At 42.7% G+C, this 119,565-nt stretch overlaps 3 protein-coding genes and 4 long non-coding RNA genes across 12 annotated transcripts; 3 read left to right on the plus strand and 4 right to left on the minus strand.

Moving 5' to 3' along the window:
• Positions 1 to 11,906: 11,906 nt before the first annotated feature.
• Positions 11,907 to 13,451, minus strand: LOC121711110. Of its 2 annotated transcripts, none has more exons than XR_006032250.1 (2): positions 13,066 to 13,451; positions 11,907 to 12,982 (listed from the first exon to the last, which is right to left on the minus strand). It is a non-coding gene; the product is annotated as an uncharacterized LOC121711110 (long non-coding RNA). The 2 variants fall into 2 exon arrangements; XR_006032251.1 differs by having other exon boundaries at positions 11,907 to 13,001.
• A 5,771-nt stretch (positions 13,452 to 19,222) lies between these two features.
• On the minus strand, positions 19,223 to 20,889 carry LOC121711108. Of its 5 annotated transcripts, XR_006032248.1 has the most exons (4): positions 20,698 to 20,889; positions 20,538 to 20,614; positions 20,382 to 20,463; positions 19,223 to 20,317 (listed from the first exon to the last, which is right to left on the minus strand). It is a non-coding gene; the product is annotated as an uncharacterized LOC121711108 (long non-coding RNA). The 5 variants fall into 5 exon arrangements; XR_006032247.1 differs by having other exon boundaries at positions 20,382 to 20,614; XR_006032246.1 differs by having other exon boundaries at positions 20,538 to 20,889.
• Positions 20,890 to 32,042: 11,153 nt separating this feature from the next.
• On the minus strand, positions 32,043 to 46,812 carry LOC121711081 (apolipoprotein B-100-like). The gene is made up of 28 exons (XM_042094382.1): positions 46,719 to 46,812; positions 46,173 to 46,199; positions 45,857 to 45,960; positions 45,525 to 45,670; positions 45,250 to 45,397; positions 44,971 to 45,123; positions 44,710 to 44,834; positions 44,535 to 44,620; positions 43,952 to 44,402; positions 43,750 to 43,864; positions 43,490 to 43,636; positions 43,187 to 43,398; positions 42,884 to 43,079; positions 42,599 to 42,778; positions 42,307 to 42,510; positions 42,024 to 42,191; positions 41,722 to 41,927; positions 41,429 to 41,608; positions 41,206 to 41,315; positions 40,854 to 41,061; positions 40,572 to 40,744; positions 40,292 to 40,455; positions 40,064 to 40,173; positions 39,364 to 39,737; positions 33,964 to 39,213; positions 33,724 to 33,844; positions 33,431 to 33,617; positions 32,043 to 33,246 (listed from the first exon to the last, which is right to left on the minus strand). Exons 1-28 carry the CDS (start codon positions 46,771 to 46,773, stop codon positions 32,269 to 32,271), a joined length of 10,578 nt encoding a protein of 3,525 aa, XP_041950316.1. The 5' UTR covers positions 46,774 to 46,812; the 3' UTR covers positions 32,043 to 32,268.
• A 13,807-nt stretch (positions 46,813 to 60,619) lies between these two features.
• On the plus strand, positions 60,620 to 83,803 carry LOC121711114. Its single transcript, XR_006032255.1, has 4 exons — positions 60,620 to 60,631; positions 61,609 to 61,611; positions 73,571 to 73,579; positions 83,723 to 83,803. It is a non-coding gene; the product is annotated as an uncharacterized LOC121711114 (long non-coding RNA).
• A 16,782-nt stretch (positions 83,804 to 100,585) lies between these two features.
• Positions 100,586 to 101,882, plus strand: LOC121711097. Its single transcript, XM_042094425.1, has 4 exons — positions 100,586 to 100,684; positions 100,802 to 100,976; positions 101,081 to 101,231; positions 101,674 to 101,882. Exons 1-4 carry the CDS (start codon positions 100,590 to 100,592, stop codon positions 101,880 to 101,882), a joined length of 630 nt encoding a protein of 209 aa, XP_041950359.1. The 5' UTR covers positions 100,586 to 100,589.
• A 478-nt stretch (positions 101,883 to 102,360) lies between these two features.
• Positions 102,361 to 103,563, minus strand: LOC121711968. Its single transcript, XM_042095867.1, has 3 exons — positions 103,260 to 103,563; positions 102,426 to 103,145; positions 102,361 to 102,382 (listed from the first exon to the last, which is right to left on the minus strand). The coding sequence occupies exons 1-3, from the start codon at positions 103,511 to 103,513 to the stop codon at positions 102,361 to 102,363; spliced, it is 996 nt and encodes a 331-aa protein (XP_041951801.1). The 5' UTR covers positions 103,514 to 103,563.
• A 79-nt stretch (positions 103,564 to 103,642) lies between these two features.
• Positions 103,643 to 104,981, plus strand: LOC121711112. Its single transcript, XR_006032253.1, has 3 exons — positions 103,643 to 103,796; positions 103,892 to 103,950; positions 104,161 to 104,981. It is a non-coding gene; the product is annotated as an uncharacterized LOC121711112 (long non-coding RNA).
• Positions 104,982 to 119,565: the final 14,584 nt, after the last annotated feature.

Here is a 119,565-nt window from a genome sequence, read left to right on the forward strand (position 1 = left end):
CGCTGGATTTTTTTGACCCAGGGACATGGCCTGAGATTGAATGACACCATGTCCATTTCAATTGTGGGGGTGAGAAAATTATTCCTTTGGGATGTTTTTCAACCAACGGTGACACTAAAACAAAAGGCTACATTAAGATTAGGAGGAAAAGATCAGGCAGTGTGCCGAGAGACCTGCCCCAATAGTAAATAAGTTAGTAAATACTCTTTTGATCCCGTGAGGGAAATTTGGTCTTCCAATCCGCGAATTAGTGAAGCACACAGTGAGGTGAAGCACACAATGAGCACACAGTGAGGTGAAGCACACACCAACCCGGAGCAGTGAGCTGTCTGCTACAACGGCGCTTGGGGTTCAAAGAGGGGTTAGGTGCCTTACTCACTTCTACACTTTACTACACTTCAGCCGTGGATGTGGGCATGGGAGAGCAGTGCTCAACCACTTCCCCCGCCCACATTTTTTCTACTGGTCGGGGATCGAACCAGCAAGCCCGAAGCTTGTCGAATTAAAAGATAACTAGGCTATCATTAAAAAGTTACATTGCTTGCATGATAAAATGTAATCAGGTAATCCCCAACAATGTAACTGTAATCTGATTACACAATTTTTTTTTTGTAATCTGGTCTGATTATAGTTACTTGATTTTTGTAATCTGATTACGTAATCCAGATTACATGTAATCTGTTACTACCCAACCCTGTTTATTTCACAGTTTGAAATAGCATAATGCACAATTTCTCCAGCAGAGGGGGAAATCCTGCCAAGTTTCCCTTTAACTCATTGAATGCCAAGCTGTTTTCGGGAGCTTTGTCCTAGAGTGCCAGCAATCTAGACCATTGTTGATGATTTTTGTACAGCCACAGTATATTCTGTGTTATAGCTATGAACACATACAATGGCTCGATTAAAAGGTTAGACTTTAAGCTCTCGGTGGGTGCAAACCGTGTATTTCTACACGCCTCTGTTCCTGAGAAATCCCAAGCTAAACAGTGGCTAGTTTTCATCAAAATCGCTGTTTTTTTTCTAGAAATGGAGATTTAACGTCTTGCATGAAATATGAAGTGTTGCCTGTTACTTACTTGTGTAAACTTTCCGGGAAGTGATCAGCGAGACCTGGCGAGACTGCCACCTAGTGATAGACCCACGAAAATGGCCTGGTTTTGACCTGACGTGCATGCGTCACTGATTCGACCCAAAGCGGCAACCGAGTTATGATAAAATGTCCAGATAAAATGTCCAGATTGTGCTTTTTCATGAGTTTTCAATCGTCATATATTTCATTTCCATTCATCACAGAGTTCCCAAAATCACATATAAGGTGTGTTAGAGTGTCTAGTTTCGTAATTTAAAAAAAAAAGCTAAAAACTTAATATTACGTTTTTGGCACTCAATGAGTTAAAATGAACGAGTCGGACTGAAATGATTGAGCCCTGCACGAAGTCCGGCATATTACTGATCCCATATAGCTCCCCTTTGGTTGTTCTAATGGCATAAAAATCCTGCAGTATTGCGCTGACATCGGATTTGGTGGTGGTTTTTAAATAAATGTTGTTCGTTTCAGATAGCCAGGTGTTAAATTAGTTAACGACGTTTGCTTAACAGTGTTGCTTTTGTAACATTTTAAAGCATCAATAGTATAACACTAGAAATTAGGATTAGGTTTGGCTTTCGAAGTGAATTGGCTACGACCACTGTTTGAATAGCAAGCAGTATCAAAACATTTATTTTAATATGCCACATGGATCGTGAAACACATAGAAAACAACAACAAAAATAAGAAATTCCTCCAAATAGTCAGTCAGTTCAAAAGAAAAATCAGTCCAGTCAATTAGCTCAATGCTCAACTCAGTTGAGTTTCAGTTCAGTTCCTGTGTGTTTTTTTGAACTCTGTGTTTTTTTTTTTTTTAACTCAAAAATGTAATTGTTGAATAAAAGGCCTTGTTTAAATCACTGATGTATGATGTATCCAAAAGCGTGCAGTCCACCGGCTTGGCAGGTTGATGGCCACTGGTTACAGTCACACTCCAGAATCGCTGGCTCGCCGTAAAATCTCTCTCTCTCTCTCAACAATGGCAGAATATGCACAACAAAAAACAATCTGCATACAGCAATGCAAAATATCTCATTAGTAGCTGTATCACAGCCACATGGCTTTATATAACACATTCAAAATCACTGTTACTCAAAATTCAAATCTATATCACTATCACTCAAACATGAGCATAATGTACTGTGTAACATACCACTTCAAATATGACTTAGAACACAGTCAGTAATACACGTGAATAGTGCAGGTTTAAGTAGCCTTATCTATAAAGTTACTGAATTCATTGAAATCATATAGCCACAAATAGGACCGCAAAATACGTTGCAAACATTCTTTACAATGGCTCCCCAGTAAACAAAATAAAGTCCTGGTGACGTCCCCTAAAGGTCCCCTGGCGAACATCACCTCCTCGACATTGTGTAGGGTTCCCTTGACGTCCCGCGGACCTCTGTTCGGGAGGTCTAAAGATGTCCCCGAGACTTTGAGGAGACGTCCTGTAATGGTCACCACGACGTTATGCGCGCAACGTGTATATTTCCGCGATCGTAAAAAAAAAAAAAACATGAATCGTGATATAGCGGTATTTCAGTCTATAGGCTTCACCGCTGCTAGGAGAGAGGTTGTCGGAACATGAGCACGCAGTTATGATTTGTATGGCGATTACTCAATCAATTACACTTACTTCATGTTTTCATGTCGTCCAGTCATGTATGAAATCATGTCCTCCTTGTGCATTATACTAATGACGAGTAGACATGGACCTTTATACCGGGCTAGGATGTGCTTGCTTTCACATCAACAGTGTCTTTTTCTGAATAAACTAATACAACGTTTTAATGGGCATATCCCGTAGCATATTGTTCAAAACATCATCAGAGTAGGCCTAGGCTAGCCTAAGCTAAATTGTTCAAACCATATTGTTTCAAAATAAAAAAAAAACTAATATTAGCCAAAAATACGTAAATGAATCGCAATGCATGCTGGGAAGCAAAACTCAACATGAAATGAAGTACATGAAATATAACTAGAATGCATTGACGTTATATCCATTCTAATGCGTTTTCTTGGACCTGTGATCAAACAGGGACAGACTAAAAATAGCCTATGTAAGCCTATCTTCCTGGAACATTGCAGATAAAGAAAAATGTATCGTTTTCTCTAGGCTATGAATGCTCTTTGTAGCCAACTTTAAGCTGAAATAAATAGATTCCAGATGTTTCTATTCCATATCATTTTTTATTCATAAACAGTAAGGCAGAGATCTCGGGTAAGGCAGAGATCTTCTGCTCCTTGTCGGAAATCTCATCGGATATGTGCACTCTTCTTTGCTGTTTCCACAAGGAAGTGGATAAAGTTAGTTTATGCAAACCAAGCCAAGAAGGCTTATTCTGATTTTGATAATATGATCTGCACAAAAGATAGACTTAGGTAAACAACGATGTCAATATTGTTGTCAAAATCTTAACCCAGATTCAAACTCTTGGACAGGGGACTGGTAACTGCTGTGCAACGGCGGCTGTCATCTGCTGGCCTTAACGCAATGCGCCACTGAAGTATGTGCAGGTGCCCGTTCACGTGCTACTAAACGTCATTAACCACCTTAGTCCAGACTACTGAAGTTTGGAAACTATCATGGTCCAAATTTACAGTACTATGTAAGTACGACAGATTTTGTATAGGGTACTAATTAAGATAGTACCCTATACAAAAAGTACTTCATACTATCATAAAAATTAGTTAAAACGAATAGCATTTTGCAACTTGACAAAACACTGGATTAAATATCGTAGGCACAGGAGAAAACTTGTACATCCATTGGCCCGTGGGGAGATCACATGCCAGTTGCCTCTCCCTTCAGTGCTATGACTCGTTTGGCTGTGAGCTTGTTTCGCCAAAAAAACTCTATTGCAGATATCAATGTGTATTTGTTCATGGGTTTGGCCTCACAGCAGAGGCTTAGACAACTATAACCCACGTTTTGGTTTCGTAATTTGCCCTACTTATTGACTGCAATGTAGTCAATTGACTGCTTGACAGGTTATTTTTATTTTTCTGTACAATAAACAAATACATCTGCTTTATGCTGCAGAATTACGCACTTGGCCAGCCTATAGAACGGGCACATTTTGGAGAGAATAGAGACTGTACGCAAGCAAGAATCTGTAGGCTATTTGTGGCTGGTTACCAGCCAACAATGTTTAATGCATTAACTCAAGACGTCAAACATTTTCTAAACAATACAAACAGAAAGGATGCAGCAGGCAGCAAATGTAGAAAAGTCATTTCCAGTGGAAGAACAAAATGCTGAATGAAGCCCAAAGATATGAAGGCATATCTGGCAAGACGTAAATGGTTGGGCTATAGGCCTAGTTTGCAAGAAGGATACATAAAGCGTGAGCATGCCACACTATCCACAGCTGTGGTAGTGGGGGTAGGAGGATTACTGTTTTTTATACGGATTTATATAAATTCTTCAACAGAAGGCCTGCCTCGAATGCAGGCTTGCCCAAAAAAAAGGCCTGTGGTTTGCGCAGCCTACAGTAAGTAGGTCTTTGTGAGTTAAGAGTCCTCTAGACTTCTTTTAAGCTGTCTCAGAGGTGGAAAGTTGCGTTCGTTGGGGGCAGGGCCGGATTAACATAGACCCTTGGGAACAAATGTCTAATGGCCCCCCCTGACCCCCAGCCAAGGTGAATCAGGCGGTCAGTTAATAGGCCTATATTGTGAAGATTTTTCTTGCCATTTAAGGCACGAGCGCATCTGTGAGGCCAAGCCTCACCAAGTAGCCCGTTTGTTTACAACTAACATTACATTTATTTAAACTGCTTATAGGCTATGCCAAAATAGTTTCAACATTTTGAATATCAGTGTCGGGTGAATTAGGAAATGTTCTCAAAGTAGCCTTATGGCTGAAAGCTGCTTGGGATCCCCCCTGTCAAGCAATATAACCATACAAACGCGTGGCCTGCTCACTCATTGTTTCAAAAAGAGTAATTTCGGCTTTGTCGGAACTGGCCATTGTAGGCTACATAAAAATAAACTTCCAAAACTAACGAAAAATATTTATCTTCTTTCAGTTAATTCAAAAGTTTCCAAAAAGTTAAAAACAGATGACATGATGCGCGTCACTGATATAATGCGCAAATAATATAGCCTAGATATTACAATATATTCGAATACATGTGTTTATTTTAGAGGGGATATTCGAACGTCATTTTTGATCAATTTTGACAGCCCTAGTCCACTGTAGGCTACGCCAATCGTCTATTAACACCTTCCACCTAACCCTGTTGAGTGGAGGTCGCTATAATGCGTGTGAAATAGCACCATTGAGTAGCCTATGCGAAATAGCCTTAAAATCGTTCCGTCTGATTTCTCCACCTACTGGTTTCCTTGCGCGTGCATGCGCTGCAGCAGTTGTCAGACATTCACAAACAAGTTGTTTTAGGCGGTTTGAAGTTGCTCTTCATACGCCATGAGCGCTCGGCTACATTACAGCCACTCGGACAAAAGACATATGTTAAAATATGTTTTGAAAGCTAGCATTAAACTGGATTCGATCCCGCAAAAGCAACACACGCGTGACTCTCTCCATCCTGATTCCCTACTCTTTGAGCCAACTAATATGTTACGCGAATCAATTAACTATTGTAGGCTACCATTAATTAATAACGTAGGCAACACCCAGGTAACATGTTGTCCAGGCTATCTGAAACAAGGGTTTGCCTCTCATCTACAACAACTGGTTACCTTGGGCTGCTACAGTCGTCTGTGCATAGTAGGGCTATGCTTCTCTTTGTGGTTGATCAACTAAAAATAAAAGATGTATTTGGTGATGACATTATTGTAGGCCTAGTAGACCTAAATTCTGAGAAATTAAATGGTACGAGAAACAATCTACATAGCGCACCAGACCGCGATGTCTTCAAGGGTTGAATGAAGGGAGTTTGCAAAAATTAGTGTATTTTTCAAGTCAATAAACATTCTTAATTTTCAAATGTCTTTGTCAGGGAACATCTGACTTTTAAAAACCATAGGCCTGGTAGTCGCTCAGACAAGGAGTTATAAGATAAAGGCAATACCATTTGTGTCACCTAATGCAGTTCAGTGAATTAGCAAGATACCGTCAGAAGCCAACAAGCATAAAGCACCTGTGTGCGCGCGCTCTCTCCCCTGCGCATGAAGCTGTCTGCGTGTTGTAGGCTAGATTTGCGTGAGTTCTTTCTATCTGCTTTACTTTTGTGAGTTGCGACCACCTAGGCTATGTTATAGACGTTCTATGAGGTACCAGTGTTTAGCTGTGTCACAAAACAATAAGCTTTGTCAGACTACTTTTAAAATGATATTCAGGGCTATATACATTTTAAACATTCGGGGCTGAAGACCCGACAAAGCCTTAAGTTAATTCTTCAGGTGGGAAGTGTCAGGAATTTTTTATACGAGAGACGCTCTCATTGGTGGTTAGTATATGGAGTAGGGAATTGACAGCAACATATCCAATCACATTATGAGAGATGCTGAATTTAACATAAAATGCGATGTTTGAATGTAAATTTAGCCGGGACTGTAAGCTGGCCACGTGGATGCTCGATGTTTTCAGTGGGTGCCCAAGAGACGGAGCACCCACGGTATCGGCGCCTTTGACAAGCGTATCTCGCGGTTGCATCCATTACAAACAAACATGCAATGTGAACGTCTGGGATTGGGGAGAGCACTTCTGAATAAGCACGAAGTCAAGCCTTTAAATGAAAAACACTCTTTAATAATCAAAAAAATAAACGCTAATGAAGTAAACTTGTGACCATCAAAAATTGTTTATCGCCTGTAACTCCGTGATAACAGGACGTAACAGGAAGGCATTTGGCTGAGCAACGGAGGTTAATATGCTCAATATTTTGTCCAAATGATGTCTGTCTATCATCGTTGCACTCGGAGAAAACCAGAATGTTTAATTTGTCTTGCGTTTCTTCTACGGCTGCAAACGGGACGTTAACCAAATATTTCTTTATTAGGGCAGAGCAGGCATATTTCTGGCTATTAAATTATTTCTAAACCAGTCTGCTAAAGTCTGTAGTGAAGTCTGTGTAGGGTTTTCCAGCTCCATTTCTTTTTACGAGACACCCTGCTCACTTGAGACCTCTGCCGGTTGTTGCAGCGTCGTTGCTGCGTCACTGGAAAAATACAAATTAAAGTCCCGTGATGCCGCGTGATCCCGCGCACGGACCGCGAGGGAAGCTGGCCAAGTCGAAGCACTGCCCACTGTAGAAGCTAAGAACAGCGACTTTGCTAACGTTACACCAAGCATCACATCAGCTAACATGAATTTGATAAAATCCATTTCCTAGTTTGTAACGTTATACATTAACGTTAAACTCAAAATGTATGTGCTACATAATTCACATATCTGCAGTGAACCTAGCATACTTTGTTCATAGACCGCACAACTTCATAAACTGTATGATATGTTGCCTTAGACTACGGTAGGCCAATGCAGGTACTGCTAGAGACGTTAGATAGATAGTTTATTCATCCCCAGAGGAAAATTACAGAATGTTACTGTACGTTATACGTTAGCAGCTGACATTATGACAACTTTTCAGTTTCATTCAGTTATTGAAAACTTTATCAGCTACATACACAGTCAAAAATGTTACTTACTTTCATCGGTGGCCACCAATGGTGCATTTCTTCCGAATGCTGTGGAGTTGACCCTCGACCTCAATGTTGCTACGTAATGACGTGTAACGTGAAGTCACGCATGGATGTGATGTCTCCGTCCTGCAGGCTGTAGCCAGAGCCAGACATTCTCTGTCAGAGCGCTCTCAATTCCGCTGCCATGTGTGAATAAACAAACGTCCCCTTGATGTCCCCGGTATAACGTTATTGTCGGGTCCTTAGGATGTCTTTGAAATGACCAAATGGAAATGTCATCCGAGGGACCTGACGGTGACGTCCCCAGAAAGTCCTGCACCGGACGTCATGCAATAACCAAAGGATAACTTGCTCCAGACGTCAATAAGGTCACCGGAATGTCCGCTAGAGAACATGACGTTCGGGACTAATCGGGGACATCGTGAATATCCACATAAGGTCCGGGGGACGTCCCGTGTTTGTCGGGTCTAAAACATTAGCCAGTTAGAGTAACCTCGTAGCTGAATAACATACATGAATTCCCGTTACGCCATTTCATTATTAACAGCGCACATGTATGCAACAAAATGGTGTTCTAAATTGCAACGGTAGATTAGCAAAGATAACCATATCAATCATCTCTTACTGTTTTTTTTAATTGTCAAAGGACATAGCAGGAATAGCAAAATAACATAAAATGCATATAGTATAGAATTATTAGAATAGCATATACTATATAATTGGAATAGCTCATCTTTTTGTTTTGAATCAATCAACGCTAGCAAGCAGTTTCCCTTCTGTTGTACTTACCGGATAGCCTGGCAAATCCAGACCCTGGTAATCTATAAAGATTAAGGGTCTGGCCATGAATAATGCATATGGCCCAACTCAAGGGGCGGCACCAAGCATGCATTTGAAAATCTCACTGCACACAATTGGATCACACTACAACCAATGTTTACTGACTGATCCGTCGCAGCGCTGTCGTCATCTCGCCTATATCAGATACACCGATGTGATAGTTCCTCGCGATGCAAGGTGTAAAAGTAACATGCATTATTACTCATTGCCAGAGTGTCTTGCAGAGACAATTTAATAGAGCTTCACAGTCCCGCACCTCCGCTGAGAGAGCTTAGTTGCCGGAAGTAAGTTTCCCATTAATTTCTCCCATTGACGTACAAGATTGTGTACATAATGTTCATTTCCAAGCGAAGGAACTACTCATCCCATAAACTACCGCACCTCACTGGATAATATATATAGCAAGGCACAACTGTCGCGAATTGCAATTTGAACAACTTCCAACCGACGACAGCACGCAAACCTTTTCCTCCAAACAGTGACTTACTATTGCAAGCAGAGTACTGTATGTAATGTATGTGAGTGATGACAGTGAAGATGTGTGTGTGGGCGGGAGGGGAGTGAAGCAGTGACTGTGTGTGTAGTGTGTAGGTGGGGGCAGTGTGCTGTAAGTATGTAGAGGATGTGTGTTGGAGAAGATCCTGAAGACAATGTGCTGTGTATGTGTGGGGGGGGGGGGGGGGGGCAGTGTGCAGCAAGTATGTAGAGGAGGCTTACTGTAGCAAGCAGTGTGCTGTATGTATGTGAAGTGATGACAGTGATGATGTAAGTGTGTGTGTTGGGGATGGGGGTGGGGTGGGGGGGGGCAGAAAGGCTAGGCAATCAAGGACATGGGTAGATGGAGGAGAAATCAAAAATAATAAATAAAAAGTGTGCAAAAGTTGGAGAAAGTCAGATGTGTGTGTGTGTGTTTTGACGTGTGATGAAATAAGAAAATAAATAAAAGGTCTGTAGCATAGGGAGAGGGATGTAAAAGTGCTAAAAGTCTTGTAGGTGTGTGTGGGTGTGTGTGTGTGTGGGGGGGGGGGGGGGGGGGTCATGAGTGCTGAGGAGTGAATGAGTGCAAAGTCAGTATAGTGTGAGTTCAGAGTTGGGAAATGTTTGAGAGTGCTGAGGAGTGAATGTGTGCAAAGTCAGTATAGTGTGAGTTCAGAGTTCGGATGGCCTGGGGATAAAAACTTCTCCTGAGTCTCTCAGTTCTGGCTTTGTGACTACATAGGCGTCTTCTTGATTTCAGCGGTAGGAATAATCCATTGTTAGGATGAGAAGAGTCCTTCAGAATCTTTTGGGCTCTTAGGAGTACTCTTCTGGAATAGATATCTTGTAGAGCAGGGAGTTGAGTTCTTATAGTACGTTCAGCTGAGCGCACTACTCTCTGCAGAGTACTACAATCTCTAACTGTGGAGTTCCCATACCAGGTGATGATGCTACCAGTTAGAACACTCTCAACCGCTGAAGTGTAGAAGGCCTTCATGATGGATGTAGAAACTTTGAATTTCCTTAGCTGACGAAGGAAGTAGAGTCGTTGTCTGGACTTCTTCAGAACATATTGAGTGTTAACAGTCCATGTTAAGTCTTCAGTAATGTGGACACCAAGGTATTTAAAACTTGTGACTCTCTCTACAGGTTGCCCGCTGATCATTAGTGGGGTGTAACTGTAGTTCTGCTGCTGCCTTCTGTAATCCACTACCATTTCCTTGGTTTTATTGATATTCAGTGTCAAGCTGTTAGATTGACACCACTGTGCCACCTCATCAACCTGATCCAAGTAGAACTGTTCATTGTTGTTACTAATCAGGCCCAAGATCACTGTGTCATCTGCAAACTTGATGATGGAGGTATGACTACTGTTGGCTTTGCAGTCATGTGTGTAGATGTTGTACAGCAGTGGACTCAAAACACAGCCTTGGGGAGCACCAGTGCTGATGGTTAATGAGTCAGATGTCAGACCCCCCACTCTAACCACTTGTGAACGGTTGGTGAGGAAGTCAAATATCCAGTGACACAGGGTGGTGTTCAGTCCTAAGGCCTTCATCTTTGTGACCAAGGTGAGAGGTACTATCGTGTTGAATGCTGAACTAAAGTCAATGAACAGCATCCTCACATAATTCCCATTCCCCTCCTCCAGGTGAGTTAAGGTGGTGTGCATGAGGTTTGAGATGGCATCCTCTGTAGACCTGTTGGCTCTGTAAGCAAATTGGAGGGGGTCGAAGGAGGCAGGGAGGGATGAGCAGATAATGTTTTTCACAAGCTTCTCAAAACACTTCATCACTGTAGACGTCAGGGCTACTGGGCGGTAGTCATTCAGACATGATGGACTTTTGTTTTTCGGTACTGGAACAATAACAGACTGCTTGAGGCAAGTAGGAACTGTCTCTTGAGCCAATGATGTGTTAAAGATATAAGTGAACACAGGAGCTAACTGAGCAGCGCAGGATTTCAAAACCCTGTTAGAAATTCCATCCGGTCCAGTAGCTTTTCTACAATTTACCCTCCTAAAGGCATTGCTCAGGCATTTCAGGAGTAATCATGTAAATAATAGTGTTTTGGTATTGAATTTTATATTTATCATTGTGTATTTTATATTGTGTGTTTGAGTGCTTCGTACCTGACTGCCATCACCGCTCAGTCGGGCTGATGCATGCACCAGTGCATGGTCTGCTCTTGGACCACCATATATATTTATTAACTTGACGTACATTATTACACAAAATGTTCATTAAATGCACAAAGTATTCATAGGTTAATGATTGATATGACTCAGTATGAAGGCTACAGTAGCCTATGTTAACTAGCATTACCAACCTCCCTGCAAAACGCACCACAACTTTGTGGGTCTTGTCCCTCATGCTGGCCCTTACAAAACCCACAAGCTGACCCTCGGACACACAACAGTCAATAATGTGACCCGATTTAAAGTGGTTTTCACCCATTTGGACATTCACTAAAAACATAATACATTTCATACCTGTGTTGCAGCATGTAGGCTAATGTTAGCTGCATTATATAATGACACACAATGTCAGAAATGCTAACGGTTAGCCTGTCGGAGTGTTTAAACTCAAACAAACTCAAACTCAAAACATTTACAGTGGTCTATTAGGCTATCTAAGATATGTTCATGATATCTAAGTGGCAAGATGGAAAATATTACGGAATTAATTATTTCAAACACACTGAATGTCTATTCTATCTAATGACAATTACGGATAATCATGTGTGGCAGGCAAGAGGTGAATGAGAATTTGTTGCATCGACTACGCCACCTAGGGGACGGGAGGCCGGCCCCTAGGACCAGGAACTAAACTAGATTAACCCCTGAGGGTAATTGGAGCACACAGGTTCGTAAAACCCAAGGAGCCAGAGACATGCGTTGCATCAACAATATTTATTCCAACAAGACACATTAATTATTACAGTTGCACAGTAAAACGTGACCATACAATTGACACTCTGACTGAGAGGTCCCACCGACACAGTGACCAGGGGGCTACTATATAAGCACTGTAGCTACGGGGTTGACTAGCACCTTGCTATTGGCGAGTGACCTGGTCTCAGGGGAGGGGTAACTAGAGCCGGGCAGATGCTTACCACAGCGAGCCGGACTACTGCAGGACAGAGGGGGGGGGGTCCAGAAAATACACCATACGTGAGAGAAACACTGCAATCCAAGCAAAAGACACCTCAATGTGCACACAGCAAGGGAAAGTGAAGGCCTCCACCACGAACTCAGTCCTCCGCTCACGTGGGCCACACTGCTCCTGTCTAACAGAGGGGAAGAGGAGACACAAGCACTAATTACCAGAGTGGTTGATCTTACAAGCCAGGTATGCTAGCAGTACTACAAATGGCTACTTATCTTAAGCAGCAGGTTTGGTACTCCAGCTCCGCACGGATCAATGGTCAAATGGGACAGCCACCGTGGTCACAGCATTGGGATTGTAAACCAGCATGCATACACACCCACGCACACACCAACATGCACATGCACAGCAAGCAGGGTAGCAACACAGACAGACCGGGGGTTATCCCAAGCCGGGGAAGAACAGCAATCCTGGTCACAGCATTGGGATTATAAACCAGCATGCATACACACACACCCACACACACACACAAACATGCACATGCACAACAAGCAGAGTAGCAACACAGGCAGAACGGGGTTTATCCCACAACCAACAAATAAAAGTACAAAGTGCATGCAGGTTAGGCCAGAGAAACGGCGACACAGCACTGCATAGCCCAAGCATGCATTGGAACAAACAAAACAAAAGTCCTAGCACCAGCCAGAGCCAGTGGCTAGAAAGATCACAGACTAAACAAATATCCTAATAATTGGACATGACATTACTAAAGTAATAATGACAAGACAAACACTAAAAGGAGACAAAGCAGCAGTCTCTTAGGACGTGGGAACAGCCGATGAGTATAGCCAGCATATAGGCCAATCTGTGAAGCACAACAAAAGCTAAAATTACGATTAGCAGCTTGTTCTAAAAATAGACTGCACAGCGTTGTTTTAACATACATACCTCAAAGCTGGCGATCCTATGCTCCACTTACAGGTACGAGGAGGAGAGACAACGCACTCACCACTCTACTGCTGATAGCAAACTAAAGCAGACAACAACGTTAGATATGTGACGAAGCAGAGAGGCCGTAATAGTATGTTGAGCATGATCGCCTACCTGACACCAACAAGTTTCTCGCGTTGCGGTCCACTGGACGTAATGCATGAGAGTTTCCAAATCAAATACCAACTGCACTAAAACACATGACCGAACAAACAGCTAAGATTCCACCTCAAAGAGAGTCATTTAAACAAATGGAAAAACAAGCAGTGCTTACCTGTTGAGCCAGCGGTTTCACCTACATGCACACCAATCTACCGGTATCCCACGTCACTAACCAGGAAGTCCTTTCACTGACTGAACAACATACCTGTCAGTCGAAAGCCACTTCCTTAAATACCAATCCAGGGCACGCCCCCTAATCAATAACCTGTCAGTCAAGATGACTCATGGGGAAACCCATTTCACCACAATCTGCCCTCCAATTTGTTTTCGTCGTCCCGACGATAGAACCAACTGACATCCCCATCTTAGCAGCTGACATTACTGGTTGGGGCCCACCGGCCGGGGCAGGTGATATGGGTTAGAATGTTGACCAGCTGTATGTCGCCTCGTTCGGCACACAGCGAGGGAACCTGAACCAGGCTGATCAACTACAGGAGTTGCTACCGGTGACGAGGGGTGATACTGCTGTGGGCTGTTGGGGACAGTAGTATTCATGGGGGTACCGGCCTCCAACAGTGTCTCAAGTGGAGGTTCAGAAGCCACTGGTGAATGCGGCCCTCCAGCCACAGGGGGAAAGGGAGCTAGGGGAGTCCTTGAGACTATTAGACATAGCTCCTCCTCACCAATGGGGTCGGTGCAATTGGTCTGCCTCAGGGAGGTCGGGGGTGTAACTGGTTGGCGAGGGGGCTCTGCCCCCACTAGAGGTTTCAAGAGATCTCGGTGCACCTGTTTAACCTTGTGCACTGCGTCTACAGGGGCAATGGTATAAACTACGCCCCCACTGTTTGGGACTTTGAGGACCTGGTAGCTCACCGAGCTCCAAATGTCCTGAATCTTGTGGCGGCCTCTAATGCCACAGTCCCGTAGAAGAACCAATTGGCCCACTTTCAGTGGTGCATCCCGCACCCGCAAGTCATGCCTTTCCTTTCGTCGACTAGCTGCTACCAGCAACCGGTCGTGGGCCCCCTCGAAAGCCACTCTGAGTCTGGCCTGGTGCTCCACCACCCAGTCTTGCACGTTACCTGGCTGGGGATCTTGAACACGACCCAGGAGAAAGTCAACCGGGAGCCTTGGTTCTTGGCCAAACATTAAAAAGAAGGGGGATTCACCAGTGCCCTGATGGGGGGTAGAGTTGTAAAAAAATAGTACTTGTGGGAGACAAGATGCCCAATCCCTCTTTCGGGAGGGTGGCAATGTGCGGAGAAGGTTATGGAGTGTCCGGTTGAACCTCTCACACTGCCCATTACCTGCAGGGTGGTAAGGGGTGGTGCGGGACTTAGCAACTCCATACAGGTCACAAAGCTGATGGATGAGGGAACTCTCAAAGCTTTTTCCCTGGTCTGAATGGATTCGGCTCGGGACACCAAACTTGTAAAACCACTCATTCAGCAAGACACGTGCCACCGTAGGCGCACGCTGATCCCGGGTAGGAACTGCCTGAGTGAATTTGCTGAACACATCAGTCATGACAAGGACATTCTCTATACCACCGTTAGATGGTTCCATCACTGTGAAATCTATGGCCAAGATTTCATTTGGCCTAGAAGCCAACAAGTGGCCCATGAAACTGTGTGACCCAGTCCCGGTATGCTTTGCCACTTGGCACCGTCCACACTCTTGGCACCACTGTTTGATGTCTGTAGACATCCCTGGCCAATAGCATCGGGACCTCACCAATTCGGTAGTTCTCTCAATGCCCTGGTGGCCATGTTCCTGGTGCAATTGCGTCAGGATGTCTGGCTTCAAGACAGCTGGCAACAGGAGTTGAAGACACTCTTCCTTCCCGTCAGGGCGGAAGATCCGACGGTGTAAAAGCCCCTCCCTCTCTATCAAGCGATCCCACTGACGTAACAGCATTGCCACACTCTTAGGGGCCCGCCGTTTCTCTTCTGGAGTTGGTGGGACTTGCCTCTTCCAGAATATCAGAACCTCCTGCAGGAGGGGGTCAGCCTCCTGCAAGGAGCGAATGTCAGAGGGGGAGTGAGATGGAAGGACTGTGACCATAAATTGGGTAGCACAAACTTGGGGTTGTGTCACTGAAACTTGCTGCAAAGGTTCGGGGACAGCAGTACCAGGGAGGGTATGTTCCCCCAAGTCATGACCAGACATGTACTGACGTGACAATGCGTCAGCATTCTTATTACTGCGTCCCGACCGGTATTTAATCTCGAAGTCAAATGCAGCAAGCTGAGCTGCCCAACGTTGTTCTGTAGCCCCAAGTTTGGCCGACTGGAGGTAACTCAACGGATTGTTGTCCGTAAAGACGACGCATTTCTGACCAAGGAGGTATTCCCTAAATTTTTCAGTCATGGCCCACTTGAGCGCAAGGAATTCCAGTTTCATTGAACTGTAATTGTTCATATTGCGCTCAGTGGGCCGAAGACCTCTGCTGGCATAGGCTATGGGTTTAACTCCCGTTTCCTGCTCCTGTGACAGAACTGCTCCCAGGCCGTTAAAACTAGCATCCACCTCCAAGATAAAGGGACGCGAGAAATCAGCATAGCCAAGGACTGGGGCGGAGACCAACTTGGCCTTCAATGTCTCGAAGCTGTGCTCACAGTCCGGTGTCCATGCGGTGGCGATAGACTGTCCTAACCCTCGCTTAGACTTGGTGTTTCCAAGTTCAGCCACCAGTTTGTGTAAAGGGCTAGCCAGCTTTGCAAACCCTTCTACAAACCGCCTATAGTAACTGGCAAATCCCAAGAACGAGCGCAGTTCTGACACATGGCTCGGGCGTTGCCAGCTGGCTACTGCCTCAATCTTCGTTGGGTCTGTAGAGACTCCTTGACTGGAGATAATATGTCCTAAATAACCAACTTCCTTACGGAAGAACGCACACTTCTCTAATTTTGCCTTCAACCCTTCTTTGTGAAGTCGACTGAGGACGACTTCTAAGCGTTGGAGGTGTTGAGAGACAGAGGCAGAAAACACTATGATGTCATCGAGGTACAGGAGCAGTGAGTGGCTTTGCTGATCCCCAAACAGTCTCTGCATTAGCCGCTGAAACGTGCTTGGAGCGTTGCATAAGCCAAATGGCATCCGGTTCCACTCGAAGAGGCCGAAAGGTGTACAAAAGGCCGTTTTGACCTTGTCTGGCTCGGAGACAGGGACCTGATTATAACCGCTGGCCAGGTCTAACGTAGAAAACCAACAGGCCCCTGACAGGGCATCAAGACTCTCCTCAATCCGTGGAAGGGGAAACGCATCCTTTCGTGTTCTACTATTAAGTAAGCGGTAGTCCACACACATGCGCAAGGTGCCATCTTTTTTCTTGGCCAAAACAATAGGCGAGGCGTATGGACTGCAGCTCTCACGGATGACATGGGCGTCCAGAAGTTGGTTAATGTGGGCCTTCACTGTCTCATATTCGGATGGGGGAATACGCCTATAACGCTGCCGTACTGGGGTATCATCCAGCAGGGGAATGTCATGTGCAATGAGGTTCGTACAGCCTAGGTCACCCTCATGGGCAGAGAAGACAGAGCTGTACCGCAAAAGTAAGTCTCTAACCTCAGACTGTTCTGATTCGGACAAGGCACCCAAGTCTGCCGCCAGAATCCGGTCCTGCACAGCACTCGTGACTACTTGGGAGGAAACTGTTGCAGTGGTAGACCTCACCTCAGTTACACCTGTGGGCAGGCTAATGACATGGGCAGAAGTTACTGACCCTACACTAGCACGTGGGTAGAGAAGAACGTCAGTTACCCCGACATTAACCACTGGAACGAACACAGTGCCCCTAACGATTTGGACGAGGCAAGGCGACGCCAGCAGACCAGCAGGTAATCCAGATTCTGAAGGCTCGAAAAGTGCAGCCAAACCCGCAAGCTGTTCAGAACAAGTACAAGCCACAAACTTCATTACCCCACCAGGTATGCGTACAGCCTGTGTGCCACGAACCCGTACCGTACCTCTGGAAGCATTCTGACTTTTAATGGCTGATTGATGACACTGCTGGAGTGCCTTAAAGATGGGCCCCGGAGCTTGAGTCACAGGAGGGGAATCAAACAGAGAGGGGCCATGGGCCCCAAAGAGCTCTTGATAACAACGACTAATAACGTTCATGCCTAACACCCCAGGAATGGCAGGGGGAGCCCCAGGGGGGTCCCGTACCACTAAGATGCCACAACGCGGGATGGTCCTACCACATAGGACAACGTCAAGTTCTAAATACCCGATATAGGGGATTGCCAGGCCATTGGCAGCTTGAAGCCGAAGCCAATGACAGGAGTGAAGGCGATCATGGCCCCAGGGTTCAAACTGCTGACAGAAAAAGCTCTCCGTTACTGTAGATACCATGGATCCAGTATCTAATAGGCATTGGACTATAACACCCCCCACTAACACATCAATATTCGGACAAGAAGACATCAATCTAGACACCACACCCACTTGTGAGCCAGTGGAGACCCCATCTGAGCTGTGGCTCAACAACTCAGTGGGAATCAGTTTTCCGACTGGCGAGACCCGTGGAAAGACCTGGACCGATCTGAAGAAAGAGCGGAAGAGGAATTGGGACGAGGTTGGGAGGGAACTCGTTCCCCGTCACAGTCTTTTGCAAAATGACCTGGCTGTTGACAACGACGGCAAATGAAGGGGGCATTACGATAAGGACGATTGGGCATGGTGGAGGTTTGCAATGCAGCTACAGTCTGAGTGAGCTGATTCAGCTGCTCTTGTTGGTGCTTCAACATGGCCTTTAACTCACCCAACTCTGAGCCTGGAGGGGTAACTGGAGTAGTGGGCTGAGAGGTGCCTCGCACAGCATACTGCAGGCCATAAGCGGAGGGTAGGGAAAAGCTACGGGCTCTAGCACCTGCTGGAAGTCCCTCCCTTTCCCATCTCAGGGCTTCCCTACGGATTTCTAGCAGGGTGGTGGTGGGCTGACCACGGATATATTGTTTCAACTCTCTACGAAGGGAACTATCCAAAACATGTTCTACGAACTGATCGCGAAGTAAAACCTCTGCATTAAGCACACCACCTGGAGCACACTGCCTGACTTTGTCCATTAAAGCCATTAGGGCCAAGGAAAATTCCTGCAAAGTCTCTCCTTCTTCTTGCTGTCTAGAAAAAAATGCCTGCTGCAAGGTTACATAAGATTGGGAGGGACCATAAAGTTCCTTCAGAATGGCTAAGACCCTGACTGGATCAACCCGCTCTGCCCCGGGTCGATACTTAATTTCTTCCTTGGCCTCTCCCTCCAAATGATCAAAGATGAAAAATGCCTTATCAGCAGTAGACAAATGGCGGGCCCGCATACATGCCTGTACCTCCTCGGTCCACTCAAGTATACCTATCCCCGTCTTCCCATTAAACATGGGACACTTACGCTCTCGTGGTAAAACGACCAGGCGCTCAGTTACTGGCACGGCTGGTGTAGGACCAGATGGTCCAGGAGCTAGTGGATCACTATTAGGAATGGGTTGGGGAGTTGACCGTTCCTGTAGTAAGCGCTCTTTCTCAGCTCTGAGCTGCAGCACTAGGTCACGAAGCTGCTCTGGACTTAAATCCTCGTCCCCCATACTTGAAAGGGGAAAGCTACACCAACTACACACAACAACCCTACCTTTGGGTAGATATTCCAGGGCTCCTGGCCAAGAAGCTGCTGCTTTGTCCCACTATCAAACAAATACAATCCACTAACACCATTACACAGTCAAAAACAGTTCAGAAAAGAAACAAATGAACGCACATCTCTGGCTTACACAAGAGTCATCCTGCCGACTACGCCAAAATGTGGCAGGCAAGAGGTGAATGAGAATTTGTTGCATCGACTACGCCACCTAGGGGACGGGAGGCCGGCCCCTAGGACCAGGAACTAAACTAGATTAACCCCTGAGGGTAATTGGAGCACACAGGTTCGTAAAACCCAAGGAGCCAGAGACATGCGTTGCATCAACAATATTTATTCCAACAAGACACATTAATTATTACAGTTGCACAGTAAAACGTGACCATACAATTGACACTCTGACTGAGAGGTCCCACCGACACAGTGACCAGGGGGCTACTATATAAGCACTGTAGCTACGGGGTTGACTAGCACCTTGCTATTGGCGAGTGACCTGGTCTCAGGGGAGGGGTAACTAGAGCCGGGCAGATGCTTACCACAGCGAGCCGGACTACTGCAGGACAGAGGGGGGGGGGTCCAGAAAATACACCATACGTGAGAGAAACACTGCAATCCAAGCAAAAGACACCTCAATGTGCACACAGCAAGGGAAAGTGAAGGCCTCCACCACGAACTCAGTCCTCCGCTCACGTGGGCCACACTGCTCCTGTCTAACAGAGGGGAAGAGGAGACACAAGCACTAATTACCAGAGTGGTTGATCTTACAAGCCAGGTATGCTAGCAGTACTACAAATGGCTACTTATCTTAAGCAGCAGGTTTGGTACTCCAGCTCCGCACGGATCAATGGTCAAATGGGACAGCCACCGTGGTCACAGCATTGGGATTGTAAACCAGCATGCATACACACCCACGCACACACCAACATGCACATGCACAGCAAGCAGGGTAGCAACACAGACAGACCGGGGGTTATCCCAAGCCGGGGAAGAACAGCAATCCTGGTCACAGCATTGGGATTATAAACCAGCATGCATACACACACACCCACACACACACACAAACATGCACATGCACAACAAGCAGAGTAGCAACACAGGCAGAACGGGGTTTATCCCACAACCAACAAATAAAAGTACAAAGTGCATGCAGGTTAGGCCAGAGAAACGGCGACACAGCACTGCATAGCCCAAGCATGCATTGGAACAAACAAAACAAAAGTCCTAGCACCAGCCAGAGCCAGTGGCTAGAAAGATCACAGACTAAACAAATATCCTAATAATTGGACATGACATTACTAAAGTAATAATGACAAGACAAACACTAAAAGGAGACAAAGCAGCAGTCTCTTAGGACGTGGGAACAGCCGATGAGTATAGCCAGCATATAGGCCAATCTGTGAAGCACAACAAAAGCTAAAATTACGATTAGCAGCTTGTTCTAAAAATAGACTGCACAGCGTTGTTTTAACATACATACCTCAAAGCTGGCGATCCTATGCTCCACTTACAGGTACGAGGAGGAGAGACAACGCACTCACCACTCTACTGCTGATAGCAAACTAAAGCAGACAACAACGTTAGATATGTGACGAAGCAGAGAGGCCGTAATAGTATGTTGAGCATGATCGCCTACCTGACACCAACAAGTTTCTCGCGTTGCGGTCCACTGGACGTAATGCATGAGAGTTTCCAAATCAAATACCAACTGCACTAAAACACATGACCGAACAAACAGCTAAGATTCCACCTCAAAGAGAGTCATTTAAACAAATGGAAAAACAAGCAGTGCTTACCTGTTGAGCCAGCGGTTTCACCTACATGCACACCAATCTACCGGTATCCCACGTCACTAACCAGGAAGTCCTTTCACTGACTGAACAACATACCTGTCAGTCGAAAGCCACTTCCTTAAATACCAATCCAGGGCACGCCCCCTAATCAATAACCTGTCAGTCAAGATGACTCATGGGGAAACCCATTTCACCACACATGCATTTAGTGTTGATATGTTGTTCATTGAGTGAGATACAGTAAGATCCAAATAGCGGGGATAGCCAGAACAGATGAAACACGTTTTAATCAAACGTAATTTACAAAGAGATCGTATCACACTGAAAGCATATATTCGCTGCTTGGACCCCTAATTAGGTCATTTCTTGTTGAGGGTTTGTTAGTTGATGTTGGCCACCAGATGCTGCAATTGCACTACACTTTGTGCCTATTTTGCAGATTGGCATGAATCAATGTTGTCAATGCATTGTTACAGTTTTTCTCAGCCGCTTTGGTGCTTTTCTCACATCACTATTAACATTTGCACAGCAGTTAGTGCATTTCTCAAAACAATTAGTGCAAACGGCAAAACCTAGTGGATAACCTGCAAAAGCACGTCACTTGCTCAAAATGGATAGTCCATTCCTCAAAAGCAAACATTTATGTCAATGAAACTGTCAGTGTCATCAAAATGAGAAGTCTTGACACCATCGTTTATGAACAGGATAGTCAAATGGCTTTGTCATGTTTTCATTATGATAGTTCTCTCAGTGTTTTCCAATGTAAAAAAAGGTCAGAACTCAGTGACACTACCTGAACATGCTCAAGACAGCACTAAACAGTACTTGTACAACCATTTGAAAACTACAGTAAAGTTACACATTAGGGGAGTAAGTGAGTACAAGATACTGAATACATACATTTTTACAGTATGCTCTTTGCAATTCTACAGCATTGTCACAGAATTTGATAACTAGTTCAACAATTTTGTATGTAATGACTCAAGCAATGAAATGAAGACTATAAGTTTTATTGGGAACGACTATTCAGCATCGATATGTATAGTTCATTTTGACTGACATGACATAAGCAAATGATAATGTTAAAAAACAGCAGAGAATTGTATGAAAGCAACTGATACATGTCCAAAAGCATTTGCAATTTGTTCAAAGGAAGGAGAAATTGCTACTATATGATGTGCACAAATGACTAAATATTGTGGAGGTTGTACTAATAGTTATGAGAATTTTCATTCTGATCTGAAAAAAGCACCAAAGCGACTGAGAAAAACTGTAATGACAGTTACATCTTGGGAGGAATGAGTACAATTATTTTTTATTCAGTACATTTAGTCTTTTCACAGTTTTTTCTGATACCAGAAAAATGAGAAAGAAATGGAACAGACATAGCAAAAAAGTTTGAATATGTGATGTCAGAGCAAGCATCAAACTGATCAAGAAAAACTGTAATACTTTTTCTAAAATCATGAAATAGTTATTTCTGAAACCCAGGCATGTGTGAGACATTAGTGTCTATGCTACACAGAAGTTGAAGAATGACGAAGTGCCATCCTCCAGAAAACTTTGACTTTAGCCATCCGGAATGAAATCAATGATTCTCCCGCTACAGCGTTGCAGTGAAACTGAAAGAGGAAGATGACATACAGGTCTGTACTTGGGAAAGATGCAGAAGAAAACACAAAACGTTCACTTTTGAAATTGGAGAAGATGAGACGTATGACACAGTGCTAGAAAAGTTAAACTATTTTGTGCCAAAAGTAAATGTGATTCATGATTCCACCTATGCACACAGAAACATGGCCCACTAGCATAGGTAGAATGCTGTATAGTATGATGATTTTCATGTTCCTGTCTTGTCATTCAGATAAATAACCTGTGTTGTCATCAAAGTCTACAACTCAAGATGCATGTTTGTCCAGATCTCTGTCAAACTTTTTTTATATCTGCAAGATAAACTGAAGCTAAGTAGAATAGTTTGGTTAACTTAAGATATATGTTATCTAGGTCGATCTCTTTTGCTTTGACAACAGAAGTGGAAACAATTGTCATTTCAAAAGATATCTAGACAATCTGTTGAAATCGGTATTGTTCAGATACACTGGATTTATTTGCACACTTTTATTTCAGAGTACATCACAAGAACTGCCACGCACAACAGACACATGCTGCCAAACAGATGCTCCCAGTGTGGAATCTCATGGAACACAACTGTCCACAACAACATTAAGACCACCTACGAAGCAAAGGTGTCCTTTCTTATCATTACTGATTATGCTCAGGTTATGGTGTTTGTGTGTTCCAAACATGTGTAGCATTATGACTGGGTGTGTAGCATTTATCAAGGCAGTATTTTACAAGCATGTCTCATGATAACATTTAGCACATTTAGCAATTCAGTGTCATTCATAACAAATTAGCTTTTATAGTCCTTCAAGTTTAATCTCTGCCAATGTGTGCAGATTGGTTTAGGGATCGACATTAAAATGCTGCTAAACTATTAAAGTGGCTGGTAGACACAGAGTAATTATCAAATTTTGAGTGGCTAGTGAATTTGACCAAAGATTTGCCAGTGGCTTGTAGATGTACACATTTTCAAAATTTTATTTCCACCCCAGCTTCAATTGAATTACCCTTTGCAGGTGCAAATTATTTGGTCAGTAGGTAGGAATGGATTTATATACAAAAGCTATGTCTAAATAGTAGATTGTCTGTTGAAGATGCTTTTTCATTTTCATTGTGTACATTTATTTCAAACAACAAATCAAAATGTGTAATGGTATAAAGGATAGGCACAAATAAAAATGTTTCTAACTTCACACACAACAGGCTATATATGATGTGACTGGTCTTCGAGGAGGTTGTCCATGACCCCCTTATGTGGATGCTGTCCTGTGTGCTCAGCATGCTGAGTCATGGTTCAGTCGACACAAAACTGTACCAGAAGTACTGTCCTGAAGCATCAGGAAACTTTCCTGCAGAGAGAACAGTGTGGAAAAGCACACTTTTTTTGTATTAGGAATGAAATGGTGTATAATGTGTGGCTATGGAGCACAGAGCCACGTCAAAATAAATTGCTTTTTTTCAAACCACTGACAATAGCCTTACACTTCGGTGGTAGTGTGGATAGGGTCCCTTCAGACAAACCGAAGTATTGTAAACTTTGAAAGTGTACAGAGAGGTAGAGGTAGTGTACAAGGGCAGTTTCTAAATGAAGACTATTATTGCCTTACTTTGTGTTCCGGTAGCGTCAAATCAGTGGGCACATTCATGTAAACTCCAGCGACTGACCACCCTGGCATCAAGAACATCAGTGAAGTTTCACAAAGAACTTACTGGTGGCTTTTGTTAGCTAACAATGTCCAAGTTCAATCCTGCTCAGTCTGTCGATAGATACCGTTGCCCCCAGAATTATTGGCACCTCTGCTAAAATTGACTATAAAGAGGAATATAAAATCATCTTTTGGAAATTGATCTCAATGCCTTAACTCATTGAATGCCAAGCTGTTTTCGGAAGCTTTGTCCTAGAGTGCCAGCAATCCAGACCATTGTTGATGATTTTTGTACAGCCACAGCATATTCTGTGTTATAGCTATGAACACATACTGTACAATGGCTCGTTTGAAAGGTGAGACTTTAAGCTCTCAGTGGGTGCAAACCGTGTGTTTCTACATGCTTCTGTTCCTGAGAAATCGCAAGCTAAACAGTGGCTAGTTTTCATCAAAATCGCTGTTTTTTTTCCTAGAAATGGAGATATAACGTCTTTCATGAAATATGAAGTGTTGCCTGTAGTTTCCGGAAAGTGACCTAGCGAGACTGCTACCTAGTGATAGACCCACGAAAATGGCCTGGTTTTGAGCTGACGTGCATGAGTCACTGATTCGACCCAAAGCGGCAACCGAGTTATGATAAAATGTCAAGATTGTGCGTTTTCATGAGTTTTCGATCGTCATATATTTCATTTCCATTCATCACAGAGTTCCCCAAATCACATATAAGGTGTGTTAGAGTGTCTAGTTTCGTAATTTTTAAAAAAAAGCTAAAAACGTAATATTACGTTTTTGGTTCTCAACATATGGGAAGGAAGGCACTCAATGAATTAAGAAAAAAAATGAGGAAATAGCCAACCTTTAAGGACACCAATTTTCTTTGTTATTAATTCCAAAAATGAATTCCAAAAGCCAAGGGAACTATCAGGATGCATAGTATCCTGGATCCATGAAATAACCTTTAAAAAATAGGGGTGCCAATACTTATGACCCCTGTATAAGGAAGAACATTTATTTATTATAGTGGATGGAATCCACTATTTCGAAATCTCCTGGCTTCTTCTTCTTCTTATAACCTTTTCTTTTTACCTTTTCAAGAACGAATACAACTCTAACCGCTTAACGTACAGACATGTTGAAATAACCGTTGTGAAGGTCTGGGGTGGGGCAGGAGAGTTATTATTTCAGATTTTTTTAAAGTTTATATCGTAACACCCCCAATTATCACCACTTTTGTTCAGAAATTCTAAAACAACAATGTTTTTTAACACTTCAAAATAACATTTACTAAATGAACCTTACATTTTTCAGTAGCCATAGATGTGTAGATGTGAACAAAATCTGGTTTGGTTCTTAACGGGAGCATTTACTGCCGGAAATATCCGATTTTGTTTACCACACTCGGAGTTATAGTGCTGGCCTGATGGGTCGCCTATTTACACCGTTTCAACGGCATGAACGGTTAGACCAAGAATTCTCGTCATGAAATCAAAATTCCACTGGAGCTCCAAGTGGTTGTGTACACGCAGCCTTACAACACTGTTTACAGCTCTTCGAGTCACGGTAAAATGTCATTTTTGGTAGGCTACATAGCTAATTTAGATACACCTATGGTGTGGGACCAGGTGGTTGCATTTCTTTAGGAGTCCGCTGTCTTGGTTTGTATATTAAGTAACACATACACGCAAGACGGTGGAAATACGGGACCGACTGTAATAGGGGGAGTTCCGATACTTTTTGAGAAATAGGGGATTAAAAATGTTAAAAAGCTCATTCCCCCATAGACTTGAATGGCTGTGATGTCATAATGGCCTAAAGCCAGCTGTGCTCGTTAAGCTCCCAGAGTAGTTCGCGGGCTAATCAGAACACTGGCACAGGTGTCACCTGTGAATCCAACTGTCTCCACTTCTAATCTGGCGCTCCCTAAAACTACACATCCTGTTTAAGTGTTTCCTTAAAGGAACACGCCATATTACAATGTCAGTAGTAATATATGTTCTTACCTTAACTTTCACGAGTTTAGTCATACCTCTCCCGTGTCGGTACGTGCACTCAAACGCTCTGGTGCGCGGCGCGAATGTGTTAGCATGTTGCTATGCTAGCGGGCTCAGACGTAGCCATAGAGGGAGGAAGATAGCAGTAAGTGTTAAAATAAGTCACAGCCATATCTCATGCTTTGCGCAGAACGGCTTGACGCATATGCTTCAAATTAGGTACAAGTGTTTGTATGGACTCTGAGCGCAATATCTCAAGAATGCCTTGACATACATGCCTAAAATTTGGTATGCGTGTTTGTATGGACTCAAACATGAAGTGAATTGATGTTGGAGGTCAAATGTCCAGGTCAAAAACACCTTGAGTGTTATATCTCAAGAACGCCTTGACACACAAGGTTTTGTATGAACTCAAAGATTAAGTGATTCAATGTTTTTTTTTCCAGGAATCTCCCCACCAACATTAAGCCAGCAGTTTTCCATCCACTATTGTAATTCCTCTGGCATTACATTTCTAGTTTATGATACATTATTCATTCACAAAGAAAATTGGTGTCCTTAAGGTTGGATATTTCCTCATTTTTTTACTTAAGGTATTAAGATCAATTTCCAAAAGATGATTTTATATTCCTCTTTTTAGTCAACTTTAGCAGAGGTGCCAATAATTGAAGACAAAATAGAAAACCACACTTTTTTATTTCTTTTTTATTTAATTTTAGATACTTTATTTATCCCCAAGGGGAAATTCAAGTTCTCTGCATTTTACCCATCCGGGGTAAACACAACACACACACACAGTGTACACCCATTCATACACACACACTCGGGGGTGTATTTCCCAAAACCATAGTTGCTAACCTGTTGTTGGCAATCAAATTGGCTATACTATTAAATAGTTACAGGTGAGCCCTGTGACGTCACATGGCTGCTGAGCCCTAGGGTGCTCCAGTCATTGAAATTAGAAGAAATAGTGACCCTTCCTTACCACCACCGCCCTAGTGCTACTACCATACCAGTGCCCCACAGAACCTGGTGGCACACAGCTCTACATTACATTTTTACATTACATTACATTACATTTGGCTGACGCTTTTTAACCAAAGCGACTAACAACATGGTAAACAGTAAGTTTTTAGAACAATTCTCACAATTTTAGGACAGTTTAAAAAAAACATTAGAGTACAGTAAGAATAAGTGCGTCGGTGAGTGCTGTTTTTAACAGTTACTTGTCAGTTTAAAACGGCTGGTGAGTGCTAGGATCAGTAAGACTTGTTGTAAGTGTTGCTATGAGAGTAGATGTTCTCTAAAGAGCTGGGTCTTCAGGAGTTTTTTGAAAGTGGAAAAGGATGTCCCTGCCCTTGTAGGAACTGGCAGTGTGTTCCACCAACGAGGAACAACAGATGAGAAAAGTTTGGATTGGCTTGAGCGTACCGGTGGTAGAGCTAGACGTCGTTCGTCAGAGGAGCGCAGCGGTCTGGAGGTAGTGTAAGTCTGTATGAGGGCATTCAAGTAGGTGGGAGCAGAACCGGAGACTACTTTGTAGGCAAGCGTTAGAGACTTGAATTTGATGCGGGCCGCCATAGGTAGCCAGTGTAGCTGGATGAGCAGCGGGGTAACATGTGCCCTTTTGGGTTGGTTGTAGACCAGGCGCGCCGCCGCGTTCTGGATCATCTGAAGTGGTTTCACTGCACAGGCTGGGAGACCTGTCAGGAGGGCATTGCAGTAGTCGAGTCGTGAGATGACTATTGCCTGAACCAGAAGTTGGGTAGCATCTTGAGTCAAGTAAGTCCTGATTTTCCGTATGTTGTAGAGTGCAAAACGGCATGACCGGGCGACTGAGGCAACATGATCTGAGAAGTTTAGTTGGTTGTCAAGAACAACTCCTAGATTTCTTGCAGTCCTGGTCGGTGAAACAGACAGGGAGTCAAATTTGATGTTGATGTCGTGGTGTATGGTAGGTTTAGCTGGGATGACCAGCAGTTCAGTCTTTGAGAGGTTCAGCTGGAGGTGGTGTGCCTTCATCCATGTAGCTATGTCTGAAAGGCAATCCGAGATCCGTGCTGAAACCAGGGGGTCGTCAGGTGGAAAGGACAGATAGAGCTGTGTGTCGTCTGCATAGCAGTGGTATGAGAAGCCGTGCGAACGGATAATCTGTCCCAAGGAGGTGGTGTAGATAGCAAAGAGGAGGGGGCCCAGCACTGAGCCCTGGGGGACCCCTGTGGTGAGATGGTGAGGTGCGGATAGCTGACCAAGCCATGATACGTTAAACGAGCGTCCTGTGAGGTAGGATTCAAACCAGGAGAGAGCAGAACCGGAGATTCCCATGTCAGCGAGTATAGAGAGAAGGATACGGTGATTAACCGTGTCAAAGGCAGCCGATAAGTCAAGCAGAATGAGTACTGATGACCGAGCGGTCGCCCTGGCTTCTTTTAAGGCTTCTGTTACAGACAGCAGAGCCGTTTCGGTAGAGTGGCCGCTTTTGAACCCAGACTGATTTGGATCCAGAAGGTTGTTCTGTGAAAGGAAGTCAGAGACCTGTTTGGAGACTGCTCGTTCAATGCCTTTGGATAGGAAAGGCAGTAGTGAGACAGGGCGGTAGTTCTCGACTTGAGCAGGGTTGAGAGAAGCTTTCTTAAGTAACGGTGTTACCCGGGCCATTTTGAACGCTGTTGGAAATGTGCCGGAGGTTAGCGAGGCATTGATCACATGTGTGATAGCTGGAGCGATGGTCGGGCTGATGGACTGAAGTAGGCTCGTAGGTATAGGGTCCAGCGAGCATGTGGTAGGACGGCTGCATGTCAGGAGTCTGGACACTTCACTCTCGGAGAGAGGCATGAATGCTGAAAAAGATGTTCCAGCAGTCCCTAGAGGTTGTAGGAGTGCGGTATCTGAGTCAGATGCGTTGAGTGGGCATGTAGAGAATTGACTGCTGATTGCCGCCACTTTGTTTGTAAAAAATGAGGCGAGGGTATCTGCAGTAAGGCTGGATGGAGGAGGAGGCAGCTGAGGGTTGAGTAGCGATTTGAAGGTTGAGAAAAGTTTTCGAGTGTCTGTAGCGCTGTTGATTTTGTCATTGTAGAAAGCAGTCTTAGCAGCAGTGATGCTGGCTGAGAAGGAGGTCAGGAGTGTCTGGTAGTTTTTGAGGTCGTCAGCTAGTTTGGATTTGTGCCATTTCCTCTCCGCGGCTCTGAGTTTGGTGCGCTGAGAGAGCTCTAGAGTTTGTGACAGGCTTGCCTCATTCCAAGGGTTACAAAGTAGTGTTGTGGTATATCGAATTTCTAAGGGAGTCCCTTTCATCTGTATCCAGAACCTTCCCTTTGCACTGAAGGTCACAGAAGCCTTTGAACAGGTGTACTGGCACTACGGCATTCCTGAACACAGACCACCATAGACCACCATTCCCTTCAGGGATACATGTTCAGGGACATCAGTGAGCCTGACATCAGGATACAATCCACAGTCTAATGGGCAGGCAGAGCATGCTATCCAGGTTCCATGCTATCTTGGCTTGTTTCTTGCCAGCTTACTGCCATTCACAGCAACACAACTACTGGGCAGGGTATGCCCAAGACTCACCAAACCGCTCAGCAATAGGACTATCAATGTGTGTTAGGTCAGTAACCACCACGTCTCTGCCCTTGGAATCGAATGCCTACAGGTGTGCTTTAGGTGGATGAGTGTTTCAGTCAGAGAAAGTTGGGATAACTGCTCATGCATACGTCAACAGTGCGGTAAGGCGCCTCCAGTGTTTTTATTTATACTTTCTTCCTTCTCCTATTTCTATATTTTTTTTTTCTCTATATGTTCAGTTTTACAACTTGCAATCAAACTCATGTAGATCCTATAGTTTCCCCCTCACTTTCATAACATAATGTTCTCTTTTCAGAAATACAAGGTAACCTAAGCCTTGCTTGAATAAACTAAAGCCAGAGATCACTAACTAGTTTTAACGGAACATCTTGAGGCTCAAGTGCAAGTCTATGTTAATTCAAGCCAGGGGGTTTCTGTTAAAGGAGAATTCCGGTGTGATATTGACCTAAAGTGTATTGAAACATGATACCGAGTGTGAACGTATGTCTCATAGCCCATCTCGACTTGTCCCCTGCACTCCAAAATCTGGCGCTAGTTAGCCGATGCTACCAACAACTTTTTCAGTAGTGGTGCTTCGGCATCGGGCTAGCCATGCAAATAAATCACTGTTTTACACCCATTTACGAGGCTCAATGTATCTCCACACTTCATTGGTAGACTTCCTAGGGCCCTGACATTTAAAACGAGACATTGAGAACTTTGAAAAAGCACTGGTAGTTTACTTACAAGACGATTTATACAGACAGTATCTTCACGAAGTTTAACATTTGCAGCCATCTTGAATTTAGTCACGATAAGTCGAGCAACGAGTAAGAATGAACAGGTATGATAAGGGATCAGATTCCAAAAATAATTCAGTGGAAATGCATGGATTCCAGTTTCTTCCAGTAGCAGCAACTGGAATCCATGCATTTCCACTGAATTATTTTTGGAATTATCTTGGTAGCATCGGCTAACTAGCGCCAGATTTTGGAGTGCAGGGGACAAGCCGAGATGGGCTATGAGACATACGTTCACACTCGGTATCATGTTTCGATACACTTTAGGTCAATATCACACCGGAATTCTCCTTTAAGCACCATTTTAATAGTGACATTAATGGAATACCCCTCCGGTATTGCAACTGCTGGGTGGGGATCATGCCACTGCACTTCACCTTTTAATCATTTATTTTGGAGATGTTAAAATTTAAAGGTTTATTTTTCATCATGAATGTATTTTTGTTTGATGTGCGCTATTTTACTTTCTGGATGTATGTTAATTATCCCCTCTGAAGCATTTGTGTGTCCAGTACATATTTAGAGAATTTAGACAATGGAAATGAACTCTGATTAGCAATGCTTTTAGGTGATACTCTCTACATTTGTTGTTTTTGTTTGTTTTTATTTTTTCAACATAAATGTTTTTTTGGTTTGATGCTCTGTTTGGAGCTTAGATTATGGATTAACAAGGTGCTCTTCTGATGTTTGATTTTCTATTGCTTTGATATTCCCTTTACAGGCAATGAAATAGTGGTGGGCGATATATATCGTCTGCGATAATATCGTGATTGTTGTTTTAACGATGTGCAAATTGACATTATCGAGTATTTAAATTACTTATGGGGAAAAACACTCGAAATCACGCATTGAAGACTCATACATTCCCAGGATGTATGCGGGAGAAGCCCCTGGCTGCAGCAGAGCAAGTGTCACGTGATCACTAGTGGGTCACAACCTAAAACGTTGTCCCACGCACGCCTAATGTTTATTTTGTGCAGCGAGAGTAGCCTACTTGGGATTTTATGCGGCTACTTCTGTTCAAGTAGCATTGATGAGACAGTCACGTTTTTTCCCACACGGTATTATATGGAGAGAAAACATTAGCCTTTGAGTCAGTTGTAAACAAAGAACTATTCTCATGTAACTCTTTTGTAAATGGACTGAAGTTCGCTCTAAATATCTACGTTCACCGATTATGCTAACTGTTAGCATCTCTATGGGATTTCTCACATACATTAGCCATAAGCTAACGCATTAGTTTCTATTCTGTAACTTGGAATGCTAGCCTACATGATTGCTCTTAAACAAAACATAGAAGGAAATAACTGAGATGTACTCTGTTGGTCTGCTTAGTTTTACAGTGAATCCTAAGTAAAGGTTTGAAAGGAACTTTAGCTTCAGACTTTCTCTTGGGAAACTGTTAGGCCTATTCCTCTTCTCTAATGTAGCTGAGACCATGTCATTGCCACACACACAAGTGGGGGCAGAATTGGAAATGTGTAAAAGTGACAATGCATTGGTTGATTTGGTTAAAAAGTCACAGGTTAGGTTGTTGGTTATTATTGTAATGATGCTATTCATAAATAATGAGCTGTACAGTAACTCAGACTTTAACAAAAACTATTTTTAAAGGATATCAACTAATTATCGTTATCGTCAAAATCACAAAAAATATCAAGATATTATTTTTTGTCCATATCGCCCACACCTACAATGAAACACAACATGTGCAATGCTTCAGCAATGATGATCTTTATTGAAACATGTGTTCACCACATTGCATGAGTTGTCAAAAGAAAATAACAGTGGTCACCAAAGGAAATGATGGTAACTTAAAACAATATCAAAGATGTTGCTTAGCTTACATAAATACAAGGAGGTTATCACCCCTCTAGAATGTTAAAGAGTCCATATTTTCTGCTACGGAGAATGATTAGCTTTGGTTTCTACTTGCACTGCATCTTACTGGTGGAGAGCGAATGGAAGCTCAACCTCCAGCTTTCCATCGCTTACTCTCAGGTAAACATTTTCCACACCATGGGGCAGGATGGCAGCGACACGGGTGAGGATCTGATCCACCACAGACCTGACGAACTCCAGAGCGTGCTTGATGGTGTCGTTAACCTCCTGCACGTTCAGCAGGGAGTCTACATGCTCTGTCACGGTCTTCAGCACAGCGAGATAGTTGTGGTAGAGGGTGTTGATGTACACAGAAACGGTGTCCAGGATGTCAGAGTGCAAGCTGTCGACAAAGCCCTGGGCCCTCTCAACAACGTCTTGGAGGGTCTGTCCCACCTTCTCCAGGATATGGTCAAGGTTCTCCAGATTTTTCACAATCTCCACAACCTTTGTCAAGATGGCCTTCACCTGGTCCAGAACCTGGCTTCCAGTCAAAACCTCACCAGAGGGCATGGTCACCTGGATTGCGCTGATGGTGTCAACAACTGGTGTGAGGTAGGCGTACAGGTTATCAGTGATCACCTGCAGAAGCTGCTCAAGCACTGTGCCAACGTTGGTTGTGATCTTGTGCACAATTTCGGGGAGAGTAGCTTTCTCCATTCCTGGCAGCTCGATCTGGGTCTCCCTCAGGAACTTGATGGCAGCATCAAGCAGGATCTGAACGGTCTTCTGGTACTGAACAACGACATCCCTGAAGAGGACAGACAGCTGGCTCATCTCGGGGGCGTGGTTCTTGGCAGTGTTGTAGGCCTCAGTGACTACACTAACGAGTGTGTTCTTCACGCTCTCAAGAGCGCTGACGATGCCGTACTTGTCCAAGAAGCTGATCAGGGTTGAGGTGATGGCAGGAACTCTTTCCTCCAGACCAGCAATGATGTCCTTGGGGGCATCCAGGTTGTAGGCAGCCTGCAGGTGCAGCCTGTCTCCATCCTTGGCAGCAGCTCTGATGGTCAGAATCTCCACATCACTCTCGGGGGCAGACTGTGTGACAAAAAGAAACAAGGTAAATAGAGATCAGGAGGGTTTGTTTTAAATATATATATATATATATATATATATATATATATATATATATATATATATATATATATATATATATATATTGTGTGTGTGTGAACCAGCTATACCATACAAAAATGGAAATGTTATCAAAAATAATACTTACAGCATAGCGACTGTACAGTCTAGCATACAGCTGGGATGGGACCCTGCCCTGGAGCTGAAGTCCGAGGAAGCCAGTGGATGGAGTAGAGATGGAAGCACTGAGACCATCCTTGCGTGCTGCATAGCGGAAGTTCACATCAGTGAAGGTGGGGCTGCTGATGTCCACATTGACAGAGTGGCGGAAAGCACTGAAAAATTAAGAAATAAATTAAAAATCAAATGTTGCAGTTGAATGCTTCTAAGTATGAAGTATTTACTATAAACAACTGTTTTGGATTTTTTTTCCATACTTACCCATCATCAGACATGGCTGCAGTAAGAATATTCTGAATATCAACAGTCAGGTCAGCATGTGTGAGGACAGCCTTGCCAGTCAGACTCAGAGCAGCGCTCTCCACAGCAGATGCAATGGAGCCTTTATTGAAAAACAGAGACATGGTTTGTAAAATACATGGGTCTCGCAAAGTGACTCATAATATACAAGTCCTTTTAGTAATATGGCCATAGGAAAATTACAGTGGATTTAATACTCACTATCCAGGTCATAGACCAGGAACTCGACAGGGGATGTTGCAGAGATTTTGAAGGCTCCCTTGGCATTAGGGATTTCAGCCTCTACTTCAGCGGCAGCAGTGGTGGTGTACACTGGGGTGACAATCTTGGCATTGATGGCAGCCTTCTGTTTTCCAGCGGTCAATTCAAGAACAGTCTTGTCATAGATGCTGAGTTCACCCAGGGTGCTTGGCTGAGCAAGATCAACTTCCACGTCAGCAGCCAGAGAGCTCAGGGGAGAAAGGTCAATGGTGGCCTTGGCAGAGTGCTTTCCCTTGGTGTTCAGGGCAGCCACATTGATTTCGTTGTTGGAGTCAATTTTCACAGTGGAATACACACGGCTCAGGCCTGCTTCAAGAGCAATGTCTTCAGCAAGATCAAGCTCAACCTTCAGGTCTCCATGGCTGATGTGCGCATTGCCATTGCTCTTCAAAGTTGAGCGAAGACCATTCTCGTTCAGGTAGCCATTAGCGGTGTTGTCCAGGGCTCCCTTTACAAGACCAGTGTCCAGGATGGTTCCATCAATGTGCCCCTTTGTGGATGATTCCACGGACAGGAAGTAGAGACCAGCCTCAAGTTTCAGGCTGTTCTCAGCATCTCCAGAACCAACAGCCTTGATGACTGGGATGTCCAAGGTGTACTTGATCTTGAGAGTAGAGGCTGCTTGGGGATGTTCCTTTGTGTCAGCTGTCAGGTGATGGTTGGCCTCAGCAGTGAGGATGGCCAGATTCACCTTTGCATCAGTTGTAGCAGAAAGGGAAGCTTCCAGCTCTTCAGTCTTCAGGTTCAGAGTGCTGTCATGGGTAGCCTGAACATGAGCATTCTCCAGGGAAAGGGTTGTGGCCAGTTTCACACCTCTCTTGGTAGTAAGGCTGCTGGTACCGTCAATCTTGGCCTTCAGACCCTCAAAGACGGATGCAGAGATGGCACCGATGCGGATCACAACGTCATCCTCAGCAGACACCTCAGCATTGACATTCAGGTTGATGATGGAGGACTTGAAAGAGGCTTCAGAGACTAGGCTGCCAATGGCAGGAATGTGAATCAGGCCCAGATCCAGAAGGGGAGCAAACCTGCTCTTCTTGTACACAATCTTGGCATCCACATCAACTGTCTGCTCAGTGGAAGTCAGCAGGTGCTTCAGACCAGTGTGCTCATACAGATTGATGTCATTGATGGCTGGGGTCTTGAAATCAATGATTGGCACAGCAAGCTCAGGAATGCTAATGGGCACAGCCAAGAAGTCAAGGTTGGCTTCAGCATCAACAGCAGCGTAGACTCCAGTTTCTGCCTGGTTGTTTTCAACAGTTACATTGTAACCAATCTTGTACTGGTTAAGCTTGACAAGGGCCAGGGTGTTAATGTGCTGATGATCGTAATTCAGGGTGACAGAGTAGTCATTCTGGAGATCAAGTTTAGCTGATAGTGTGTCAGCCAGGTTGGTCTTGGCATTGCCCTTGTTCTGGAAGTCGAGCACAACCTCAACGGGCTTAATCATGGCATGGATGGAGTTTGACAGGGTTCCACTGAGAGCACCAGCCAGTTCTGTGTCATGATTGGCCTTGATTTCAACCTTCAAGTCACCCAGGTCAGCCTTTCCAGAGGCGGTGAGCAGGCTGTTCTTGATGATTGGAGACTCGGCTTCAACACGGGCATCAAAGTTCAGGTAGCTGAGGACAACAGCATCAGCCTTCAACACCTGCTTCATCTTGAGAATGGCACTATTGATGTCACCAGTGTATGTCAACTTGGCAGTGCTGAAGTCCATGGTATAGTGCAGGTCACTCTTGAGTGTTCCCTCATCAGAGTAGTCAGGCAGGGCAAACTTGGTAGTTCCCTCATGCCCAATGGTCAGAGTGATGGTATGACCTTCCAGACGAGCAGCTGCCTTTTGAGACAGATGGCTTTCGCTGGTGTATGAGATCAGGGCAATGTTGATCTGGTGGTGGTAGGTTGTGTCGAGAGCCAAAGACAATCCATCAATAACTGCATTGTTGACCAACTCAGCTGTGATGGGAGATGTGGTTATCTTCACAGTGGTCTTAGCAGTGCCCTGGGCAGGGAGGCTCACTGTTGCCTCATGGTCAACAGCAAGGACGGAAGAAGTGAACTTCAGGCTTTCTGCGACATGAATCTGGTTCATCTCTGGGAATTTCACGCTAGCACTGGAGTCCAGGTTGCAATCCAGTCCCTCAAACATGGAAGAAGATCCTTGGGCAGTCAGAGAGGCTGTGTACTGGGGAGTTATCTCGCTCTCTGGAGCATTTTGGAATTCAGCAGCAGACCGGAGGTTGTAAATAGGAGTGTTCACTTTGATTTCACCATAGAGCTTTCCAAAAGCTGGCACCATCAGCTCAGTGGGAATGTGAGGGAGCTTAATCTCAGGGATGGTCAAATGAATGTCAATCAGATCATCAGGATTGATCTTGGGCAAGGCAGGGAGAGAAATCTCTGGGAGGCTGATCTCTGGCAGTGAAATAACAGACAGGCCACTCAATGTTGACAGAACATAGTTGACAAATTCTCTGGCTGCCTCAACCTTCTGTGGAATCTCAAGAGAGGCAATGAGTGTGTTCAGCTCGGCAGTGTAAGCAGCAATTTTCTCATTGGCATGATCTACAAAGGCATTGTAGTCAAATGACTTAACACTTTGCACAAAAGCATCAAGGTATTCATTCAAGTGCTCAATAGCCTGCTTGATCTCTGTGGCCTTCAGGTAGTTGGTAGCATCTTCCAGTGTGACAGGGATGTGGATGGTCTTCAAAGTGTCAGCAACAACCTGTACAGTCTCATCAATTTTGAATTTCTCGATGAGCTCAACAACCTTCTCCAGGATCGCTTCAACTGTCTTGTCAAGTTCATATTTAACAAGTACAGTTTTCACGTTAGCATAGACGGCATTCAACTTACCAATGATGTCCAATTCTGTCACCAGGGATTTAACTGTGTCTACAATCTTGTTAATTTGTTCTGTTGGAATTTGAGCCACAAGCTGATTGGTCAGACCTTCAATGTCAATGGAGAGAATCAGGCTTTTCAGATCCTCAACAAACTGAGCCAGGCTGAAGCTGGAAATCATTTGTTTCAGTTCACCCACTCTTTCCTCAAGTTTGGCTTTGATGGCATACTGGGCATCCAGGTCATGCAAGAGAGCAATGCTGCTGTCCTTCAGTTTCATCAGATCAATCTGCTTAATCAGATCTTCAACCAGCTCAATGACTGCAACAAGCATGGCATTGAAGTCATATTCCTCATTCAGTGCATTGAGCTCCTCAGTCAGCCTCTTGACAACTGTTTCAGACAGTGTTCCACTGGCAATCAGCTCTTTGGTCAGTCTCACGGTATTGTTGACACGGGCAGCCAGATCAGTCAGAAGCTTCTCAAGTGCAGCCCTCAGGTTCATCAAAGTAGCCTCCAGGTCTTCAAGGGTGATGACATACTCTCTGGAAAGGGATAGCAGGTCTTCTTTGAGCTGGATTGCTCTTCCCTCCACATTCAGTTCCTTCACAAAGTCACTGATGTGCTGGGGGATACTCTCCAACTTGTTAACAAGGTCCTCCCTGGTGATGATAGTCTGCAGGGCCTCTGCAGTGCTCACAATGGCAATTTTCAGATCTTCAAGTAGAGCGGGTACACTCTCAACAAAAGGCAGGTGGATGACATGGCTAGAAGTGCTCTTGTCATACTTCAGGAATCCAGAAACAGCAAACTCTTGGTTCTCACTGTCAGCTGTGTTGAGCAGACTGGTCAGGATGGCTCCTGACACTTCCAGGCCAAGCCTCTCAGGGTTGTTGTAAACACTGACCTCCTCATTGATAGCATGGTTGTTGAATTTTGTCTTCAGTGTCACATGAGCCTTCTGGTCAGAGGGAGTCAGGAGGGTTTCAATCTTGTTGTCAAGCCCAGTCTCAATAGCAACACCATTGTCAAGGTTTTGGGAGGTAGAGATTCTGCATTCATGAGAGTGTGCGAATGCCAGTGGCTCTGCCTTCATGAGGAACTTGGTGTAAACTTGAGCAGTGTGCTTTCCATACATGGTCAGGTCAGCATCAGCATTGGCAATGGCATCAAGGTTGAAGCTGAAGGGGACAGCTGTGGCACGGCTGGTGGTATCAAAACGGAGAACCTGAGAGTTAAAGCGGGCATCATTGCTAATTTTAATAGCAAGTCCAGGAACCAATACCTCAGTGTTTTGGCTCAGGTGAGAGCCCAGAAGCATACCAGTTGTGCTGCACTTGGCATTGGCAGTCATGTCAGCATACTTGATTTCATAAGTGTGCTTGAGCTCCTGTTCACCATAGGCTGCCTTCAGGCTTCCGGTCAGATCAGCCTTATAGGCCTCTGCCTTAAGCTCAGCGTGATTCTCCAAGTGCAAGTCAGCAAATTCACCCTTGATGTCAATGTTGAGGTCAACCTTGGATGCATCAATGGTACCGCTGAAGGTGTTCTCCAGCTTCAGAGGGCTCTGCAGGGAGGTGGCTCCATTGGTTGTCAGGCCATCCTTGTTCAGTGTCAAAGATGCTTTGTGAGTGGCAGTGTTTTCAGCAAGCTTAACATCAGCATCACTGTTCACAGCCAGTCCATTGACGTCCAGGACTGCAGTCACAAGGGAATGGATGCGGTTTTCTGCATGGTCAGCACTTGTTTCCATCTTGATATTAACAGCTCCAGCACCAGCAGAGGCTTCAGCCACATTCTGAATCTTAAGGCCAAGGGCATCTGCCTTGGTGTCAGACTTCACAGCCAGTGTGGAATCCTTGAAGGTGACTTCAGCATGGTGCAGCAAGGTGTCATCAAATGCAACGGTGTTAGATGTGGCAGATAGCTCACCATTAGCAAAGGCAGCAACAAATGTGTTCTGGGCCTTGACAAGGGTGGAATCGATCTTCAGTGAAGAATCAATCTTAGCCTCTGGCTTGAGTGGGAAGAATTCAATCGTCTGGGAGATGGTGGCAGCACCATAAACAGGGCCAGCTCTGAGGGATGCCTCCAGGTTTCCATTTCCAGAGATCTCTTCTGTGTTCAGACCAGCATCACCGTGATACTCCAGAGACACCTGGACACCAAGAGGGCTGGTTGCCTCAATCTTGCTGTTGGACTTCAGGTTGAACTTGTCAGCAATAGTTGCTACCTCCACAATGCTAACGCTGGCATCAATGAGCTTGTGGTTAACATGTGTCTTCACTTCAGCCTTGAGGGAATCACCAGGTGTACCAGCAAGCAGTGCAGATGCTATATTAAGAGAATATATTTCAATATTATTTAAAACAAATGTATGGAAATGTGTTTAAAATGTCATTTCAGAATTGCATGTAGTTATTAATAAACATGAAAAAAGATACACAACTAAAAATGAAGTGTAAGAATTCATTCAGTATTCACCTTCAGCCTTGAAGCAGAAGATATCTACAGGGCAGCTGCCAGTGAGCTCCACATTAGCAGAATAGCTGGGGTGGTCAACTGGATCTCTACCAGCAGAAACATCGGCCTCTAGGTTGTACAAGTTGCTGTGCACCTTGGCGGACACTTCAGCCTTTCCGAGGACAGGTACAGACACAGACACATGCTCTGGAATGAAGACCTCGGGGAGAGGAATGGCAACAGAGCCAACCTCCAGACCAAGCTGGGGCACAGTCAGGTGAGGAGTGGTGAGAGCAGCAGGGAAGTTCAGGTCTCCAGAGGATTTTCCTCCAAGAGGCAGAGGAATGGCAATGGTGTAGTAGTGCTTGCCAAAGTGGTATTTGGCATCAGCCTCACTGTAAATGAAGAGAAATTATTGAATGAAATATAAATAAGCATGTTTAAATAGTTACATTATATATTTACCATAGTCTTATAACCCATGAAAAGGAAATAAACACAGAATAATAAAACAGTATGCTAACGGCTTGCAAAGTTCATATGAAAACAAGAACATTCTCTAGCTGTGATTTACCCAGTATTAAGTATTTTCATTGCTTCTCAAAATATAGATTAAATTAACTTAATATTCATACTTTTTGCTGTCTTCAGATTTAGAGAAACAGATGAGTATCTTGTCATTTACAAAGATATACAATAGTTGCAATCTGAAATTACTTACGCATTCAGGTACAGTCTCTCGGGCAGAGAAAGCTCAGGAAGAGAGGGAAGCCTCACATTCTGCACATAAGGAAGCTCAGCCTCCAGCTTCTCCAGGTAGGCATTGGTAGTCTGAAAACAAAATGAATAAATTAGCTATTGTGTATTACTCTGAACAACCTCTGAACTCTTAATCCCTCATAGTATTTTGAGTATTGTCATAGTGATTTAGTCATGATTCCTTTTATACCTCAACAGATTTAGCCAGGACATCACGGAAGGTCATGCCAGACTGACCAATCTGGGCATCAAGAAGACCATTCACAGAGGCCTTGACTTCATCAATGTGGGGGATGATGTTCTGGATCTCAGAGCTCACATCAGACTTAATCTCAGCTTCCAGTTTGTCAGCATCTATGGCACAAGGTGGAACATAACACATGGTATCATGTTAATCATGTTAACATTAAAAATACTTGGGGAAAAGCAAGACAGGCGCAGGATGTTAATGAATGTAGATTACCACTCACCGTATTTCAGAACAATCTTCTGGGCAGAGGAAGTCTCTGGCAGCTTAACATCAGTTTCCAGTTCCAGGGTCAGGCCCTCGGTACGGTGGAGGTGTGCAGAGACTTTGGCATCAGCCTTCAGTACAGGCACAAGGAGCTGAAGGTCCAGAGTGGCGTCCTTCATTCCCTCAATTCTGTAAGAGACGGCCATAATGGTTACGACTGGTCATAGCACAGTCCTGGAAAACAGTGTTATAAAACAAGATATTTGTCGTGATCAACAAAAGATATTATTTTTCGTACTTGGCCAGGGCAACCAGAGAGGCCTGAGGAATGTTCTTGTTGACGAGGTCAATCTGGACAGAGTGTGTGGCCTTGCCCTTGGTGTTAGGGTCGACAGAGCCAAGCCTGAGTCCAACCTCCAGGTCATAATCCGGGATCTGCAGATCAGCTTCAACGGTGTACTGCTGCCTGTTGAACTTCACAGTTGCTGTGGCCTCAGCTGCTGCTCCTGTGATAGAAGCAGACAGTTATGCCAGTGCTCTCATTTAACCTGTTATCAATGTCATTGTCATTTGATAACTGTTCGGTAATACACTATATTGATATTTTAGGTGAATGTATTAGTGTTCAGCATTTTAGACACTGTATTTACCTTCAGCCTTCAGAGTCAAAGTCACTTTGTCAGTCTTGTCCTCATAGGAATGGTCAATGTTGGCAATGTATTCTGAGACTTCACCAGTAGGATGCAGCTCAATGGCAAGCCTAAAGGAAAAGGTAAATGTTTCAGTCTTTCCAACACTTCTGACAACAACTGACAGGATAAGAACTATTTTAGGTACTTTTAATAAAGTGCCGTTTCTGCTTGATTTGCTTACTTGCTGTCTCCAGTGAAGGGGAAGTAGGGAGACTCATCGGTGTGCATAGCATCAGAGTACTGCAGAGCTGTGCAGTATTTCATGCCAGCGAAGACTGGTGTGCACTCTGTCACATCAACTCTCTCTCCTGTGGTTGGGATGCTCTTGATCTCAGCACCATGCACAGACACCAGGGAGTTGCTATTGTAAGGGAGAAGAAAGATTGTGTTAACTAGGTTTTCTTTCAGTTTTTTTTTAAATTGCCTTCCTTAATATTTATTCTTAAAAGGGATAATATAAAGATCCAAACGTACGTGAGGCTGACGAGCTTGGCAGGGCCCTGAGGAGCAGGGATGGTCAGCTTGATGTTGCTGTTGGACACAGAGACCTTGGCTTTCAGGCCACTTTCGTGGTAGATGTTGGTGTGCATCTCCAGACCAGACTGAACAAAGTCAGGGAAGTGGGCTCCAACCTCAGTCACAAACTCAATGCCAGCGGATGGCATGAAGGCCACCTCACTCTGTGGATGAAGGGGGAAGGGAATGGGGAATTTAACATTTGTTGTGGTAGCATACTTGTGTTGAATTATTTGATAGTATGCTGTTAGCTTTCTTACCATGTCAGAAGAAAGGTGCACTCCTCCCTTGATTCCAGGCGTGAAGGTACCAGACAGGGCAACCCTCAGAGGAACACCAGGGCCGGTTGGCAGGTAGAACTCATTGTCCATGAAGATGTAGTGGGCAAACAGCTCATTGTCAGCACTGGTCAGCAGTCCCTTGATGAACTATAAAGCATTGATATAAATAAATAAACAACTAAAGATTGTGGCTATCTTCCTGGTATGCTTTGAGATAACAAGACTATATGAAAAGTTGACTTGTTTCTGGCTCTGGACTCACGTCAGTGGGGAACATTTTCAGGAGGTTGTCAATCATCAGTGCAGCGGAGTAAGCCATCTCTTCCATGTCCTTGGTCTTGAGGTAGCCAAGTTCCATTCCCAGCAGTCTCATGTAGACCATGGCCTCAGGGGCATCCTGAGCCTTCAGGTCCCTGAACAGTTTGTTGACATTGCGGCTAAGCTCTCTCAGGAGATTCTGGGAAGACTACAGTGAGACAGAAAATCAAGGTGATTTTTCACTTTTAAGACCTATCCATTTCTGATTTAAACATTAAGACCTATGAGTTCAATACCTGTCTCTTCTTTCTATCGTTCCTTAGGGAGGGAAGGATGTTCTTCAGAGTCTGGCTGAAATGGCCTGGCATCCTATCAGCAGCATAGTAAATGGTCTTCATCACAGTGTCAGGGAAGAATCCATTGGCACCAAACAGGGCCTCAACAGTTGGCTCAAGTCCCTTGCCTTCCATGCCAATCTGAAAGTGCAATTCATAATTAGGTGGAGCAAACAAATATTAAATTATAATAAATTACATATATATATACTTTGTAGATACACTGGCGGGTACTTCCAGTCATACCTCAATCATGTCCACATCATAGCCAAAGGCATTCAGGGCCATATCCAGCACAACTTCCTTGGGCAAGTAGCTAGCTCCATCGAAGATCATGTTTCCCTCTAGGGATCCGACCTTGTAGTTGCGGGAGAATTTGGTTGGGTCCATGACAGTTCCAACCTCATTGCCCTGAAGAGCATCAAGGATTTTCTGCCTCAGCCTGTGCAGAAAAGAAAAACATATTAGCTCAGTCAGATGGTTAACTGTCTTTACTTCTTAGAAGTTAGAAAATATTATAGATACTTGAAGTTCTTAAATGTAACATACTCCTGGGTCTCGGGTGCAGTGGAGCTCAGGATGTTGGTGACATGAGAGATGACAAAGCTCTTGGCCTGTTGGTTCTCCTCAATGGGCAGGGCAGCAGCCAGCTGAGAGAGTTCAGAGGGCTGAGGGTCCTTCATCAGCACCAGGTAGGCGGCAACACGCTTCTGCAGTGGGGCAGCACCGTCCAAAAGGACCTGCATGAGCACCTGTCTGCCCTGTAAAGCAAATAACAGATGTAGCCGAGTTAGCAATGCTCAAAATACAGATTGCCACTAATTAGTAAAACACAAGATGACTCTGGATTACCTCCTCAGGCAGAGTGGTCTGTCTGTAGGCCTGGATGGCAGCAAGCTGAACCTCTGGGGTGGCAGCAGGCTGGTTCACACACTGGATGACAGCAGATTTCAGGGCAGGGCTGGCATCTCCCATAGCAGCGGCCATGTTACCAATAACCTGTGTGACAGAGATCCATAATCACAACACTAACCAAAACTATTAACATAATGTACAGTAAAGAAGTGTGGCTGTCCGTGTGGTAGCACAGTCTGCATGTTACTGCAACACACCTTCAGGGACATGAAAATGTGCTCCTGGTCACCAGTGCAGTCTCCAATCTGCTCCAAGGCAAAGTTGGCAACAGCCTCAATCTCAGGAGTGACCTTTCCCTCAGCCTGGTACAGTCTGTGGAAAGACAGTGAACATTTAACATTCATTTCTCAATCCTCCAATCATAATTGATTTTTTGAGGTAACTTTAGACGTGTCTTACTTCTTGACAGCATTGCTGGCACCGTAGAAGATGGGTTTGCTCTGCTTGAACTTGGCCATTTCCAGCATGTCATGGACGAGCTGGCGAGAGGGGTTGGGCATCAGACCCATGGCGTAGACGGTGGCGTCAATCTCCATAGAAGAGCTGTCGAAGGTCCTGAGGATCTGCATGATGGCACCGCTGCACTCGGGAGTGCCGCACTGGAACAGAGCCTGGTAGGTCAGGGAGCGAGAGATTTCCAGGGCCTCAGGCACGCCAGCGGCCAGGGTCTCTGCAGACATCTTGCGGACCATGCTCACGATCCTGTGGGCCAGGTGGGCTCTCTTTTGTCCGTCGTCGGTTTTGGACAGGCCAGCCAGTTCCCTCAGGAGAGCGAGAGCGGCGTCTTTGTCCTGAATAGGGCTCTTGTCCACACTGGCGTGTGGGGTCAGGGTCTGCTCATTGGCCAGAACTATATATCAAACAGGTAAACTGTGGTTAGAAATGTCGTCTAATATTTTGTATATTTGAAAGTAAAATGACAAGATTTTGTATTTGTGTATTTTGTTAATGGAGTCCCTATCAGCCTGAAAATAAATCTTACCGGGGTCAAAGACTCTCTCGTTGTACTCAGAGACTGCCAAGAGGGTGGCCTTCTGCTTGCTGACATTGGTAACTCCATGTTTCCCCCTATGGAAATGATATCAGTTAAATAACAGTCAAAGCAGGAGAGCTTTCTTCATCTCTCACATCCTGTTCATAGCTGATTTTGGACTTACTTGTGGGAGAAAGGCACCAGGATGTGGTTCTCAAGGCATTCACCGAACACTGGGTGGTGCTCTGCATTGTCAAACTTGTAGTTGCAGGTCTGAGTGCTCTTGATCAGCTGGGCAAGAGGGTAGTGCTAAAGGGAAGGGAGAGAAGGTCCTTGTAATGATCCTTGCATGATCAACATTAACACATCAAATTGACACATCAACATCAAAAGTGTTCTCTCCTGAATGCTTTGTTTTGTGTTTTTTGTTGCCATAGTGTCTTACCATGCCAGTGATGAGGGCCAGGGGGCTGGTGTAGTCGCTGACTGGCCTGAACTGGTCACACCTGGACAGGTCACGTGTGAGGGTGACATCTGTGGCGATGTCCTCTCTGGCGTTCACGGTGTAGTCAGTCTTGCACAATCCATAGATGGTGGGCTGGATGGGTTAAAATTCAGACATAATACTTAATGGCTTTTACTAGGTTGTACTACTGGTAATTACAGCCACATTGCAGTAGTAATCCAGTCTTTTGCTGGAGCTTATTTAGTCTACTGTACATACCATCCTCTTGTTCCTCTCTTCCTCCATAACAGGCACAGCAAAGCCAGAGATCATTCCCCTCTTGATGTTGAGAATGTTGATAGGCTCATCGTCTTCAGGGAACAGCTTGATGATGTTGTCCCCTTCAACAGTGACCTTCAGAGGGTTCCTGGATAGGGAATTTTAGCAGCCATGTCACTTTTTAATTCATACTGACGGTGTATTTCAGCAATTAAGGGTTGAAAAGTGCTAGTGTTTAAAAGTTTGTCTTTTGAAATTTGAAGAGAAATGCTTACTTCTCCATGGCAGCCTTGAAGGCATCAGTAGTGGCTGCAGGGACAAAGACAGGCTCGCCAGCTGCATCGAAGTCAGCAACCTCGCTGAGTGTGCACTCAGTGGTGCGGACGATGTATTGGCAGGGGCCGGGAACGTCAATCTCAACCTGTGGGCAAAAACAGGTTAGAGCTGCGAATTTGTCTCCCTTTTCTTTTCTGAAGGCATAGGTAAATAGGTAATCTTGGCAAGGTAATTAGCACAAGGTAAGTTCATTTTTGCATTATGTTGAAAATGCTTAAAATTCAAAGTAATTTTCATAAGGTATTAGAAAAACAAACTACATGTGCCATACCTTGCAGCTTCCCTTGGGGCCGTTGACGGCTCCATTGAGGAAGTTGAGGGACTCGGCTTCATACAGGAATTCATACTTGTGGAAAGGCTTGTACCTCTTGGCCACTAGGGGGAGATGAGAGAGCACTCAGATGAGGTGTCACGTATAGTACTCATGGTTGGCTAACACTAGAAATATGACCTTTATTGTTTCCATTCATTTTCAAATTAATCTTCAGAAGTAGTGGAATAGTAATGTTATTATGAACAATATTATTTTTCTACGATTTTTTTATGATGTTTTGTGATTATAATGAACAAAATTTTAACAAACTTACTCAGGCATGATGCATCGTCATCAGCGTCTTTAAGGAATAAAATAACAACATTTAATATACATTTATAATAATAGTAAATAATTTAATAGCAAGTAAAAACAGGACAATTGCAAATAAAACAGATGATTTATATAATAAAACAAAATAATGAATACTGAAAAAAAGAAGAAACAGACCCTATTTGGAAAACTTTCGGTGCACGTACAGTAAATAAAGAAAAGTAAGATTTATTAACCTAACAGCTATATTTGAAATAACTACTCTTAAATGTTTTTCAGTTTTAAAAGTTTAGGTGTATTGAATGCATGACATTTAAATTGAAATGCATGGTTAAAATACTTTTAATAACATATAAAAAGCATGCTATGGATAAAACAGAATCCCCTAGATTCCAACCGACACCAAGTTTTCCTCCTACGTTTGAACTGTAAATGATGTGTTTTAGTTTCTTTTAGAAAATAACTGAAAACTACCACACCAGTACAGGAGACTGTCCTGTGCGTAATGCTTGGGCCTAGAGTTGGAGAGTAGAGGTGAGCTACTTACGGGCCAATGCGACGGCGCTGAGGAGAAGTACGAGGCAGAGCTTTGTGTCCCCCATGGTGGGTTCGCTGAAGCTCTTTCCTTTCGGGTGGGCGAGTACTCAGACGAGACTGATTCACCTCCTCCAGAACTGCTCTTTTATACTCACAAGGGAGACCAGGGAGGGGTGGCTGGAACTGCAGAAATTACGGCTTTTACTCCAAAGTCCAGGTGAAATGCTTGGGTGGCAGGACAAAGGCAACTTGGTAAATTTGATCAGGGTTCAGAGTTTTCAGTCCCACTGATAACCAGATAGTAGAAACTGTACTCTTCGGGGTATTAAGTCATTTTCTGTGCTGTTAGTCTACTAAAGATTACACTGTGATTCTTCACTGAACTCCACACTCATGTATGTTTACAGTCAGTAATTATCTGATAGCAGGGTCTGTACTTTTCTCTACATTGATCACACTGTTTGATTTCTCATTGAGATGACATTTCACATTGATTGTCATTTAGTTGACACTCTTATCCAGAGTAGTGTAAAGTGAACTAACTACAGTATGGGGACAGTCCCCCCTGGAGCAAATTGGGATTAAGTGCTTTCTCAGGGGCACAGTGGCAGTGGCCCACAGCTCTCTGGTATTTCACCTGGAAGGCCCCATCCTGAACCCCTAAGACCATACCATACCAACCATAGAGATAATACCTCATGAAGGATGATTGATTTATACCCCATGAAGGTGAAACCCATCTCTCAAAACTAGAACAATATATAAAAACAAATGATAAAAAAGAACTGCAGGAACAGCAAACACAATAAAGGAGCAAAGTGCATCTTATTGTTATCCTGTGACATGATCATAGATTGCAGGAATGGGGCTGGAGGGGGGGGGGGGGGGGGGGGTCCTTTCCTCCACATACACACCTTTCTAGATCATTAAGAATCCCTAAACTAATGTGTTCTGAGTTCTTGGTGTAGAACTGCCTTAATAATCTCTTTTTTTTTCAAAAGCATCTCAGCATTTTTGACCTAAACACTATCACATTGCAAAAGCGGAGCTAAATATTATAGGATAAATCTGCTGGTCAAATGATGTTACAGCACATTTAAAATTTAACATGCTTTATGTTGGAGTGAATGGAGGTGTCAAGTTTCATTAAGATTTGTTGTGAACTAATATAACTTGATATGGTAATTGTTTGGTTATAGTTAACTGCAATTGTATGAACATGCTTGTATTTGCATTGTCCATGGATTACTTCATGTGTGGTTTATTTGTTGTAGAATTGAAAAAATAGCGTGTATGGGGTCTGATTTATTTAGTACAAACTCTGGAATGTTTGATTTGATTATAAAGCATTACAGCCAAACCCAATTAACATTTATTCATTTATTTCAAATATAGGGATTGGAGATTTTATCTGGAGACAGATGAAATTCAATGTGTTGGTTATACTTGAAGGGCCCTAGACTCCACAACGTTTAATAATAGCTTAAACTTTTAATCATTTTCATCCTTTCCTTTGCCTGTATTCATTTAGTTTCTTTCTGTCCAGTTCTACATAGATACAGCTGCTATCTGAAAGGTAAAGGCGAGAGCAGTACTGTATGTACTCAGATAGGGAAGGCGGGACTCAGCACAATCTGCTGATTACTGAACACAGAACTTTGCACAGAGACCCAGCGCTGGCTACACTAATTTGAACATCTTGTTACAAATCTCTATTATCAAACGCCTTAAGAGCTGCCATTTTCATCCATTTATGAGCGTGGATTGTTATGGTTATGGCAAAGTGTCTGAACCTCAGGACTGTATTTCTCATGGCACCAGCTTTACCATGTGCTCCCCACATCAAGGGGCACAGGATTTTGATGTGATTCAATTATCTGTGACAAAACAGCAGTTATCAACCAATCAATTAGCCCGTAGCTATATAGCATCTTTACTTGTAATCCATGCATTTCAATGCACTATCCACATTGTGATTGACAACATACATGTACAGTGTAGTAAAGGAAATCCATAAAAGACAGGGAAGAATAATAAATAATGACAACTTCTAAAAACAATAGGCCTATACAAGCTACAGACATCAGTATAAGAAACATGGTAAGGTGAGTCAGTGAGATCACAGAGATCAAAGCACTCTATCAAGACACAAATCATCTTGAAGGGAAACAGGGTAAAAGTTATTGTTTTTATTTTCAGAAATCAACCCAGAGCAGTTAATATACAGTACATGTACAAGGAGCAGACAAATATGACTCAAAGGTATAGTTTAAAGCCAACATTGCATCCTATGTCTGCAATGTCATTGTATGTATGCTGATTTGATGTCAAATAATAGATCTTCAATTGTAGTAGAGTTATCAGAAATTAGTTAGTAAATGTATTAAAAATGTACTGTATTCACACACACACACACACACATAGATAATCAGACAACAACTGCAGTGAGTTGGGAGAGAGAAAGCAAGAACACATAGGCTACTACTGGCCAATCCTCTCCAATTGTTAGAATTGGACTCTGGGCGTTTGGGAACAGCTGAGGGAGGAGGCTACTTGAAACTGTGAGTTTCGGTCAGTGTGAGCGAGCGGACTTTCAGTTGACAGTAATTAACATCCTTTTGAACAATCTAAGCTGTGTGAACGTCAGAGGGCGGTCTACGCTGATGCATCATTAGTGAGATAGGAGGACAGCTGCATGCAATTCCTAGCAGCATAAAATTAGTGGCGGCTGCTGAAGCGTCAGCATAAGCGGCAGGCCTCGTTTCAGCCAGCCTCAATTAAGACGGACGCGGTCAAGACAAGCAAGTTTACCTGTCCAAGTTCACCGAGCACAGGCACCGACAAAGGCAAAATGTGCCGTTCCACCATATCTGTTATCACCGGCCATTGCAGAAAACGGCATCATGCCAAAAGGGGCAGAAATCCCCTTAACCTCCAGCAACCTACAGAAACCTCCTTCTCCATGGGCTTGTGGAACTGTCAATCCGCAGTCAACAAAACGGACTTCATAGCTGGCTATGCCAACCACCTTTCATTGGAACTCCTTGCTCTCACTGAGACTTGGATCAAACCAGAGAACACTGCCACCCCGGCTGTACTCTCCACTAACCTTACACTATCCCACACCCCTTGCCCATCTGGACGAGGAGGCGGGACGGGCCTGCTGATCTCCAACAAATGGAAATTCACCCCGCTACTGCCTTCAAACAAATATGTCTCATTCGAATTCCATGCCATCACAGTGATCGCCCCAGCAAAACTCTACGTGCTGGTCATCTACCGCCCTCCAGGCCAACTAGGCGACTTTATTGACGAACTTGACACTCTGCTATCCTCCACCCCTGAGCATGACTGTCCGCTTCTTGTTCTCGGTGATATGAACATCCACTTAGACGCCCCAGGCTCAGCGGACTTTTTGGCCCTGGTCCACTCCTTTGACCTCGAACTGGTTCAAAGCCCACCGACTCACAAAGCTCTCAAAGAGCTTGACTTGATTTTCACTCGGAACTGCAGCACAGACACCGCAGGTGACGCCTCTCCATCTTTCTGACCACTTCTTCATCCAGTTCAACGTCAGCCTGACAGAACAGCCTCCGGCTCCTCAGCCGATGGTCACGTTCCGCCGCAACATCCGGAACCTGTCTCCAACGCACTTCTCCTCTGTGGTTGCCTCCGGTCTACCTCCACTCAACACCTTCTCCTCTCTGGAGGTTAATGAAGCCACTGACTCGCTCTGCTCCACACTGACCTCGTGTCTAGACGAGCTGTGCCCTCTTACCACAAGGCCAGCTCGATCCAAACATTCTCATCCATGGCTAAATGATACCCTCCGATCGCAGCGCACCAAACTCAGAGCCGCGAAGAGGAAATGGCACAAATCCAAACTAGCTGACGACCTCAAAAACTACCAGACACTCCTGACCTCCTTCTCAGCCAGCATCACTGCTGCTAAGACTGCTTTCTACAATGACAAAATCAACAGCGCTACAGACACTCGAAAACTTTTCTCAACCTTCAAATCGCTACTCAACCTTCAACTGCCTCCTCCTCCATCCAGCCTTACTGCAGATACCCTCGCCTCATTTTTTACAAACAAAGTGGCGGCAATCAGCAGTCAATTCTCTACATGCCCACTCAACGCATCTGACTCAGATACCGCACTCCTACAACCTCTAGGGACTGCTGGAACATCTTTTTCAGCATTCACGCCTCTCTCCGAGAGTGAAGTGTCCAGACTCCTGACATGCAGCCGTCCTACCACATGCTCGCTGGACCCTATACCTATGAGCCTACTTCAGTCCATCAGCCCGACCATCACTCCAGCTATCACACATGTGATCAATGCCTCGCTAACCTCCGGCACATTTCCAACAGCGTTCAAAATGGCCCGGGTAACACCGTTACTTAAGAAAGCTTCTCTCAACCCTGCTCAAGTCGAGAACTACCGCCCTGTCTCACTACTGCCTTTCCTATCCAAAGGCATTGAACGAGCAGTCTCCAAACAGGTCTCTGACTTCCTTTCACAGAACAACCTTCTGGATCCAAATCAGTCTGGGTTCAAAAGCGGCCACTCTACCGAAACGGCTCTGCTGTCTGTAACAGAAGCCTTAAAAGAAGCCAGGGCGACCGCTCGATCATCAGTACTCATTCTGCTTGACTTATCGGCTGCCTTTGACACGGTTAATCACCGTATCCTTCTCTCTATACTCGCTGACATGGGAATCTCCGGAGCTGCTCTCTCCTGGTTTGAATCCTACCTCACAGGACGCTCGTTTAACGTATCATGGCTTGGTCAGCTATCTGCACCTCACCATCTCACCACAGGGGTCCCCCAGGGCTCAGTGCTGGGCCCCCTCCTCTTTGCTATCTACACCACCTCCTTGGGACAGATTATCCGTTCGCACGGCTTCTCATACCACTGCTATGCAGACGACACACAGCTCTATCTGTCCTTTCCACCTGACGACCCCCTGGTTTCAGCACGGATCTCAGATTGCCTTTCAGACATAGCTACATGGATGAAGGCACACCACCTCCAGCTGAACCTCTCAAAGACTGAACTGCTGGTCATCCCAGCTAAACCTACCATACACCACGACATCAACATCAAATTTGACTCCCTGTCTGTTTCACCGACCAGGACTGCAAGAAATCTAGGAGTTGTTCTCGACAACCAACTAAACTTCTCAGATCATGTTGCCTCAGTCGCCCGGTCATGCCGTTTCGCACTCTACAACATACGGAAAATCAGGACTTACTTGACTCAAGATGCTACCCAACTTCTGGTTCAGGCAATAGTCATCTCACGACTCGACTACTGCAATGCCCTCCTGACAGGTCTCCCAGCCTGCGCAGTGAAACCACTTCAGATGATCCAGAACGCGGCGGCGCGCCTGGTCTACAACCAACCCAAAAGGGCACATGTTACCCCGCTGCTCATCCAGCTACACTGGCTACCTATGGCGGCCCGCATCAAATTCAAGTCTCTAACGCTTGCCTACAAAGTAGTCTCCGGTTCTGCTCCCACCTACTTGAATGCCCTCATACAGACTTACACTACCTCCAGACTGCTGCGCTCCTCTGACGAACGACGTCTAGCTCTACCACCGGTACGCTCAAGCCAATCCAAACTTTTCTCATCTGTTGTTCCTCGTTGGTGGAACACACTGCCAGTTCCTACAAGGGCAGGGACATCCTTTTCCACTTTCAAAAAACTCCTGAAGACCCAGCTCTTTAGAGAACATCTACTCTCATAGCAACACTTACAACAAGTCTTACTGATCCTAGCACTCACCAGCCGTTAAACTGACAAGTAACTGTTAAAATACAGCACTCACCGACGCACTTATTCTTACTGTACTCTAATGTGTTTTTTTTAAACTGTCCTAAAATTGTGAGAATTGTTCTAAAACTTACTGTTTACCATGTTGTTAGTCGCTTTGGTTAAAAAAGCGTCAGCCAAATATAATATAATGTAATGTAATGTAACATAGATATTAATTATTGATACCTATCGATTTATCAGATTACTATTATGTTACCTCAGTAATATGGTTATGACATACATTTGACAGAACACACGGATAATGAGGAAAATGCAAATGTATGAATTTAATGGTGGCTTCTGGCCACAGTAAAACCATGTACAGGTACAGTATGTTATCTGTACACGTTATGAAGGTGCTTCATAGAAAACAAAACCTAAGATTGCCAGGGCTTCACTGTCAAGAGCAGCCGAAGGGCTTGCACACACACACACATAGACACACACACACACTACTGCACCTGCAGCATGCACTCTGGGTATGTGGGTGAATGTGTACTTTTCCTCATGTATGTTTGTTTATGTGTGACGGTGTGTCTGTCGCGTGTATCTGTGACCACATTACTCTTTGGAAGTGAAAAGGTTCTGAACTGACCTGACCTGGGTAAACATAAGCATTAGTTTGCTCATCATTCAGAAATCAAACAAAAATCACACTTTCTTAGGTCTCTCTCGCTGATGTGGTGGTGATGTATTTGTTCATTATCAAAACCTACTGCTTTTAATGCCTTAAGGTATATTTTAGTCTATCTAGTACCTGCCAAGCAAACCTACCTACAGTATATTGGGCTCGAGGATGTTGGGCCTTGTTAATCTTGATAACTGGTCAGACAGACAGACAGAATTGATTCATCCCCAAAGAGAAATCGTACAATCACACAAAGAGAAATCACACAAGACGTAGGAACAGAGGCATAGTGCAACCTGTCTGTTACTCACAGATAGTCACAGACTCATAAATAATATTCTATATAAATGGAATCAAATCACAATTATACTGCCAGGTGATTTAAAAAAAGCTGCCATACAATGTGCAAGTACAGATGTAAAAAGTGCACTGCAGCTCAAAAGTTAAGAGATTAAATAAATAAATATAAATATTCCATAAAACATATCCAAGCAGGGATATCCCACTGATAGACTTCCTCCTGTCCTAACATCTCCAACAACTTTAACATAACCGTCACTTGCTATGCATATTTTTCTTTCTGTTGTTGATTAGTTATCTATTTTAAGTATAATCTGGTTATTTTCTACTTAACTCTTCCACACTATCCTTTGGTTATCTTGTTTGTTTGTTTGTTTATTTTATAAAAGGCAGTATTTATTGCTTACTCTCATATCGCACAGTAACTTGAATGTTGTTCACTTGTAAGTAGCTTTGGATTTAAGAAAGCATCAGCTAAATGTAAATATGTATATCAGCTAAATGTAAATATGTATATCAGCTAAATGTAAATATGTAAATGAGTCCCAGAAACTTAAAGCTGTGAAGATGGCTCTGTATGGTCCCTTGGGCCCTCTCTCTAGTGCCACATCAGGGTCATGAAGGTTCCAGAGGCACCAGTTACCAGTCAGCTATGTGCACACTTTTACACATGTAGCATAGCTACCACATGCACACTTTTACACATGTAGCATAGATACCACATGCACACTTTTAAACATGTAGCATAGCTACCACTGCACACTTTTACACATGTAGCATAGCTACCACATGCACACTTTTACACATGTAGCATAGCTACCACATGCACACTTTTACACATGTAGCATAGCTACCACTGCGCACTTTTACACATGTAGCATAGCTACCACTGCACACTTTTACACATGTAGCATAGCTACCACTGCACACTTTTAAACATGTAGCATAGCTACCACATGCACACTTTTACACATGTAGCATAGCTTCCACGTGCACACTTTTTTTCCCCATTATGTCTGTACAACAGCTGGAACACTGTACCCAGAGCAAGCCTGGTTAATTTTGCACTAACTGGGAAGCTACATATATCTAGATTGATTAAGGAATACCGGTAACAGGACACATTAATTCTATTTGTGTGTGTGTTTAATCTGATATAGAGTGTAAGAAAAGGTGCACTTTTTTCTAGGTTATTCCATTGACAATGTATCAAAAGTTACATTCCATTTTGGTCGCATGTCATCAAGTTCTTCATGCATGTGGTGCCATAGGTTGCTCTTGTGTCCTGATGTAAATGATGGTTGTGTAAGCCAAACTCAAACACTGGCCTGTTGTTTGTCATGTCTATAAAGGAGATATTTGCCTGTGACTGCTGTGTCAGACACATGCAGGGGGCTGGTGATGTGTCAGGTACAGCAGACACAGGGTCAATAGTTTGCCCTAATCTATGGCCCCCAGATAGCTACACGCGCTAGGCACAGTCTGCTCCGAGTTCTGCAAAACACGTGTCGAAAGCCTCACATATACATACAGCTAATGAACCCAGATTTATCTGTATCCCTGTTTGTGCAAAAAATCCTCCAACATGTGATCCTGATGGATAGTATATATGCAAGACATTCAGTGCTTAGGCATCACGTTGAAATATCATTTCAACATTATCTTTGCTCTGTGTTGTACTGCTGTTTTATCCAGTGCATTGCAACAGGGCAGTCTGACCAGATCTGTGGGTTCCGATATGGCTCAAATCTAGCCCCCGGGGGTCAGTTGTTATCTGAGAGAAAACACCTCACGTTACCTCCTGTGGAGGATCTGGTTGTTGCATGTATGACGGGGTGAGGCGAGCCGGTAGTTTAAACATTGAATAATGCTTGTCACTCTGACACTTGGTAGAGTATGTGATGGCTATCTGGGAGTGAGTTTGTCTACGGCCTGTTTGCATGTCTACGGCCTTTAGTTCAAGCGTTTTGGGTGTCCTGCTCACAGCAACAGGAGAATAATTTCAAACATTGAAAACATAGAATCATACAATTCTAGTCTGTCATCATCTCCCTGATCCTTTTTTTTTTTTTTTTTCATTTAATTCTTTAAAATTACACATTGAAGGAATTCATCACAACACAAGCAAATTGCATGATGGTTTTGCTTCAACATTTTGATAAGAGGTCCCAAGCTTTCAGGAAAAAGTACATTCTCACACTTTATTCCCTTCCCTTCTTGAAATAAAGGGAAGGAAGGTGAATGGCCCACTCTCATCTCACTAAATCATGTTTTAAAACCTAGACAACCCATAAACAACAACTTTATTTTTGTGTTTTTGCATTGGCAGCCATCCCAGATACCCATATTGTGTAAAAGCACTGAAAAGTTATCATAATATGTGACCTTTAAGACTATTGATGATTATTTATCTGAAAACCTCTTTGGATTGATTTGAGTGATTTTGTGACAAACAAATGCATTTTCTTTGACGTTCCCCATTCCATTTAGAATATTCACAACAATTCTGCTAAAACAATTATTTGAATGGTAGAAATAAAATAACCAAAATCATATTTAATATTCTTTATGGTCATCATATCATTATCAGCTGTATAAACTCAATGTATAATTATTTTGGGAACTGAAACAGTGTTGCAAATGGTTTGGAGGAAAAAGAAAAACTGTGGCAGCAGATGAGATGGAATCACAGAATCTGAGAAAGATTAAGACGTTAACAGTAATTCAGTTGCATACACCTCCCAGTGGTCAACCATGATAGAGCAGCAAATCTCCTTTTTTGCTGTTTTTTTTATTGGTGGTGTTGAAATGAACATTACAAAAACCAATTCCGGATTACAAAATAGCCATGACATCTTCAATTGAATTAAACCTTCTTTTGATAATCCTTCAATGATATATATTTTTTTCAAAAAAATATTTTGCTCTCAACTGCATGTTTGCAATTGGCTAGAAACCTAATACATAAGCACCGACTTGTCAGATTTGTCTGAATATCTATGTACTGTAATTGCAGACTCCATAGCCAGTGACATAAACACTACCATGCTACGCTAGCGGCGGTCATAATAAGTGTTGGTCCTAGCTTGCATGACGCCCTGGGCGAACCTCACCTTCAAATCCTTCATCACACAAATAGAATAACACTTAAGTGAGTGTAATTATTATACTACTTTGAACAAGAAACACACAAAAGTAATTGCACAACTGCCATGTAAAGCCTGACTCCTTTTGCCTTTCTTGATGCAAAGTCGTCAATTTCATTATCATAATTATGAAATCTGCACAGCAGTTGTATGATTGATACTGATGATGGCCAGACCTGAGGTAGGATTTGATGAGCTTCAGCTTTGAAAAGCTCCTCTCTGCTTCAGCAACAGTGACTAGAAAAGTAAGACCTATTTTGAGAGCAGTCCACAAATTTTGATATATTTCAGAGAGCTCCCTTTTATGAACAAATGTCAGACATCCCAACCCAGACATGTGGACTCGAGTCACATGACTTGGACTCGAGTCAGACTCGAGTCATGATTTTAATGACTTCAGACTTGACTTGATAAAATTCGGCATGACTTGCGACTCGACTTGGACTTGAATACTATTCACTCGAGACTTGACTCGGACTTTGCCTCTTTGACTTGTGACGACTTGACATGTCTCGAGTCAAAAACTAAATTTCCTGATCGTGGACCAGTCACCCCAGAGATGTTTTCCCTTTTTTCCCTAAAAAAAAAAAAAAATAGCGGAGACAAGCGGCCAGTCCAAAGCACAGTTCAGTGCTGCCGCTACCCCCACATGCGTTACGCACTGTGTGTAGGGCACCAAGAGACAGAGAAACGACCAACATTTAGCTAATAACTAGTAGCTTTACTGCAAACTGATTTGCACTCTTGTTAGAGAACGTTTACAATGTCAAAATGCACCAACAGCATGTTACATAAAGATGATACTTTTCGAGTCCTCTCCATTAAGATCCAACTTGAACTTATGCTAGCCTACTCCATTTAATTGAGAACCCCATCTAAGCACGCACGAGAGGGAGAGAAAACGAGTGGCAGGTTCCAGCTGGCTTGTCATTGTTGATGATGATTGATATTTTCTTTTAAATATAAGAAACGTATAAAAGGAAATGAAGGCAACAAATACGAGATTAGGGGAAATTGCGGATTTATCCGGTTCTCACTACTGTTATAAACTATGAGATCCAGGTCACTATGACATAGGCTGCACTCACTGTGATTTGGAAAGTGGACAAGAATATGAAGAGTTGTCTTTGCCTTTGTTTAATGGAAATGGTGAGTCTTGAAGTAGGCCTATTCAATAATTTGTTTACATGAAGCACATTGATATGCCGATTGAAACGCATTCCACTCAGCTAGCTAGGTGGCTACTGGCTACCAGGCTCATAATTCACATTTAATTGCAAACAGAAAATGTCAAGCAAGCATCATGTCATACATGCATCTATTTCCAAAGGAATGAAAGCTGTTTGTGCCAACTTAATATAATGCTTATCATTGTTAATATTGTGCTATTCATGTGGCACAAACAATGTTTGAGTTTGTGGACTAGCCATAGGAATGGAGCTGGTAAAAAAGATCATTATGAGAATGTGTGGACAGTGGCACACAATGGGCTTAAAGTGACAGTGCACCATTTACAAATGAGATAAACAGCATCACATGTGTAGTATTTTACTGTGTCATTATTATCTTTTAAATAATATAAAAGTGTTGACCTTGGCTTCCCTTATGAGTCGCCACTGGCAGACAGCCTAATAAATTGTTTGCAGGCAAATCTGTGGCCTAGCGCAGTGAAATGCCATCAGTCAAATTATTACTCATCCTTACAGTGGGCTCCGAAATTTGGAAAAACAATATTTTTATTTGTCATGTAGCTATCCGTTTTGTACAGATTACTCAGGTATGCACATGTGTATATTGTATGCGCATGCATATATCGTAAAAGATTTCAAGACAGAAACATTGAACATATTTTAATCTGTATTTATAAAAAAAAAATCTGTGGATTAGATGGAAGTGTTAAAATTATGATCGATAGTCTAATAATGCCATTATTAAGTGAAGAGTACCTGATGACTTGTTCAGGACTTGAAAAAGATTGGGACTTGGACTTGGACTCGACTTGGCTTTGATGAGACTTGGACTTGGACTCGACTTGCCCTTCTCTGTATTTACTTGGGACTTGACTTGGACTTGAGTGCTAAAACTTGGGACTTACTTGTGACTTGCCAAACAGTGACTTGGTCCCACCTCTGTCCCAACCTGCAAAAAGTAAGATTTAGAGAAACAGGCCAATCAGGATGTTCTCTGTCTTGCATACGCTTCAGGAACACACGCACCACCCCTCTCTCTCTCCCTCTCCATTGTGTGCACACTACACTTAGATCCACACACAATTTGAAGTCTCGGTCTTGTGTGCGCGCTCCTGCTCGCTCGCTCTAGATTCCGGGAGATTTTATCTAATTTGCGGGCATCAGGGAGCCGCTATCAATATGCTCCTGAAACTTACCGGAGACTTGGGATGTCTGAAATGTTAGCAGCTGAAGCAAAGAAATGGTCTTTGATGGCAAGTCAGGCGAGTTCTTCAGCTCCAGTGCAAGCTCTCTGCCATCCACGTCAGATTGTCCCTTAAAGTGCAGTGTAGTAAGGGTCACACATTGTTCTGTCAGCACGTCAACTGTGAGATTTTGGAAATGTGTCAACACTCCAAACCTCTCTCCCACATTTTCCAATGTGGAAAATCTTTCCTGAATGGCTGATGTCTGCATTGAAAAATGTCACCTCCAGCTTCTTCAGAGCAGTCAAGGGCTCATCAAATGCTTCATAAGAGAAGTGCAGCTTTGTGGACCTCAGCCGTTTTTGTTTTAAAACGGCCTCCACAACATTCATTTGTTCATATCTGTGTCATTTGTGCAGCACAAAGCCTGTTTCCCTGTCATTGCTGAAACCTCTCGGTTTTGAGGAGATTGACCGCAACATCAACATGCAAGCTAGGAGACTGTATACCACACCACTTAAAGGTGCTCTAAGCAATGCTGGGTAACGTCACTTCTGTTGACTTTCAAACAAAACAGAGAGCTAGCTCTCTACTTCCTCCCCCTCCCTCCCGTGCTGTTACCATGCAATTGAAACTCTCCTAAACGCGCATCTCTTCTGTGATTTGCTGGAACAGTTTGTTATGTTTTTATGGGCTAGGTTTGCCCAGGTTGTTTTTGTTGCCATTTTTGGAGCCTGGGCTGTCCACAGAGATTGCGTTTTTTAACAGTGTATTCAGGACACAGACAGCTAGCGGTTGGTTAGGTGATGTTTGCAGTAAGTGACATAAAATGTTTTAGCGTTAAAAACGCATGGCATCGCTTAGAGCACCTTTAATAAATGGAGACAGATATTGACCCTCAACCTTTATTACAGTGTCTTTGGTGTGGTCCCTCACCTCGATCAGTACCTCTTACTGCAGCTGCCTGATATTTCAGGGGCTCCACACTCTTGACCTTGCTTTCTTACCTTGTATCAAACCACGTTTTTAATGTGATGTCCACATGTTTTTTTCAGGATGGCCCATCCCTGTATGGAGGCTCAAAACAAGTTGTAAAGCTTGTGCAAGATGCCAAAGTAACTTGTAGCATCAATAAATCCTTTAGCAGCATTGGCCACAACAAAATGTACAGTATGAGCCCCACATGGCACAAGCTCTGGGATTCATTTCTAGGAGCCTGGCTTGAATGCCCTTGTTATACTCCTCATGTTGGCCCTTTGTCGTATGACTGTCCTCTGCAGTCCTCGAAAGGAACTTTTAGCTTCTCCACTCACTTCAGTATCAGTAATACCAAATGTTGACGAAAGGAAATTTTAGCTCCTCCACTCAATTCAGTATCAGCAATGCCAAATGTTGAACAGTGGACTCCTCTGCCTCCAAAAAAAACATGAAGTGCGCCTTCATATGGGGCTTTTCCTCAACCCGAATCACAACTGACAACTGTTCAGTGTGGCTGATATCTGGAGTGCAATCAAGAATGTCGCTCAGAATTGCTGAAAGGATCTTGCTGCTCAACAAATCAACAGTGTTGGGAGGGTTCCTTTCAAAACGTATTCAGTTACAGAATACAGAATACATGCCCAAAAATGTAATTTGTAAAGTATTCCGTTACGTTACTCAATCTGAATTCTGAATACTTAGATTACTTCCGCATTGAATTGCATTTTATAAGTGTAGGAATGCGGCCATCAAATCCTGCTTAGGCCTACTAAACAGGCCTATTCTGGTGTTCTTCTGTTCCAAATGGCTGAAGTGTTAGGCCCACATAGGAGAATATAAAGTCAACTAAGCTACCTGATACAACTTTAAAATAGCAAGGTGACCACTAAAACTACAGCAGGCGACTAGGCTAATTAAAACAAACAAAACTAGATGTACCACATAGCGGTACAAAATATGACCGCCGCTCAGTCCTGTACATCCGTTCCGCGAAAATAAATCACACTTCAATTTGTCTCCATATTTTACTCCATCCCCCACTCTTGAAATTTTTGTGTATGCTTGTTTGGCATGCCTGAGTGTGTGTGTGCGGCTGCACAGAAAGTAGCCTACTGGTGCTGAAAAGGTGAATAGATTGTAGAATAGCCAAAGAAGATGTAGCATTGTTCTAAAACCTTTAAAATCACAAGTAGGGCAGTTCATCACAGTTCATCCATTGCAACTGGATTGATGAAAGGTCACTTACACCTGTAGGCTACATTGTATTTGGGAAAAGCAAAAGGTATCAGCATAATGTTATTTATTTATTTTTTTATGTATTTATAAACAAAAACATCACTGTCAGTTCCATGCCGTTTTCAACAGCTATCAAAAACAAAGGTCATTTTTGGATGGATGGATTTTTTGTGAATGTTTCTTCTTCTACATAAGATTTTAGTCATCTTTAGTTCATGTAATACTTTATTGTCAATGCACAAATTAAGTAACAGTAGTCTGAAACGTTATTGTTAATGCACAAATTAAGTGCATTAACAAGTGAAACGAAATGCTGTTTTACATCTAACCAGTGGTGCAAATAACTGACATGTCCAAATGGGCCTTGATGAAATGCGTCGCTAGACTGTTAATACACATTTTAACGGGCCAAAGTCCGTTATTGTTCGTGCAAATATAGGCTGATTCATGTTCCCTTGCATTGTGTAACTGATGTCCATGGCTAGTCTGGCTTTCATCAGACCAAGCTCAATCTTTTAAGAAATCAAAAAATAAATAGCGGGCAGATCAGGCTGGGTTCACCCAACCTAGTCCATAGGCACCCGATATTGTTTAATTTTCCGATTGAGATATCCACGCTCTGGCTATTCTAAATGCAAAAATGCATCAGGGAGTTATGACAAAACTGTAACTAACAAACTAGATCCTAATAGAAAGCTGTTAGCTTCCCTAAGCTACAGGTAGGCTTATAAGGTAGACCTATTTACAACATAAATTGTCAATAGGCTATGCTGGCGACACAAATAAAATCTCCTTTGGAGACCAATGGCTTACGCCTTACAGTATCAAGCGGACTTAAACTGCCATATCGTGGCGAAAAGTTGTAATAAAATTCACGCAGCTCCATGAGTCAAGGAAAGCGCAAACATCCTCAGATTTATTTCGGCTTCAAGAAGAAATGGGAATTACATTTCATGTGAACATCGTCCTATCCTTATTAGATGTTCTCTGCGGTAAATTACAGTCCTTGTAGGAAGCATCCATTGTTTTTCCAACCCACTTTTAACTTCCAACAAAATTACGTCTCACTGCAACGATGCGCCATCTAGTGGACAAATGACTACTTATCGCCAATACTGAAATGCAGCCATGATGATGATGATGATGAATATTTATTTTGGCTTTCTTTTAATCCTACTGAATTTGTAATTATGTATCGGCCGTTCTAATACCGATAGTATGTGGGTGCCTGTGTGTGTGTGTGCATGTGTATATGTGTCCACCGCCATCTACAGGCCAATGAGTGACTAAATGTACACATAACCTAATTTTTGTTTAGACCCCCCCATGGATGAAATTCTACGAAACTTGGCATACCCCCAGAGAATGCCAGGTCAATCATACACATAAATTGGTGCAGTTCTGAACATCTTAACTGAAGATGGGGGCGATTAAAGCAGAATAATATTGCATTTTCATTTTTTACCGGGGGGGGGGGGGTGCAAATCATAAATGAGTAATTATGGGCCAGGTTTATGTGGGCCCTTGAGACCAACATACCATAAAAGATTCTTCATCCTCAGTGCCACGGTTCAGGTAGTTATTTAGGAAAAACTGCTTTTTTTCGGTTCGGGGGCCCAGCACGGGGGGGGAGTGGCCCCCGGGGACGAAACAACATTTTTCTGTAAGAGTCTAGTGGGGCTACATACCCACCAAATTGCATGTGCCCCGGTGGTTTGGTGTCCCGGGTATCGTTGACCAAAAATTCAGGAAGTAGATGACGGGGGGGAAAAAAAAAACTTTGAAAATCCCTATATGACCGCTTCGCTAGCTTCGCTAGCGGCGGTCATAATAAATAGGCTACTTTAAGGGCGTAACCAGAAATTATAATTAATATGTGTGCCTGTGAGATTTTTCGTTGGCATCAACCTACAAGTGAGGGGCGCATATGACAGGTGGAACGCAAATGACCTGTAAATGTAAACACTATAGGCTACTGTATATCAGGGCTCTCAAAATGAACGTGATCGCGTAATGACAATCAAAAACCGCACGTTAAAATATGCTAGGCCTACTCGCAAGAATAATTCTTCAGAGGCTGCACCATATAATTCATTTTAAAACGTAAATGTAGATCTAATTAGAAAAAAAAATATCCATAAAGCTATTTTAAATTAGAATAAAAAACTTAGAATGCAGTGCCTATTTTAGAGATTGGTTTTATTGTAGGTCTAAATCAACATGTGAACTAGGCTTTGTTTATTGAGTAGCAAACTGTGTAACCGATTGGCAGCAGTAGCCTGGGTCCAGTTTCCCGAAAGCATCTTAAGCCCAAGCTTAAGCCTTGAGCGTCGTAAAGTCCCTCTTATGAATGTCTTAAGATTTGCCGACTGTTTCCCGAAACCATCGTAGCTTAAGAACGTCGTGAAAACACTCGTTACCGGCTAAGAGCGTCTTAACAGTACTTCTCACTGAGGTCACCAACAGGACATACAGAGTAATTACAACTTAGAATACATAATCCAACTTACGTTCCCATTCTTTATTGTGTTTATCTGTGATGAATCAGATTTTAACGTGCAAAATAGCATAGCCAGGGGCGGACCTGCCATTAGGCATGGTCAGGCAATTGCCTGGGGCCTCGGCCACCAGGGGGCCTCGTCATCCCTATATCGTTTTTTTTTTTAAATAAATGATCACGCATCCAAACAATATATTCTAATCCATAATAAAGATTGAAAAAAATATTTTGCCTCATGATTGCTCATAAACTCATCATAAAATCAAATGACTGCAGTGCAGGTCCGCTTCCTGTCACCATAGCAGCAACTAGCTAGTCTGAACGAGGTCTTGGTGAGGTGGAGTTGAGCGAATGACAGCAGCCATGAAACGTTTCCAGAGTGGAAGTGATAAACGAAAAAGAAAGAGGGAGGAGGAAGAATTTAGAAAGAAATTGCCTAAATTAACCAACTTCTTCCAGTCGAAGAATTCTTCCACGGAAGAAAGTAATTTGGACAGTGATGCAACAACATCTGCAACATCTGCTGAGCTAGGTGGTGTAGCTAATGCTAGCTGCAGTAGCTGTGGCACTGATGCACCACCACCGGCAACTTGCACTACATATTCTTCTACTGATGATGATGATGATTATGATGTTGATCTAAGTGAAACAGTCGTGAGGGACAAGATCACTGTCACTGCCGAAGTCCGCACTGGTGCTGGTGGTGCTGCTACGGACACCATTTCAGTAGCAGAAGCTTTGGGTACAACGAAACCAGTAACGTGAGTAGCCCTAACACGATACCTAGCACTACAGTGACGACCCTGCGTTATGGCAAGACACCGTAAGAGATGCAGAGCGAGTTGAAATCGTTAAAAAAGGCCCCGTGCAAATTAATAACTTTGAATTCCCCAAAAATGCAGATAAACCACCCAGAAGATTCACGGTTGAACATTATTACATGACCATGAAACATTTAGAAAAAATAAACAGAAAATGGCTAGTTGATTCGGTCAGTGCATACGCTGTTTATTGTTTTGGATGTCGGATGTGAGGTGGAAGATTGAACACCTCATTTAGTTCGCACGCACACACTCTGTAACACCTTTGTAATACTTTCAAAGGTTTTTACTACTGTTTCTTGATTGTCATCTATGGCAAAAAATATTTGTTGTATTTGAGTATGCCTCAGCGTCCCATTATTACAGAATAAAGTGTGTTTTAGTTTTAGGGTTGTGGTGTGTGTGTGTGTGTGTGGGGGGGGGGGGGGGAGTGGCCTCGGAATCCTTTGCCTTGGGCCTCAAAGTGTCCAGGTCCGCCCCTGAGCATAGCCTACATTTAATGGTCATAATAATGTGATGAAAAGCGGACAAAAATGCAATCAAGTTATGAAACGAGACGTTGCCAGAATAGTTTGCCATCATCTTTGCTAAGTGAAGGCTATATTTTATTAGGCCTATGAGGTAAAAGCAGAGAAAGGAACATGTGGTTTAGTCTGTAGGCCTACTGCATCAAAATCTAAGCCTACACATTTCCTCACTTTCTTACTCGACTTCTTTCTTATCTTCAAACGTGTTCTTAAGTGACACCGCGAAAGATTATTGCATTGTGCAACAATCTTAAATAATTACAATTATTTATGTTTGTGTGTGGTATATAACCTAGACTAGGCTACTTGGGATGCTTACATGCAGATGCCAAAGTGTTTCTATTTTCGTATTGATGTGAATTAATGTGTAGATCCGAAGTTTGAATGGTAGGCCTGGCTGTGACGTGCACCTGACATCACCATCAAATTAGAGGATATTTCAGAACTATTAACGTGGACAGCTCGTTTTATTTTATTGATTTGATCTTAGTCATAGAAGCTAAATTCGAAGGCAGGCCACAGGTAAAATCCAACGAACCGCATTCACCCCGCAAGCCAATAGTTCATAAGTTCTCAAAGTACGGCCCGGGGGCCAATGGCGGCCCGCAGAAACATTTCTGGCGGCACGCGAACATCTGATAACATCTGTAAAACTGTACAACTGTACTGTGTGCTTTGAAAAGAATGAATCTCTGTTTAGTGGTGTTTTGTGGCAGTCAGGTTTTCCTGTGGTGCTTTGGTAGCTGGAATTGGCCCTGAATAAGGCCTATGCTGATAAGCAAGGCACACTGAGATTGTTTGTTCTAAATAAGTACTTGAAATGGACTGCAACCAGAACTGTTATATCCCAAATTTGTCTGTTGAGGGTAGAAAACCCCAGGGATTGTGTGTGCATTGCAATTTTTCTTAAGATTTTCACAAGTTTTGCCAGGTTTAGCCCCAGTTATGAATTAAAATGTGTTTAATGCAATAAATATAAACTGTAAAGATGCAACCTGGTCATTAAAATGATTACAAATGAGATTTTTTTTCCAGGTTTTTTTTCCCTTTTTCTCCCCCCGCCCCTTTGGCGGCCTCACCAATCAAAACTTTGAGAACCCCTGCAATAGTTGAATAGCCCTCAGAGATATTGCCACTGCTCCAACACTGAAAGGCACTGTTGGAATGTTGGTGACCGGACCAGGGCAAGCACACTTTCGCAGTTCCCGTCGGAAATGCAGTCTAGTTTAGATTGACACTTGCACTTTCACATGAAACACACAAAACTACATAAATCATATCACCTGGCATTTGCCCTTTCACACACTAGTACCTCTAACACTGTCGATACTTTGCACTTATACTCCCCTCTTTTGCTATTTATTAAATTACTTACCTGATATTTCTTTCTTTCACCCCATGTACAGACAAGTTGAACATTCAAATGCTAATTCAGTACATGTCATACATTAGTAGACACTATATTAGACACTTTGGCATACATGTATTGTTCCGATATTTGAGAGATACTGTAGATATTCAGAATGTCTGACCTGAATGGGTATGTAAAGAAGATGGACTTGTTTGACTGTTTGTTTAGGTGTCACATTACACTCGTTTTTATAAAGAAAATAAAAAGTGCTTATTCTCAAAATTACTCCGCATTTAAGTCTTCAATAACTAGACATATACAATAGCTCAACAAAACGATCTCTCAAGTAGTATTACCCAAGATATTTTATATTTTATCAACTCATAAAAATAACGTGACTTACCTATAAGGTTGATGGCATACACTAAAGAAAATATGGCGTTCTAGGCTAAACACACATTAACCCTATGGTGTATCAAAGGGAACAATCAGAGTTAAACCAGGTTAAACCAAAGTCCTTTTAGGCAAGTCCCTCCACTCGGCGGCCATATTGCAACGCTTTTTGGACACTCATCGGGCATCCTATTCAGCAGAAATGCGCATGCGCAAGGCTTCACGACACTAATCTTGCTCCAGTGGCGAGTTCACAACACATGATTGGCACAATGTCTTTACAACACACCATATGATTGGCTCAATGTATTCACATCACACCACATGATTGGCTTAATGTATTCACATGTCAGCGTTTTGCTGAGGAAGGGGTGGGATATGTGTAGACAAGGGCCTGCCGTTACAAACTAACCCCATGCATTTCTCTGGAGGATTTTTTGAGTGCTGTGTCTCCTCATTAGAAAGTCTCTGGTTTAAAGGTGCCATGTGTAATGTCCGCCAAAAATCAATTCATACTCCACATTCCATAAAAGATGGGGGCAGTATACCTCCAGAAAGTGAGTTGGTCTACCCTAGAGTAACAACTGAGACATGTGTATTGCAGTTTGGCTGGCGGTTATGTTGCCCGCATACTGCCTCCCATGGCAGAAACTGGTATTATGACACCTGTCGGGCTGTGGCTAGTAATTTAGCATACTAATTCAGGTTGATATCTCTGCAGCACTATACCTTGTCATCTTTGGTTGGTGTAAGAATTATCTGTGCGTTTATGGGATTAATGTGACCATGTTCCTATGTTTTGCTCTCTCCAGTTTACTAACAGGAGTGTCACGTAGGCACAGTCAAACTGCCTGTGGCTGACTAATTAAGTTCAGCAAGATTAACTTTACATGTCATAACATCAACTAAACATAAGTCACACATTCATTCTATCACTTGTAATATGAACGTAGCCTATTTCCTACAACTAGGTAAGATAATTGGCTATGTTATACTGAAGTTCCACAGTTAGCTAGCTAGCAAGCTAACCGTTTTGCATTGGATATTATGGTAAGTGTACATGCTAAATTTCTATAATACATGGGGTATTGCAAACGAATAAGGTTGGTAATGTACATCGTTTCGACATGAGTAAGTTACATAAACACAATTCTTCATAACTGTCGTGTTAGTAAAATGATTGAATGTCCGGTGAATTAATAACTAGATGTAACGTCAACGTGTGATTACTAGCTGTCTTTCAATGATATAATGTTAACATGTTTTCCCGCTAAAATGGGGCGTGATGCAGATCAAATGTATCTTTATGATGATGCGCCGTTAGCTACGTAAAGGCATGCTGCACACACTTGGTTGGGCTAACGAGCCGGCCAAAGAGTGGTAGCCTAGGCTGACGCATTAGTTGTGTGTCGCCAAAGATTTTTTCACTGTCACTTGTTCTGTTATCAACATTCCTTTTTGGCTGCTACTATTTGTGATGCACTCTGCTTTCGACATTCATTTACATTAGATTCCATTCTTTTCAATACAACTCTGCACACCAGCATCACACTTTGCAGCCGTGTAATCACGATTCAGTTATATTTGGTCGCTGCTCCATAAAATCGATTGTTCATCCAGTGTTTGCCTGTTAAAAACTTCGGCGTTGATGTGTGTGGCAAGTGACAGTGCACCATAGACTGTAGGCCTATAAAATGACAATGCACTCATGCTGAAAAGTTCCTTATTTTCAACTGAACTCAAAGATAATGAATATAGTATGAATATAATATTTTCTGTTTGTTATGCCCTTTATAATTACATTACATTACATTTGGCTGACGCTTTTTTAGCCAAAGCGACTAACAACATGGTAAACAGTTTAAGTTTTAGAGCAATTCTCAACAATTTTAGGACGATTTAAAAACATTAGAGTACAGTAAGAATAAGTGCATCAGTGAGTGCTGTTTTTAACAGTTACTTGTCAGTTTAAGATGGCTGGTGAGTGCTAGGATCAGTAAGACTTGTTGTAAGTGTTGCTATGAGAGGAGATGTTCTCTAAAGAGCTGGGTCTTCAGGAGTTTTTTGAAAATGGAGAAGGATGTCCCTGCCCTTGTAGGAACTGGCAGTGTGTTCCACCAACGAGGAACAACAGATGAGAAAAGTTTGGATTGGCTTGAGCGTACCAGTGGTAGAGCTAGACGTCGTTCGTCTGAGGAGCGCAGCGGTCTGGAGGTAGCGTATGTCTGTATGAGGGCATTCAAGTAGGTGGGAGCAGAACCTGAGACTACTTTGTAGGCAAGCGTTAGAGCCTTGAATTTGATGCGGGCCGCCATAGGTAGCCAGTGTAGCTGGATGAGCAGCGGGGTAACATGTGCCCTTTTGGGTTGGTTGTAGACCAGGCACGCCGCTTCGTTCTGGATCATCTGAAGTGGTTTCACTGCGCAGGCTGGGAGACCTGTCAGGAGGGCATTGCAGTAGTCGAGTCGTGAGATGACTATTGCCTGAACCAGAAGTTGGGTAGCATCTTGAGTCAAGTAAGTCCTGATTTTCCGTATATTGTAGAGTGCGAAGCAGAATGAACGGACGACTGAGGCAACATCTAAGAAGGTTGTTCTGTGAAAGGAAGTCAGAGACCTGTTTGGAGACTTCTCATTCAATGCCTTTGGATAGGAAAGGCAGGAGTGAGACAGGGCGGTAGTTCTCGACTTGAGCAGGGTTGAGAGAAGCTTTCTTAAGTAACGGTGTTACCCGGGCCATTTTGAACGCTGTTGGAAATGTGCCGGAGGTTAGCGAGGCATTGATCACATGTGTGATAGCTGGAACGATGGTCGGGCTGATGGACTGAAGTAGGCTCGTAGGTATAGGGTCCAGCGAGCATGTGGTAGGACGGCTGCATGTCAGGAGTCTAGATACTTCACTCTCGGAGAGAGGCGTGAATGCTGAAAAAGATGTACAGTGGGTCCCAGTTAAGTTTGGACGGGTTCCTTCAGGAATCACGCACCCCATTTTCTCAGCAGAAATGGCACAAACTGCAGTTGACACAAACAACCACAAGGTGTCACTTTGGAGTTCTGCCACTACTATTTTTGATGCGATCTGACTTACTGCTTCTGTGATGCAGTTTCCAAGTCAGTAGAACAATCAGAGAAAGCTGAGCCATTACCAAACATATATGATAATACAATAGCGTGAGTTTATATATCTTATACCCTATTTGTCACGGTTACTTATAGATTTGATAGTGTAACGATAAGCGCATGAGACTTTCAGCGGGGGCACGGGAACTTAAATTGATCACGGTAGTTTAAGCTTACACTTGACAAAACATTCTAATATGAAAATGTAGATGCAATTGTTGTAAGATGGTGCAGCTTAAGAAAGCACCCCCATGCGCAGGGATGGAGAGAGAGAAAGCAGAGGGGATATGTGTGTTAGAACTTAGATGCGTGTGGAAAAAGTAGCTGTGCTCTTGAGTGCTGTTGAGACTGGAGCGAGTCATATTCAAAATAATGCAAAAAATAAATCCGCAGATAAAACCAATTATCCTCATTCATTGCAACCGCAGCATGCCTGCTTGCCGACGTTCAAACGAATAAGATATCAAAGCACCTTTTGCGTTTGAATGTAGCACGATTTTTTTTAAACAGCTAGACAAATGATTTAGCCAATTGATTATAGCCTGGACACCAGCAATTGTTGAACATTTACCTGTACAAGTACATTGACAGTAGCCCAGCCTAACAAGCATGTTGCAGGCCTACTGTAGAAATTTCACTTAAATTGCAACCGCAACATGCCTGCTTGCCGACGTTCAAACGACAACAAAAAAGATATCAAAGCAACAAGTGTTTTTTCTTTTCTTTTTGAGCACGTCCGAATCCCAGGACATAACACACTGGACCTTATAATAGGCTCTAGATATAATTCCAAAGGGGGCAGATAGGGGCCTACTGCACTTAACACTTAAAAAGATGACTGAAAAACAAAGCTTCCCGAAATTTGAAATTGCGATCAGTGACTGGCATCGGGTGAACGAAGCTTTTCGAAGTTGAACAGGCTTTTAAAAACTATTTGCGCACCTCAATGTCACACGAAAGACTGGGCTCTCCCTTCTATGAATTGAAAAAGACATTATGCTACCTGCAAACTGGCCAAAAGGAAGGAGTCGTAGCATGCAAGCTCCCAAATTGACCCAGTAGCCTACAGAAGGCATCAATAGCCTAAATTGTTGGGACTGGGGAGGGTCATGCGTTTTTTCTCAATCACTTTGGAGGGTCATAGAAAAATTTCTTGCTGGCGAGGGAGGGTCACGTCTTTTTTGACTAACGCTCCCAAAACTCCTCCGGTAGCCCCTTAAATAAATAATGAACAGTCCCTAATTGATTATAGCCTGTAGGCCTACACCAGCAATTGTTGAACATTTACCTGTAGGTCTACAGGACAGTAGCCCAGCCTAACAAGCAGATGTTGCAAAATACATCAAAAGATGCAATTAATCAGAAATAAATAATGTAATCTGCATCGCTTTATTGAACAAACTGCAAGCAAGAAGAGGGTTGAGTTCGCTGTGAGGCCAAACCCAAAAGCAGAGCCTATCTGTTAAGGCACTCGATAGGCTATAACGAGCTGTGTGAGCCTGGAAAGACAATAGAAGATGCTTTCTGAATAGCACAGCGAAGACGGCTCTGGTCATCCCATACCCTCCCCCCACTTCCTGTAGCCTACCATTATGACGTTTTGGGACATTAAGCTTTTTCACGTTAAGCCCCCCTCCCCCACCCCCTTCTTTCACAAGCAGTGGGGAGCGCGGGGCACAAAGTAACACTTTTTGGTAGACAAAGGAGGGTTCTCCGCGCTTCTGTCGTTTGGCCACAATCCGTTGCAACCAGGCCAGGACAGATATTTTAGAGCAGGGGTGTCAAACTCATTTTCATAGAGGGCCACATCATTGAATTTATAGGTTACTGAGGGCCACATAATCGGCGAACATGTGCATGGTGCAACCATGAAATCGGTATTGCAGTATGGCTTATTCAAAATTGCTGTGAAATAATGGTCCTAACCACTTTAAAACAGTGTGGCTGAAATAAAAAAACAAACAGCCTACAACAGTAACATTTTCAAATGCAACTTCTATGCCTACAGTATTAGTTAACAACTGATCAATATGCATTCATGGACTGACATTGATGAGAATAAACTGTAGTCAATAATGTGCATAACAATGTCCATAACACATATCACCACTAAAATTAACTGTGGCTAAGAAAGGTACTGTGTGTGTGTGTGTGTGTGTGTGTGTGTGAGAGAGAGAGCTATGGTACGTACACCCACCCACCCCCACCCCCGCAAAAACAAATTCATGCGTGTAGGCCCTACAATATTTGTCCGTTTCCCGGTTTTAGGTCCGTGCATTGCAAAAAAAGTAGCCTACATAGCATAACAATATCCACATGCAATAATACAACAACAATGTCTACGATGACCTATTCATTTGGACAAATTGATACAGCCCTATAGCTAAAGTTACCTTTAGTTTTGTTCTAGCGTACGGTGACGTCTGGCTTCAAACAGCTGTAATCTAACGTTCTGACAACTGCCTACCTTGTTCTTGCCCATCTGGAATAACTCCTCTAGCTTTGCTGCCTCCATCCTTTCTGTTTTCGTTGTTTAAACTTGTGATATCCATAACTAGTGAATTAGCCCAACATTGTGTGCTGATAACCATATATAGATAGCCGAGTAAAAGAAAACAACAAGTAGCCTAGTTGTGCCTGCGTGCGTATTCTGTCTCCTGCTCAAACAAAATGTGTGCGCGTTAATTTTGATAACGTGTTCACTAACTTTATGCGATAGAAAATTGTAAATAGCCTGATGGCATGCAGCTAATGGGATACTGTGCATAGTTGGGAAGGTATGGTGAGCCAATTTGGTGTGATACACATTATACACACACACAAGGGAAGTTTTCTCTCGTTGTTGAGGGACTGACGTGTGGGCCGTTCAAAATCATCGTGCGGGCCGTATGTTTGACATCCCTGTTTTAGAGAGAAGGAGAGACGCCGGTGCAGCTCAGATGTCTTCTTAATTTTCTTTATTCTTCAGTAAAAGGTGCAGAACATTATTAAACTTTGACTAACGTTTCGATGTGTCAAACGTTAGTCAAAGTTTAATAATGTTCTGCACCTTTTACTAAAGAGCTGCACCGGCGTCTCTCCTCTCTAACATTTTTTGGCTTTTGGCTAAAATCATTTGAGTTTCACTAGTCACATGTTTTAACAAGCAACACTTGTTATTGAACTAATAACAGACGTGTGTCGAAAATTTACTTTATTTTCCATACGGAGAAATAACAAATAATATGCAGAGTCTAACCAAGGTCAATCTTGCCAAAAAAGCCCTCAAACCTGAAAACACATGAGGCAAAAGTGCAAAACATCACAAAACTAACTAAACTAACACGCGCATATTTTTGTATTGCAATCATTGTAGCCTACAGTTGTAACAGCGTGTAACAGCCGTTTTACTCCCCGTATGCGCTCATTATAAAGAACGTTTAACGTGTCCCAAAAACAGCTATCAATTAATCACCAAACGTCTTATAAACAAGTATTGCCAGGAGCAACACCTTGCAAAAAATTATAACAATAGGCCTAGGCCTTTATATGGCTCTGCTCCTGCCTAGATTCGAACTCAGAACTGCCTGAAAGTTGCAGACCTGTTTTGGAAATACGTGCATTAACCCACTCGACCGTCAGACAACGCTATCTGCTTCGAGTAGGCCTATTGGGTAGGACTGTAGCCTACACTGGTTGCTGTGGCAGTCTTGAGTGACCAAATTCGTTTTTCTTTGTCATATGAATGCTGTCATTTTGTTAACATTACTGTTAAGGAGATGCTGTAGGCAAAGTCTATATTTCAACCTCGTTAGTGTAGTAAAAAAAATCAGAACTATTCACAAGGTTTCTGGGCAGCATATTTATGTTCTGTTAGCAAGCGAACTTCTCATGACTACCGACAAAGTAGCCTACTGCCAGCTGACGAAGCTCTCATTTTAAAACATTACTGAGAGACAGGCACTGTACAATCAAGAAATCTTGCCACTGAATCCAAAACTATGTTTAACATTATGTACAAAGCTTAGGCTACAGTGGACTAGCATGTTGCAGGGGCTGCTAAAAACACAGAGAAACGCACTGAAAACTCGGCCAATCACAGCCCTTGCTGTCGAATGCGCCGTCTGGTTCGACCGTGGAACGCCACAGCGGACTATGCTGCCCCCAAGCGGCTGCAGTTGTACTTACATTTCACCCAGCTGCGTGAATCACCATAATCGTGAATGAAGTGTCAATTTTTAACTGGGACCCACTGTACCAGCAGTCCCTAGAGGTTGTAGGAGTGTGGTATCTGCGTCAGATGCGTTGAGTGGGCATGTAGAGAATTGACTGCTGATTGCCGCCACTTTGTTTGTAAAAAATGAGGCGAGGGTATCTGCAGTAAGGCTGGATGGAGGAGGAGGCAGCTGAGGGTTGAGTAGCGATTTGAAGGTTGAGAAAAGTTTTCGAGTGTCTGTAGCGCTGTTGATTTTGTCATTGTAGAAAGCCGTCTTAGCAGCAGTAATGCTGGCTGAGAAGGAGGTCAGGAGTGTCTGGTAGTTTTTGAGGTCATCAGTTAGTTTGGATTTGTGCCATTTCCTTTCCGTGGCTCTGAGTTTGGTGCGGTGCGATCGGAGGGTATCATTTAGCCATGGATGAGAGTGTTTGGATCGAGCTGGCCTTGTGGTAAGAGGGCACAGCTCGTCTAGACACGAGGTCAGTGTGGAGCAGAGCGAGTCTGTGGCCTCATTAACCTCCAGAGAGGAGAAGGTGTTGAGTGGAGGTAGACCAGAGGCAACCACAGAGGAGAAGTGCGTTGGAGACAGGTTCCAGATGTTGCGGCGGAACGTGACCATCGGCTGAGGAGCCGGAGGCTGTTCTGTCAGGCTGACATTGAACTGGATGAAGAAGTGGTCAGAAAGATGGAGAGGCATCACCATGAGGGTGTCTGTGCTGCAGTTCCGAGTGAAGATCAAGTCAAGCTCTTTGCCAGCTTTGTGAGTCGGTGGGCTTTGAACCAGTGATGGCATGGAATTCGAATGAGACATATTTGTTTGAAGGCAGTAGCGGGGTGAATTTCCATTTGTTGGAGATCAGCAGGCCCGTCCCGCCTCCTCGTCCAGATAGGCGAGGGGTGTGGGATAGTGTAAGGTTAGTGGAGAGTACAGCCGGGGTGGCAGTGTTCTCTGGTTTGATCCAAGTCTCAGTCAGAGCAAGGAGTTCCAATGAAAGGTGGTTGGCATAGCCAGCTATGAAGTCCGTTTTGTTGACTGCGGATTGACAGTTCCACAAGCCCATGGAGAAGGAGGTTTCTGTAGGTGAGGACCGTTTAAGTTCCTGGAGGTTAAGCAGATTTCTGCCCCTTTTGGCATGATGCCGTTTTCTGCGATGGCCGGTGATAACAGATATGGTTGAATGGCACATTTTTGCCTTTGGCGGCGCCTGTGCTCGGTGAACTTGGACAGGTAAACTTGCTCGTCTTGACCGTCTTAGACGAGGGCTGACGCTTCAGCAACAGCCTCTATTGTTATGCTGACAGGAATTGTATGCAGCTGTCCTCATGTCTCACTAATGATGAATCAGCGTAGACCGCCCTCTGACGTTCGCACAGCTTAGATTGTTCAAAAGGGTGTTAATTACTGTCAACTGCAAGTCCGCTCGCTCACATCGACCGAAACTCGCAGTTTCAAGTAGCCTCCTCCCTCAGCTGTTCCCAAACGCCCAGAGTCCAATTCTAAACAATTGGAGAGGATTGGCCAGTAGTAGCCTATGTGTTCTTGCTTTCTCTCTCCCAACTCACTGCAGTTGTTGTCTGATTACCTGAGAGGTGCTCCGATCTTATAAGGAGCTAGTCACGTCTGATCCCGCCCTCTGACGTTCGCACAGCTTAGATTGTTCAAAAGGGTGTTAATTACTGTCAACTGAAAGTCCGCTCGCTCACACCGACCGAAACTCACAGTTTCAAGTAGCCTCCTCCCTCAGCTGTTCCCAAACGCCCAGAGTCCAATTCTATAATGTGTGTAGGCCTACATTTTGTGCATGCACTTCTGCAGTAGCATTTATTTCAGTTTATATCACCTATATTTCTGAAGAATATATTGTGTTGCCTCAGGTCTGCTGCACATCTTTTGAAATTTGATTTGAAATAATCAAATAGACCTATGTCTTAAAGTTCAGTTAATAAAGTAACTTGCTTTGCTTTCATTTGAATCCCAATCAAGATAAACAATAATTGCTTTATTGTTAATATGGACTCTTGGAAAGTTCAGAAATGCAAAATAATAGAATTTTAATCATATGATAAAATATGTGATTAATCGTGATTAACTATAGGAATTCAGCGATTAATCGTGATTACAATTTTTAATCGTTTGACAGCACTAAAGAAAATAAAAATAATAAATGGTCCTACAGTGACACCTAGTGGCGCTACAAATACACTGCCTTACATTGCAAAATAGCGATTTTTGACAATTTCCATATGAAGAACAGGACCTTCGATATATGGTCACAAGATAGAGTGTAACATAAAACAATGATGGTTTTATGTTACATTAATGAGTGCTTGTATTAACAACCGGATGGAATTTCTAACAGGGTTTTGAAATCCTGTGCTGCTCAGTTAGCTCCTGTGTTCACTTATATCTTTAACACATCAACAACATTTTATGTTACATTAATGAGTGCTTGTATCAACAACCGGATGGAATTTCTAACAGGGTTTTGAAATCCTGCGCTGCTCAGTTAGCTCCTGTGTTCACTTATATCTTTAACACATCATTGGCTCAAGAGACAGTTCCTACTTGCCTCAAGCAGTCTGTTATTGTTCCAGTACCGAAAAACAAAAGTCCACCTAGTGGCGCTACAAATACACTGCCTTACATTACATTGATTTTTGACAATTTCCATATGAAGAACAGGACCTTCGATATATGGTCACAAGATAGAGTGTAACATAAAACAATGATGGTTTTATGTTACATTAATGAGTGCTTGTATCAACAACCGGATGGAATTTCTAACAGGGTTTTGAAATCCTGCGCTGCTCAGTTAGCTCCTGTGTTCACTTATATCTTTAACACATCATTGGCTCAAGAGACAGTTCCTACTTGCCTCAAGCAGTCTGTTATTGTTCCAGTACCGAAAAACAAAAGTCCATCATGTCTGAATGACTACCGCCCAGTAGCCCTGAAGTCTACAGTGATGAAGTGTTTTGAGAAGCTTGTGAAAAACATTATCTGCTCATCCCTCCCTGCCTCCTTCGACCCCCTCCAATTTGCTTACAGAGCCAACAGGTCTACAGAGGATGCCATCTCAAACCTCATGCACACCACCTTAACTCACCTGGAGGAGGGGAATGGGAATTATGTGAGGATGCTGTTCATTGACTTTAGTTCAGCATTCAACACGATAGTACCTCTCACCTTGGTCACAAAGATGAAGGCCTTAGGACTGAACACCACCCTGTGTCACTGGATATTTGACTTTCTCACCAACCGTTCACAAGTGGTAGAGTGGGGGGGTCTGACATCTGATACATTAACCATCAGCACTGGTGCTCCCCAAGGCTGTGTCTTGAGTCCACTGCTGTACAACATCTACACACATGACCGCAAAGCCAACAGTAGTCATACCTCCATCATCAAGTTTGCAGATGACACAGTGATCTTGGGCCTGATTAGTAACAACAATGAACAGCTCTACTTGGATCAGGTTGATGAGGTGGCACAGTGGTGTCAATCTAACAGCTTCACACTGAATGTCAATAAAACCAAAGAAATGGTAGTGGATTACAGAAGGCAGCAGCAGAACTACAGTTACACCCCACTAATGATCAGCGGGCAACCTGTAGAGAGTCACAAGTTTTAAATACCTTGGTGTCCACATTACTGAAGACTTAACATGGACTGTTAACACTCAATATGTTCTGAAGAAGTCCAGACAATGACTCTACTTCCTTCGTCAGCTAAGGAAATTCAAAGTTTCTACATCCATCATGAAGGCCTTCTACACCAGCGGTTGAGAGTGTTCTAACTGGTAGCATCATCACCTGGTATGGGAACTCCACAGTTAGAGATTGTAGTACTCTGCAGAGAGTAGTGCGTTCAGCTGAACGTACTATAAGAACTCAACTCCCTGCTCTACAAGATATCTATTCCAGAAGAGTACTCCTAAGAGCCAACAAAATTTTGAAGGACTCTTCTCATCCTAACAATGGATTATTCCTACCGCTGAAATCAAGAAGACGCCTATGTAGTCACAAAGCCAGAACTGAGAGACTCAGAGAAGTTTTTATCCCCAGGCCATCGACTTTGCACACATTCACTCCTCAGCACTCTCAAACATTTCCCAACTCTGAACTCACACTATACTGACTTTGCACTCATGACCCCCCGCCCCACACACCTACATGACTTTTAGCACTTTTACATCCCTCTCCCTATGCTACAGACCTTTTATTTATTTTCTTATTTCATCACACATCAAAACACACACACACACACATATCTGACTTTCTCCAACTTTTGCACATCTCCATAGAACTTTTTATTTATTATTTTTGATTTCTCCTCCATCTATCTACCCATGTCTTTGATTGCCTAGCCTTTCTGCCCCCCACCCCCAACACACACACACAAAACACACACACTTACATCATCACTGTCATCACCTCACACTAATACAGCACACTGCTTGCTACAGTAAGCCTCCTCTGCATACTTGCTGCACACTGCCCCCCCCCCCCCCCTACATACACAGCACATTGTCTTCAGGATCTTCTCCAACACACATCCTCTACATACTTACAGCACACTGCTCCACTCCCCTCCCACCCACACACACATCTTCACTGTCATCACTCACATACATCATACATACAGTACTCTGCTTGCAATAGTAAGTCCCTTCACCATACTTGCAGTACACTCTCCCCTACCTCTACCCTACATACACAGCACATTATTTCATCAGGAAGCTTCTCCAACACACATCCCCAACATACTTACAGCACACTGACCCCCCACCCCCCCAATACACAGCACATTGTCTCATGAGGAAGCTTCTCCAACACACATATTGCACACTGCCCTCTCCCCACATACACAGCACACTATCCCATCTCCCTTGTCATCCCCCCAACACACACACCAAGACCCCTGGCAGTTGGGTTAGCCCCTTGAGCCGTGCATCTGCCCAAGGTTTCTTCCTTGGTAAGGGAGTTTTTTCTTGCCCCTGTTGCTCTTGGGTGCTCCTTGTTGGTGCCCCCCCAATCCCAATCCTTGTTGGTGCCCCCCCAATCCCAATCCTCCCCCACCTTTCTTATGCAGCCCTTGCCACTTAATCTACTAAACCCCTCTTCTACTGCACCCCCCCCCCCCCCCCATAAATGCACAAATAAGCTGACACCAGACATAATTTCACTGCATTTCTTACTTCCAGTAACTATATGCATGTGACAATAAACTTCCTTGTATCAGAGCTGTACCAGAGAATGTCTAACAGGAAGAGAATTGGCACTGTCTGGTTACTTCCGGTTTCTGGACTGGTTGCAGTTCCTCCTCAGATTCCACTTGAGGGCGCTCGTAGGCGATGGAGGTCTATGGAGCTTTACCCCTCAATATCCACTTTTCTCTGGATATAATTTTTTGAGTAGTAATTTTAATGTTGCATTCGATAGGGGAGGCAAAGAAAATACACACTCTTGATTATTATATTTTTTAAAGTCACGTAATTCTTCTAAAAAGCCTTTCAAATATGTCAATAACGTCATTCATTAGCACAATGCTAACGTGTTATGGGCAACAACGACCCAACCTGTAAGAAATTAACTTGCATAAACTACAATACAATCTGCGATTCTTCCACAACAAGCTAGCCTGGGTGCCAGACGAACTTAGTCCCGCCCACAACATTTGAGGTCGGGAAGTTCCATCTGGCATTACTCTGTTGTGGAGCAACTATAGACCTCTGAAGTTTGCCTACAAAAAAGCTGCCATCTTTGACATCCGGTATCTTGCGATTTTTCCTATGGGAAAATAACATGGGGATTTTGAATTATCGCACCTGTTAAACTCTCGCGGGGATGAAAAAGTCTGAAATGCAGACGTTTTCCTGAACACACTTTTGTCCTCTGCCTTCGAGTGGATACTGTGATCTCCGGTACGTGAAGGCGGCACACTTAGATTTTTGCTAGCCCAGAGCTAACTTGCATTGCAACTTGCCATGCAAGATGGGTCGTCCTAGTTCATGTCTATGAGGGCAAAATGGAGTTCAGTCAGAGACAGGCTCTGGTTCACTTCCCGCCTGCACAGGGGCGTGTCACTGACGTATGACTGACGTTTGAACGCCTCAGTTCCACGCCAGACAGAAGCCAGAGTACAAAACAAACTTGGGGTACACCTTCATTAATGTTGATTTTCTCCCGACTGGAGGGTCATACTGTCACAACATTCTCCTGAAATGGGGAGGAGGGTTTGGAGATCCTGATACCGTGTCCGAAATGTGCATCCATTGCTCAAAAAAATTAACCTGACAATAGCCAGATGAATGTCGTAGCTCCACCTAGCTTCACTCACATCCATCTGGGACCTCTTCCATTGAGAGTGATTTCTGCAACCGACTTTATGGTTCAGCCAATCAGGACGCAGGGCGGGAGTTTCATAGATGTGACACACCGTAGAAGCGACTGTGAGACTGTTATCAGCGTCACGGGTTGGCTTCGATGTGAGTGGTTGAAGTAGCACGTCAATAGATGACGGACAAGTGGCTTATTCAATCATATGCAAGCATTTTTTGATTAGGCCCAGCCTTCTGAAGCAACACTTCAATGGATCGGTTCCAGATGGATGAGTGGAGCTAGGCGGAGCAAAAATTCATCTGGCTATTGTCAGGTTACAAAAAAATAAGGCTTTGACAAATTCTGGGAAATTCTTGGATTCTGTCATAGACCTCAATGGTAAAAAGGGAGCCCGATCACTGCATAAATGGGGGATAGTGCCCCCCAACCCCCTTGTGCGGGGCGTGTACTACTGCTACCCTATTTGCATACATTTCCAGGGACAGGAAATGGCCTCTCAGGAAGTATTTTCGTAATCAACCATCTTTGCTTCAGAGGTCTATGCTCGCCCCAAATCTGGCGGATCAATCAAATCGGGCTTTACGATGATGGACAGATGAACAACAGTGCCTCTATCACGTCATCTGAGCATGCTTAGGTTGATTATGTTTGCAACAAAAACGCTGTGGCTAGAAGGAGACAGATGGCTTCTAAGACCCCATATGGAAAATGCATAGTATTTCAATGAGGTTTTATCACTGAAAACGATTATTTCTGAAAACTTTGGCCAAAGTTGAGATGTGGGAAAACTCATGGTTTCACTTTCATCAAGGGAAAACAGCGTGTTGCATTGTGACATGTTGTTCCCTCGTTCGTTTGAAATCTCTGATTGACTACCTGTTCGAGGGATTTGCGGCAGCCTTTCCCAGCTGTTTATAACATGTTTGTAGCATATCAGTGTTCAACAGAATTATTTTAATTATTATAAAAATGGAGGGGATATAGGCTGTCAGTTTTTTCCTAATAGCCTACCCTACTTAGATTTCGCTAATGAGTGTTGTAGGAGATATTGACGGCACAATAACTTTTACAAAAGACCAGAAAACAATGTTAAGGCATTTGTGAAGAAGGATGGTTTGTGTGTTCCTCCTACATCTCACAGTAAGTTATTTTGTTGCTCTGATTGGTTAGCTCTATCCAATTGAGTGCAGAGGCATTTCCCCCCTGTATCAGTTGAAACACGCCCCATAATTACGTCCCAATGGAGCAGTATCGGACTCATATTCTGACTAGAATTGAGTATGGCTACGTCAGGCTAACGGCAAGCAGGTGAAAGAGATACATTTAGCTGTCTAGCTCCATAGACCCCCATTCAATATGCGCTCGCCCGCGATCGCCCCCAGTGGAATTCTAATGGAACTGCAACCAATTTCGATACAATGGGGCTTAATAGGAAGTGCCATGGCTCTCCGTAGACAGGCTCTGACTGTTGTATCCAGGGGGTCAAGAGCGTGCAGATTAGCTTTGGCATGTTAGCATACGCCATTTTCAAGTATGGCGCTGCATGGAGCATTTGGAACCAGCTCCATGCATGGAAATCCGTGTTGGGCACGAGTTCTCATGCGCGTACATTGGTGGGCAGGTACCTATCCAGCGGCTACAGCCAAACATTATTCAATGCGTATTTCTTGAGGAGCCTATGAGAATACGAGAATGTATATTATGGTTATTTATGCATCATATGACAAATAAAGAAAATTGTATTGATCTTGTTTCGTTGTTGTTTGTCCCAAACAAAAATAGCCTAAAAATGATTAAAGACAATATTTACACAACAGCGGCATAAAGCCCTTGTCTCGTTATAGGGCCTACACCATGGGTCTCCAACACGTTGCTCTCAAGCTACCCATCACTAGCCGCCCCCTTTTGAGCTTGCCAGAGGCTGAAGCAGTAGGCTACTACATTTGAACACAACTTTCCCTTTCAATGAAATTCCACTGCAATAAGCGAACGGAATTCTTGCGGAGGGATATGAAAGACGTTAATCAACCCGTTGCCATTGACAGTGGTGATTATATACTTTGCCGGTGATTTATATAGATTTAACATAGGCCCAAACGTTGGGAAGGCCCATTCATGTGAATGGAACTTTCTGCAGCACTCTGAAGAGCTGTGTAATAAGTCCTAATAATAATAGCGGCTTATTGTTACGTGGTAGCAAATCATGTTATCAAAGAAATAGACGTCATGTAGGAATGCGCACAGATATATTGCAACAGGTAATGGTGTAGGCCTATCTGACGAAGACCTGAGTGGTGGTAACGTCGTACTTGTACACTGGGCGCAAAGAAGACTATCCTCTCATTTTTCCCTTTGCAACTGTCAAAGAAATCCCATGAACACGGCCTAGGGTAGCCTAGGCTATACTGTACATAAAGATTAGGCCCCTCTGAATAGCATTCAGTGCAGTAGTTACAGCATGCAGTAATTTCAAAACTGACCTTGATCTAGCCTAGTTTGGCTATTTAAAGCTACTTTATTGTCAAAACACAACACAATGTAAATTAACTATAACAATCAATAAAGGACTTAATCACACAAAGTAGGCCTACTATTTTACTGACTATAAAAAATAATAATTATGTAGGAAGTTTAGAACCCGGAATTGACCTGCACACTACAAAAGTGCACCGAATTCAACACAAATGACTCCATACACTTGGAGTCTCCTGACCTTAGCTGTGTTTCCAGCGATCGTGTTTCATGTTTAGATTGCAGATGCATTCTTTACAGTTAATAGGAGCCTCCTCACATTCCTCCTTATTTTGGATTTATGATAAAACACACAAGAGTGCATTAGGCTACAATTTAAATGGGCATCTTAAGAGCCTTTTCCCTTTCGTTTCCATCTCGTAGCTCCACTACAGTAAAAGCGTATTCCTCGTTATATCAATTTCTCATTCTTACAACATAGCCACGCCACAACACCAATAGGCCTACATAGCAGCCTATATATAGCCTTGGCACAAGCAAGCACACGTTTAACTCGAGAGGAAAATGCAGATTTCACTTACCAGATAAAGAAACCTCCAAATAGCCTATCGTACGTACTACAGCGACTTGAGTTATTTCCACAGTATGTTTACATCGGAATTGACGTCCATGGTGTTATGGATTCATTTGTCTGCGACGGAACATGTAACTTCTCTCTAGAACATCTTATCAGCTGAAGAGTACAGTACCTTCTGCATAGTGCGCGATAACCCCAAACCCTCGGATGCACTAGAACTTATTTTGGTAGGTCAGCACTTGTGCAGCGCAGGCTTTTCCCAAACTGGTGGTGCTTAAAATGCTATATAATACAACTGTGTTCAAAGCAGGATGAGGATGACCTAAGGTTGTACAGTATGTGTGTGTGAGTAGACAATAACTGCTTTGAAAATAGGCCATTTAACATTGTTTCACATTACATTCCATTGAACTCATTCCATGTAGCCTACAGAAGGATTGCTATAATAATGATAATAATAACTTATTACTATATTGCAGAATTCAGTGTCAGTGCACCACCATGCATACTACTACTACTAGTAGTAGTAGTAGTAGTAGTAAAAGGCAAGCAGTAAGCAGTGTACTGTACATATCTATCAAACCACCTAGATGGTGAGGGTGGCGCAAAACAAGGTCAGGGAGGCCTTCATGCATTTTAGAATGTTTTGGGGTCGGAAAAAGTTTGACAACTCATGCACAAGGCTATTGATTTGAAGGCCCGTTGAAACTACAATAAATAGGTCTAAAAATTAGGTTTATTGTGTGTGTGACTGTTCTGTTCATATTGACATTTTAAAAGCAGACTTAAAAGTAATGTACTGTAAACCCATAAGCTTGACACATATTTTCCAATATCAGATGGAGATGCCATGACACCAGTGGAGGTTACCTTCAGTATTCTCCGGAAAAAGTGGTGTTCTTCATAAAAGCTACTGCAGTTCTACATAACATGTGCAGATTTGCAAACCTCCCTGACCCAGAGATAGAACCTGCAGAAAATGAACAACCTGAAGAGGCGCGGGAGGTGAATTACAATAAGCTGAATACAAGGAATCAACTGATCCAGAATTTCTTTGCAAGGCCCTAATAAATACACAAATAATTATATTAAGAAGCTTAATTTATTCATCAAAATGTTAAAAACAGTGTAAATTACATTACATTTCATTTTTGCATTTGCTGCACATTCCTCGCCCCTTATGCCATTCGAATCTCTCCCTCTTCAAGGCCAGCCTCTCTCTCTCAATGTTAAGACTCTCTCTCATCAGTTCCACTTTTTCCCTTTCTATGGCCAAGACAGGGCCATTTAGTCTTTGGTAACATAAGACAGCACACCAGCTAAAGCATCCACAAATAAACAAATTAATTAATTACAAAGAGCAGAAAAAGGGTGTAATCAAGAAGTCATTCACCACCACTGCTATACAGTTGGACAATCAAGAGAAAAACACAGGGTCAATGGAGCATACAAACACTGTCACACCTGCAACAAAGACATGTCTCTTCTGTAAAGGTGAACACGCCATAGAGTCCTGTGTTAAGCTTAGAGGCAAGTCACACAAAGAGAAGCTGGAATTCTTGCAAAGCAAAGGACTGTGTTTTAGCTGCTTGAAGCAAGGGCACATGAGCAAATTCTGTAAGGGAAAAATTAGCTGTCAGGTGTGTTCTTTATCCCATCCTTCACTGTTGCACAAAGAAAAAGGACACAGTTAATGATACAGAGAAGAAGACTAATAACAGTGAAAGTCAAACAGTCTTGAGTGCATTCGTCCGTACAGAGTCTGAGGGTTTTGAGTTGACTGGGGCTGGAGAAGATGACTGCATACTCACAATAGTTCCTGTCCGAGTCAAGGCCAAGAAGGGAAGTGAGGTGGTGCAGACTTACGCCTTTCTCGACCCGAGCAGCTCTGCCACTTTCTGTACGGAGGCACTAATGGGCAAATTGAAGCTCAGTGGAAGGAAGTCTGAAATACTGCTAAGAACCATGAATGAAGAGAAACCCGTATGTACTTACATAGTATCAGGATTGGAGGTCAGCAGTCTGTCAGGTGACGAGTTCAGTGATCTTCCTGACGCCTTTACTCAAAGGTTGATACCTGTAGGAAAGGAAAACATACCAAAACAGAAGGATCTTGAAAGGTGGTCTTACCTTAAAGAAATAGTTCTACCTGAAATTGAAGCCAACATTTGATGGCTTATAGGAGCAAACGTGCCAAATGCTATGGAGCCATGGGAGGTGGTGAGCAGTGCCGTATGCTGTAAGAACCAAACTAGGCTGGACTGTGAACGGACCACTGAGGGACGGCTACAGTCACACAGATAAGGGAAAACCAACCAAGACCATAGCAAACCGTATATCAGTGGCCTGTTTAGAGAATATGTGGCTTCAACAGTTCAAGATGGATTTTCCAGAGGAAGGAAAACATGAAGCAGTGGAAATGTCTAGGGAAGACCATCAGTTTATGGACATGGTCATGGTATCTGCCAAACTAGTGGACGGCCACTACAACATGTTTGCCTCTGAAGAACAAATTGGTCAACATGCCAAATAATCACAGCCTGTCATCTTGTCTAGAGACTTTCACATCACCAATCTACTCCTCCAACAAATCCATGAAGAAACTGGGCACGGAGGGCGCAATCACATGCTCTCTGAATTGCGTCAGAGGTTTTGGATCCCGAGCGCCAACACCGCCATCAGAAAGGTCCTCGAAAAGTGTGTGACATGTCTGCGCTTACATGGAAAAGTTGGTAAACAATTAATGGCCGATCTTCCACAAGAGCGAGTATTGCCAGATGATCCACCTTTCACCAGAGTTGGGGTGGACTATTTCGGACCATTTGAGGTGAAACGTGGAAGGAGCCTCATAAAGAGATATGGGGTTATATTCGCTTGTTTAGCTGTTCGCGCAGTGCATCTGGAGCTTGCCTCATCATTAAACACAGATTCATGCATACAGTGGGCATCGCTTTCAAATGACCACTTAAGGCTTGACTACACGAAATTTGCTGTCTACATTATTGTCAGTGTTGGGGTTAACGCAACTACGCAAATCAAAACAGTGGTGTGATAATTGAGCCAGTAGAGAAATAACTGTTCAGAATTAATCTGTAGCCTTGGGTAGGCTTCTGCAGAAAACAATGCTGTTGCCGATTTAATACTATCTGGCGACGTTTTTAACAGGCTACGCAATAGAGGCTTATGACCCACGTTTTGGTTTCGTAAATTAATTTGCCCTACTTCTTGACTGCAATGTAGTCAATTGACTGCTTGACATGTCATTTTTATTTTTCTGTACAATAAACAATTACATCTGCTTTATGCCGCAGAATTACATTCATATTTGGCTGACTGCAGACGCGCCACTTCCCTCCCCATATTCCAAGATTAAGATAGTATGAAGTGCTTTTTGTATAGGCTACTGTCATAAAAAAATAGTTAAAACGAATAGCTATTTGCAATTTGACAAAACACTGGTCCTCATTTTGCGAATGCGAGGACGATATGAGCCTGTTGCATTTAGTTAGATGTCCGAGTCACGCATAATGTTTGAAAACCACTGGCTCGTAATCACAATAATTTAACACACGACAGTTGGATAACCTACTTCATCATGTCCCCATGCCTACATTTTTGTGAGTAGCATAGAGATCGTTAAAAACAATAAAGTATGGCTCTCCGTTTGGGACATCGAAAACTTATATTTTTAATAGACTACCGTCGAAGATGCTGACTTGCAAAAGCCTCGGGATAACACGTTATCTCCACTATCATCAGTCATGCCCCTTGATCAAAGTGGGGAATGAAATAAAAGTTTGAGAACCACTGGCTTAACAAGTTACCTACAGTCCAGAACACAGAATCTGTTGCAATATTCTGATGATCGGCGATGATATCGGCAAATGTTTGTTTTCCAAAGTAAGAATTTCACTTCACCATGCATCTTCGACAATACCTGGCCTACCTGGTATCATTACAAACATTATTCTGTGTCCTAAAACTGGCATATTTTATGGCATTGTGTCATGTAAGTTCGTTGCAAAATCTCGAGAAATGTGTGAGGTGGTCAGCGGGGGACAATTGAGACACACATTGGATTGTGTTATTACTTGAACATTCCACACTATCCACAGCTGTGGTAGGCCTATCAGGGGCAGGAGGATTACTGTCAGCGCAGGCTTTATATAAAATTCTTCAACAGAAGGCCTCGAATGTTGTCTTGTTTGTGGAGCGCTTTGCTTCGCTTCTGTAATTTCGGCTTCATTGAAAATGAGGGCTTCCCTCAATGACCCTCCGAGAATAAATAAAGGTTGAATGAATGCAGGCTTGCCCAAAATAAAGGCATGTGGTTTGCGCAGCCTACAGTAAATAACAGACCCGCCAGAATGTGCGTTATGATGCTTTTTTACGAGCAAGATGTTTTTGGTACCCTATGCACACTGCATGTTCTTAAATAACAATGATCATCAGTAATATTCGACCATTAATTTGGGTAAATGGGCAAGTGTGACCACCTTGATTGGCTGATTGGCTGATGATTGTAACGCGGGCATGATTCCAAACACCTCCCTTACGATGATGAGTGACAGGTCTCAGAATGCGTGCGCTACACAAGGACGGAAGATGATGAATAACTGGGGCCGTAGGCTATTCACAAAGGCTTTTATCTTACTACTAGGAGTAGGCTACTCCTAAATCGCACTTAAAGATTTTAGATTGGAGTTTTCTCTTAAAAGTTATTCACAAAGCCTTTCAGACAACTCCTAAACTAGGAGTGAGTCTTCGTGGCTATGGATGACGTCATTACTCATGCACGAGCTTGACTGAAGTGACCACCTTGATTGGCTGACGATTGTAACGCGGGAATTCCAAACACCTCTCTTCCGATGATGACTGACAGGTGACAGGTCGGAGAATGCGTGCGCTACACAAGTAGTGCGAAGGACGGAAGATGATTAATAACTGAATAAAAAGGCCTAGCCTAAATGAATAAAGAGTAAGGCAAAACAAATAGCTTAGTAGCCTAATGAAACATAGGCCTATGGATTGATGCAGTAGCCTACCTTTGCAACATTATTAAATTAATCTGTCACCATATCCCTAGGCTACGTTTGCAAAGAGGAGAACATTTTAATTTGATTCACAATGAAACGTTACATTTCATTTACATGTTAACAATGAGTAGTTTTGGTTGTTGTTGGTGGCGTTATTGCATCCCTTTTATGAAAGCAAAATTGTTCCCTCGCGATTGGAAGCTCCTGTTGCGCATAGGCTACGCATTTCAAAACATCGCAACGTAAAATGCCACAAAAAAGCTGTTTATGAATAGGTCTTAGTGAGTTAGGAGTCCTCTCGACTTAAGCTGTTCCAGACTTAGGTGCTACTTTTAGGTCTAAAATGCTTCGTGAATTACTTTTTGCGAAAAAATTAGGAGTCCTAAAGTTAGGAGTTGCTCCTAAATTCACCAGTTAGGAGCTACTTTTAGCCTTAAAATTCTTTGTGAATACGGCCCCTGAATAAAAAGGCCTAGCCTAAATGAATCAAGGCAAAACAAATAGCCTAGTAGCCCAATGAAACATACGGATTGATGTAGTATCTTTGTAACATTATTCAATTATTCTGTTACTATGCCTACGTTTGCAAAAGAGAACATTTTAATTTGATTCACAATAATGTTACATTTAATTTACATGTTGACAATGATTAGCCTATTTTTGGTTGTTGTTGGCGGCGTTATTGCATGTTAGTTATGCCTACAATGCAAAATTGCTTCCTCGCGATTGGAAGCTCCTGTAGCTGCATAGGATTTCAAAACCGCAGGTTTGTGAATAGGTCTGTGAGTAAGGAGTCCTCTTGACTTCTTTTAAGATGTCAGAGGTGGGAAGGTGTGATTTTTTGGGGGAAGGGCCGGATTAACTGGGCACAACTGTCTGATGGCCCCCCTTCCCCCCAGCCAACGTGAATCGGGTGGTTAGTTAATAGGCCTATCGTGAAGATTTTTCCTGCCATCTAAGGCACGAGCGCATCTGTGAGGCCAAGCCTCACCAAGTAGCTCGTTTGTTTACAACTAACATTCCATTTAATTAAACTGCTTTATAGGCTATGCCGAAATAGTTTTCAACATTTTGAATATTAGTGTCGGGTGAATTGAAATGTTCTCAAAGTAGCCTTTATGGCTGAAAGCTGCTTGGGACATCCCCCCCGTCAAGCAATATAACCATACAAACGCGCTTCCTGCACTCATTGTTTCAAAAGGAGTAATTTTGGCTTTGTCAGAACTGAAGAGCTGTGGACGGCACGGCACGGTATGCCCAATGAAAATAAATGAACGCAACGCAACACAACACAACACAGACCCCGCTTCTCTCGCGTCAGTCACTGACATGAACGAAACACAGAACCCGCTTCTCTCACGGCAGTCACTGACAGTAACCTAGAATAAATGCATGGGGAAAAACACTTCCCCATGACAAAGACATCGTAAAACACTGAAAGTTAATATTTTGTCACTAGCAACATTCATCTGTCCTTTGTCAAATGTATTATGTTCCAAGTACCCTATGCGTAATTCTGCTTCATAAAGTTGAACAAATACATTTGCTTATTTCACAGAAAAATATAAATAGCCAGTCTACAGTGCAGAGTTGGTAAGTTATGGTAGGCCAACTTGCAGTGAACATACAAACAGGGGAAATTATTTCTCTTGCAGCTGAGTAGCCTCAGGTGCGCACGTAGACATAAGGCCGAACATGCAAGCGCCAATGAATCGTGCACGACAATCGCGCCGTTAAACTTAAATAGGTTAACATAATTTTAAGTTTGCTTAAGTTCAAGCAAGGAAAACGATGATTTGAAGACATCTGTTTCGTTGGAAGGGCAAGGGGTAGCAACAGGGCAACACAGAGACAGGCCCGATGGCAGGGCTGTTATGAGAGTATTAAAATATGGGATATTCTACGGGAAAACATTAAAACGTCAAGACAGCGGGGAAAGTTAAAATACGTGATAAACACAGAAAAAGTTGGCATGCATTGTTTCGGTCCCCGTGCACAGGGATTATTTGTCATACTATTAATCACATATGATTATTTGTGAAATTGTGCAAACAGGCGCAACACATTTGAAAAGGAAGGACTGGTAGCATGCAAGCTCACGGGAAAGATTGATTTAAGAACGTTATCACAAAGTGTGTGGCTGTGGCGCGGGCGGAAGACAATTGGCAGGGGAGGGTCATGTCTTTTTTAACAATTCTGTCGGAGGGTCATTGAACAATTTCTAGCAGGCAAGAGAGGGTCATGCAACTTCCAACTGAAGCACTCAAAATTCCTCCGGTGGCCCCTTCAATAAATAACGATCAGTCCCTAGATTGCTGCTGGGCTAGGCTATATGTCTTGGTTCTGTTAACAACTCATTGTCAAACGCATAGCCTATCTCGCGGTTGCATCCATTACAAACAAACATGCAATGTGAACGTCTGGGATTTGGGAGAGCACTAAATGCTCTACTGAATAAGCACGAAGTCAAACCTTTAAATGAAAAACACTCTTTAATAATCCAAAAAAATAAACCGCTAATGAAGTAAACTTGTGACCATCAAAAATCGTTTATCGCTTGTAACTCCGTGATACCAGGACGTAACAGGAAGGCATTTGGCTGAGCAACGGAGGTTAATATGCTCCATGTTTTGTCCAAATGATGACTGTCTATCATCGTTGCACTCGGAGAAAACCGGAATGTTTCATTCGTCCCCGTTTCAATCGTCCCGGTTACCTAGCCTACTCAAAACGCAGATAGAACCTTATTATTCTAAGGTAGCGAAATAGCGTTCAGCATGATTCATGCCCAATTAATTCCCCCTGTTAAAGTGTTCGCCTTTGTAGTTTGGTTTCGTGATAGCCTATGATAAACGGCTTATGGCCAAATATGTGAAAACGATAAAATACAGTACAGAGTAAACTTGTGACCATCAAAAATCGTTTATCGCCTGTAACTCCGTGATAACAGGACGTAACAGGAAGGCATTTGGCTGAGCAATGGAGGTTAATACTCTATATTTTGTCCAAATGATGTCTGTCTATCATCGTTGCACTCGGAGAAAACCAGAATGTTTAATTTGTCCTGCATCTCTACGGCTACAAATGGGATTCACTCGCAGTTAACCAAATATTTCTTTATTAGGGCAGGGCAGGCATATTTCTGGCTATTACATTATTTCTAAACCAGTCTGCTAAAGTCTGTAGTGAAGTCTGTGTAGGGTTTTCCAGGCTCCATTTCTTTTTACGAGACACCCTGCTCACTTGAGCCATCTACCGGTTGTTTGGGTTGTTGCAGCGTCTCACTGGAAAAATACAAATTAAAGTCGCATGATACCGCGTGATCCCACGCACGGACCGCGAGTGAAGCTGGCCAAGTCGAAGCACTGCCCACTGTACATGCTATCCGGCGCTTCATTGCACGGAGAGGACAAGTTAAGGAAATTCGCTCAGATAACGGGACAAACTTTGTTGGCAGCAATCGTGAGCTGAAGGCCGCCATTGCCGATTGGAACGCATCACAGTTTAAGCATCTATTCCACCAACAAGGAATCAAGTGGACATTCAACCCTCCCACAGCTTCACATCACGGCGGAGTGTGGGAGAGGTTGATAAGATCAGTAAGGAAAGTGCTGAATTCCACTGTGAGAGAACAAGTTCTTGACGAAGAAATCCTTCACACGGTTCTTCGTGAGGCAGAGTCGATCATCAACAGTCGACCCATCACAAAGGCATCAAGTGACCCGAATGATTTGGAGGCACTGACGCCTAACCACCTCCTGTTGCTGAAAACAAAGCCATCATTACCTCCCGGACTGTTCGACAAGGATGACCTCTACTCGCAACGTAGATGGAAACATGTTCAATATATGTCCGATTTATTCTGGAAGAGATGGATAAAAGAGTACCTACCTCAACTTCAGGAGCGTCAGCGGTGGGCCACAGCATCAAGAAACTTCGCTGAAGGAGACGCATTACTTGTGGACGAGACAACAATGTGCCTTTTGATGGCATCTTTTTCATGTTTTGGACTTACAATGTTTTGTGAAAGTGAATGCCTGTTCATGTTATGTATGGTAAGATTCAATAGAAATGTGATATTTGTTCTTAAGTGATTGCATTATTAGAACAATTAGGGGCCGGTAATGAATTTATGTCTAATTAATAATTAATTTTAAATGTAAGACTTAATATGTTTACTGATTCTGGTGTTTTCTAATATAATTTTCTGATGTCAGAATGTAACTTTACATAGTGTGATTACACTGTAGGCCATGGTGATGTGTTTGTTTAATTAGGTGCATGTCACTTTAAGGACGTACAGTAAGTTTAAATGAGAACGTGATTGAACATATTAGGCTGGTGCACGGTGTGAGAAGTTAGGAGTTCCACGGTTTTTCTGACCGTGTCAGTTGTGTCCTGTCGTGGATTGCATTAGGAAATGTATATTTGGATGAAATATCTGTTCATGTGGCATTTGTTACAATAAATATACAAAAGACAACTTGAAGACAATATTCTGTAAGAACACGCGTCAGCCATAGGACTCCTCTTAGTTTTGTTTATTGGAAACGGACCTACAAACTAATGTAAAGAATGCAGTGAAATTGTGCATATTGCATAAAGTGCATAATGTCTGTGTGCGTGTGTATTACTGTAAGTTGATGGTGTTTATATAAAGTACTGCATTCAGGTGTGTGTGTGTGAGACACTTACGGGGAGGTTGGGGTTCTGCCTCAACAACCACTACATCCTCAGTGTAGTCCACAAGTTGAATGGTCTCCAGATCCTCCACTTGAAGGCTGACCTCATAGCCTCCAGGGATGCCTATGAATGGATGTGGATGGATGGATAGATAGATAGATTTGATCATCTCAGAATCTATGAAACAATCTTGTAGCAGCAGTCACACAGACATCAACAAAGAAAAATACAGATAGGCCTACAGCTTATCTGCAGTTAAAAGTATTTAGCATTCACTGGGTCTACTGATTTAATCTACAAACATCACTGCCTAATGTAGATGCACACAAGCCACAGCTAATAGTTTTGCCGTTATAGGATGGTTTGTCAGGCTAAGCAATGTCAGGTGGCCTAGCCTAAGGGCTTCTACATACCTGACGCACCCAACCGGTAACGCGACAACGTGACGTCAAAATGACGTAAATCTTGCTGGCGCGCCAGGTTTGAAGCCAGGTAGCGCGAGGTAGTGCCAAGCATAGATATAATATACATAGACGCCGCATCGACCGCTGCTCCCTACTAGCGCTGACGAGATTTGGAGCCGCCATCTTGGACCGGTCATCCACTCCACTCAGTGTAATCTGTTTGGCCGGTGCAATGAGCTGTCAGCACACTTAATTAATCATATCTCACTGAATACCGAACAGATTTTCACGCGGTTTTTTTTGCTGCAAAGGTCATACATGTAGCTATGATACAGGCCACATTGTTCGAAAATACAAAATACAACCAATAGTACGGTAATGTTAAATCTTACTTGTGAAAAGTAAATCCCCCGAGTATGGTCCGCCGATTTGAGCAGGAACATGCTGCACAGTGCTGTCATCTTGTGTTTTCTGCTGCAACGCAATGAGGAGTATGACCGGTCCAAGATGGCGGCCGCATTTCTTGTTTCCAGCAGCCAATGCGGCGTCTATGTATATTATGTCTATGGTGCCAAGGGGGCAGGCGAATTCCCGGAAGTAGAAGAATCGACGTAGGCTGGAGGGACCACCTCTCTGCTAACTCCCATAGAAGTCCATTCATTCTAGGATTTTTTTGAAATACCATAACTTCATATAACATATATCCTGTGCTGATATTGTAGCTTTTGTGTAATCAACATAAACACTACAAAGGCAAAACAGACTCCACTACCTCGTCCGTAATGTTGGTTACCCGTAAGAAGAATGGTTAGCTTGTTTGGTTGGAGGGAAGCTAGCTTTGACGTAATCTCTCTTTCGCGCCGTAGGGAGATCACCGTATTGTTTGGATAAGAAGCTCAGTCCACCTTACTGTCTATGACGGTAACTCGTAAGCAAAACCTAGCATACACGACCGTATGTTAAGGTAAAGCATTACACAGAGGCAACCTAATTTAAAAAAAAAAAAAGAAAACGGCAGTAATCATTTCAGAGGTTTTCGATGGATTGACCGTAGGTCGGAAAAGTGGAAAGAAAATAGCTTCAAGGCTATAACTTTTTTGTTTTGTTTTAGCATGACTGTTTTTGAAGATGATCATGTATGGTAGCTTCAACATTAACACGACTTGGTGAGGATGATATTAATAATAATACATAAATAAATGTTTAACTTTGATGACTTTGAAGGCGAAGGAAATGTGAGAAGAATTTCTGTGTGTCTATCATATGGGTGATTCTCACGAAACCGTCAACTGAAAGATTTCTGACATAGAATTTTTCAAAAGATATGTATGAATAAATTTCCTTTTGAGACATCTGAATTAAAGTGTAAAGGTGTTGTAAATATTACTTTTCTCACAATATTAGGCTTTTTAATATATATTTATTTATATTTTCAAGACTAAGTCCATCAGAACTTCTCATTACCGCAATAGATCATTACATGAAATATAACATAGAAATATAATTCTTTATGCATTTTTTTAAATGGATCATTAACATTAATACCAAGGTCAACATAAAACATTTTTAAAAGTTATTGTTAAATATAACATATTTTTAGAATTTCTCTCATTTGTCTCATTACCGCAATATGATGAGTGATTTGCAACTTGTATTTTACAATATCTAAGTAAAAACTCACAACTTTAAACAGAAAAATGTGGCAGAGGTGAAGGAAGAATACTTGGAATAATCTAATTTTGAAAATGGAAATGAATGCTGTTTTCTAACAGTTGATTTTTAAAAAAATAAACATTCATTTCGGTAATGAGACAGATATTTCAGAGATGAGACTGATATTTCGGAAATGAGAATAAGAACAAAAACCCTGCTGAATCTTGTCCAAATGTATAGCTTATTCCTTTAATAGTCAGATTTTTTTTTTACATTTTAAACAGTGCTTAAAGCCACTTACTTTTTACAAATTTAAAGTACATTGGTATCCCATTTTCCATCAATTCATAACCAAAATGTGCCCATTAACGTAAACAAACATTAGGTCACACTAATTTCATAGAACAAACAAACAAGGGGGGGTTAGATTGAGTACTGCTTTCAAACGCTTCTTTACTGTGTAGTACTTGTAAGAGTTCTCCTTCCATTTCCTCTTCTGTCTTGAATGCTCTATTGCATTCATCATTGCGGCAGATTTAAACTGTCCATTTTGTTTCCGTCTTTGATACCTAATGATTGAAACAACAAAACATAATTATTTGATATTATTCTGTAAACACATGTGCCAACTTATTGATATGTAAGGGATAATGGACAACATGCCGTTCGACTATCCATAGTTAAAGGAACCATATGTAAGACATGTATTTCAATTAATCATAAAATGACCCTGATATGCCACTAGACAATGTTCATTTCAAATACTCAAATCACTGACAACTGTAGTCCGGCCAGTATATTGTCATTTAAAAAGTGAAGTAGCAGCCCTCAACTAATGTTTATGTTGTGTTTTGTCATGTCATGTTGTGTTTTGGCCTGATGCGCCACCCTCCACCTATCTACTAATCACAAAGTCAGTAGTGTTTCGGCATCCGGGTTGGCAACCTCGAGTATGGGGGGAGGGGATACACCGCTCTACAGTAATTTGAAAGTGATTGCAGTACCAGTTTTGGCCACAATCTTACATATGGTTCCTTTAAGGCCTTAGGTTTTGGCATTTTGAGACACTCGAGTAAATTGCACACTGATTTTCTAAAACTACTCGTTGACTGCGAACACCACCTAAACCATTTAATCCTTATCCATCACCTCTCTCTTTCCTTCCTTCTGTATTCCTCTAAAAGTTCTGGGTTGGTGTATATCTTTTCCCTGTGCTTCCTCAAACTTTCCTTTGCTGCAGCTTTCTTTTGTGCACTTTTTGCCAACCTGGTCATATGAATTCAATCATGGAAAGAAAAACACAGATAAGGAACATCATAGTAATCAATCTTTAAATTGTAAACATGCACTTTCCATGACTCAGTAATGTGACATTTTAAGTCTATGGCAGTAATCTACACGTGATGTAGGCCACTTATTACTATGATATGACACTAGCAACTTTCATGAGATTCAAAGGGGAAAAAAGGGTAACAGGGTCTCTGATACAATGTATCTACTTCATTAAGTACAGTGTAACAACCTAAAAAACTTTTATGATATTGATCTTATTAATATCCCTCCAAAACATTGAGGTTGTCTCTTATTAAAAAGTAATTAATGTCATGAACGACATTGAAAAATGCAAATTCCTTTAATATTTTCATTACCGAAATTGAAATTATCATCACCGAAATTGGCTTTAACTATTGCGGTAATGATAAAGTGCATTGCGGTAATGAGATGACCGAACACAAAAATGCTAATTTTAGATTTAGCTAGCATGACCTAGCTAAAAAATGACCTCCATGACATTGTGTGTTTTATTACCTTATTACTAATCAAATTTGAATTAAGAAAATAGTTTTTTATCACAAAACTATTACTAATTTCGGTAATGAGAATCATTAGTGTTGTATTTAGACCGTTTTGAGACAAATCATGGAATTTCAACACAAAGACAAAAGAAGACATGCTTACCTTGACGCCATCTTTGATCTTCTGTTATTACTGATGCATGATGGGAAATTCCATTTCATGTTGAAATTCCTATAGGGTTTTATTGCAGTGCTCAAAAGTATTGCGGTAATGAAAACTATGACTGACGACAAAACATTTTTTTAAAATATTATAACCATTATAATGTTAATATTATTGAAACACACATTTTGATGAAGCAATGGACTTAAAACGATATATGTATAACTTTATTTTATTTTAAAGTAAAAGATAAAGATTTTCTTAATGATCAAACACTTGGGATTTGAGCCGGGACACATTGCGGTAATGATAATTTACTCATAAAATGCATAAAAAATACAAAATAACAATAAAATATGGAGAAATTACCTTGTGTGCAAGATAAAGCACATGTACGTATATTGTTAAATAGTGTAATCAGTGGGTTTTATGGCATATTTGACCATCAAATCCTTAGTACCATAAGATTTTGGGGTTTCGCGAGAATCACCCATATGAGTTACAAGATTCAGTTCTATGGCTATCGTCACGAAGTTAAGTGTGAGGCTGCGCAGTACTGGGGGGACCAACTGAAAAATCGTTCTATTTGACTCAGTGCCCTCTCATTGAAAACGACGGAGTCTGTTCGTCCATTTCTTTTACTGTCTATGGGTAGTGCACCACTCATTTTTTTCAGACGAGCGCGACAAGGCGGAAACAGGAAGATGGACTAGTTCGAGGGCAAGCGAGAGTTGCAGTGTTTTGTTACAGTCGTGAATTTTTAATAGTTTGCTGGATAAGTTAACAAAGTTACCAGTAAGAGTTGCAACACATGGAATTTAGAGGAAAGAATAGAAACGATTTATTTTTAAACACAGGATATCTATTAAGGCCTGAACAAACTCTCTTTCAACTTCAGGAAATTATACAAACTCAGCCAGCTGCTAGCTAGCTAGCCAGCTAACTAAACTGTTTCAATTATTAAAATTTCCCTCGGGTTGACTAAAGTATCTTATCTATATATCCATCTGTCTATCTATCTATCTATCTATCTATCTACCTGTGCACACACCTTGGAAACTAGATGATAATGATGGTAGTTGTGAATAGTAGCAACCAAAGTCTGAAGTACCATCACAGAGGCTAGCTAGGTAGCTACTAGTGTTTCTTACTGCAGCTTCTTCTGCTGTGTAACGTAGATAGCGTTAGTCTTTACACAACAGCGACACCTCTGTTCAGGAGAATATTGCAACTAGTGTCGCGACCACCATGCGCGAGTATCATAGACGGTAAAAGAAATGGACGAACAGACTCCGTCGTTTTCAATGGGAGGGCACTGAGTCAAATAGAACGATTTTTCAGTTGGTCCCCCCAGTACTGCGCAGACTCACACTTAACTTCGTGACGTTAGCCATCGAACTGAATCTTGTAACTCATATGATAGATACACAGAAATTCTTCTCACACTTCCTTCGCCTTCAAAGTCATCAAAGTTAAACATTTATTTATGTATTATTATTAATATCATTCTCACCAAGTCGTGTTAATGTTGAAGCTACCATACATGATCATCTTCAAAAACAGTCATGCTAAAACAAAACAAAAAAGTTATAGCCTTGAAGCTAATCTTCTTTCCACTTTTCCGACCTACGGTCAATCCATCGAAAACCTCTGAAATGATTAGTGCCGTTTAAAAAAAAAAAAATAGGTTTACTTTTTTGTATTATTATTAGGTTGCCTCTGTGTAATGCTTTACCTTAACATACGGTCGTGTATGCTAGGTTTTGCTCATAAATATATCTATGGGTTTTGCTTATGAGTTACCGTCATAGACAGTAAGGTGGACTGAGCTTCTTATCCAAACAATACGGTTATCTCCCTACGGCGCGAAAGAGAGATTACGTCAAAGCTAGCTTCCCTCCAACCGAACAAGCTAACTATTCTTCTTACGGGTAACCAACGTTACAGGCGAGGTAATGGAGTCTGTTTTGCCTTTGTAGTGTTTATGTAGATTACACAGAAGCTACAATATCGGCACAGGATATATGTTATATGAAGTTATGGTATTTAAAAAAAATCCTAGAATGAATGGACTTCTATGGGAGTTAGCAGAGAGGTGGTCCCTCCAGCCTACGTCGATTCTTCTACTTCCGGGAATTCGCCTGCCCCCTTGGCGAGTATACTTACAACCGGACCCGCGTCACACAGAGCAGGTTGTTTGCGCCACGCCCCTTTTGAGGGGAAAACATTCCCTTAGAACAAGCCAAGTGAACCGGTACTGGTAGACATGCCGAAAAGTTGCTGTGTGGTTGGGTGTACCAACAACAAAGCTAAGAACCCCTCCCTGAGTTTCTTTTGCCTGCCATGTCCTCAAAAAAATCCCGACCGAAGAAAATTATGGCTACAAGCCATACGAAGAGAAGACCGTAACCAAAAGCTGTGGGACCCTGCATCACCACATACGTATGTGTGTGGAGAACACTTCATAAATGGTAGGTTAATTTATAAAACATAACCTATGCTACTGCTAGCGATGTGTAAATGGCATAGCTAAACAATATAAACTACTCGTTTAAATTAGGCCCATCGTGATGTGTTCTTGACACAGCTAGCAGCTAGTGCTATAAGTTACACTTAACTACCATGACTAGACCTAACTAGCTGACGTTAACGTTTAACGTTACTGCTTGCAGGGTCACAAGTGAACGACCACCTACACCCAGATTATGTGCCCTCGATTTTTCCCCACCGGAGACGGGCTGTTTCTGTGATGACAAAAGTTAAACGTTTCCGAAGTGCCATCAAACGTGCAGCCCAGGGACCAAAGAAGAGTGTTAAGCAGAAAAACAGTGGGCTAACATCATGTGACGGCGGTGTCTCGGTGGCGGTGTCTCTTTCATCCGATGCACCTGGGGAACCCGAATGCAGTGATGGTGATGGCGTGAATAAAACTGGTTTCGCGAAGCCCCTGGTGGAGAGCGAGAGGGCACAAATGATGGCGGAGATCGACCTTTTAAGACGAGAGAGAGACCAGGCCAGAGATGAGTGCCAGAACATCACCCGAGAACGCTTAAGTGCCCGAGCTGTGGAGGGAGACGACCGTAAATGCAAAGCTATGACAGGTCTCAGCTGGACAGTGTTTGTGTGTTTACACGATTTTTTACTCCAGTTTATAAAAGAAAGAAGCTTTAAAGTGCCTACACAAGACCAACTATTTATAACATTGCTCAAACTTCGACAAAACCCATCAATCTCCCTTCTCTGTCATGTCCTGAATATGAAAACCTCGACCGTGACTGACATGCTAACCAGATGGATCAATATCATGCATTCCAAAATAACATTTCTCATTCATTGGCCAGACAGGGAATTATCTTTACTGCAATGCCTCCTGTTATGAAAGCGAAATTCCCACAGCTAACATCCATCATTGACTGTTTTGAGATACGCATCGAATATTCAAGGAAATTGAAGGCAAGGTAAATCCAAATATTGTGAACAGTATTTCAGTTTTATTGATTGTTAAACAATGCACCATAATTTTACTGATTGATTTGTAATGAAAAACTTTTTATTTTATTTTTACTTCTACACAGAGCAAAGACGTACTCTCACTACAAGAAGTGGGCTACGGTGAAGTACTTCATTGCTTGTAACCCAGCTGGGAGTGTCACGTTTTTATCGAAGGGATGGGGTGGCAGAGCATCTGATGTCAAGATTGTTAGACAGTCAGGATTCATATCCCACCTGTACCACCAACCTGGAGATCAGGTAATGTACACTATTCAATCTAAAAACATTTGCAGAAGTGAAGAAAATGAGGATAGGTAGAACTGCCCTGATATCTAACTGTTTGGATTGTCTATGTGTTCCAGATCTTAGCTGATCGAGGTTTTACACTTCAAGAGGACTTTGCATTGTTAGGTGCACATCTCATTACTCCAGCATTTACAAAGGGGAGGAAACAGCTGTCAGGAAGAGAAGTGGAAGAATCCAGACTGAAATCCAATGTGCGGATTCATATCGGTAAGTTGTTCACAATGTTTTTTTTTTTTTTGCAAACTATAAAGGAACAACACATTAGGATATAGTGCAATATTATGGGTTTATTAACTTATACAGTCTTTTTTTGGACGTATCATAAGTAAACTTAAAGATCATCACGCTAAGACATTTCCATTTAAACACACACTACTTTGCACACTCACATACATCATCAGCACAATGCACTGCGCGCACACACACATACACACGCACACACTTAACTTTCAGCACTTCATACATCCCCCACTACCCCATGGATCTGTTATACATCTTTCTACACACCACACACAACATTCCTCTCTACCACCCATCCACCACCCTTCTGCCCCCACCAACACACACACTGCAAAATACCCATACTCCTGTACAAACACTACACATTTCGAATGCAAGCATGGTTTCATCTATGTTGTTTTACTTGTAGAACGCGTCATTGGTGCACTGAAGAATAGGTTCCATGTTCTTGATGGCCCACTTCCTGTCCAGTTCGTGAAGTCCCTGCGAGATGAAATGGAGAACAAAGAGGTTGCAACAATTGATAAAATTGTACATGTTTGTGCTGCCTTATTAAACATGTCACCAAGCGTGGTGTTCAACCATGACAGAGTTGGGGATGCAGAATCAGCACAATAAAAGCCATATAGATCAATTGCCTAGAAGTAGTGTTTTCTTATTTTCTTAATACTGTATATCTTGATTAATTGCTTATAAAAGGAAATAAATGGACCTTTTACCTTTTTTAAATCAAACCACTTCCAGCCCAGAACCTGCTTATTACATCTAGGCTTTTCACGATGAAATCCTCATCTCTGGCAACACGGAAGATACTGCTCTGCTGTGGGGTCCATGTTATAAAATCTGCATATTTTGCATGGCAGGTGAACATCTGCATCTGGACCTGTAAGATAAATTACATTTCTCTGTGAACCACTGTTAGACATAGCACATAGGATCAAAGTTTAAAATGTACCTGTGTAACAGATAAAACATAGTTTCAAATGTACCTGTGTATAGTATGTATGATTTTCTTTTAAGGAGATCAGTGTGTCCAGGTGGCCCTCTGTCCAGTTGGTGGAACCCTCATTTGCCCACTTAATGGGACACTTGGCTTCTACCACGCCATTGCCACAGCACTCACATGAGACATATCCATCACATGACACCCCGATGTAAGGCCTCTCCTGAGATATTCTAAACCCAGCTGTGTCTACCTTTAGGTTATTGTGGGGTTTTGAAATGTCCTCTGAAACAATGATGCAAGGTGACGCGTTGGGTGTAGCACTGCACAGACCGAGAACATATTTATAGGTATTAATGGCATCCACCTCATGGTCCTTGCCCCACTGCAAAGACGGAACGCCAAGAACGATGGATGAGCAACTACAGATGTCATTAATTAGTGCTTTTGATGGCCTGTCAAGGGATGTGTGCAAAACCCTATGTGCAGTTGAACCTGTGATCCGGCCCACGCGATGCCGATGCCAAGCTTTACAGGCTGCTTGTCCTTTTGTCTCTTCTTCCACAAAAGAACACTGCTCTTCCGTGAAACCTTCCAAGTTGTTGTACCAGGGTATAGGGGCAAAGACATCAGCATAGCTTTTAAAAGAGCTGAGACCAATGGGAAGCTCCTTGGTGTTACAGAGCATTTGCAGGAATTGATTTTGCTGTGCGGCTGAGGCTTTTGGAATGGGTCTTCTTTTTTTAACATTTCTTTTTTTTTTGGCTTGCTCACTGTAGAATTCAATGTCCTTAATCATTGCAGGCTCAATTGTTTTGGTTGAGACACCATTCCAGGCACAGGCAACACTGGTACATGCAACTTTGTTGTATCCCAGGCGGACACAGGCTTCCAACTTAAAAAGTACTGCCCCAACATGTGAGCAGGTTTCTCCAAGTCTGAAAAAGGAATCATAATTAGGTTTATTAATTAAATATATTCGCCCTTAGGCTTTTTACCTCTACAAAGACCCCAAACTGCTCTTTCCCTATCACTCTTCCTCTATCACTCACCCTGCCATGCAGTCACAATGGGCGGCAAGGATATTCCCGTCACTTCTGACAGCAACCCAGGTGTTGTGACACTTTTCAGTAACTTTATAAGATGGCTTGACTTGGGTCTTAAAGATGGTGCAATCTGATTCATCAGGTTTATTATGATAGATTGTCTGCACCCATCCATCAGTGAAAAATATGTGTGCCTCAAGAGATCTAAAATTCTTCATTCTGCTTGCTGTGTAAATTCCTGTAATGTCAAAATAAAACATTTGAGCAAATATAGTAGTCTAGGCTAAGCCTGGTAAGTTTGTTATGCTAGCTGCACCTTAATCCAGGTGGGTTAGGCTACAGCTTTGCTGGCAAATAAATATTAGCCTAGTTATTAAATCTTTATGAAAGGGGGGGGCTTATTTTGGGTTTACCTGATTACATCCTGTTATTTAAGGAGAGTGGGAAGAGGCCGCTCGGTCCTAATCTACCTGTTCCGGAGGCAAGGTGTGTCCGGTTGGGAGAGCACGGCGTTTCTCCTGTTACTGTGAGAGGGCTTTTGAGGTAGGCCAGGTTTTAATTTGACGAAGTGCTTTTTGTCGCTGTCGCTGAACTATTGTGCAGCGCAGAGTTGGTAATTCTCACGTTATTTAATAAAGGGTGGATCCGGCAGCGGGGCCGATTTAACAGGGAAGACGGCTGGTTTCCTGGGAGAGCAGTATGTTTTCTTTGTTCTCATGACTGTTGTTACATAATCACGTAACCATAGTGTGTGGGGTATTTACCTGGGCAGTAGAGGGATAATAATCTTGTCCATCATTTGGTGCTGGCTTTTATATTTCATGATGGGTAGATCTGCCGAATTAGTTGATTTATAACGAATGATAGGTTACTCCTGGTAATGTGGAAAACATTTGTTTTCTTGCAGATCTATTGGGCCCGTGTATTTGTGCTGACCACTGTTTGTTTTAGGCTTGTTTTGTTGCATTTGTTTCATTTACGAACTGCTCAAGGGGTTTGGTGTAACTTTTCTAGCTGGCCAGCTATGTATGGTAAGATAAGAGGGATTTGCGGCTGGCTGGCTAGTTAAGATTTTCTTCTTTTTGTTTGTTTGTTTCTTTATGTGGTGTTGTCTATGTCCACGTAACAGCCAGCCACGTAACAGCCAGGTGTTACAATTCGTAAGCTCTTCCTTCACTGCGTGCTGTGGGGTTTCCCGTGATGATTGAAGTGTGTTGTGCGAGTGTTGTGCAATAGCTTAGGACATACAATCACTAGTGTGACTACAATCACTTTATTGTGTTTGCTTATTATTAGTAGAGCTGTGGTGATTGTAATAGTGTTCTTTTGGCTGAGTAACATCAATAGCGGGCGGGCTGTGTTGTGGGTCATTGATGTTTGTTTTATATCGTCCATGTCTGCTATATCTTTGTGCTAAATTAAGAAAAATAAAAGTATTTATTTTTATATGAGAGATGCACTGATGTCTACTCCGTTTGTAATTGATATCTATTCCGATTCCGTAATTACCAGAGCTCCCCTGTGCTCTAGGTTGAAACCCAGGGGTGGCGTAGTCTCTCTCACTCTCTCTTGACAGAGGGTGCGACACTTGACACGTGCAGAAGCAGTCTGTTGCTATTGTAGGCTATAAATATGATTAATGGTAAAGTAATTAACTATGAGATCGCTAAGAGTAACGTTAGGGATAGTCTACAGTGAACATGACAGGTGTGCTATGCAACACCACTGTTCTTACCTTCATAATTCACCTTGTTGACGAGACCAAGGACTCGAGACTCCGCAGTTGGAAGCCCCAGTCTTTTTCTGGTCTTTGGCCACCAGAACCGCCTTCTTCTTGGTCTTGTAAGCGGGTGTGTTACGACAATAGTTGCTGTGGATGAGGGCGTGGTCCAGTTCTGTGAGTTGGGGTGGATGCAGCAGCACACCTGTGCTGCATTTGTTAATGAGGGATGGGATAAATGGTTAATGTTTTGTTGAACAAGGTAGAGGGACAGCGGACTGCTGAGTTCAGAACCAACAGCTGCCGTGCTGGGACGTGGGCAATCCTTTCAGCGTCGGTGTGGTTGATGAATCATTCGGGGTAAGTGCCATTAGGCCTAAATTAGGGAGTTTGTGCTCTGCTAGTGCGATCACGGTTCTGTTTTATCTCCTTTGATGAACCCCACATCCGGCAGTAGTGGTGACTGAGTCAGCAGTCATTTGGTGGTGTGATGTATTAACTCTGTGTTCTTTGTGTATTTTTTCTGGGGAAGTTTAGGCCTACTCCCCGGCAGGTATATGTGTGTGAGAGAGGGTGGAGAGAAGTGGAGAGGGAGAACAAACACTCCTTCTGGTGCTGAATAACTTAATCTGAGCCTCAGCTGTGGCTGGGAATAAGGGGGTGATATACGTAGCCTTTGCCGTGTCAAGTATTTGTTGTTGCAGTGTTTGCACAGTGGTTTCTGTACTTTCGTTTTTATGATTGAATTTGTGATGAACTGTGTTATGAGATGAACTGTGTCATTACCATTGAGCATGTGTGCACTTTCTATTCTCTGCTAATTTATATAACCTGTTTATTCCGGTGGTCCAGCATAATTGCATTGTCATCTAAATTCATGTAGCCTAATTATTTGTTACTCAGCACATAGCACTTTACAACAGCCAGAATTCTGGAGTTATTGCTCTCCCCCTAAATGTTTTAACTTTCTATGTAAAATTCATTGTGCAATAAACCTCTTTTCTATATAGCTAGTAGACTGGTGTTTTCCTTTGCTCAGTGCCCGAGTTCAAATAAAGTAACCTGCAGGGGGCAGTGTATTCCGCTGTCCCCTTTACAGTCTGGCTTGTTAGGGTGCATACTTTCTTTTTAATCGTCTCGACGTCTCTGCTAACACCTGCTGCGGCGGATACCGTACCTGCTATCTTTTCCCACTCCCTATCCTTCGCTTCTTTTGTAATGTTTGCGGAAAATTTTCCAAATAAAATGTCCTTAGATTTTTCAACACAACTCCCCAATACCTATGAAGGTATATTGGGTGCATTAGTGGCGAGCACATTTAACTGCAGATTTTGCATGTGCACACTAAAGTCATAAATGTGTAACAGTAAAGTTGAAGTTGTACATATTTTTTTTATATCTTGTTAACACAAAAAATAGGGTCTACGGGTTCACAAATCCTTTTTACAGGTACACAAATCCTATCCTGTGAGTCACAACTTTCAAGAGTCACGCACTCGACACTTTTGCTCCAATCGTTGCAGCGCAGTTGGTGCGAAACACATTTGCACATCCGTGTTTCATAATCTGAGAACATGCACAACATTCGTGCATTTGTCAACCCAAATGTGAACTAATGCATCCGAAGTTGTGCATCTGTGAAATAATTTCTCATTAATAAAATTCTACAGATCGCTTTGATTTTCTTGCACGACTACAAGTCAATTGATACAAGTGCTCGAATCTGCTTCTACAAGTGACGATACTTTTGCTCCTGGCTAGGAGATATAATAGGAGCAAAAAGATTTGTATGTGTGCACGTCGAGCGAATCGATCGAGAAAACAAGGCGGCCGGATCTGGATCCTGGATCGCGCTCAGTCTACATTGCCTGCTCATAAAGTAAGTAACCTCAGCATGTTTCCTTATCAATGAAGGACACACGATTTATAGTTTTTCTTTGCACAAAGCGAGGAAAAAAATGTTGCGGTGTTAAGTTTTACAACCTTATTATTCATAATGTCTGCACAGCAACTTGTATAATCTTTTATTTTGGAATTTTAAGAGCAATAAACATACTGTATATTACAATGTTAAGGAATTCATGTTTTTTCCATTCAGTAAATCAACATGTATTAGTTAATTAATGGGGAGATAATCGATAATCGAATCGAAATCGAATCGGACTGAAAAAATGAATCATTAGATTAATCGATGCATCGAAAAAATAATCGCTAAAATAATCGTTTAAAAAATAATCGTTTATCCCAGCCCTAGCTTCAGGGCGACTCCACTCGGACTCCATGCGCATTCCTGAGCAACTTTTTTCTTCTTCTTGTTACGTGGCAAGCAATGTATGTGCATCATTGCCACCCTCTTAACTGGAGGACGACTTTCTTTTTACAGAATATCCAATAAAAATCGACATTGGTCCATGCGTCATTTCCAGCTTTGGAACTTGGCGCATGGTCAGAGCCGACCATTGTATCAAAATTGGTTGCAGTTACATTAGAATTCCACTAGGGGTGATCACGGGTGAGCGCAGGTTGAATGGGGGTCTATAGAGCTAGACGGCTAAATTGATCTCTTTCACCTGCTTGTCGTGGAGGAATCGTAGATTTTATTGTAGTTTATGCAAGTTCTATATATATATATATATATATATATATATATATATATATATATATATATATATAGAACTTGCATAAGTTCTATATATATATATATATATATATATATATAGAACTTGCATAAGTTCTATACTCCCAAAATTGTCCCCACCAATATTTTAGCGAACTCATTTGTGCTGCTGATCATTCCGACAGCCAGCACAACAGTACAAGAAACGTCGTCATTTGATTGGCTGAAAAACCAAGGGGGAGGGGGAAGGGTTATCTGACACACTTTGCTTTATTCTTGCACTGGTAGTCAAGCGAGCGGGTGTGTCAACGACAACGGTAAGTTGGGGGGGGGTGTCAGGATCCTAGGTTTCTGGCTGGCTGGTGGGTGGGGGGGATGTCAGTGATGGGAGAGTGGGTAGAGTGTTCAGCATCCTGATTGATTGGTGGATGAAGCTACTTGCAAGTCTGGTGGTGCGGGAGCGGAGGCTCCTGTACCTCTTTCCAGAGGGCAGGAGGCTGAACAGTTCGTGTGCATGTTGTGTCCTTGACAATCATTAGTGCTTTGCGGGTGAGGCGGGTGGTGTAAATGTCCTGCAGGGAGGGGAGTGGTGCTCCAATGATCCTCTTAGCTGTGTTAACAATGCGCTGGAGGGTCTTCCTGTTCTGATCTGTGCAGCTTCCGCCACACACTGTGATGCAGCTGGACACAATGCTCTCGATGGTCCCTCTGTAGAATGTGGTCATGACGGGAGGCGTGGCACTTGCCTTCTTCAATTTGCGCAAGAAGTAGAGGCGCTGCTGGGCTTTCTTCGCCAGTGATGCTGTGTTGGTGGTCCAGGAGAGGTCGTCGCTGATGTGCAACCCCAGGAATTTTGTGCTGCTCACTCTCTCCACAGCATCTCCGTCGATGGACAGTGGTGGCAGTTGTTTGTGGCCTCTCTGAAAGTTGACAACAATCTCCTTGGTCTTGCTGACATTCAGCAGGAGGTTGTTGTCTTTGCACCATTTGGCCAGCAGGTCTTCTCGAACCCGAAATTGATGACCAAGAGCTTGACCAGCTCCGATCTTGATGTTATCGCCCGTTTTTTTCTCATCCACGGGAAACGTTGCCGTGGTCAGATTCTTTCCAATCAATTCAAAATCTTCTGTAACATAGTGGCACGTTATTGACAGATAGGTAGGGAATCTTTCTGAAGTCGTCTGTCCACATATCTGTAGACATTCCCACTTTTCCTCCTTTGTTCAGGATCTCTTTCACCTGCTTCACAAACTCTTCTCTTTTTTCCTCTGCCAAATTCCGACAGTGTGTTGCTACTGTATTGGGAGATGGCATGGGTGTAGATTTAGGGTGGGACGCTCATGACTAGTCCTAACCAATATTTTATGACACAATTGTCCCCATCAATATTTTAGCGAACTCATTTGTGCTGCTGATCATTCCGACAGCCAGCACAACAGTACAAGAAACGTCGTCATTTGATTGGCTGAAAAACCAAGGGGGAGGGGGAAGGGTTATCTGACACACTTTGCTTTATTCTTGCACTGGTAGTCAAGCGAGCGGGTGTGTCAACGACAACGGTAAGTTACCAGGGCTGTCTGTCAATACATAGGCCTACCCCATAAGAGGCTAGAGTGAAACATTTTGATATTCCCTTTTCCCTTCAGCATGACAAACCCCCTTTTCTCCCTTCAGCATGACAAACCTTTTTTTGTGGTTTGTAGATCAGCTATGCCACCCAAGAAGAAGAAAGGGGACGTACGAAGCTTTTTCATAAAGCAGAGTGTAAGTAAGCAAAATAACCAGCCACACAAGCTAGCAGTGGTAGTGACCAGGCTTTCAAATTATGCAGATTCTATTATGTGGAAAAATAGTATTAACTGGTGATAACAATATCCTAGGTAACATATGCTAACGATAAACCTAGCTTCTGTAATCTTTCAACCAAGGTTAGGAGTATTGATTAGGGGTGTGCAGCACGGTCACGAAGTCGCGCTATCAGATGCTATTACCAAGTCACTGAATGTTAATTAGTCTACCTTAAGTTAGAATCTTGGAAGTCACAATAAACATTGGATCTGGACATTTTTCGTTTTTATTCTGTTTATGTTATGTATTTCTGAGTGTAGCCTACACAATGCAGAGAAATAAAAGGGAGACCCAAATTCGTTTGAAGGACTGTCATTGCATTGTTATGACACATGCTGTGAAAACGTGTTGGCAATGTGAATAAGTTAACACTGTTGGTTATTCAAATATAATGAATCATTATTTGATAAATAATATCCAAATAACACTATCATATACAATATGGTAGGAGGGTTAAACTCGCTAGCCAAAGGATAGGCTACAAAATGAATGAACCACTTTGTATGCAGGAAAGACAGCATCAAACCACTACAGATGGATGGCAGGTTGAGGAAACAGCATCAGGGCTTCAGGTGAGGTTCTAATTATTAGCCTATGTCAAATTGTCAATTCAGTTGGAGTCAGCAGCATTGCTGTACAATATGAGATGGAGTAGATTCACTTCTGTATTGTGATATTCTGTATTGCCAACAGTCTGAAATAACAAAGGAAATCGTCATTAAGGCACTGGTATCTTACAGCAAAAGAATTCCAATTACAGTTAAGCATTAATAAAGAAATACACGTATAATTTAGTTGCATAAATTCATAGACATATTCAATCCTAAACTATGGTGAATTTCCATACTCGGTAACATAAATAAAATACTATATAACTAATATATATATATATATATATATAACCGGTCGTTATATCGATTTACTTGTTATGAATCGGTGCACCTTTTCTGCTCGCTCACGGTACCGATCCACTTGCACGACACTTCATTTTGTTGTGTCGCATTCCACTCTAGTCCTATGGGTGACGTCAAGCGACTTTAATGCGCCCGCAAAGCATTCTGGGAAGGCAGCGCTGCATTTGAAAATATGTTGCGCGTCAAAAAGCTGGGCGAAGCCCATCTTAATGCAAATGAATCTGTTGAACGCAAGGCGACTCTCCAATAAAGGAGAGGTTGTAGGTCCTTTGTTCTACCACAACGGTGCCTGTGAAACTTTGGTTCCGCTTACAAGACAAATAATGTTTTAACGATCTCTTCCACGACCACCTAGTAGTCCATAAAACAAACGAAACTAGGATTTGGATGAATATATTGACTGTTGGTGTTTCTGGTGAGGATTTGAGATTGCATTGAGTAGTTTAAATAAAACAAGATTTCCAAATGGCTTGCATAGTTTGTTTAGGCTATTAATGTGTTGTATACTGTTAAGTACATGCCTAAACTTGTGGTCCATTTGTGGAAAAACACTTAAGATACTTTAAAACGAACTGAGTATGAGCTGGTAACTGACATTTTAAACAAAAACGCCCACACACGACTGAACGAGGGGAGGCAGCGCGACTCTACGCGTATGACGTGTTGTGCAAGTGGATCGGTACGAGAGGGAGTTAAGTCATTTAGAGACGAATGACCGCGTCGCAGGAAGTGCATCATAACAATGGGACGCCAGACTCTCTTGTAACAGCTGTACTCAGTGATACTGCAGACTCGTAAAAGTAGTTAGAAAATAAGGCAGAAAAACGACAAGTTTCCTCATGCTGCTTCCTTATGTTGGAATGTGCAAAAATGTACAAACAATCAAGAGGATGCCTTCTTGTATGTGATTTCTGCAACAGTGATACTGCAAACGTGTTGATAGCCTATTGTTGATTTATATGCTGTAGCCTAAAGCATGTCACACAGTAGCCTAGCCTACAGAAAACACTTAATTGATGTGATATAATGATAACTTGTATGCCTACAATGGTTTATTAAACATCAGTCATTTATTTAGTCAGTCATCATGTTCATGTTAATGAATAGGAAGGACACCTAAACGATAGCCATAAACCACAATTTCGCGCATTATCTGACGTGAGTCCCTATGCGTGAATCACGAGCTCCTTCCAGCTGACTGGCAGATCTCGTGGACAGTCAGTCGCGATCGATTATTTAATAAATAAATGTGAATTACGAATATTAATAAAAAGCTTCTACCTAATGTGACTATTTTTTCCATGAACTGTAAAAGAAAACACGTTTTTTCCAGCTGTATTCTCCATAAAGAGTAAAGTAAATTATGTACTTATTTCCGGAATTGACGTCACTTCCTGGACTCGTCTGAGGCTGGTCTAATGGGTCTGAGGTCTCTCAATGACTTAACCCCTACTGATCGGTACCGTCAGACTCATTTACGTTCCAAGCAGCGCGTTCATCCCACTTCCGGTTTTGAAACTATACATGGCACGGAATTGTGGGTAATGCAGTTCATTTTTGGTTACATTCATTGTCAAATGACCTCATTACCCATACATCTATTGCAACTTAACCATGTGACAACTTGCACTCGGTCGGCTTTTGTTTTTCGAAATCCAGCGCGAAATTAAGCACTTATAGCATTCCTAAACAGCAACGATAGTCTGTAGAGTAGCCTTACCAGTGATGAAGGGATTTCCTTGGCAGTGATGGTTGGCAGTGATGCACTGAACTGAACATCGCGAGACTTTGGGTGAGATCCAAAATGGCAGCGCACTGAACACTGACGCTTGTAAACAGAAATACAAAACTTTATTTTTCTTCTACTAAAAACAACCACTACCTCTCTACAACTCTCATCAAAAACCGGATTATATTCTCCACCTTTTCCAACGGCAACCTCTTCATTATGTCATCTGAACCCAGCAAGAAACGCACTCGTGACTACTCAACAGAGACTGAACCAGAATCACCTACCGCTTGCGCTACTTCTACATCCATCGAGGTCAGTTTACTACAATCCATAAACAACAAACTTGCAATACTGGAACATCTGCACGCAGATATTAAGGCGAGACACTACAGGTGAATAGGGTAAATTTTTTAACAAGCAGATATCACTATGAAACTTCCCCAGTTGATTACTTACATTAATATGAGAAAAAAATGTATTACAAGTTTGCTGTAATTTAATGTTTACATATGCAAATTAGGCATTATCTAATTAAATATGCGCTAATTTGCATACATTTTAAGGCACGAAACCTGAGCATTGGATACAGCCAAGTTCAAAATTATGTTTTCATTGTGTTCAGATATTAGATGGGAAAACATTTACAGAGGGATTTATGAATATCTACTTTTGTTATCCTGTAAATCAGAAAATTATGTCACTAGCCCTAAAAAAAATCGCTTTTTTCCATGTTTTTAGGCATAAAATGTCATGTAAGTCAGGCTAGGAATATTATATCAACAAACCCCTCTGTAGAAATCTTCGACATATAGTTAGGCATAAGTCTAGAAAGTTTGGTGTATGTACGTGCTTCTGAAGTGGAGTTTTTGAGCTCAGAGTGTGAGTGGAAACTCATTTTGAGAAAACAGCCTTGAAAGACAGCCAATGAGATTCCGTTCTCAGCCTAGACTCGCCTTTGAACTTTCGCGATTGGTTACTGATACAAAGGAAGTGTCCATATATGGATCACATAGCGTGATACAGGAAAAACAGAGCTTTACAACGGTAGTACACATGTTATGTTTTGGACCACGGTCGCGGGAGTGCATGCAAGGTTAGAATGCTAACTTTTGCTGAATTTAGGAGAAATATACAGGCGCGAGTAGACACAATATAATGAAATAAACACCTAAATGTGTAAATCGGACTTTTTTGTTGTAGTAGTGTGATAGAATACATGCTAAGGTAACATACTAGCTCAAAATCTCGAAATTGACCAGTGCATGAAAAAACGATGTTTTCACCTGCCGTGTCTCGCCTTAAGGACTTAAAAGCCAGCCTCGAATTTTCCCAATCACAGATCGACACACTCGCATTAGAAAACCGTGAACTCAAAGGAAATATCACAAACTTATCCGACCATGTTAATCAACTCACCAGCGAAAATCGGATCATGAAAGAAACAATCCTAGACCTCCAGTGCCGCAGCATGCGCGATAACCTCATTTTTTCCGGAATTCCCCTGCCAACTTCTAAAGATACACCCGACGACACAGAGAAAGCAGTTAAAGAATTCTTGTAGTCATCTCTCAAACTACCGCCAGAAACAGTTGACAAGATTACCTTCCACCGTGTACACCGTCTCACTTCCAAAGACAATAAAAAACCTCCTCCAATTATCGCCAAGTTCGAACACTTCAAACACAAAGAACTCATCAAAAGCAAAGGAAAAGAACTGAAAGGCACTTCATTCGGACTAAACGACCAATTCCCACAAGTAATACAGGAAAGAAGAAGAGCCCTCTTGCCCATAATGAAACAACTCAGGCAAGAGGGCAAACGTGCAGCACTGTCAGTCGATAAACTGTATGTCAATGGAACTCTGTATCGCAACCCCAATATCACCACCTGGCTATAGCACATCATACCTCATGCCAACATTCATCTTGATTATAACATTGTCACCCTCAACTCTCTCTAACCCACTGCCTACTGATGCTTGGATCACCTCTCTCTTCTCTCTTCTTATGTTTCATTCCTTTTGCTCCCCCTACCCATCCATTCTCTTTTGCTCTCTCAATGTTTAATGTTATTCATGGTGTTTTGTCTATACATGTTTGCTTGTGTGTCCTGTCTGTTTTTGTTTATTATGTCTATAGGCTAAAGTCAAATTATGATCTGTATGTTTTCAATGCTAAACAGGAAATGTTCATGCTGTCACCACTCCAGAACCAAATTCCTACCTCTTTATGCTCTATATTCTTCTCAGCCCCTACCCTTTACATCTCATTCGCACACCACATTACATACCTATTCCTCCACCCCCCCTTCCCCCTCTCCTATCTAACTGACACCTGCACATACTGTCACACACACAATACCCACCTTATCAAACATTTTCATAACTGTACAATCACAACATGGTACCACTTACATTCCTGACCTGGAACATCCGTGGGATTGGATCTCAGGCAAAGAGGCTCAAAAGCTTAAATCATTTGGATAGTTTAAAAGCTGACAGACAAAGCTGTCTCCTACAAGAAACTCATCTCTCAGAATTAGACTACACCCGCATCAAATCAAGACAATTCAATCACATTTTCTCATCTCATTACAATACAAAACAAAGGGGAGTTTGCATTCTGATTAACAAAAGAATCTCATTCATCCATAACGCCACCATCACAGACCCAGAAGGACGTTTTGTCATCATAAACATCTCAATTCACAATACCCCTGTAACAATTGTTAATGTTTATGGCCCTAATACAGACAACCCAGTTTTCTTTCAGAACCTCTTCACCTCCATCTCAACTCTATCTGGCTGTCCCATCATAATTGCAGGCGACTTTAATACAGTGTTAGACCCCACAATTGACAGATCTGATTACTCTAAAAGCAAACGAATCTTGCAATCCACAAAAACAATAAAACAGTTCATGAGCGATTCTGGCCTTGGCGATTGTTGGCGGCTTCAGCACCCAGACTCCAAATGCTACTCTTTTTTTTCTCTCCGGTCCACCACTCCTATTCCCGTATTGATTATTTTCTAACCAGCAACTCTATAATGAAAAATATCTCTGATTCAACAATTCATCCCATAGTCATTAGCGATCATGCCCCAGTTACAATTAAATGGAACATAACGAACCAACAGCGACCAATTAGCAAATGGCGTTTTAATACATCCCTCTTACAAGACCCAAATTTCATCAGTTTTGTTGGGAGAGAGTGGGCATTCTTTCTAGAAATGAACGGCTCCCCTGAATCATCTCCTTCCCTTCTGTGGGAAACAGGAAAAGCAGTACTCAGAGGAAGAATCATCTCATATTCAGTATACAAAAAAAAGAAGGAAAAAGAACAGGAAGTAGAACTCAACAATAAAATTAAACAGTTAGAAGAAACCAATGCAAGCAACCCAACTGAAGAAACACAGGCAAAACTTAGGAAACATCAATTCAAACTCAATGAAATACTCAATAAACACACTCAATTTATGATTCACCGTCTAAGGCAGGAAAACTTCCACCATAGCAATAAATCAGGTAAATACTTAGCAAATCAAATCCAACGTAACAAAGAAAAATCAACAATCCTGGTCATAAAGAACTCAGCAGGGAAGCTAACCAGCTCACCTGAAGAAATAAATCATGTTTTTTACCAGTTTTACAATAAACTATATTCTTCAGAAATAAACCCCAACCAGGAATTCATAGACTCCTTCCTAAACCGCATCGAATTACCACAACTCAATGAGACCGAAATAAAAAACCTGGAATCACCTATAACTCAACAAGAACTGTTTGATGCCCTGAAACAGATGCCCGATAATAAAGCACCAGGTCCGGATGGCTTTCCTGCTGAGTTCTACAAACAATTTTGGACCATCTTAGCTCCACTTTTCATCAGAATGATTAATGAATCAAAACAGAAAGGACGTCTTCCAACTAGTTCCACCACAGCCTCAATTTCACTGCTCCTCAAGCCCAATAAGGACCCAACATTGCCATCCAGCTACCGACCAATTTCTCTCCTCAATGTGGACAATAAGATAATCGCAAAAATGCTAGCACACAGATTAGCAGAAGTCACCCATCCATTATCCACCCAGACCAAACAGGCTTCATTAAAGGTAGAATTTCATCCACCAACACCCGCAGACTGTTAAATATAATGTATCACTCTACAAATTTTCAAGATAATACCATCATAGCAACTCTGGACGCAGAAAAAGCTTTTGATAGGGTGAACTGGAATTTCCTGTTTTCCACATTAGGGAGGTTTGGCTTTGGGGAGTCGTTCATTAACTGGATTAAACTTCTATACACCTCTCCTTCAGCCACAGTAATCACCAATGGACTAACATCACAAAGTTTCACTCTTCACCGGGGAACTAGACAGGGGTGCCCACTCTCCCCCTCACTATTTACAATCTTCATTGAACCCCTAGCAGCTGCCATCCGTCAGAACCCCCTCATCAAAGGTGTCCAGACTCCATATATGCATCACAAAATCAGCCTTTATGCTGACGACATTCTTCTCTTTCTTCAAGACCCCACAACATCAGTAGAAGAAACCATCAAACTCATTGACACATTCTCTAAAATTTCTGAATACTCAATCAATTGGAATAAATCTGCAGTTCTCCCATTACATCCCAACAGCTGGGATGTGACAGCCAACTCTTCACCTATCCCACTCTGCACTAACTATATCACTTACTTAGGGATAAAAGTCTCCCCCAGGCTGTCAGACTTATTTAGCCTAAATTATTCCCCTCTACTCACTTCAATAGATGATGACCTTCAACGCTGGAAGAACCTCCCATTATCCATCATGGGCAGAATCTCAGTAATCAAAATGACAATACTGCCCAAAATAAACTATCTATTCTCTATGATTCCAACCCAGCCCACCACCCTCTGGTTTAAGTCTCTCGATTCATTAATCACTAAATTCTACTGGAAAGATAAGACCCCAAGGATCAAACTCGCCACTCTCCAAAAACCAAAAGCAATGGGAGGACTAGAGGCCCCACACTTCCAGCACTATGCCCTGGCCAACCAGCTCCACTTCATCCACAAATGGCTACACCCCACCCCCTCAGACAACACCTGGTTAGACCTAGAACAAACAATCTGTAAAGAAATTAAAATCTCAGATCTCCCTTTCTGCAGTCAGTCGGTCAAAAAACATCCATCCTTCAAAGCCCCAACAATTTCAGCTACTCTGACAGCCTGGTGGAGATTCTACCACATCACTGATTCACCTATAGCACCATCAATTCGCACCCCGATTTGGAATAACCTAGATTTCACTGTCAATAAAAAAACACTTAACTTTCACACATGGATGGGAAAGGGCATCACTCACCTTCAACACATTCTTCAAGACAATAATCTGGCCTCATTTTCCTGTTTGGTCCAGAAGCACGGCATCGAGAGTAAACACTTCTTACAATACCTGCAAATTAAATCATCTATCCTAGGAAAAATTAACATCCAGACAGCTAACCTTGACATTCCCCCACCAATCTCAGAGCTGCTTAATATTCCCTCTCCCAAAAAAATACTCTCCCAAATTTACAAAATTATATCTCGTTCAGAAAAAACAATTGGCCTGCCATATCACAAATGGGAATCAGACTTATCAATTACTCCCGGTGCCGACTTCTGGACCAAAATGTGCAAAAACATCTACCTCATGACAAAGAATAGTAATCTACAACTAATGCAATACAAGGTTCTTCACAGATTCCACTTCACTGCACATAAATTGGCTAAAATGGGGTTTGGCTCGGATCTTTGCACTCACTGCACACAAAATAACCCAGATACATACATTCATGCGGTTTGGCATTGCACTCCAATCAACCACTTCTGGGTGAGTGTCACAAAATCTCTCTCTTCCATCTTTGGCTGTCACATCCCAGCATCCCCTTCCTTATGCATACTTGGTGATACATCCACAGTCAATTTAAGCAACTCCTGCAATAAAACACTGCTGGTAGCGCTGACTATCGCCAAGAAAACAATCCTCATGAACTGGAAATCTAAGAAAAAAGCTCACATCACTCATTGGAAAAACTTGTTAACAGACTATATATCATTAGAAAACCTATCAACTACAAACTTAATCAATACTCAGGATACAACCTCTCCTTGGTACCCCTTTATCACCTACTTACAGTCCTGACCCTCTTTGCCTGAGTTCCATCTCCACACCATCATAACACACTTCATCAACAGATACACATATCATCGAACACTGGGCAGGGGAGGGTAGCTGGAACTATTATTATTATTATTATTAGTAGTAGTAGTAGTAGTAGTAGTAGTAGTAGTAGTAGTAGTAGTAATATAAATAGCATCCCCTTCTTTCCCTCCCCCTTTTATTTACATTCTCTGATAACTTTACTAATTTCACTCTTTCTCTCTGCCTCTCCCATCGTTATTCTGACGGGGCCCCATTGGATGGCTTGGGAGACTCTGGGCCCCCGGTGTGCACCCTCCTCATACGCTCATGCACACGCCTTGTCCTGGAAGCACACAGCACGCTTTACTCTCTTTTAATTGCACTACATGTTAGGTGACATACATAAACAAAAACTACAAAACAGGCTAGGGTAAGAGTGGAGTGCAGGTAGATGCCTCATCAGGTGTCTATCTGCATGCCTCACTTATTTTAATGCACACATTGAGGAGGCATACATCTTACACAGGGTAAGTGTGGTGTGCATGGGGAAATCCTGACAGATATTCACCATGCATGCCCACTTCTTTTAATGCTACACTCTAGATAGACCCCTCAACCTAGCCATTCACATACTGTACATATTTAGGTCAAGAGTGGCGTGTTGGGTGAAGGTCTGGGGGCGAGGTGTGGTTGGTCGTGGTAGTGGGGGATGTGTGCATATGCTGGGGGCCTGGGGCGATGGGTGGCACGCAGGTCCTCCCCTCTGTCAGCTCGTCGCAGTATAACTGCGGGGGCTGGGTGGAACTGTGGCCATTAATGGGTGCCCAGGTTGGCAATCAGTCAGGCAATCAACCAGGCAATCAGTTATTCCTATTATTATACTTATCTTTAATTACAACTCCTCTCCTCTGAAACCCTCCCTCTCTATGTTCCAGCTTCTCTCCTCCTGGCCCAACAGCAAGCCAGCCTTATACATATGCACACACACACACACACACACATACATCCTCACTACCTCTCACCCCCCACCCCCCACCCCCATCCCAACACCACCTCATTCACACTCTCAGAGCTACCATCCGCACCCCCCCCCCCCATCCCCCCTTCTTTTCATTTCCAAAATAAGCCCAGAGTTCATTGATTTGTAGGCCTATTTTATTCTTGTAGGGTAGGCTAGGCCTATATGAGAAAAGGCCAAGAGTGTCTTAAAGGGGAACTTGGCAACTATTTCAACGTAATAAACCCGTTTAGAAATCATTTGGATGGTTAAATGACCTGTTCCGGTGAAAATGGTGACTTTTCCCGCT

Source organism: Alosa sapidissima, chromosome 6 (genome assembly GCF_018492685.1).
Source record: "Alosa sapidissima isolate fAloSap1 chromosome 6, fAloSap1.pri, whole genome shotgun sequence".
Classification (NCBI taxonomy): Eukaryota; Metazoa; Chordata; class Actinopteri; order Clupeiformes; family Clupeidae; genus Alosa; species Alosa sapidissima.

What these genes read in the sequence shown, in the direction of transcription:
- LOC121711097 (XM_042094425.1), top strand. Translation starts at nt 100,590, where the DNA reads ATGCCTCCTGTTATGAAAGCGAAATTCCCACAGCTAACATCCATCATT. An exon ending in ACCACCAACCTGGAGATCAG is followed by an intron (nt 100,977 to 101,080) that starts GTAATGTACACT and finishes TATGTGTTCCAG; the next exon opens with ATCTTAGCTGATCGAGGTTT. An exon ending in CAATGTGCGGATTCATATCG is followed by an intron (nt 101,232 to 101,673) that starts GTAAGTTGTTCA and finishes TTTTACTTGTAG; the next exon opens with AACGCGTCATTGGTGCACTG.
- LOC121711968 (XM_042095867.1), bottom strand. Translation starts at nt 103,513, where the DNA reads ATGTTTTATTTTGACATTACAGGAATTTACACAGCAAGCAGAATGAAG. An exon ending in CATTGTGACTGCATGGCAGG is followed by an intron (nt 103,146 to 103,259) that starts GTGAGTGATAGA and finishes TTCCTTTTTCAG; the next exon opens with ACTTGGAGAAACCTGCTCAC. An exon ending in TTTAGAATATCTCAGGAGAG is followed by an intron (nt 102,383 to 102,425) that starts GCCTTACATCGG and finishes GTCTCATGTGAG; the next exon opens with TGCTGTGGCAATGGCGTGGT.
- LOC121711081 (XM_042094382.1), bottom strand. Translation starts at nt 46,773, where the DNA reads ATGGGGGACACAAAGCTCTGCCTCGTACTTCTCCTCAGCGCCGTCGCA. An exon ending in CGAGAGAGTCTTTGACCCCG is followed by an intron (nt 44,403 to 44,534) that starts GTAAGATTTATT and finishes TTTGATATATAG; the next exon opens with TTCTGGCCAATGAGCAGACC. An exon ending in TGCACCTTTCTTCTGACATG is followed by an intron (nt 41,928 to 42,023) that starts GTAAGAAAGCTA and finishes CTTCATCCACAG; the next exon opens with AGTGAGGTGGCCTTCATGCC.